The 128,208-nt window shown below is 38.5% G+C and overlaps 1 protein-coding gene across 2 annotated transcripts; it reads left to right on the top strand.

Moving 5' to 3' along the window:
• Positions 1-41,813: 41,813 nt before the first annotated feature.
• LOC136877150 (uncharacterized) lies at positions 41,814-124,732 on the top strand. 2 transcript variants are annotated; one of them, XM_067150959.2, is made up of 5 exons: positions 41,814-41,899; positions 54,059-54,217; positions 60,468-60,638; positions 112,419-112,590; positions 124,506-124,732. In XM_067150959.2, exons 1-4 carry the CDS (start codon positions 41,837-41,839, stop codon positions 112,581-112,583), a joined length of 558 nt encoding a protein of 185 aa, XP_067007060.2. In that variant the 5' UTR covers positions 41,814-41,836; the 3' UTR covers positions 112,584-112,590; positions 124,506-124,732. The 2 variants fall into 2 exon arrangements, with proteins under 2 accessions (XP_067007060.2, XP_067007061.2); XM_067150960.2 differs by lacking the exon at positions 124,506-124,732 and adding an exon at positions 124,244-124,324.
• The last annotated feature ends 3,476 nt before the right edge of the window (positions 124,733-128,208 follow it).

Raw genomic sequence — 128,208 nt, 5'->3', positions numbered from 1 at the left:
CGTGCGATAATAAGAACGGTGACGATGCAATTATTTAAAGGTTAGGTTTGGGTTACACTTAGAGATGTCACGATAATTAGTTAAAATTCCAAGAGATATACTCAGTTACAGTTAGGTTGATTACAAGTACACGGTGAGGTCCTATTAGAACTCAGACAGTATCCGTAGCACTGCTACACTAAGCCTGACTATAGACACGCAGTGATGGACGGGTTAGGTCAGTACATAAACTAGAGAGAGTTTGGTACATCGATATGAAAACACTTTTAGCACACTAAGGAGCTAGGACACCAAACATAACACTAGTAGCTCAGAACGACTCACTAGTTAATAATCCTTTGGTACCAAGGTATCTGGTAAGTCTCGAGACACAGTGATGTAGTAGGCGTTTGTCAAGTGACAGTTCAAAGGCAGTAAGTATTCCGGTGTACAGCAATTACCGAAGATAATGCACCCAGAAAATCCAAGTAACTTATCACACAGAGTCACCACATAGAAACAGCGAAAGCAATAAGTAAATGCCAGTTTTTATAAAAAAACAAACAACTTACCTCGAGGATAGTATGTAGAAGGTGCTTTTGGATCTTTGCAACCGTGACCAATAGTGTTACAGTATCATGGTAATCTAACAATTAGTGCACTTTCATAAACACGAAAGGATAAGCCGAGGTTTTAGGAATATAGAAATTTAATTTAAACACAAAATGAAATACTACACCAGGTTGAACTAAACGAAGATTAATCAAGAGGTTTGCGAAATTAAAGATTCAAAGGGTGCAGCTAAAAATAATTTACATGAATTCACAATCACAAGGAGAGAAATGAATTCTATCCTTACCACGATGTTAATCTGGAAATACCTGCATAAATTAACAGGACACAGAAAACAGGAAAAGCCCCAAAACGCGAAACATGAAAAACCTCACAAACCAGAGGTACAGCACGGGCACAATAAAAATGGTTAACTCGAGAAATAGCAGAATACAGTTTTAAGAAATAAATTCGACGTGTGACACCACAGGGCCAGTGGAGACCAGAAATGGGAAACACGGTAATATATTTACCAATACTTCAGGAGCGTATCGGCGGGAGCAGGAATAACTGCTCGATATAATATTTCATAGGTTAGATCATATGCTAAGGTCTATTCCTCCTTCGATTTAAATCAAGCCTATTTCCAAGTTCCTTTAGAGGAAGAATCTAAGAAGATTACTGCCTTCGCCACTGACTGGAACCTCTATGAATTCAATCGCCTGCCATTTGGCGTCTCCAGTGGCGCAGCTGTTTTGACAAGGCTGTTAGACAACATTTTTAGTGACATTAAATTTAAATACATCTACCATTTTCTTGACGATCTTGTTATATATAGCGAATCATTTGAGGATCATTTGATACACCTCAAGGAAGTATTGACCAGACTCCGCAAGGCTGGATTAACTGTTAAACCCTCTAAGGTCAAATTTGCATCTTCTGAAACTCCCTTCTTAGGTCATATTATTTCTGGTAATGGAGTCGCTATTGATCAGAGTAGGACTCTTGCTATTCAGCAATTTCCACCACCCAAAGATGTCAAAGGCGTTGCCCGATTCATTGGCATGGTAAACTTTTTCAGGAAATTTGTTCCTAAGTTTGCAGAGAGAGCTGCTGCATTAAATTCACTAAGAAAGAAAAATGTAAAATTTCAATGGGGTGTACCCCAGCAGGAAGCCTTTGATGATCTGAAACTAGCATTATGTAATGCTCCTGTTTTAGCTATGCCAGACTTCAATAAAGAATTCATTTTACAAACTGATGCTTCTCACTATGCTATTGCTGCTGTACTACTGCAAGATAGTGAACTTGGTAGACGTGCCATTAGTTATGCATCAAGAACTCTTTCTGATACCGAATGTAAATTTTCTGTTTATGAACTTGAGGCACTTGCTGTTCTATTTGGACTTGAAAAGTTTAGGCTTTACCTTGAACATGTTCCTTTCATTCTGGAAACTGACAATCAAGCTCTTAGTTGGGTACTAAGTAAACCTAGGAAAACTGGTCGCATTGCTAGATGGGCTGTAAGAATTTTAGCATTTAAATTTCAAGCCAGACATATTAAAGGCACTGACAATGTAATTGCAGATGGTCTTAGCAGAATGTTCTCCTCTAAAAATGTAAATCATAATCTAGGATCCTCCTCTGAGAATATCACTAAACTAACTAATCCTGTCAATCTGCCTCCTACAGTTAGCCTAAAGTTAGGATCATCCTTAAATAATTCAACCAATGCCATATTAACTGATTGCCCATTCCTTTTTAAGGACATTGCTAAGACTCAACTAGAAGACTAGGAATTAAAAATCCTCATTGATAGGATTAATAATGGTGAAGTCATCAAACCTTATGTGCTTAAAGATCAGGTCTTGTGTTGTAAGGCTAGAGCTGATAACAAGTTCAAAATTGTAGTCCCTGCTATTTTAGTACCTGCATTATTTAAGTACTACCATGAATCTGTTTTTGGCGCTCATTCTGGAGTTTTTAAAACTAGAGAAAGGATCAGAAAACATTTCATTTGGAAAGGAATGGATAGTGAAATTAGAGAAAGGATTAAGAATTGTAAAATTTGTTCCATTAGCAAACCTTCCCTGAATAAACACATTGGCCTCTTGTCATCATCTCAAGCTCAACGACCTATGGAAAAGTTGTTTATCGATTATGTGGGACCATTCCCCCGTAGTTCACGCGGTTCCAGATTTGCACTTGTATGTGTTGACGGATTTACCCGTTTTACCTGGATTTTCGCTACTCGGGTTGCTAACTCCCAAACTACAATTACCTGTCTCCAACAAATTTTTTCTTCCTTTGGAACCTGTAAGTTTTTAGTTTCTGACAATGCCCAATGTTTCAAAAGTCAGTTATTTCGCAAATTCTGTTTTGACTTATCTATTGCTCACATTACTACCATTCCATATTATCCTAATGCTTCATTTTCTGAACGTGTCAATCGAAACCTTAAAGCGGCCTTGATTGCATATCATCATTCTGACCAAGCTAAATGGGATACTTCCTTACATTGGCTGGCCTTTGCTTTCAATTCTGCTATACATGAATCCCACAAGAAGACCCCCTTTTCATTAATGTTTACCTTTCCTCCTAATACCCCTCTTACCAATTTGTGGTCCATCAATGATCTTCTTCCTGAAAAGATTGATGCTGGTGAGATCCGCAAGGTGTGGAAGCAAGCTAAGAAAGCATTAAAGGTTTCATATGACAAAGTTGAAAAACAGTATAATAAAGGACGAAGAGCCACCAAGCTCTCTGTCGGCGATAAAGTCTATGTTAAAACATACTACCAAAGTTCTGCTACTAATAATTTTTCTGCTAAGCTATCACCTCGTTACAGAGGACCCTGTACCATTTTGGAGTTTCTCTCTCCTGTATCTGTTTTGGTCAAGGACGATGAGAACAATCGAATTAGCAGATTTCACCTTTCTCAAATTAAAAATGCATGATTGTAAATGTTAACTGTGGTGTATCTATCTAATTGTTGTAACTGTATTTATTTCTATCATCATTTATGGGTATATTGTAAATTCTAAACTCCTTACTTGCTTAAGTATTTTACTTATTTGTTATCCTGGCTGGTGCATTCTATTAATGCTATTTGTTTGGTTTTCATGTTCTGCCTTGGGTTTCCCATCCACTAACACATTGCATGGAGGTTGAATGATGTTTTGTTGGAGCAACATTGATTTAATTCTTATGGAGATGGTCTGGTGGACATCACATTGCTTTAAGGGTTTGATATTAAATTTGTTCCCTCCTGGACTGGGAATTCAACAACCATGTAAGTCTGTAGTCTTAAATTTTAATTTATTATTGGTATTAATGTTATATTTGTTTTTTTTTTTGGTTCTCCTTGTTCTCTTAACCTTGTTTAGGTATTTTTCTAATTGAAACACTATGTGGATCTAACCAATGTTATCCCTCTATTTTACCAGCTTGATTTGTATATCACCTATGCAGTCCTGTGAACTTCTTGGAAATATCCCTTTGTTGAAGTATATCATAGTGTTTTATCTTGTCCTAATCTTACATTATGTTTCCCTAGCAGCTGCCTGAATTATGTCGAGATGCTGTTACCTATTTAATTATTTATCATGCCATTTATTTCAGTATTTAGATCCCTGCTTATTTTGGGTTTTGTTAAATTATATTCCTTTTCTCTCCTTGTAAATGCTGTCCTTGAATCATAATACCTTATGTAAAATACTCCATTTACAGTGTCCTACAAGTTACGCCTTGTGTTATGAAGTTGTGATTTGAACCTACCCTTACCTTCAGCATCCATACGTTGGTTAATCTTGGTTTTAAACCTGTTAAGAGAATGTATTGTGGATTATTACTCCTTTTAACTGTGAATGGTTCAGTGTCATGTAGGTAAAGTACCTGCTACATTAGTTGCATGTATTGGTGTGTAATCTTGCAGTAACCTGAAATTAACCTTGTAAACTATTTCCTGAATTATTATCATCATTTTGGGTCTGGTTCTAGTGGTAAATTTGTTCCTGCCTGTCTGCAATTTTTTGTTGTGGTTTTTTCCCTTGGCCTGTTATCCTAAATTCTATTGCTTATGGTGTCCTAAATTTTCTCCTCCTTATGTTCTGGTGCTCCTTAAGAGTACTACCTACCTAGTTTTCTGTTCTGGCCTCATATCCTGAGATCTAACCAATTCGTGTTGGGTTATTTTCATTTAATTTAACACCATGGTACGAGGTATGTTTCTTGAACAAGTTTAATTTTATCTGGTGTGTACCTTGGCGGTGGGGAGGATTCGGTTCATGTTAGTATTGTCGGTTAGGGGATCTTCATTACCGACTCTAATATTTTTGCTTGTCATCGTTTACCCATCCCATGGCTGGTATATTTTATTTAACCTTGATGCCTAGTGTTAGGTAAGGTTGTTGCGGACGGTATGGGACGTCTCATATGTGAGTTTATTCACCTTATTTTTAGTTCAAGGTTTCCCCTGTGTCCCTCTTAGGGAATCTGTCGTTCTTGGGTATGCATCGACCCCTGACTTACTTCGAATTCGGTATGTTTCGGTATGGAACATTATGTTCTTTCTTAATTTGTATCGGGTCACCTGGTTTCTTATGTAGTCACTTGGTTCTTTCATTCAGTTAGAACATCAACCCACCCATTGCCTTCATTCTCTATCTGTACCCTTGTATTATACCCTTCGCTGGTTCTGCTTGTCCTGTCTCTCCGTGGGTTAATAGTTACTGTATTCCTTAACCCTGACCTGCCTGTGGTATCTTATTCAGGTAATAGGTTGTTGTTCATCATTATTCCTTGGATTGGTGATAGTTGTCGTAGATTTCGTGTGGATTAACCTTTGAGCTCTCTTGTACACCTATGGAATTCCAAATATCCCCACATAATCTCCTTCTGTTTTCCTTCCTGGACATAATCGGATGCACATTGCTTACCTGTGGATTTTAGATTGCTTTCTTCCTCATTTCTTCAAACCATTTACCGTTTTGAATTTTTTTTTCTTCTCGCACACCTTCTAAACTCCATTTGTACATACCAGTTACAATTATCTGTAAAAATATGCCATGGTAATGTGGTTTCTTGATAACCATGCCAATAGGTAAGAATTATCTCATGATCTAATCATCTCATTTACCCTGCGATACTAATTTCTCTCTGTGAAACTCGTGTTTGCTTGTTATTGTCTCTTGGATATTATACCAGTAAAATTTAATCAATTTTGGCATCCTGGTATTATTGCTTGTGGTATATCGTTGGGGTTTTTGTCCTACCTTGCGATCTGGCATGTTCCAATGAAGGTTATAACTGATATTTTTGGAAAACTACTACTGCTGGTCATCATTTCTGGGTTACATGAGGTTACCTAACATATGTTATCTGGTGATATTCTTCAAATTTTCCATTTTGTTAATTCTTGATGTACTACTTACTTCTTGATTACCCTAACCCTTATTAGGATTGTCCCAAACCTAGGGTTTTTCTTGTGTGTTCTTATGTGTGATTGGAGTTTTGGTGGTTTCCTTACCCTAGTTGATATTGAATGTATTAAGGGAATTGTGCTGAGGGTTCGATGCCCTTTTAAACAATGGTGCAACGTCTCTTCTGATTGTTTTGGTTTCGGGGGTAAGGCATGGTATACATGTAGGCTAGATATGCTTTAGGTATGTTATATGTGGGATGGTGCGGTTGCCATTTCTGATCTGTTTGGGGTTCTTGGGGTAAGCGTCGTGTTCATGATGTGAATTTGAATCTTGTTATTTTTAAAAAAAAAAAATTGGTTTTTATGGTGGGAATTTTGTAGTTCTCTTAAAATTACATGCCTTGTTGAGGGTCTAACTGTCATGTCAGGTTGTTTGGTACGTGTGCATGCCTCTTTCTGTCATCGCCCATGTTTTCGTGTCCTATTTCCTCCTCGCATATTCCATTATTTTTATGGAGTGTGCCTTGGTTTGGTTCCCTTATTCGGGTGTGGGCTGTCTGTCCTGCCTCATCCGTTTATGACTCGGTGAGATCCATACAGTGTGCACTTGCATGTAAAGTATTCCTAGATTGGTTGCGTTGTGCATTTCATGTTGCGAAGACACAGACATTTGGGTTGTTGAGTAATAATTAAAGACTTTGGGGCAATTGTTGGCCTTGTTATATGCCAGCCAAACCTACTCCATGTTGTTATGTAATTCATTTAAAATGTTACATATTAGGGTCACCCTTGGTGAATAATACTATTGAATGCAACCTTCTAAGGGGAATGTACTAATCATTCACTAACCCTTATGTATGTTAACCTCGGGGAATATAGTTGTACCTTTAATTTTGAGACTGTTTGCTCCAAGGAGATGAAGTTAATGTGGATTAGTATTTCCTTGTGTCACTTAATAGGGCTTATTATTATGATGTGGTGTCACATGAGTTATTTTTGTTTTCATCCCTTGGAGAATTTCATTTAAATAACACAGTCTCGGGTGGAGGTTTTTATTCAATGTAAGCATTTAAGTCTACTAAATGTAACCTTGCTTGTAGCCTGAAAGATAAAGTTTTCTTTCCTCGGTGGTCATATTACAATTAAGAAAATCTATTACTTGCCACTTCTAAATTACTCTTGCAAAAATTTTGTAACATGATACCTTCAGTTATGGCATATGACATTTCAATATTACTGCGTTTTAGTCGCATTATGGTTGTTCTGGTGGTGCTGTGGCCTTCCCCTCTTGTTTCAGAGCTGGTCTGGAGCTCTACGTTCATGATATTCAAAAACCAGGACCATGGTACATCATACCCCTGATTTGGTGGAAGTCTACATCTCCCTCGATTCTCCAAATGTATTGCTATCCACGTTTAAAAAAAAAAAAGAAGGCCACATTGTGAAATCTCGAAAGCCTTTGGACTCTAGTATTCGTAAACGTATACTGGTGCCTGTGTATCCATGATCGCTACTCATGTTATATTAATTTTATTATTATTGGTTCATTTTCTACCCCCTGGGGGGGGGGTTGGGGGGGGGGAGAAGTGTAAGGTTAATACTTTAAGTTTAATCTCCTTCAAACATGTCCTCCTTAAATTGTTAGCAGAGGTATACATATCTTTGTCTGTGTACCTCTGTATCACGCTGCTCTCATTGTGGCTATTTTCCTCCTTTCCCCTCCACTCGCTCCCTATTACTAGCGATAACGGCGGGGCCTTGATTAGTGTTGTGGAAGCCATTTTGCATTTTTGTTTCCTGTCCTTGTACGGGACGGACGTGCCATGTGAGGGTTTATATTAATCCAGGGTTTTCCCTGGATTTTTCCCCCTTTTGGGGTGTAATTTTGGTAGGTTCTGACCTTTTTGACTATTCTTATTTTATTTACGTAAATTCAACTTGCGTTATATTTTTCTGTTCTGATTCTCCTTCGGAGCCGTCATTCTCGCTAGTCCATAACTGACCCCTTTTCAAAAACTCATTTTCTTCTGGTTCTCGGTTTTATTTTTCAGTGGTCAGCTATGCTAATTTAACCTTCCCATTATGCAAGGTATCAAAGTTGTTCTATTGAATGAATGTAATTCTGTATAGGGTTATACCCATTTCAAACTTGGCAAGCTAAATATGCCTAACAGATCTATAAGCTTAAACCTTTATCACCAACCACCCTGGGTGGTAAATTGTTATTTCTTAACGGAGCTGAGAAAAATGAATTCCAATCCCTTCAACGGTGTTTGGTTTCTCGTTGACCGTCTAATTTTAATTTTAGTTCACGGTTGCCTTGGTGACTTTTATTGTGATTGAGATGGATTGACATTGTTCGATTGAATGAGCTGACTAATGTTTTTGCTGGAAACTGACACGGGTACGTTTACTGTTGGTTCTTGTGAACTTGACTTGGAGTTTTGGGGAATTATTATTATTGATTTCTTTATTTCTCCCCGGTAACTGATTTCGTAGTGAGATCCGTGCGATCTCTATTGTGATTTGGGTACGTGAAGTGTTGAATTTGGGAGTAACTTCTCCGTTTCCTGTAAGGCTATGGTTGAGTCGGTGTGGAATTTTATTGCAATTACTCCTCTGCGCTTGTGATGCCGTTCTGATTATGGGCATATGATCTAACCTATGAAATATTATATCGAGCAGTTATTTCTGCTCCCGCCGATACGTTCCTGAAGTATTGGTAAATATATTACCGTGTTTCCCATTTCTGGTCTCCACTGGCCCTGTGGTGTCACACGTTGTATTTATTTCTTAAAACTGTATTCTGCTATTTCTCGAGTTAACCATTTTTATTGTGCCCGTGCTGTACCTCTGGTTTGTGAGGTTTTTCATGTTTCGCGTTTTGGGGCTTTTCCTGTTTTCTGTGTCCTGTTAATTTATGCAGGTATTTCCAGATTAACATCGTGGTAAGGATAGAATTCATTTCTCTCCTTGTGATTGTGAATTCATGTAAATTATTTTTAGCTGCACCCTTTGAATCTTTAATTTCGCAAACCTCTTGATTAATCTTCGTTTAGTTCAACCTGGTGTAGTATTTCATTTTGTGTTTAAATTAAATTTCTATATTCCTAAAACCTCGGCTTATTCTTTCGTGTTTATGAAAGTGCACTAATTGTTAGATTACCATGATACTGTAACACTATTGGTCACGGTTGCAAAGATCCAAAAGCACCTTCTACATACTATCCTCGAGGTAAGTTGTTTGTTTTTTTATAAAAACTGGCATTTACTTATTGCTTTCGCTGTTTCTATGTGGTGACTCTGTGTGATAAGTTACTTGGATTTTCTGGGTGCATTATCTTCGGTAATTGCTGTACACCGGAATACTTACTGCCTTTGAACTGTCACTTGACAAACGCCTACTACATCACTGTGTCTCGAGACTTACCAGATACCTTGGTACCAAAGGATTATTAACTAGTGAGTCGTTCTGAGCTACTAGTGTTATGTTTGGTGTCCTAGCTCCTTAGTGTGCTAAAAGTGTTTTCATATCGATGTACCAAACTCTCTCTAGTTTATGTACTGACCTAACCCGTCCATCACTGCGTGTCTATAGTCAGGCTTAGTGTAGCAGTGCTACGGATACTGTCTGAGTTCTAATAGGACCTCACCATGTACTTGTAATCAACCTAACTGTAACTGAGTATATCTCTTGGAATTTTAACTAATTATCGTGACATCTCTAAGTGTAACCCAAACCTAACCTTTAAATAATTGCATCGTCACCGTTCTTATTATCGCACGTCACAGTGTCATTGTATGTTAAGTGTCTTCCCGCACGTTACAGAACCATGGGCAACGGCTGAGTGGCCTAGTAAGTGGTCCTGAAAGTCGGGATACCAGTTGCTATGGAATGGGAGTGGACATCTCGGACATATTCTGAGTCATGGCCCTCCTTGTACTCACGCGGCTAGGACTACACAATTCACCGGTGGTCCATAACCTGTAAGAAGATAGATCCTCACCTGTGTTATGTGTAAGTAGGGTAGCATCCTGCTTCATGAATTTCCGAGCTCAAAACATTTTAAGCAAGCCTCGGACCTAAGGGAGTAATGGAGCCCCACTCCCATTTGACAGGCGAGGGACTCCTTACAAACAACTTGGCGAACGAAATGGAATTCGATGGGGAGCTATCAATATTAATGGGGATTATGGACGAAAGAAGGTAGAACTTGCTGAGTCAGCAAAGAGGATGCATCTGTATGTACTAGGAGTAACCGATATTCGGGTAAGGGGAGATAACGAGGAAGAGATAGGAGATCATAAAGTGTATTTGACGGGTGTTAGAAAGGGAAGGGCAGAGTCTGGAGTAGGGCTGTTTATCAGGAATACTATTGCACGCAACATACCTTCTGTTAGGCATGTAAATGAGCGAATGATGTGGGTAGATTTGTCATTTGGAGGAATTAGGACGAGAATTGTCTCAGTGTATTTACCATGTGAGGGTGCAGATGAGGACGAAGTTGGCGAGTTTTATGAAGCATTGAGTGACATCGTGGTCAGGGTCAACAGCAAGGATAGAATAGTGCTAATGGGCAATTTCAATGCGAGTGTTGGAAATAGAACTGAAGGATACGAAAGGGTAATTGGTAAATGTGGGGAAGATATGGAAGCTAATGGGAATGGGAAGCATTTGCTGGACTTTTGTGCTAGTATAGGCTTAGCAGTTACGAATACATTCTTCAAGCATAAGGCTATTCACCGCTACACATGGGAAGCTAGGGGTACCAGATGCATAATAGACTATATCTTAACCGACTTTGAATTCAGGAAATCTGTTAGGAATTTACGAGTTTTCCGGGAATTTTTTGATGATACAGACCACTATCTGATCTGTAGTGAACTAACTATCTCTAGACCTAGGGTAGAGAAAGTGAAATCTGTCTGCAAATGAATAAGGGTAGAAAATCTCCAGGACAAGGAAATTAGACAAAAGTACATGGATATGATCAGTGAGAAGCTTCGAACAGTGGACAGCAAGCAGGTTCAGGATATAGAAAGTGAATGTGTGGCATACAGGGTTGCTGTAGTAGAAACAGCAAGGAATGCCTAGGAACAACTGTGTGTAAAGATGGAAAAAGGCGAACATCTTTGTGGAATGATGCAGTGAGAGCAGCTTGTAAACGTAGAAAGAAGGCTTATCAGAAATTGCTCCAAACAAGGGCCTAGGCAGACAGGGATTTGTACGTAAATGAACAAAACAGAGCGAAACAAATAGTTGTTGAATCCAAAAAGAAGTCGTGGGAAGATTTTGGTAACAACCTGGAAAGGCTAGGTCAAGCAGCAGGGAAACCTTCCTGGACAGTAATAAAGAATCTCTGGAAGGGAGGGAAAAAGGAAATGAACAGTGTTTTGAGTAATTCAGGTGAACTCATAATAGATCCCAGGGAATCTCTGGAGAGGTGGAGGGAATATTTTGAACATCTTCTCAACGTAAAAGGAGATCTTCCTGGTGGTGTTTCGAATAGCCAAGCTCATGGATAGGAGGAAAATGATGATGGTGAAATTATTCTTGAATAAGTGGAAAGGATGGTAAATAATCTCCATTGCCATAAAGCAGCAGGAATATATGAAATTAGACCTGAAATTGTGAAGTATAGTGGGAAGGCAGGAATGAAATGGCTTCAGAGAGTAGTAAGATTAGTTTGGAGTGTTGGTAAGGTACCTTCAGATTGGACAAAAGCACTAATTGCACCTATCTATAAGCAAGGGAACAGGAAGGATTGCAACAACTATCGAGGTATCTCATTGATTAGTATACCAGGCAAAGTATTCACTGGCGTCTTGGAACGGAGGGTGCGATCAGTGGTTGAGAGGAAGTTGGATGAAAACCAGTGTGGTTTCAGACCTCAGAGGGACTGTCAGGATCAGATTTTCAGTATGCGCCAGGTAATTGAAAAATGCTACAAGAGGAATAGGCAGTTGTATTTATGTTTCGTAGATCTAGAGAAAGCATATGACAGGGTACCGAGGGAAACGATTTTCGCTGTATTGGAGGACTATGAAATTAAAGATAGATTATTAAAATCAATCAAAGGCATTTATGTTGACAATTGGGCTTCAGTGAGAATTGATGGTAGAATGAGTTCTTGGTTCAGGGTACTTACAGGAGTTAGACAAGGCTATAGTCTTTCACCTCTGCTGTTCGTAGTTTACATGGATCATCTGCTGAAAGGTATAAAATGACAGGGAGGGATTCAGTTAGGTGGAAATGTAGTAAGCAGTCTAGCCTGTGCTGACGACTTGGTCTTAATTAAAGTGACCAGACGTCCCGTTTTGAACGGGACAGTACCGTTTTTCAACCTGTTGTCCCAGGGCCCCAATAGATTTTGTCGGGACGCCTCTTTGTCCCGTTTTGTTAGAAAATGAATTTTAATTTTAGTATATATTTTCGTCAACGTAATGTTTTAAATTATTATAGACACTTAAATTCGTGTATGGCAAGGTAACTGTTTTATGTCCATAACAACGAAGCTAGCTAAGGGTAAAGATGGAATATAGGAGGCTGTGACAATATCCGTTACGAGCAACAACAAATATGACAACCCTGCTACTCTGCCTGCATTTGTTTTCCTTGCTTGAAGCGAGTCCCTGGTTAATTCTCTCAACAACAGCAGATGGAGTGTCGTATGATGCAGGATTAAAGATGCCGAAACGAAAATGTATGTTCACTACTGCGTTGCAAGAAAGGGAAGTGCCTTATTAACTTAGAATTTATAGCGAATTTAATGCAATTCAACTCCCAGTAATTATGTATAGATCAGAAAATACTTATTTTCTATCGTAGGTACACGTTCATAAAGAAAACACTGGCCGATTGTGATTGTGATGTTCGTTGCACCATTTGTAACACCGAATTCTCTGTGTCCCATGGAGGGAAAAGCGACATTAAACAACATCTAAAATCAAGGAGGCATAAAAACGCAGAAATTGCGGCATCGTCATCCAAATGTGTAACTTCATTTTTTCGGCCAACTTCAACAACAGACCGTGAACTGCACTTGACTGCAATTGAGGGAGCCTGGACTTACCACATGGTTGAAGAAAATCATAGCTTTCCCTCAAATGACTGTCCTTTCTAAACTAATAAGACATTGGTTTGAACAGAAATTCGCTTGCGGTCTTACGAAGTGTGAAGCCATTGTTGTGAACGTACTTGCACTTCATTCTTATGAAATATTGCAGAAGGAATTGAATGTGTCAGGTTTGTTACAGTGTTTACAGATGCTTCTAATCATGGGGAGAAAAATATTTTTCCTGTTATGGTTAGGTACTTTTTACCACTACAGGGTGTCCGTGTTCGAATTTTGGAAATTGATGAACGTCCGGGCGAAGCAGCAGATATTGTTACCGATTATATGATTGACGTGTTTGCAAAAAACAATATTAACAACAAGATAATGCATTCTGTGCAGTGGCGAAGGTATTAGTTAATTAATGGGTAGGCAGGAATTCTTACCTTAAAGTTCCTCGTTGAGGAGTTCCATAAGTCGACTTTTCTTGGTTGTGAAATGGTCAATCACACGGCCCTTCAATACTTGATCACTCATCAATTTCTTCACAAGTATTTTCTCGATAGAAATGCTACTAAGACTTCTGAGTTTTTCAGTGTTCATTGAATTAAGCAAAAATGTTTTTATCATCTTCAGAGTGATCATACTCCTTACAGAGGAAGCTGTGGCCACTGGAACATTTTTTTGCTAGCGGCTTTACGTCGCACCGACACATATAGATCTTATGGCGACGATGGGATAGGAAAGGCCTAGGAGTTCGAAGGAAGCGGCCGTGGCCTTAATTAAGGTACAGCCCCAACATTTGCCTGGTGTGAAAATGGGAAACCACGGAAAACCGTTTTCAGGGCTGCTGACATTGGGATTCGAACCCACTATTTCCCGGATGCAAGCTCACAGCCGTGCGCGCCTAACCGCACGGCCAACTCGCCCGGTACAGGAAATGTTAATATTAAATGAATCAATTTTGACACTTCCTCAACACTGGTTCGAGGTCATTGATGACAATGTAATGTCATTTTTTGGAGCGGACAAATGTTTTCTATATCGGAATAAATGTTAATCAATACATTTTCCAATCTTTTCGTATTAAAAAGGGATAAATATTCATAAGACTGCTCAGCTTAATAGCAGGGAAGCTCTCTTTGTAAACTATAAACTGATTTGGATCTAACAACTCAACAAACCGGATGCTTTCGAAATCGCCAAACCATATTTCCATTTGCATGATTAAGGTGTCACCACCAAACAAAACACACGTATAACAAAAAAGGTTCTTGCTTTCGGAACAGGCTGTTAACCACAAATATCGTGTATACCAAGAAAATTGAAATTTTCTCGCTACTTTACCGTCAAAATACTTAATAACCAAATTAGGCATACATCTTTTGTATTTTGGCTTCACACTTCTCTTCGTTAAGTCCAAGATGAGAACGGTTTACGTTTTAAATAGTTCAAAAGACTCGTTAAGTTCCCGAAGGGGACTACATCACATATCATTTCAACGTGATTTTCAACCGGATGATGTCAGTCTCGTTTTACGCAACGAACAGTCCATGTCTAAATTGTTACAAATAAAGCCAATAACCTAATGCACGGATTTCCCACTAATTCCAAAGAAAAACGCACACTTAACAATAGGGTACCGCTACTTCATTGTCACCTTCGCGCTGGCAGTTACTACGCTCTCAAATAACACAGGAGGCTTGCCTCTCTGGGGTCTAGACTTTGAAGTGAGGGGAGTGCGGGCGGTAAACCTATCTTCCCTCCACCACCCCGCGCCAGTCGACAAGCTGACCGAAGGGAAACAAAGCAAAACGTCCTGGGTGAGACAACTTACAGACTGCCTCCCTGTCAGAACAAGTAGTCTGCTGTCGCCATCTAGCAGGGCGATCAGCGAAGCACATCATCTGCTGTCATCATGTAGCACATATCAAAGAGATTATTGTTTATTTAACACAATAACAACAGCAGATAAATTTTATACGATATTTATGTTTAATCGTATGTCTTAGGGTAGGCATTGCCTCAAATGACTCCAAGTAGTTTCGCCACTGATTCCGTGGTGACAATACTAATAGTAATTTTGGTGGGGCAGCACGTAAGGGATCCAGAAATATTTTCCACAAACTTAGGATGTTATTACATCGTGAAATCCTTGGCGTTGGATGTGCAGCGCATATAATGCACAACACAATTAAGACTGCTGTTGATTATTTACCTATCGATGCAGAACTTGTTATTCACAAAATATATTACCATTTTCAGTCATACACTATTAGAGTAAAATCACTAAAGGATTTCTGCAATTTTGCTGAGATTGAGTAGGAAGTTGTTAGGTTATAGTAACACCAGGTGGTTAGCGTTGATGCTAGCTAGCACTTAGAAGAGTTCTTGCAATTTTAGAAGGACTGAGGTCATATTTTCTGGGTCAGGAAAAATGTCATTATCATGAAAGATTTTTTGGAAACCCATTGGCGAAAATTGTTCCTCTTTTGCTGCACAACCAAGCTGCAACTTTCCACCAGGCAGTTCTCCAGGTAGAAAGTAAGTTAACAACAGGAGTTGAAGTAGCCATGGCACTTTCTATGTTGAAAGTAAAAATTGACTCAGAAAAAGGAGAACAATTTTATCCCAGATGTTGTAAAATGTGCATTGCATGAACTACAAGATGAGGGTAAGGTGAAAGTAGAGGATTTCCAAAATATTGCTAATAGTTTCTATGATTCAAGTATTCAGTACTTAATAGTCTGGACTGACAGATTTGAAGTATATAAGAAATTTGAATGGATCTTGCTTAACAATGTCCTGAAATGGAATGATGTTGAAATATGTATACCTACGACTAAAATTGTATCTGGAGAATCAAATGTTGATGATAATGCTATTTTCAGTGAATTTTTTTATGTTAAGCAATTTGCTACTGCAGACAAAATCACTAAACGGAATAATGGAGGAAATGAAGCCCATCAGATATGGGTAGAAATATTTCAGTATTTCTCTTCTCAAAAACTATAATTCAGCACAATTTCTAAGGTTGTAGAATTTGGGATATCCTTACCAGGTACTAATGCACCTGTAGAGAGAGTTTTTGCAAGTATGATCTAAATATGGACATCAGAAAAAAATTAAAAGTTGGAACGCTGAGATTATTGTTGCTTACCGAAGTCAATCTGAAATACAGTTACTTTGAGTTTTTCAATTACTTGAAGCAAAATGTGAAACTTCTGAAGAAAATCCATTCTTCAGAAAAATATGTCCTCTAGGCTAACTGTATAACATGATGTAAAATGTATGCGATATTTTTAGTAATTGTTATGCTTTAAATGTTCTGTATTAATGAGGCCTATTGTAAAAATTTTGTCTTATGTTTGTAATAAATAGATAAACAGGCTTATAGTTTTTTATTTCCTTTAACTTATAGACCAAATAATACTTTTTTAAAGTCAGTTGATAAGTGTCCCGTTTTCAGCTTGAGAAAATATGGTCACATTATCTTAATGGCAGATTGTGCTGAAAGCCTGCAGTCTAATATCTTAGCTTGAAAATAGGTGCAATGAGTATGGTATGAAAATTAGCCTTTCGAAGACTAAATTGATGTCAGTAGGTAATAAATTCAACAGAATTGAAAGTCAAATTGGTGACACAAAAATAGAACAGGTCGATAATTTCAAGTATTTGTGTTGTGTGTTCTCCCAGGATGGTAATACATTAAGTGAGATTGAATCAAGGTGTCGTAAAGCGAATGCAGTGAGCTCGCAGTTGCGATCAACAGTATTCTGTAAGAAGGAAGTCAGCTCCCAGACAAAACTATCTCTACATCGGTCTGTTTTCAGACCAACTTTCTTTACGGGAGCGAAAGCTGGGTGGACTCAGAATATCTTACTCATAAGTTAGAAGTAACAGACATGAAAGTAGCGAGAATGATTGCTGGTACAAACAGGTGGGGACAATTGCAGGAGGGTACTCGGAATGAGGAAATAAAGGCTAATTTAGGAATGAACTCGTTGGATGAAGCTGTACGTATAAATCGACATAGGTGGTGGGGGCACGTGAGGTGAATAGAGGAGGATAGGTTACCTAGGAGAATAATGGACTCTGTTATGGAGGGTAAGAGAAGTAGAGGGAGACCAAGACGACGATGGTTAGACTCAGTTTCTAACGATTTAAGAGGTATAGAAATAAATGAGGCCACAACACTAGTTGCAAATAGAGGATTGTGGCGACGGTTAGTAAATTCACAGAGGCTTGCAGACTGAACGCTGAAAGGCATAACAGTCCTTAATGTAATGTTATTATTATTCATATATACGGGACCGAGAGATCTTAACTGTTTGTCTTGTTGCGGGCTCATCCTTTCGGAGTGTGCTTTCTTCGATGCATCAGAATGGACATGCTTCAGTCGAGTTGGGACTTCTTCTAGATGAACCTGTCTAAGTTTGTGTTCAAGTGATGCTCCGAGTTGAATGTCTGTTCTGTTTCTGATATCCCATACTTTAAAAGATCAATCTCCACCAACAAGGGAGGAATCGTTTTGACACATCTCAAGTAGGATAACAAACATTACAGATTCTTTCAGCTCGTAATCTGAAGAGGTGAGCGTAAAATGTTATCCTCCTTTTCCGGATTACGCTTGATATCTTTTCGGTGTGGGTGTATATTTCTAAGTTTCTCCGAAGTCTGTAAAACACCATCTTTGAGGCTGGGACCAAGAAAGTTTCGGATAATCCTCCTTTCCATAACTGCCAGTTTTTCAACCAGTCTATGCGTTCGAAGTGTTCAACATTCTCCTGCATATAATGAATGTTTCAGGTCAAATTACAGTTTGATAATGTTGATTTTTTGCATTTCGTGAGATTAACATTTTTTACATATATGTTTTGAGTGTTTCAAACTTGTTGACACATTAATATTGTTATTATTGTTCCTGGGTTACCCGTGGAGCAGAAAGAGGTGAAAGAAGTGCTGGGGTGAATGGGTATAACTACAATATCAAAGTTAATTTTAAACTTTAACAAAGGTTATATTTCTTTAGAATTTCAAAAATCAACAAATAACAATATAACAAGTACAATTAGCAATTTTGGAACAAGTCAAGGAAAATACAATATTAGTGAATTCCACCAGTCCTGAGCCTCAAGCCCCTCGCTGTACAATGCTTGAGCTCCCAACTCAAATTTACAATTTAAAGAAGGGCAGAAATCCTCTAATTCAAAGGCACACTTTACAATACAAACTTTGAGAAATAGCTAACCCGTTCTCCGTTTCCTTTCAGCCTCCTCGGGGCAATATCAAAAATTGTACACTCTCTGGCCTTCCATGGCCCAACTTACAATGTGAAACAGGGCTATCTTGTGCCCAACATACAGGACCTTTGCGGAAAAGAACAGGTTAAGTAAAATGGCCCAAAACACAAACTGAATGGAGTCGTATACTTGCACTCCTAGATATGAACAATTAAAACCTAAAGGGAACTAGGCCGATGAAACAGGAGCTATTCCCAAACTACTGGGGTGACTCGTATAAGAATAAATTAATGCATTACGGAAAGGAAGAAAAACAGTTACAAAACGAAGTCACCTCTAACCAAGATGAAGGGGAGCTCGAGAGGGTACATCACACTCTATCCCCGATTTAAAGTCAAAGATTTTATGAAGTTTTACATTAGCCGGCAGAAAGTTACATTAGAAAAGAAGGTTACATAGTTAACGATTCGGACCTTTCCCTCGGGTTAAACTGCGGAGATAGCTACAATAAGAAAGATGGTATTATGTGGCCATACCTCGTAGCAGTTCTAGCTGCCGACGAAAAGGCCACTCGCCTCCTGCTTAACACACAAACTCAGATAGGTGTCGATCAATTGGCCAAGAAACGTGAAAAGCCGCAGTTTATAAACCCTCAGGGAAGGTTCGAGATCATTCAGGAGGAATCAGGACACGCCCTCTTAATTTTATTGTCAGATCCAAAAGTAACACAGAAAATCGAACAAGAAGCTAGTGATAGGTTGAAAATTAATTACAGAAATTCGTGATTGGCTAAATTCAAAACTGGCGGAAAGAAAAGGGAACCATTGCCAACCCAAAATAAATGAACATCAATCAAAAAAAACTTAGGAATACAAAACTTCTTTAAATCATAAGTTCTTTCCCTTCGCACCAGGGTGCATGATCATAGTTTTTAGTAGTGTCCTCTGTGAAAACATTTCCAAACTTCTTGATGAACGTCAAACAAAACAAGGAGAAATTCACTCAGGTTAGGCAACTGCACAGTAACAAAATTACATAATATTTCGGTGGTGACATCTTCTGATTTAAAGTTCTGACTTGTTGTATTATTGGTTTCACATTTGATTGATAGAGGAGTTCTTTTAGGCGCTCATTTTGAATGCGCGGCGTAGAGGTGTACCTTCTGGTACCATTATTATTATTATTATTATTATTATTATTATTATTATTATTATTATTATTATTATTATTATTTTATTATCCTAATATGTTTTCATGTAATAAGATGCGAATTATGAATTTCCGTTGCATTGCCGTAATTGTTATTCAGTTAATGAGAGGAAATGCAATATAACAAACAACCTCTGCAAATAATTTAATGTGAGTAAATGCATTGCAAAAAATTATGTTGAAGATAATCGCATTAACATTTTCCCCATGTAAAGTATGGTTTATTGCGCGTTTCTCTCCTTTTTTAATAATATATCCCACTGCTAGTCCAAGAACCACAACTGCTGTTTGCTTTTCCTCCATTTTAGAACAAAATGCTATCAAACCTTGCCAAATCTTTTCACATATTGTCAAACGTTCAACAATGTTGAACAAACTTTTACAAAATTTGACAATTTTTCTTGTGAAATATTGAATTGGTAGAAACATTTGATGGTGTAAAACAGGCATAACTCAATTAACCACAATAATAATAATAATAATAATAATAATAATAATAATAATAATAATAATAATAATAATAATAATAATAATAATAATAATAATAATAATTCATGCTATAATAAAAGGTAATTTTTATTTCATGTCCATAGGCTACATATGCGTGTATCATCCGAGGTAATGATTCCCCGTGCATTGATAGCATAATATTGTGATAATATTGTGAATATACTCGCAAAATGACCTCGGATAAGTATAACGTCAAGCATCACTGATAATCATTGTGGGATATTCCATGATAAGCATCACGTGGTTAGTCCTCAAGGCTAGTATTTCTATTAAAAAGCATATCATTATACTGATAAACACGCCGAGTTCCTGAATGAATTGCCTTCGTATTTCGTAGTGGTAACCATTGCAATGTATATATTTCCCTAATTGTATTTTACTCTTCTCGAGGTTAATATTCGACATTCAGAGTCGTTAATGGAACAACCCCACTACACCACTAACCCAAAGCGCATGGAGAAGGAGCCCCGAAGGGCCTTGGCCTACCAAGGGGCCGCTGCTCAGCCCGAATGCCTACAGATTACGAGGTGTCGTGAGGTTGGCAGAACGAAGCCTCTCGTCTGTTATTCTTGGTTCTCTAGACCGGGGCCGCTATCTCACCGTCGCATAGTTCCTCAATTGGAATCACGTAGGCTGAGTGGACCCCGAGCCAGCCCCACAAATCCAGATAAAAAAATACCTAACACCGCAGGGAATTGAACCCGGGACGTCAGGGTAAATACTAATGATCGAGATTTTTCAGAACGGAAGCGTGCTCTTTTAATCGAAATTTCAGCCTATACATTCCAATAATCTATATAAATGGAATCGTTACGACCATGTGTCCGTATACTGATTATTATGGCGAAATTTTCTTGTAGGTATCCATTTCAGGTGAAATAATAACCGTCTGCAGATTCTTTAGCTATTGTGTGTGTGTTTGTAAGTCTGTGTGAGGTCTTATAATTGAAAAACTACTGAATATATTTCAGTCTAAGGATATTTAGAATCCACCATCCATTGAAGGCTTTTAGGGTTCATACCATCTCAAAATTCTTGAATGAAATTGAGTCTCATAGGAAGACTGAAACAGTGATTTTACTCTCATACAAAATAACCATGATCAACATTAATGGAAACCTACCTACTTAAATGGAAATCTATTTCTATTTTTTTTCTGATGCACACTCTTTCGATAGGAGGATTAATAAGGAAGATGTTTTGCAGTCTAAGTCCAAGCGGACAGAGCCCAAAGGCGGGTGCGAACTCGTAAAGCTGAATTCTTATAATTCGAAAACTGCTGGACATATTTTAACGCGGGCCGATGACGTATGTGTTAGACCTCTTTAAACAACAAGCATCATCATCATCATTTTATTTTTATTATTATTATTATTATTATTATTATTATTATTATTATTATTATTATTATTATTTTATTATTTTAACGAAACTTCATATTTATAATCCACGTATCCAGAGGTAGGTTTTATAGCCCTTACCATTTCAAAAACCCACAAAATATCCACGATCAACCTTAATGGAAATCTGTTCCTAAAACTGTTTTTACAACTGTACATTTTCAATAGAAGGACTGATAATGTTTATGTTATTAACGAAATATTTTTCAGTCTAAGTCCAAGTTGAAATAGCGCAAAAGCGGTTGTGGGTCGTGCCTCACTGTAGTTATATACCCTTTTGCCTGTTCTTCTCTAACGTCGTGCTCATGTAGGACATATCTGTTCACCTGTATCTATTGTTGTTATTTGGATATTGTTTGTGCTTGGCCAACCTGCAGCTTTAAGGGAAGATGGCACAATAAGATAAATCACCGGAAAACTCCTGGGCATATTTCAACCAAACTGCATATTCAGTATGCAACTATCCAAAAGTGTATTTTAGGCTTCCTCATTCACATTATTTTTATATTTTTTGCTAGTTGCTTTACGTCGCACTGACACAGATAGATCTTGTGGCGACGCACATTATCTTCAACGGACAGGTCATTGAAATAGATAATAGGTGAGTTGTGTTATATATGCTCGTTTTATCCATAGTCTTTGGAAATCACGTCAAATTTGAGTATTTCAGTAGTGTAAAATCCATCAGCTATACGTAAATAAGGCATATACAAAGGTTACTTTGCTATGCAAATGATCATTATGAAGTTCCGAAATATCAGGGTATTTCGATACGCCACAAGCCTTTTGGGTGATTCTTTTATTTATTTTATTTTTTTTATTTGGCTTTTAGCCACATCGGCCTTACAGCCAACATTTACAAGTCACACAACAACGCATATATACAAACATATGACAGACAGAAAATATCACTTGGGACAGTCCCTTCCTCACAACACACACCTTGGACGTTCTGACATTCATAATTTCAGGATTTGCACTTTTTTAACATGACTAAAATCAGTACAAATTCCTTATTACATAAGAGAAGTAAAAAAAAAGACAGAAATTATATATTTAAAACACCATTTTTGATAAATTGGGCTAAAATCGCATATCCTACTCTCTGGTTGACAGGAGAAAGAAGAACTGGCACACTGGTTGGAAATGGAGTTCCAATTTTAATCAATTTTTAGAGCATGACTGTTCGTGCAGCAATGTACTTTGTAAGAAACAAATACAATGTGGTTCAAACATGCAATACACGGAGGGGCATACTCACACATGGAAGAGTTTAACACTTTTATACGGTGGATATGCTTGGCGTAACATCCGTATCCGAGTCTCATGCGTGTGAGGGAGGTGATGTGATTTTCGCATTCCCAATTCATGAATGGTATCAGTCGGTTATTCATTTAGATGTTCAGCTGGAGAACATTCATTGCATAGTTTTCTCTTTCAAAAATACAACAGATGTTGTCGTGAATGCACGGATCATCAGTTTAATGGCATTTCGCGTACTTCAGCAAACTGATCATTTTGCCAGGGGACTATTATATGGAGAGGTTCCGTCCTTCTACTCCTCCAACAGACAGGCGGGGCACGTTTCAGAGAAGGAAACGGGGAAAGAATAAAGAAGACTTCCCAACGGCTAATAAGGATTATGTTATTGGAAGACTATCCAGTCCATGTAAAGAACTCTTTTATTTGCATTTATTCTTTCACACTGTGAAATACCGTACTTATTTCTCTGATCTCAGGACTGTTAATAGGATTTTTTATCCCACCTACCAAAGTGCCAGCAAAGGTCTGGGTCTCCTGTAAGATGACTCTCATAGGAACTCCAATATGAAGGGAGCACGGTTTCTTGCAGTCCATTAAAGCTACGGGAGGTTTTCGCAGTTATTTTAATGTACTGTTCTCGAGCCGTTCCATTACATCAGTGGGGGAAGTATAAGGAAAGTATTGCCGAGGACTTTCGAAGTCAGCCACCACATGCTGTAGACACTATTTATTTATTTATTTATTTATTTATTTATTTATTTATTTATTTATTTATTTATTTATCGTATGGCTTTTAGTGCCGGGAGTGACCGAGAACATGTTCGGCTCGTCTGGTGCAGGTCTTTATAGTGACGCCCATAGACGACCTGCACGCCTGGATGAAGGATGCTGATGAGGTAAGGAGAGGGTGAAAACCGGTGTCGGCACGTAGCCAAATCCTGTTAAATAACACCAAGGAGTCTGCTCAAAGGTTTCGTCCCCATCCGACGAAAGAATCACCATCGACAGCGTCATACAGACTCATTCTGCATGAGCACTGTGGAGAGGTTTGAAATTTAATCTAGGCTTTTGGGACGCAATCCAGTAATTAGAAACTTTATACCGCCACCTCTCCTACCCTTCCGGCTAAGATCGATCGATCGATCAATCAATCAATCAATCAATCAATCAATCAATCAATCAATCAATCAATCACTACTGATCCGCATTTAGGGCAGTCGCCCAGGTGGCAGATTCCCTATATGTTGTTTTCCTAGCCTTTTCTTAAATGATTGCAAAGTTATTGGAAATTTATTGAACATCTCCCTTGGTAAGTTATTCCATTTCCTAACTCACCTTATTATAAACGAATATTTACCCCGATTTGTCCACTTGAATTCCAACTTAATCATCTTATTGTGATCCTTCCTACTTTTAAAGACACCATCCAAACTTATTCGTCTCCTGATGTCCTCCCACGCCATCTCTCCGCTGACAGCTCGGAACATACCACTTAGTCGAGCAGCTCTTCTTCTTTCTCTCAATTCCTCCCAATCCAAACTTTGCAACATTTTTGTAACTCTTTTGTCGGAAATCACCCAGAACAAATCGAGCTGCTTTCTTTTGGATCTTTTCCAGTTCCTGAATCAAGTAATCCTCATAAGGATCCCATACACTGGAACCATACTCTAGTTGGGGTCACACCAGAGACAAATATGCTCTCTCCTTTAAATCCTTACTACAACCCCTAAATACTCTCATAACCATGTACAGAGATCTGTACCCTTAATTTACAATCATATTTATGTGATTACCCCAATGAAGATCTTTCCTTATATTAATACCTAGGTATTTACAATGATCCCCAAAGGGAACCTTCACCCCATCAACGCAGTAATTAAAACTGAGAGGACTTTCCCTATTTGTGAAACTCACAACCTGACTTTTATCCCCGTTTATCATCATACCATTGCCTACTGTCCATCTCACAACATCATCGAGGTCATTTTGCAGTTGCTCACAATCTTGTAACTTATTTATTACTCTGTACAGAATAACTTCATCTGCGAAAATCCTAATGTCTGATTCCACTTCTTTACACATATCATCTAACTTGTCCTGACTGACTGACTGACTGACTGACTGATTCATCATCGCCGAGCCAAAACTACTGGGCATAAAGTAATGAAATTTTGGGGATATATTCATATTAAGATGTAGGTGCTCGCTAAGAGAGGATTTTTGGATATTCCGTCGCTAAGGGGGTGAAAAGGGGGGTGAAATTTTAAAATAAGTGTATCTATATCTCAAAACTTTAAACGTTTATAGATGTAAAAATTGTGTATTTAGAATCTTCTTTAAAAATAAGGAAACACGTATTTTTTTGTTTTCAGAAAATCCCAATAGGAGGGGTGAAAAAGGGTGAAAATGGGGGAAAATGGGTTGAATGCCTTTAATCACGATACCGGTACTTATATCTCAGAAACTGAAGATATTACAGACCTGAAAATTGGTACTTTTGATCTTTTTTAAAAATAAAGAAACACGTATTTTTTTGTTTTTGGAAAATCCAATTAATGGGAGGGTGAAAAGGGGGTGAATTTTTAAAATGAGTGAATCTATATCTCCAAACTTTTAAAGTTTGCAGATGTAAAAATTGGTATTTAGAACCTTCATTAAAAATAAAGAAACACGTATTTTTTTGTTTTCGGAAAATCGCAATAGGAGGAGTGAAATGGGGTGAAAAAGTGGTTGAATGCCTTTAATGAGGCTACTTATATCTCAGAAACTGAAGATATTACAGACCTGAAAATTGGTGTTTGGAATCTCCTTTAAAAATAAAGAAACATGTATTTTTTCGTTTTTGGAAAATCCAAATATTGGGGGGTGAAAGGGGGGGGTGAATTTTTTAAAATGAGTGTGTCTTCATCTTAAAACTCAGAAACGAAAGATATTACAGAACTGAAAATTTGTATATGGGATCTTCTTTAAAAATAAAGAAACACGTATTTTTTAATTTTGGAAAATCCAATTAATGGCGGTTAAACAGGAGTGACAAATTGGGGTGAATTTTTTGAAAGACTATATCTACAGAATATCTGAAAAACGTAAAATGTTACAGACGTAAAAAGTGGGTGTTTGGAATCTCCTGTAAATGTAAAGAAACATAGGTGATTTGTTTTTGGAAACTCCACTTAAGGGGAACTCAAAAGTGGTGAAATTTTAAAATGAGAATTTTTACAGTATATCTAAAAAAACTTAACATGTTACAGAAGTGCAAAATGGTATTTTTTATCTCTATTAAACATAAAGAAACGTGTATATTTAGTTTTCAGAAATACCACTTGGGTGGTAGGCGGGGGGGGGGGTAAAAGTGACTGAAAATGGTGTTGAATTCTTTTAATTAGGCTACTGATATCTCAAAAATGAAGATGTTACAGACGTGAAATTTGATATTTGCAATCTGCTTTAAAAGTAAAGAAACAGGTATTCTCGGAAAATCCTATGAAGTGAGAGGGGGGGGGGTGAAAGAATTGAAAAATTATTTGACTTAATTGTATGGGAATACATACATCTAATAAAAACTGAAGTTGTTACTGACGTGAAAATTCGTTTTTGGATCTCCTTTAAAAACAAAGAAAAACGCGTTTTGGTGGGGAAACCATCTTGGAGGACGGGAGTGTAAAGGAGTTGAATTCCTTTCATGAGGACACATAAATCTTGAACTGAAGAATTTAGAGTCGTGATAATTGGTATTTAGAAGATCCTTTACTATTAAAGAAACAAGTATGTTTTGCGGGAAAATTCACTTGGGGGGGGGGGGAGGAGTATTTTGAAATGAAGTGAAAAAAGTAAATTATTTTTATGGGGATACTTATATCTCAAAACTGAAGGTAATAGACGTGAACATTGGTGTTTGGAATCTCCCTTAAACATAAAGAAACAAGCATTCTTTTAATTTGGGGGGGGGGGGGGTGGCGGTAAATAAACTTAACGGCGGTGGGGTGTAGAAAGAGGTGAGACCAATTGATTTTACTGTTATTAATGTACTTATAAGGATCCTCCGTTGCTCAGGCGGCAGCGCGCCGGCCTCTCACAGCTGGGTTCCGTGGTTCAAATCCCGGTCACTCCATGCTACATTTGTGCTGGACAAAACGGAGGCGGGACAGGTTTTTCTCCGGATACTCCGGTTTTTCCTGTCATCAGCCATTCCAGCAACACATAATAATAATAATAATAATAATAATAATAATAATAATGTTTCGGACCGTCGTCAAATGTGCGGACCGCGCTGGAAACGGCTCCTGGACGGGTAATGACTAAGAATGCAGTCCGGCCGCGGGTTCAGTGCCGCCATGGCACCCAATATGACACCACGCCGGATCTCCTGAAGGATTTTTTCCATATTAAAAATGATTATAGGAAAAGATGGCAAAGATTTACGGACCCAACTGACCGGGAGGAATACCTGAGCCTAGCCCGGGAAGTACGAAATCGATTGCTGGAAAGAAAGATTGAAAAATGTGAGGAAACGTGCCGTAAATTAATAGAAAACCAGTCAGATCGGGAATTTTGGTGGATTCTCGCAGAAAACGAGTCAGATCGCGAATTTCGGCGGATTATATATCTAAAACAATAAGCATTCAATTATAAATTTCAGTATAATACCGTAGCGAAGCACGGGTATCTTGCTAGTTGATATATATAAGAAAACATAAAGGTCCAATAATCCTGCCTTGAGGAATTCCCCTCTTAATTTTTACAGAGACAGATAAAGCTTCGCCTACTCTGATTCTCTGAGTTCTATTTTCTAGAAACAGAGCTACCCATTCAGTCACTCTTTTGTCAATTCCAATTGCACTCATTTTTGCCAGTAGTTTTCCATGATCTACCCTATCAAACGCCTTAGACAGGACATTCGCGATACAGTCCAATTGACCTCCTGAATCCATGATATCTGCTATATCTTGCTGGAATCCTACAAGTTGGGCTTCAGTGGAATAACCTTTCCTAAACCCAAACTGCCTTCTATCAAACCAGTTTTTAATTTTGCAAACATGTCTAATATAATCAGAAAGAAATGCTTTCCCAAAGCTTACATACAATGCATGTCAAACAGACTGGCCTGAAATTTTCAGCTTTATGTCTATCACCTTTTCCTTTATATACAGGGGCTACTATAGCAACTCTCCATTCATTTGGTAAAGTTCCTTCATGCAAACAATAATCAAACAAGTACTTCAGATATGGATCCTAACCCATTGTCTTTAGTATATCCCCAGAAATCTTATCAAATCTAGCTGTTTTTCTAGTTTTCAACTTTTGTATCTTACTGTAAATGACATTGTCATCACAGGTAAATTTTAATACTTCTTCAGTATTAGTCACCTCCTCTATCTGGACATTATCCTTGTAACCAACAATCTTTACATACTGCTGACTGAATACTTCTGCCTTTTGAAGATCCTCGCATACACACTCCCCTTGTTCATTATTTATTCCTGGAATGTCCTTCTTGGAACCTGTTTCTTCCTTAAAGTACCTTTACATACTCTTCCATTTTTCACTAAAATTAGTGTGGCCACCAATTATGCTTGCCATCATGTTATCCTTAGCTGACTTCTTTGATAGATTCAATTTCCTAGTAAGTTCCTTCAATTTCTCCTTACTTCCACAGCCATTTCTAACTCTACTTCTTTCCGACCTGCACCTCCTTCTTAGTCTCTTTATTTTTCTGTTATAATATAGTTTATCTTTACCATTCCTCACCACCTTTAAAGGTACAAACCTATTTTCACATTCCTCAACAACTGCTTTAAACCCATCCCAGAGTCATTTACATTTTTATTTACCGTTTTCCACCGATCATAATTACTTATTAAAAACTCCCTTATGTCTGTTTTATCAGCTATATGGTACTGCCTAACAGTCCTAATTTTAATCTCTTCCTTTCTTTCACATTTATTTTTAATTACCACAGAAACATCTCCGTGATCACTAATACCATCTATTACCCTCTAGTTGGTTCCATCACTTTCTGAATCAGGTGTCCTTTCCATATTAACTTATTTGCCATTTTTTGGTCATGCTTCCAACGTGTGGTCCAACGCTGGTCGGATGGTAGGGATAAAACGAGGGATCTTGCGATCTTGCACAAGTAAGTAACAAGAACAACATATTCTCTCAAGTTGACAAGTTGACCTCATAACGGCAGAGAGTGTTCAGCTTAGATTATTATTATTATTACTATTATTATTATTATTATTATTATTATTATTATTATTATTATTATTATTATTATTAGTATTATTACCCCGCTAGTTAAACAGCCCGCCTTCTCTAAGGCCATCAATCTAAACAAACTTGAACTTGTGAACTACAAGAAACTTTGGTCTTCATATATTAGATGTCTCCACCATCGCTTGATTTTCTCCCTCTGTCGGGCTAAACTATAATTATTCATAAAGACATGTTTTTTAAAGTTTACTAACCTGGTTCTTAGAATTTTTTATGTATCGAAGTTGCCAACACTTCAGCTGGTTCTTCTTCGTTTGTAATCAACCTATCAGATCTTTGGAAACACCCTCTCTAGCCAATTATAACCGGGGGTGTGTATAGGAATCCAGCCTATCAGTAAAGAGTTCTGGAAGCTTCCCTTTAAGTACTATAAAAGCGGTGAGCTTTTGGGCCGTATTGTCTGAATTATTCTAGTAATTGTGAGTGTAGCGTCTCCGAAGGGAGGCAGGGGCGCGGCCTGAGTGAGGAATACCCAGCGACTCTATGTAATGGCAGAAATTTCTTAGGCATGTGATAGCTCCTGCGGTTAGTTTGAGGGGAAGGTCTCAAACCTCTTTTATTTAATGTAAATTTCTAAATCTGGGGGTTTAAATGTAGAATTTTTGGCAAGACTGAGGACTCTGTCATATTCCCTACTGGGAAACAGGTAATGTAAGGGAACAAAGATGGTTGACCCTCTGTTGTATCCCATTCAACCTTGCATGGGGTGACTAATTTTTTTAAACCTCTAAATTTCGTAAATACTTTTGGCACTAATGTTTCTAATTTAGTCACTGCCAGTTTTTACCAGAGACAATTTATCCAGAGAATATCCGGGATCTACCATTGGGCCATAAGCCTACTTAATGTTTTAACAATTTCTTGAAGGAGTGCAAGGTTTTCGCTTCCTTGCGTTTTGTTTATGGCCGGTCGTGTGCAACCTTTTTCTTTTAACATTAAGGCCATGTATCATGGACATTTTTGCCGCTGTATATTCTCTTTAGACTGTAAAATTTTTATGTGTTCGTTCTTTTTGATAACAGTGAACTCTGTAACTGTTGAGCAATAGATAAGACCACGTCGGGGCAACTGTGTATAAATACTTTAATTTGATGACAACCGTTCAAGCAAATTGGAGTGCGCCATAAGGAACTAAAGCCTCTGCGAGGTGGTACCATGCTATATTTGGAGCGCAGACTCCTATGTTGTATAAATGATCTGAGTAAAACATGCTCTTGTAAAATATTGTTCTTGTCAAGATCAATAATTCTCTTTTCTATGTAAATCGAAAAATTGATAATTATCTCAAGTTTTGTACTTGAAGTTCAGACTTCTAAGTCCCCTAGATTGATAGGGCTGACGAGATCATTAATATTGTTGTTATTCATTCACATTTTATATCTATCAGTTTTAAACTAGGAAAAAATAGGAAAGAAATCAAATTTTGAAATATGTTATCTTCAATGTTGTTCTAAGTAATTCCTTGTCCAGCCATTCACCCCACATGCTTCTTATCACTCTGTAAACCACGGAATCTTCGTAACGATTATTATTATTATTATTATTATTATTATTATTATTATTATTATTATTATTATTATATAATTCGCTGGGACCATCAAGGACCACGTTAAGTTTCGTTGCATTTGACATTGAACTTAGCCTTCTTTAGAGCCCTAATTTCCCTCATTCTTTGTGAGTGGGCCTGCTTACTCTCCTCTGTCCAAGGGGCACTGTGTCTTCTCTTCGGTTGCTCGTCTCGGTTTAGCCCGTTCGTCAATATTTTCTTGCGGAAGCGATCTCTGTTAAGGGCATCTTCTGCTGAGATATGTAGCATTTGCTGGTCTTCTTTGGTACTGTATTTCTAAACCGGGGAATTGTGGTTTTGGGATTTGAATAAAAAAGTGAAAGATCTCTTTAGTTAACTTTCTTCTGTACATTCTTTGCTGATGACCACAAAATCGTGCCCACCTTTTTCGGATTGTGTCAGTAATTTTCTCTATTTTGCTGTAGACTTCTTCGTTGGATCTCTTTTGTTGGATTCCATTTCCGTACTTTGATCCCAAGATTCCTCTCACAATTTTGCGCTCATTTTTCTCCAGTTCTTCAAGGAGTCCTTTGTTGGCATTTAGAGACAGAGTTCGGCTGCATATAGAACTACTGGCTTCAGAACTGTTTCATAGTGACGTATCTTGGTGTTTTGGGAAAGGCATTTTTGTTGTAGATTGCGCGGGATGTTTCGTAGGCTATTTCTAGTTTGCGTACTCGCTCCTGAAGTGCTTTTTTGTCCAGTCCATTTTTCATGATGATCTCACCCAGGTATTTGAATTTGTCTACTCGGGTGATGTCCCCGTATTTTGTGTGGAGTTTTGGTGGGGCCTCTTTGATGTTAGTCATTACTTCTGTTTCCTCAAACGGTATCTGCAGACCAGTTTGTTCGGCAATTTCCTTTAACATTTCAACTTGAGCTCTAGCGGTTTCTACGTCGTTTGAGAGAACGGCAATATCATCGGCAAATGCTAAGCAGTCTGTTGTGATCCCCTTGATTTGGTTCCTATTCTTAGTGGACTGAGTTGGTTTCCTGTAATCTCACCCGCCAGGTTCTGTATTATTATTATTATTATTATTATTATTATTATTATTATTATTATTATTATTATTATTATTATTATTGAAAATTGTAATGGTGACATGCATTAAACTTAGGAAGTATTAAACGATGTACACAAGTTTAAGAAGAAATTGACAATTGATAAAACGGTAAGAAATTATTTAGGAAGGTAAGACTCACTAGAAAATATACTTCATGTTTGTTTGTCCAACCCTTGTCCCGTTTCCCTACGGGATCGGGTATGAGGTGAGATGAATTTGTCGTGGCGGTTTTTTATGACCGGATGTCCTTCCTGACGTCAACCTCATCAGAGGAGTTAATGGGAGATGAAATGAATGACGTGATATATGATAGTAGGGAGAGGGTGAAACCCGGTGCCGGCACATAGCCTACTCCTGTCGAATAGCACCAAGGGGTCTGCTCAAGGTTTAACGTCCCCATCCGACGGACGAATCACCATCAACAGCGTCATATGCCCTCACTCCATATGAGCACTGCGGAGAGGTTTGGAATTTAATCCAGGCTTTTGGCACGCAATCTAGTGATTAGAAATTGTATACCACCACCTCCCCTACCCTGCCGGCCAACATTCTGATGGTGAAAATTTTTTCGACCAACGGGACTCAAACCGGCTAACCTCGGTGTTAGAACGTTTTAGACTTCAGCGCCTTAAAGATCATGGCCACCAGGCGGGCTAACATTGTCAGAACAGCTAGAAAAGGTAGCATATGAATGTAAAGTACAAAGAGCGACTTTCATCATTTTACCTACCACTAGCAAGTACATTCAGCAGATGTAGAAAACATAATTGAAGGAATGGATAAAACTAAATCACCAGGCGTGGATAAATTTATAGTTAAACATCTGAAAGAGAATATAGACATAATAACACAATAATACAGAAGCTAATCAATAAATTGGTAGAGTAAGGTACTTTACCAAACGATCTGAAGACTGCCATAGTGAGACCTGTTTACAAGCAAGGTTCACATTTACAATATGAAAACTGTAGACAGATATCTATTCTTAAAACTATAGGTAAAGTCACTGAAGGCCGGTCCCGTGGTGTAGGGGTAGCGTGCCTGCCTCTTACCCGGAGGCCCCGGGTTCTATTCCTGGCCAGGTCAGGGATTTTACCTGGATCTGAGGGCTGGTTCGAGGTTCACTCAGCCTACGTGATTAGAATTGAGAAGCTATCTGACGGTGAAATAGTGGCCCCGGTCTAGAAAGCCAAGAATAACGGCCGAGAGGATACGTCGTGCTGACTACACGTTACCTCGTACTCTGCAGGCCTTTGGGCTGAGCAGCGGTCGCTTGGTAGGCCAAGACTCTTCAGTGCTGTAGTGCCATGGGGTTAGTTAGTTAAAGTCATTGAAGTATATATTGCTGATCATCTAATCTCGTATCTACACTGACTGAGCAAATGTCACGGGATAGCGGAGCACTGATGCGCAGGTGTGTTGTCTGCGCAGCACACGCCCTCTGTGCCAGCGGCAGTTGTATAGGAAACCTTGTGAGCAGTGACTGTGCATGTGACAGGTGTAACATGGAACGTCGTCGTGAGTTGACACCGCTCGAACGGGGTATGGTGGTCGGTGCCCGACGGATGGGAAGTGCGATTTCGGAAGTGGTACGGGAATTCGGCTTCACACGATCAACTGTGTCCAGGGTGTATCGTGAATGGTTGAATGCGGGTGTCACCTTCCACAACAGACGAACGACCGGCTGTCCAGACACCCTCGATGACCGTGACCGGCGACATCTGAGACGGATTGTAAATAGTGACAGACGGGCGACCGTGAAACAAATCACGGCTCAGTTCAACACAGGCCGTGCTAGGCACGTCTCCCAGTGGACAATCCGTAGGAACATGGGTTCTATGGGGTATGGGAGCCGACGCCGCACACGGGTGCCACTGTTAATCCAACGTCATCGGGCACAACGACGCACATTTGTTGCCAGTCACCAGGGATGGTCACTAAAACAATGGCGTAACGTGATATGGTCAGACGAATCACGATTTCAACTGCGCCATGCTGATGGGAGGCACCGTGTATGGCGCAGACCACATGAAGTGATGCATCCCGCCTGCCTGGAAGGTGTGGTCCAGGGCGCTGATGTCTCTGTTATGGTCTGGGGTGCATTTTCCTGGTATGGAACGGGCCCCCTAGTTGTTCTGGAAGAGACTTTGAATAGTACGCGGTATGTTGAGCTGCTCGGAACCATCTCCACCCATTTTTGGCCTTCCAGCGCCCAGACGGTTCTGCGGTGTTTCAAGATGCTAACGCGCCGCCACATCGCTCCCACGTCGCCCGGGAATGGTTCCAGGAACATGCAGCGGAGGTCCAACGACTGCCATGGCCATGGGCGCCCACAGGATCTTTTCCAGGGGGGGGGAGGGCACATTAACAATTTTCATGAATATAAAAACCAATATAACGTCAGCAACATTAAATTGTTTACAGAAATTTCCGGTTATAACAGATGCTAGGTGACTGTCAGTAATTGCAGTTTATGAAATAATCTGGTATGATATTAAACAATTGAACATCAACATTTTAGAATTCCAGGGGGGTGGCAAGTGCCACCCCTTGCCCCCCCCCCTTGCGGGCGCCCATGGCCATGGCCACAAAAGAGGCCCGATATGAACCCTATCGAGCATACCTGGGATGTCCTGGAACGCAGGCTCCGTGCCATGGATCCTGCACCCACGAACAGATCAGCATTGGCGGCCACTCTGCAAACGATTTGGTGTCAGCTGCGTCCAGAGGACTACCAGGGACTTGTCGACTCACTTCCACGGCGTCTCAACCGCAGTTCGCAGGGCCAGAGGAGGCTCCACATGCTATTAGGTGACTATCCCATGGCATTTGCTAAGTCAGAGTATAAAAAATTTTAATTATTGATTAACAGCAATTTGCTTATCAAAAACACAAGGGTACAAGTAATCTTCCCGAGGAATTCTCAAATCTGATCAATGGGAAGCTAAATAAAAGCATGCTAATTTTAGCTATATTTATTGATTTCTCAAAGGCATTTGATTCAATTTCTCATAATAAAATTATAGCAAATTTAATCAGAACTGGGCTAAGAGGAACACCACTAAAAATTTGTTCAAAGTTATTTGACTGACCGCACGCAGTGTGAAGGGTAAAAAATGATAATATACAGTATATGGAGAAATAACTTCTTTTGAAAGAGTTGTTCTAAAAGGAAGTATCCTTGGACCCATTTTGAATATTATTTTTGTCAATGATATAGGCTCATGTTTTAAAGACTGTACCGGTAAATATTTCATGTGCGCAAATGACTTAAACTAATTGTATCAGTACATAAAAGCCCAAGAGTGGCAGAGAAGTCATGTACATTAGTACCCGAAAAGTGCAGAGAGAAAACATACTGTAACAGGCCATTCATTTCCGTGTATTCATGATGGTGAACTTGAATTTGTGTTTATGTAACAGAGGAAGTCGATAACATGAAATATCTAGGTATAATAATATTTTTTTGAGGGAAGCAACATATTAGGAAGTTGTGTGAAAGACTGAGGCTAAGTTTGTTCAAAATGCAAATGTTTAAATGTGTAATACCTCATGATAGATTAGAAATGGTTTATCATTCGGTATTTGAGTCACTTATATCGCATGGTGTAAGGGTATGAAGATCAGCTTCTGTTACATGCATAAACATGGCACAAATATTACAAAATCGTATTGCCAAGACACTCTTTAGATACGAAAACAGAGGAATACTTAGCTTAAGTGAGGATATGTTAACAAGGATGTACCAAAAGGAAAGGTTCTTGAGAGTTGAACGGGCTGCAGGTGGTGGAAATGGGAGAGATTTGTGTTATATGTACAACATCTATATATATAAAAATAAGAGTTTTGTCTGTACATTGCTCAGAATTTGAAAAGAATGGTATTTCTCTATCGGTCATGTCCACTGTAACAAGGAAATGAACTTTTTACTTTTCCGTAATGTCTGTCTGTCTGTCTGTCTGTCTGTCTGTCTGTCTGTCTGTCTGTCTGTCTGTCTGTCTGTCTGTCTGTCTGTCTGTCTGTCTGTCTGTCTGTCTGTCTGTCTGTCTGTCTGTCTGTCTGTCTGTCTGTCTCTCTGTACACGCAACACGAGAAAACGGCTGAAGAGAATGTTATGAAAATCGGTATGTAAAGTCGGGGTATGAACCACTACAATCTAGGCTATAAATCATTTTATTAACGCTGAGTGAAATGGTAGTTTAGGGAAAGGCCTAAAATTTAATTCTCAAATATTTATACTATTAGTGGTCCTATCGATAAATAATACGTAACTAAAGTTATATAGAATTAAATTTCCGATCATTTATGTCTTATACATTTTCATCGCACCGGCTATGATAACACAGAAATTCAGGAATTTGTATTTTTGTTGCTAAGTCCATATCAACGCCGAGCCACGAGAAAATGGGTTAACAGAATTTTAAATCGGTATAGGCCAATGGAGTCGGGGAATAAGAAACTGCAGTCTAGGCTATAAACAATTTTATTCACCCTGGATGAAATTGTAGTTTAGGGGAAGGCGCCTAAATTTAATTTTTAAATACCTATGCTGCTGGTCCTATCGAAAATTACTACATAACAAAAATCACGGTTACTAGACTAGACGGTAGGGGTCACGCGCAGGCTCGCTTTGGCTGGTGACGTCATATGCCCTCCACTGCCGAACTTGCAGTGAACAAGACCCATTGTAATTGTGCGTTTCTGTTAATGATTTGCTTGTTTTTATTTAACCACTTGATTAATATTTTTAAATTTTGTCAAATATAATTGCCAGTTGTTATGTGTAATAATTATGTTGTAATTTATTTCAGTATTTTTCAGAGCATTACAAGTAATATAATAACACTGATTAACACGAAAAATTATAGTAGCTTTCTCAGTACTAAATTACCTTTCGCCACGCAAATAAAGTATTTACGTTTCGGTTTTCGTATTTTCTATCCATCCAGTGATTTTAAAACGATTTTAAACGCAGTTTTATGCGTTTTTATTTCTAAAACTGCTTACTAAAAATAAAGAAACATGACCAATCGCATGGGGTGCTTTTTACCGCTGTTTTGGCGAATTGTTAGTATTAAGTAATATTGTAAAAACCTAACATTATATTTTTGTATAAGTAATTATTTATAAATGTGTACTGGCCGGTGGAATGTTGGTGAAAAGCCCCTGAAGAAACGTCAACATCTATTTTTTTTTTTTTTTTTGCTATTGGCTTTACATCGCACCGACACAGATAGGTCTTATGGCGACGATGGGACAGGAAAGGGCTAGGACTGGGAAGGAAGCGGCCGTGGCCTTAATTAAGGTACAGCCCCAACATTTGCCTGGTGTGAAAATGGGAAACCACGGAAAACCATCTTCAGGACTGCCGACAGTGGGGTTCGAACCACCTATCTCCCGAATACTGGATACTGGCCGCACTTAAGCGACTGCAGCTATCGGGCTCGGTAAACGTCAACCTCTTCCACCATGTCAGGGTCACTCGTTTTTAGGGGAAAGAGGCTTCCCATGCTGAAAATTAATTCGAATAATTTGTCAAGGACATGATTTTGTTGTTCTACACAATTTCCATAGGCACTTTCTAAGCTGCTTGTACCACACACGTGGACACGGGAGTTTAGGACGTCAAATCCAACATTAATAGTGATTACAGTCTCTCCTACATAGCTGAGCTCTGGAAAGTTGTGGCATATTGATTTACCCACAGTCAGTGATAACAGTTCAGCGGCTTTCCATACATTTTGCCCTTCCGTTCCAGTCACAAGAATATGCTTCATTGAAAGAGTATGCTCATATTGCAGGTCTACGCCCTCACTTTGCATTTCAATTAATTTTCTAAATGCTTCTTCTGTAACAGATTGCTCACTTTTCAATTGATATCCTTCCGCAGTAATTCAAGTGCATGAGGTACATGGCAAGAAAACCACATGTTACATTCTTTACTTGATGGGTTTTCCAGCGAGGGTTTGTCCAACGAAATACTCAGATCAGCCATACATTTTTTATTTGAAGGTCCCATGTCACATACAACTGCTCTAACTTTAAATGCAGTGGTTTCCACGACTTGAATTACTTCTAACAGTTCTCTTGACATCGCTGTATCAAAGTTGTAGTAGATATGTTGTATCCACTTTTGAGCTAAACTTATCATTACAATGACTTAGATATTATCATGGGATCCTCTAATCATTTCTTCGTTTTACCGGGCGAGTTGGTTGTGCGGTTAGGGGCGCGTGGCTGTGAGCTTGCATCCGGGAGATAGTGGGTTCGAATCCCACTGTCGGCAGTCCTGAAGGCGGTTTCCCGTGGTGTCCCATTTTTACACCAGTAAAATGCTGGGGCTGTACCTTAATTAAGGCCACGGCCGCTTCCTTCCCATTTCTAGGCCTTTCCTGTCCCATCGTCGCCATAAAACCTATCTGTGTCTGTGCGACGTAAAGCAAATAGCAAATAGAAAAAAAATGGATGTAGACCGTAAGGTGACTGCCTGAGCAATGTCCTCAGATGACCACCTTGAGCTTCTGCCGTTTACTAAAGCTTGCTGTTGACTTTTAGAAAAAGTACCCTCAAAAACTTGAACATTACTTTTTAATTTTATTATCTCGGTATTAGCTACACTAAGCCGGTCCTGAAGATCCTTATTTTGCTGTTTTAAGTCACAGTTTCCTAGTCTAACTCCAATTCTGCAGTCACTTCAACAATTTTCTCATCACAGAAACATTGATGTTTACTTTTGTTATCTAATTCCTTCCTGAAGATAGCGTTATTAACATTTTCTGCTTCAATTGGTGCCTGCAATCGTAAAATTTGCCGTATCTCCTTTCGATGATTTCGCTTTTGTGCCCTTTTGTGCCTTATTTCACGATCTTTACTGGACTGACACGCTAAATCATTACCTACTACTCAGTGGCAAATATAAATGTGGTACCGGTACTGCGTCACGCCTTAAGTTACGTCTATTTGGAAGGTTTAATAACTGACTCTTCAAGTCCCTTATGTAGTCCGAGTCGTCGAAGTGTACAGAGCATACACGAGCATTTTCAACAGTAAACGAATTAGCCCGTTTATAGGCATTAATCCACTTCAATTTAATACCACTGTTCTTTGGAGAACGATGGCATTTCATCTATAAGTCCTTCTGGTGTCTGTCGTGGTTAAAGCAACCAGCGATAGCACAACACACCAAGTCACAGCACAGAAAAATTAAACTCTTACACTGTTACGAAGGTAAACACCATCAGTAGACTAATGGAACTCTGCTTGGTTTAGCGAACTTGGGTGCCGCGTGACGTCAGAAGGCGTGGCCTGCTACAGCGCACCCAACTGATGACCCCTACCGTCTAGTCTAGTAACCGTGACAAAAATTATAGAGAATACAATTTCCGATCATTTGTGCTTTATTCAGTTTTATCGTACTGACTACGATAAGTGTTCAGAGTCGGATAAAAACTAAATATGAAGGCCTACAATATCGGAAGGGCATAACATTTATTAACAATAACATTACATTGACCACTGTTTGTTGTGATGTTCTTTGTCTCTTATACTTCCACTGAACTCCGATAGATGGGATTACTGCTGTGTACCAAGTACACAGTTAGAAAACTTTCTTCTTTAGCATACCATTCCTCTGGTTCATACATTTTCTGATACTGCTGGTACGTATCATACTGGTTCATCATAGTATTCCAACTTTTCGATCCCTACTGTGGCACGTTGTTTTGAATGAGCAGTGTGCCCACTTAAGGCAGAGGCTCACTTAGTAGCAGTAGTAGTAGTATGACCTGGTCTAGAATTACAATTTAGGTCTATTACAAATTATAGCACCACAATTCACTAAATAACTCAAAATTCAACCCAGAAAAGAACCGTTTCTTAAGAAAAGCTTCTTCCTCTTCACTTTTATTAAATTCTACATTAATTTTATTCCAAATTAGCAGTGATTTTTCCAAGGCCAGTATATTGAATTGAAATTTTCCAATTCATCGGTTACTCCTAGGAAACTCCCACTAATCGTGCCATTCGCACTGACGTCATTGTAATGACCTATGTTCATTTCAGTTGGGAAAACCACTAAGACAGTCTATCTGAGGATGTAAAAAGGCAGGTGGAGTGTGAGTGTCTGAATTATAATGAAAACTCCCCAACCTGATTGTGACTGATGGTATGCAAGCAGGCCTACCTTCACAAAGAAAATACCCTAACCCAGTTTTCGTACGAGAAAAGACGTTTGGTGAATTCCCCGTCGCGTTTCCAGGGTAACATTAAGAGCTACGCAATTTAATACAATCTTGCTCACAACGTGTACACTACCTAACCTAGAATTCTGTACAGAAGGTAGAATTCCGTAGCGAAGCACGGGTACATCAGCTAGTAATTAAATAAAATTACTGTAAGCCACGATATAGAATTGTAAATGAAAATGGAACAATGCCTCAGTCCTCTTCTTGAAAAATGTACCACAGATGTATCTATTTTGAACGATACTTTCAGGGATTGATAAAAACCCACACCGCAGGACAAATGACCGCGTTAATTATGCCAAAGTAAATGTACAAACCCTATTAATGTTGTAAACAGCAAGGATTGCAACAATGTATAAAAATATGAAACAACTTCACCGGCAGATAACCACATTAATTGCTTTGAAGGTGTAAATAATTGCAAATATACCGGTAATGTATTATATCCTACTACACATTTGCAAATGTATTTTAGATAATAATTTATTTATTTATTTATTTATTTATTTATTTATTTATTTATTTATTTATTTATTTATTTATTTATTTATTTATTTATTTATTTATTTATTTATTTATTTATTTATTTATTTATTTATTTATTTTCCTTAAATTGTACGTATACTATCTAGGGGTGGTATATGGAGAAAGGGAAAGCCCCACATACACGGAAGTGCCTTCATCCCCTCATGTATGTTTACATAAACTCTAATGAATATTTAAATAGGTGTAGACAATATTAAATTTACATATTTGCACTCCAAACACTGTACCCTTAGAATAATAACCTTGATTTCTGCTATACATATTAGGTTAATAAGACCAACCCTCACTCGCATCCCGGTATAGACACTCATACTCACAATCAATTGTACTTGCACCCACCATTCTTGAAATTCTAACTTATACAAGTTATGAACATCACATACGGGTTTCTGTTTACATATGTGTTTCTTTACTGTGTGGAGGAAGTGAGGAAGAGGAAGCAGTTTTACCTCATATGGTAGAAGATTCCAGAGGCGAGCAGACCGTGCGTAAAATCCATTTAAATATGAGATTGATCTGGCGAGGGGAGGTACAAGAGTAACTCCTTGGCCTCTCTTAACAGAGCGGTAATTAAGCTGCAGGCGGTGGAAATGGGAGAGATTTGCGTTCTTTGTCGGGGATTTCTTAAGGAAGGCTACGTCTATCTGTTTATATAAAGAGTTCACTGGTGGCAATGTCTTGGCTGTGTTTAGAGGGATGTGCTTATTAATTACACGTTCTGCTCGGTGCTGGAACCCTCTAATTTTCACATATTTTACGTTGTAGTTGGGTGCCAGGAAGGCGGACCACCAAGGAAATGTAAGCCGTTCGTAGGGCTTTACTTCTTCATCCCCAGAGACATCTACGGACAAAACCTAACGATCTGTATGCCTTACACTTCACTTCCCATCTACAGAAGATAAATAATAGTGTTCATGAAGTTACTATGATTAACAAAGTATGAGATCAATGTACTCGTAGAAGATTCGAAGTGTAAAAAGAAAACAATTATTAATGCCCCAGGATTACACTTAATATGCTTTATGGCGACAATGGGATATAAAAGAAAGTGCTAAGAGTTGCAAACAAGTAACCATGGCCTTAATTAATGTACAGTTTCAGCATTTGACTGGTGTGAAAATGGGAAACCACAGGAAACCATATTAAGGACTGCCGACGTTAGTGGTGTTCGAGCCCACTCTCCCCGGAGTTATAGCTACGTGATCCAAACAGAGCATCCACTTCCTCGGTAAAAAACAATATATTATGTAAAGGACGCAATGCACGTTTGTCTCCGAAACTCATAATTTATTTCATTTTACAAACTTATCGTAATATCAACTCGCTTCCGTTTTAGTTCACGGACACACTAATGCCCTTCCTCATCATAGAGCACGATATCCAATCATTTATGAGCACTGAACCGGCAATCGTCAGCTCTGAAACGGCTTATAAATCGTTCCTGTCGTGAAAAGGATGTTCATTTTCTGTGTTTTCAACTACTAGTTGGCACTTGTGTCCTGTAATCATGTTATTTCTCGTATCATTTATTTCGTTTCTCAGCTTACTGTGTGTTATTCCTGCGGAGGAGGTAAGTGAAAAAATGAATTTTGTTTCGAATGTGTGCCGTTTTGCTATTAAAAATAAGCTGATTCCAATGTTCTTATTCATTATATCGTTAACGGGAGAGTTGTACCAAACAAAATGTTTCTGAGTCATGTCTCATACCAATGTTTTATTTTTGAAAGTGCAGTTTGAATAAATTACGTGAATAAATAGTATAATGAATCAAACTTATGAGTGCCGGTGTCGAGCAATGAAGTGAGGCTCGCCCATGTTCTAGATTCGGATTACTTTCTTCAAGTAATTTAGGATTATCAGATGGCCGTGTTGAATGGCAACTTACATTTAATGCTGAAATAACTCTCTGCATCTGTACTGGTACACAGACCACTGCATTGGAAAATATGCTAATCGGGAAAAACTGTGGTGATCTCGTGATATTGACATATCATCTTTACATTTAGAGTTGAAATGACTCTCGAAGAATTAAAACAGCTGTGTTAGTGACTACTTTCAGAGAAATGAACCTTGAATAAAAATGTTTAGTTTGAGATGTCCGTACCCTCCTTCGAATTGTGTTGATTGTATCGATATGAAGGTGTGAAGCAGATGCTTCAGGGCTCTTCACCATTTAACGCGTTTTTGCGTTCTACAGTGACTAAAAAGTGATTATAACGTGAGGCAGTTTTCTGTACACAGCAAGACCATTTACACAGTATTGTCAACAAAAAACTGGTTAAGGTTTCAGTTCTGAATAATGATACAAAACTGACACAGTCTAAAACATGTCATTGGTAACTTTAGTGCCGGTTGGTGTAAAATGAGGATCCAATTTTGGCGAGTCAATTTATTGTTTTTAAATCAAATGACGATTCTGTTGATATAAATGAATGTATAACAAATTCCAACTTGTATGTTTGGGAAGGTTCACGTTTCCACCACTTTCAATTATTAAGTTCAATCAATCAATCAATCAATCAATCAATCAATCAATCAATCAATCAATCAATCAATCAATCAATCAATCAATCAATCAATCAATCAATCAATCAATCAATCAATCAATCAATCAATCAATCAATCAATCAATCAATCAATCAATCAATCAATCCTGATCTGCATTTAGGGCAGTCGCCCAGGTGGCAGATACCCTATTTGTTGTTTTCCTAGTCTTTTCTTAAATGATTGAAAAGAAACTGGAAATGTATACTACATTTCCCTTGGTAAGTTATTCCAATCCCTAACTCCCCTTCCTATAAACGAATATTTGCCCAAATTTGTCCTCTTGAATTCCAACTCTATCTTCATATTGTGATCTTTCCTAATTTAAAAGACGCCACTCAAACTTATTCGTTTACTGATGTCCTTCCACGCCATCTCTCCAATGACAGCTCGGAATATACCACTTAGTCGAGCAGCTCGTCACCTTTCTCCCAAGCCTTCCCAGCCCAAAATTTGTAACATTTTTGTAACGCTACTCTTTTGTCGGAAATCGCCCAGAACAAATCGAGCTGCTTTTCTTTGGATTTTTTCCAGTTCCTCTTAGATTACAATAACAATATATATATATGTGTGTGTGTGTGTGTGTGTGTACATGTTTCGTTTTCCATGGAAAACACCTTTATCCGGGACCCTGAATGATAGTTAAAACATACACAAAAACACAAATAACATAGGTAAAACACAATGTTAGAAACAACTTGTCCTTGACCAAATAAAACGTTTAATTGTCTAAAGAGTCAGTGTTCTCTTCGTCGTCACTGTATGGCACCTCTTGATATAAAAGATTTGTTCATGAAAGGCCACTTAGAAATTATCCTAAAATAAAGGGATCTTAAAATTTCTTAATAAATAATTGAAACAGCAGTGCAAGTTCTTGTAAGCGTCATTCAACCTTGATGTGATGGAAAGGGAATTGTCTTGCCAGATGAATTGGACTGGGGATAATTGTGTTCAGGATTAAAAGCAACTCTTTGTGTTGTGGTTGCGCCCGAATTATCTGACACCCTTCACGGCTAACTCATACCGGGCCTCCTACATACAGTATAATAACTCCACCACGGATCAAGATGAAATGTATTACTTGTAATAAATGAATGTATTGTTTGTTTATTTCTTTCAGCTAGAATGGTTGAGTTTGTATAACCTGTTAGGCCTGTCAGAGAATGAATGGCAAGGTCACAGATATGACCGAACATTCCTTCCAGCGGTCAGGCCACTACTAATGTCTTAGGATACCACCAGGCGTATGAAAACGTTTCCCCTACGAGGAAGTTCACCTTTCGACTTTGAAAGTAAATTACGTGAATATTGTACAGAAGGAGTTTTGAAATACACTGCTATTTTTTGATACGTGAACTTACAAGAGTAAGTTCTAACGATACGAATATGCTTTGACGGGTCAAGTATGCGATCTGCATGAAAGAAACGTTGTGAATCTATTAAAGAAACTATTTAAAATAGTTTATGTTGGGTCCACCTTGTCAATACACCTTTAATGATTGAAAATTATTTAGTCTACCATACATGTTTCAGGAACAATATGCATTCCCTTCATCAGTGAAGTCATACCAAATAACAAAAACAGTACAAAACTAACGTTTGTTTAGCTCACGATTTACATAAGTATTATAACCTAATTCACCGTATCAGTGAATAAAGAAACATTAGTGAATTGTTATGAAAATCATCATAACATAACATTTTAATATTTTGATTATGTTGAATGAGAATACCTAAACAAAATTAAGATCTTTAATTTTTTTTTTCTTTTTTCCTTAAATGATTAAACGCTAGAAAGAAAGGTTCGTCGGTGCAGGTGTTTAAGCCAGGAATTTCTCCGTCTTTGCACACATCGTTTTACTTCAATATCCCCTTCGATGATGAGCTGGAGAAGTTCATATCCTTCATCTCTCATGATGTACCTGAACTGTTTCTACTTTCTTATTTAAGGAGTTGAAGACTTCCTCATTTGTCTTCTATTCTACCCAGGATATTCGACCCATTCTTCTGTACATTTCGAAAGCGCCAATCCGCCTTTCGGGCAAAGGCCTGAGCTTCCAGCCTTCAACACCCTACAGAAGGGCATAGGAAACACAGCATCGCAACGTGCGAACTCGGAGCTGAAGGTTGAGATCTCTACTAGAGAATGGGGCCCTCATACTGTTGAACAAATATTTGTCTTTCCCAGTCCTGGATACGATTTCATTCTTGCGATCGCAATGCTCATTCGCTATAGTCCTAAGATGATTTTTTGTTTGGTGTTCGTTTTCCTAAAATCTCAAAGTAGGCAACGGTTAAAATACAAGGCCTTGAAATAAAGGCAGTAATACGCTATCGAAGTCCTCACATTGAAGTTCAATGCCAGGCCGCTAGGGTCGCTCTCTTGCGCCCTGTCTACCAGGTCCGCGCCTTTAAGCGTGTTTATTAATTGAGTTAATTGCGAATGTGTGTATTCCTCTGACGTTAAGCACTCGCAGTTCCAAACATGGCTTAGTGCTGTGTTCCTTATTATCAGTCACGAGAAATTAAAGGTAGTAGTATTTCTTTTCACAAGTTTCCAGTGAATAGTGTTTTAAAACAACGGTTGCTTGTTGCCATTTCTCACGGAGGAGACAAACCGGAATCTCTTTGGGTCCCAACAGAAAAATCTAGGATATGAAGTAAACACTTCAAGAAGAAGCACATCTAAAAAGACACTTCTGCCTAATCAAGTCCCTTAAGTTTTTGCAGAATTTCCCGAACACAAACAAGACATTGCAAAATGTAGGAAAATTCCAAAGAGAAAATAGTTTGAATTATCGGAGTGTCAAAATGAGTCTAAACAAATACTTTAATATGATAATATCGGACAGCTTGCTGTTTTCAGTGAGAAAGTTGATAGTGCTGCTACCTACATGGCTTGGTGTGACCAACTCTTCAATAACATATTGTCATCTGTATGATTCTTGGCGCACTGCCGTGTTGTTTATAATGTATCAGTGTTTGTCACTAAATAATCTTACATTGCAGTTATATGCCAAGAAAAGTGTTATGCGCTGAACAAATTACCCACAAGCTAATGGGCATGGGAACTGATAAGGACAGCAAGTATTAAAAAAGTAATGACCTCGCATCTGTGTTGAGGTTACATTATATGACCCTTATATTAAGAAAATCAATCAAATACTCTACTGAAATGTTAGTGGGACCTAAAACCAATAATATTAACAAATATGGAACTCTAAAATACTCAAACTTGAGCTTCCATATTGTTAAACAGTACCATAAATTTCACAAACGAAAACTTGTGGGCCTGTAGCGTAATGGTTATCGCGGTAGTCTTGAAATTGAAAATTGAAGGCCATGAGTTTCGAATCCAGTCATTTTTTTACTGTAAGAAAATAATAATAATAATAATAATAATAATAATAATAATAATAATAATAATAATAATAATAACTTTCTTTACGTCCCACTAAGTACTTTTACGGTTTTCGGAGACGCCGAGGTGCCGGAATATAGTCCCCCAGGAATTATTTTACATACCAGTAAATCTACCTACACGAGGCTGACGTATTTGAGCACCTTCAAATACCACCGGACTGAGCCAGGATCGAACCTGCCAAATTTGGATCAGAAGGCCATCGCATCAACCGTCTGAGCCACTCAGCCCGGCGTAAGAAAATTCTTCTTCTTCTTTATCTGTTTACCCTCCAGGGTCGGTTTTTCCCTCGGACTCAGCCATGGATCCCTCCTCTACCGCCTCAAGGGCAGTGTCCTGGAGCTTCAGAATCTGGATCGGGGGATATAACTGGGGAGGATGACCAGTACCTCGCCCAGGCGGCCTCACCTGCTATGCTGAACAGGGGCCTTGCAGGGGCATAGGGAAATTGGAAGGGATAGACAAGGAAGAGGGAAGGAAGCGGCCGTGGTCTTAAGTTAGGTACCATCCCGGCATTTGCCTGGAGAAGGATGGCCACTTCCAGGATGGCTGAGGTGGGAAACGAACCCACCTCTATTCAGTTGACCTCCCGAGGCTAAGAGGACTCCGTTCCAGCCCTCGTACCACTTTTCATTTTCGTGGCAGAGCCTGGAATCGAACTCGGGCCTCCGGGGGTATTAGCTAATGACATGAACCACTACACCACAGAAGCGGGCAAGACAATTATTTCAGTGTATTACAGGCATAGGCTTGAGCACCAGTCCAACTAATTTAATACGTGTGTATGGTAATGCTTCATGCATAAATTTGTGAAAGAGACTTTAGGAAATTCTGAACACTTCTTCCTTGTCAAGAACATCCTAGTTCACTCACCGTAACCCCAATGTATTATACATATTATGTATTTCTGTCTTCAGAGGTAAAACAGAAAATTCAAAGTACAGCAAAAACGAGAGAGCAGCGTGAGCTGAGTTCTCCTGTCGCATTCGGGAAGATCGGCCGTATCGAAGAAGAAGAAGGAGAAGAAGAAGAAGAAGAAGAAAGAAGAATTCAAAATAATGGATCAGAACTCCTGTTCCTTAATTACAGCTTCTCTTTCCCAAAATTGTTATAAATCATGGATGTTGTTAAGTTATCTGCCCGCTCTGGCGCTTTGGCTGGATGGTTAGCGCTTCGTGCCCCCCGTTTTTATGATACCTTCATTCTTCGGAGTGTTGGATCTCTTCCATTTCCCTTCTGATTAGTGTTAATAGAGGATAGCTGGTCAGTTGTACTTCCTCTTAAAAAATAATCACCACCACGGAAAGGTCAGCGTACTGGCCTTCGGTTCAGAGGACCCTGGTACGATTCCCGACTGAGTCGGAGATTTTATTCGCGTTTGTTAATTCCTGTAGATCGGGGGCTACGGGTTTGTGTTCGTATACATACGCATCTTCAAATATATACAACACATCACACGAGAAACAACCACAGAAACACGAGGTAGTGAATATATATCCCTCCACATACGATTGGTGGTAGGAAAGGTATCCGGCAGCAAAACTAGGCTAAGTCCATACAACGTCCTTCGCCAGGCTAGAAAAAACTGGAGAGAGTAGGTAGTTGTTAAATATTTCCCCCAGAGGGTGGTTGGATCCTCAAACAAATGCTGCTTTTAATTTTCAAGACATAGCGAAAGGCACGGCTAACATAATGCTCGTTTGGAGGTTTATGAAAGAGGCATTTCATATTTTAAAATGTCATCTTAATTATTATGATTATTCAATTTATTATTTTAACAAAAATGTTTCCAATGAATGTAGTGCATTCGTCTCAACTGTAGCATAGACGAGTATGCAGTTCACACCAACACGCTAGATGTCACCACCATCGCTGTTCGCACTCGACTCAATGCTGTTGAGATAGAGCTGTCCGGTATTGGTGTATTAAAGTACACTGACTGACAGAGCAAATGCAACACCAAGAAGGAGTGGTTCGAAAGGGATGAAAGTTGTGGAAAAAACAGAGACGGCACGGACGAATAATTGATGTTTATTTCAAACCGATATGCAGGTTACACAATGCGCACGGCATCGACTCAGTAGGATGTAGGACCACCGCGAGCGGCGATGCACGCAGAAACACGTCGAGGTACAGAGTCAATAAGAGTGCGGATGGTGTCCTGAGGGATGGTTCTCCATTCTCTGTCAACCATTTGCCACAGTTGGTCGTCCGTACGAGGCTGGGGCAGAGTTTGCAAACGGCGTCCAATGAGATCCCACACGTGTTCGATTGGTGAGAGATCCGGAGAGTACGCTGGCCACGGAAGCATCTGTACACCTCGTAGAGCCTGTTGGGAGATGCGAGCAGTGTGTGGGCGGGCATTATCCTGCTGAAACAGAGCATTGGGCAGCCCCTGAAGGTACGGGAGTGCCACCGGCCGCAGCACATGCTGCACGTAGCGGTGGGCATTTAACGTGCCTTGAATACGCACTAGAGGTGACGTGGAATCATACGCAATAGCGCCCCAAAGCATGATGCCGCGTTGTCTAGCGGTAGGGCGCTCCACAGTTACTGCCGGATTTGACCTTTCTCCACGCCGACGCCACACTCGTCTGCGGCGACTATCACTGACAGAACAGAAGCGTGACTCATCGGAGAACACGACGTTCCGCCATGCCCTCATCCAAGTCGCTCTAGCCCGACACCATGCCAGGCGTGCACGTCTATGCTGTGGAGTCAATGGTAGTCTTCTGAGCGGACGCCGGGAGTGCAGGCCTCCTTCAACCAATCGACGGGAAATTGTTCTGGTCGATATTGGAACAGCCAGGGTGTCTTGCACATGCTGAAGAATGGCGGTTGACGTGGCGTGCGGGGCTGCCACCGCCGATCCTCGCGTGCTGACGTCACTCGGGCTGCGCTGGACCCCTCGCACGTGCCACATGTCCCTGCGCCAACCATCTTCGCCACAGGCGCTGCACCGTGGACACATCCCTATGGGTATCGGCTGCGATTTGACGAAGCGACCAACCTGCCCTTCTCAGCCCGATCACCATACCCCTCGTAAAGTCGTCTGTCTGCTGGAAATGCCTCCGTTGACGGCGGCCTGGCATTCTTAGCTATACACGTGTCCTGTGGCACACGACAACACGTTCTACAATGACTGTCGGCTGAGAAATCACGGTACGAAGTGGGCCATTCGCCAACGCCGTGTCCCATTTATCGTTCGCTACGTGCGCAGCACAGCGGCGCATTTCACATCATGAGCATACCTCAGTGACGTCAGTCTACCCTGCAATTGGCATGAAGTTCTGACCACTCCTTCTTGGTGTTGCATTTGCTCTGTCAGTCAGTGTATTTGGTCTAAATGAGCTAAAACTGCATATTCCACTGAAACAATTGCTGGTTTGATAAAAGAAAATGATGGAGGTGGTTTGTCCCGAGAGCATTAAAGATACAGAGAGTTTAAAAGAAACAATTTGTTTTTTATGGAGAATTTTATGAAATGTTCCGATGCGCATGACTTCTGCAACACCTCGTATGGGACATATTCCAGGAATGAGAACAAACTTTCATTCTTCAGCATTAAAGGTGAACGTCTCAGTAGCTTAATTAATTATCTTTTACGTATATTAAGAAAATTAAATGGCGTCCGGAGACAGCGGACATATTCACGAAGGAGACGTATCAGGCGTTAGTCCTGACTACCCAATAAACTGTCGCCTGCGTGAAGTACCTCGTAAACATACATTTACATTATATCTTGACGAGGAACCTAACAAGCGATTATATCGAGCTTTTCTTGAGCCACTTACGACACAAAGCGGGATGCAATCACACGATGGACGCAAGGGCATGCCTTAACGCAATCGAAATGACTGGATTTATTGTGGCATCAAAACATGGCAATGTGGAGCTGAGAGAACTGGACGAACGAGTTTACTACAGTCAAGAGTGTTCCAATTAGATGAAAAGGACAGAAGGCATGAATGCGCGAGGATGTGCAAATTCCGCAGCTTCCTCAACACATAGTGTCTATCATTACAAAACCCTTGCAAGGTAAATTACATCACATATGTTTGAACTATACTTTATTATTAAGCGCTCACTAGTATATAAATACGATCAATTTGTTTCAGGTTCTACAGTTACAATTTGTGTTATTTCTGTAGCTATGGTAACATGATACTTAGTGCGTGTGGCAGAAGAACAATCAGACTGTGAAGGCTGTTTAAAACATATCTCTTCTCCAACTACTCCAGCATTACCGTACGTCTTAATCGTTTTCAAGATCAAGGAAACCTCACATATCCGAAATCATCGTTTGTGACACTTCTGCAGTACAAGATGGAAACTGTCACCTTTGCTGTGCAGTACTTGCCCCGAAGACAGTTACTACAAATCTGTACAATTTTTCTAAAAATATTAAGGCGACAAACAGCTTCTGTTCCTACTCCAAAAATTTCTTCGACCTCTGTTAGACAACATTGCTTCGAGTTACTCAACTAGAAGGGAGAAAGATTTGAAACTTGGTAAGAAGCCCGTTAGTAAGAAAGTTTTAAAATTTCAGTGACCTATCCAAGCCAATCAAGCACAGCTCTATAAATCAGGCACTGAAAATACTCACAGCAATATTCAGCTCACTTTATTTAGGATATAATTTGCTATTGGTATATACGGCCATGCGCACACAAGGTGGGCAAGAACGCGATTCTAGTGGCTGAATGGTGAACTAATATGCCGCCCGTTTTCATGAGTGCATTTCAAGGCCTTGTATAGCGTAGGCAAAGATTATAACGTAGGCAAAGTTACGAGAGACGAGTATTGCGCAGTCGTAAAGCACAGATATCCATTTCTGCGCTATCCTGGTCTTGTCTTCGTGCTGGCCGCACCTCACTACTCCCTTCGCCTAGTACCACGGATAGATGACCTAACATGGGGGTGCATTTCATACGAGTATCCAGCCACGGACTTTGCGCAGCTCACATGAACTGAAGCCGGTATGAATATATCACGGAGAGATGGGCTTGGCAAGAGCTTCGAGATTGACAAGGGAGTTGTGAAAATTAAGTACTTGAGTACTATTTGATATAAGCTGAAGGTTCATTGCTCCGTTGTGCTGTACCAGAAATCATCACTGGTCAAAATGAAGTTAGTTGTTTAAATAATCAATATCTGAAAATTTGGATTCTTTATTATTTCCTATCCGTAGCCTGTTTATCATACAATTAGATTAAGAGGAAGCACACAATGACTTGATAAATTAACATAAGTTGCTTCGGCTATCCCTGTGCGTCTATTTAATCTGACACGAATAAAAATGTAGGCTATACTATGCTAGGCAGCCCTTTAAAGATGGCGGATAAACTGAAGAGGAGGCTTTTATTTTTTGACCGTTGTCGTGGAAGATGAAGAAAGAGAAGAAGATTCTGTATACATGGAATTGGAAAGAGAATAACATACGTATATACATCATCATTATAGACCGTTATGCCTTTCAGCGTTCAGTCTGCAAGCATCTGTGAATTTACTAAATGTCGCCACAATCCTCTATTTGCAACTAGTGCTGTGGCCTCATTTAGTTCGATACCTCTTATCTTTTAATCATTCGAAACTGAATCTAACCATCTTCGTCTTGGTTTCCCTCTACTGCTCTTACCCTCGATAACAGAGTCCATTATTCTCCTAGGTAACCTATCCTCTTCCATTCGCCTCACATGACCCCACCACTGAAGCAGGTTATGCGTACAGCTTCATCCATCGAGTTCATTCCTAACTTAGCCTTTATCTTCTCAATCCGAGTACCCTCCTGCCATTGTTCCCTCCTGTTTGTACCAGCAATCATTCTCGCTACTTTCATGTCTGTTACTTCTAATTTATGAATAAGATATCCTGAGTCCACCCAGCTTTCGCTCCCGTAAAGCAAAGTTGCTCTGAAGACAGACCGATGTAAAGATAGTTTCGTCTGGGAGCTGACTTCCTTCTTACAGAATAACGTTGATCGCAACTGCGAGCTCACTGCATTAGCTTTACTACACCTTGATTCAATCTCACTTACTATATTACCATCCTGGGAGAACATACAGTACATCCTAAATACTTGAAATTATCTACCTGTTCCAGCTTTGTATCACCAATCTGACATTAAATCCGGTTGAATTTCTTACCTACTGGCATCAATTTAGTCTTCGAAAGGCTAATTTTCATACCATACTCATTGCACCTATTTTCAAGTTGCAAGATATTAGACTGCAACCTTTCGGCACAATCTGCCTTTAGAACCAAGTCGTCAGCATAGGGCAGACTGCTTACTATATTTCCACCTAACTCATTCCCTCCCTGCAGATGATTCATGTAAACTACGAACAACAATGGTGAAAGATTACAGCCTTGTTTAACCCCTGTAAGTTAGACATGGAATTCATGGAATTCGTTGTGAATTCATTTATTTGATTCAAGCATTGCGTGGAAATGATGAAGAATTAAAATTTAATTTCATCATAATCAGGAACGGTTTCATGAACCCTATTACTGAGGATGATATTAAGAAAATGTGAATACGAAGTACCCAAAAATAGGAAGTAGGGTAAAAATGTATGTAAAAATAATAAATGATACGTGCAATCAATTTCCAGAGTTTCATTTATTTCCTGCGAACAGATGTATTTCGTGGTTATCTTTGTTAATTTGACAGACAAGTATATGTTTTTCATGTCTTCTTTCCTTTCGTCTGCCTTCCATGATAATTAACAAACACAGGAACAGTTCAGCAATAAAATATCTTCTGTATGGAGGTAATTCAAGAAAGCCACACACATGCTACATGCCGGTAAAAAATAATGTGATTGTGCGCATACGCGAAGCCAGCTACAGCTAAGAAAATCGCCTCCTTGGCGATCAGTACAATTTAGCTTGGAATTCCTTAGGTTTGTGGTGGCCCTTACACTAACGAGATGGAACAGCGATTTGGCGTTATTGAAACACAGATGCTCCTATGGACATCTGGCTTGACACTTCATGATCCTGTCAGCAACAATGAAGTTCAGAAGCGATATGGAGTGGCATCAGTCACTTGAAAGATGAGGGAAATCCGTCTCCAATGGTATGGGCATGTACTTCGAGCTGCTGAAGTAACATTGGCATAGCTGAATGACGAGGAAAAGCCAGTAGGAGGACCAGACAGCGCCGGCTCGACACCAGACATGAAGACGTCTTCATCCTGACATGGTACACAATCGTGTGAAGTGGCGAGAGAAAGCCAAAGTATCAGACTACGCTAGTGTTTGGGATAAATGATACGGAAGAAGAAGGAGACGGTTGGTACCCTACTTACACATTGTCCAAGTGACAAGTGACACACCAGTGAATTGTATAGTCCTAGCCACCTGAACACAAGCAGGGCCGCCTCTCAGAATACGTCCGAAATGCCCACCCCCATTTTATAGCAACTCATATTCCGACGCTCCGGATTACTTTCTAGGCAACTCAGCCGTTTCCCGTGGTTCAGAAACTAGGATTTCATTACAGTAACTCACACCGGATAATTCGCTGCAAGTCATGGCGTTTTCATTGTAGATTTCTTGACAGAATTAAATCTGTTAGGAACATGTTTTATTTAACTGCATTTTAGTACATTTTAATGCATATTTTCAAGCATATTTTGATTACTTATAGATCATTATAGCTCTGATATTTCATTTTTGTTGATCGGTTAATGCTCCCATGTCTTCGTTTCCCTTGTATGTTAAATAATAGCAATATAAATTAATTTTTTTTTGCTTCTAGGCCCCAATCAAGATAGTGCTAGAGAAGTTTTACGCTTGTGAAGGGAAAAAATATAATGAAACGGAGTATACTGATGTTGAATTCGAACAGTACAACAGGACAACAGCAGTCATGAATGCAAAACTACATGTGAATAAAGAAATGTCCGAAATGTTGAACGTAAGTGTAGCTTCAGAATATGTAAGTACAGCCTACATCATTATATGCATAGTTCAATTGTTCTTCTCATAATGATTTAGTTTTCTTGGCCACCAGTTCATAAAGCTGAAAATTCCTGCCCATACAATCTTTCAGTCATGATTCATTTACATGTCGGTCGATATTCCGGGCTATTGATTTGATGTCCGTACGTCTACAGTATTTACCATATTAGCTCTTGTACGGGTAAAATATGCACGAAAATTGCCCTCAATATTATTGCGCATATCTCCATAATCCAGGCGTGAACATATTAGTTCTGAATTCGAGATCAACCGTAATACGGACAGGATGTCCTTCGATATCCTTTAAGTAAATATTGATAGTTATACAAACTTCTGCCTCTAAGCCAATGGTATTGTTTAGTTATGGTGAATTTAGAAATTATAATTTCATTATTATGTTGATATCACATTTTAAGAGTGGAGTCTAGCCTATTAGTAAGTTAAAATCAATGCCAATTTGTAAAAACCCACCTGAAATTTTATATTATTTTCAATTTTGATTTTACTATGTTGACTGAATATGAGGCTTGCTTTAAATGTTGTAAGCTAGGTTAATTCATGAAGCAGGATGCTACCCTACTTGCACATGGTCCAAGTGAGGATCTCTTCTCTAACGAGTTAGGACCAGCGGGGGATTGTATAGTCCTAGCCGCCTGAGCACAAGGAGGACCACGACTCAGAATATGTCCGAGTTACCCACTCCCATTCCGTAGTACCTGGTATCCCGACTCTCAGAACCACTTACTAGGCCACTCAGCCGTTGCCCAAGAGAAGTAGAGGGAGACTAAGAAGACGATGGCTAGACTCAGTTTCAAACGAGTTAAAGATAAGAGATCCGAATGGGGGACTATTTTACCTCCAGAATATTTTATCCGAAAGGAAGGCATCATTAGTACATCGTTCATAGAGAGAGCTGCATGTCTTAGGGAGTTACTTACGGCTGTAGTTTCCCGTTCCTTTCAGCCGTGTAGCAGTATCAACAGAGCTAAGCCATGTTGAGTATTATTACAAAGCCATATCAGTTAATCATCCAGACTGTCGCCCTTGTAACTTCCGAAAGGCTGCTTCCCCCCTTTCGATGAACCGTTCGTTAGTCTGGTCTCTCGACATGTACCCATCCGATATGGTTGCACCCGCGGCTCGGCTATCTGCTTCATTAGGATGCGCAAGCCTCTCCACTGCGGCTCGCAGGCGAGGAGATTTTACACATACACATGAAAAGTCATCTATGACGCACATGGGCACTGTATAACGATATATATCTCAGGTGCCGGTAGACGCACGTATGCGTTATCGATGTATGGGTGTTCGGTGTTGCTTCTGCATTGGGACAAATAATGTTAGATTGTTACGTACTATACGCGCACTTTTTCTTGAGCCCGGAGCTCCCTAGTGCTGAATCGGTAGACCTCGGTTATCTTCGCCATCCGTATTGGCAACCTTTGAAACGCGAACTATGAATCGATTATGCATCACCGAGAGACATCTGGCGTACACTTTTCATAGTAGTACTGTTGTTGTTTACATTGCAAATTCAAAATATAGGTTGGGAATGAACATGAGTGAGGAAAATCTCATTCAATCACAGGAACCACCTAGAACACCTCCACAGAAACGCCCCTCAAAGGTTATATACAGCGAGGGAAGAGAAATAATAGCTGAAGTTGCCGAATGCTGTGCTATAGAGAAAAAAAAAATAAACAGCTGCTCTTCCCCCTCAGCAAGTCTCTTAAACGAGTTGTCACGTACACGGGCATATCTCTGGCAACTATTAAGAGGATTAAGTCATTTAAGTCATTTTGAGAAATGGTTTAAAACATCTGTGCTCCCTAATTTGCCTCCTGCATCTGTGATAATATTGGATAATGCTCCATATCATTCTCGACAGGTGGATAAAATACTATCGAGGTATGATACACGAGTGACGATGGTCGAGTGGCTACACAAGATAAGCATTGTCTGCGACGCAAATCAACGGAAAGGGGCGCTGTATAGATTAGTTGATGAAAACAGGCCTCCTAATAAAATTTATGCTGTTGACGTCATGGCTGGTGAGACAGGTCACGTTGTCCTTCGTCTTCCCCCATACAACTGTGATCTGAACGCCATTGAATTGGCATGGGCAAAAATAAAATGGGAATTCAAACGACATAATATTACGGGAGACATGTCAGCAGTTAACTTACGACGACTCACCATCGAGGCATTCAATTTAGTATCTGCCGCAGACTGGAAGGGGTATTGCAGAAAGGTCAAAGAACAGGAAGAGGAATACTGGAGGCACGACGGTGTAATGGAAATAGCAATGGACGCGATTGTCATTAATAATACTGCAGATAGCAGTGACAATAGTGAAAATGATTCTGAAAGTGATGAAAAAATGAAAACCTACAACCTGTTTACCAGTCATTGACCAGGTCAGGGATGTAATGAATGAATCATATATAGGCTATTATTACGATGGGGTCACCACTCCCAAAGTGATACATTAATGAATGATAGATGCTATGAAATGAGAATGGAGAGTGTTACTGGAATGAAAGATGACAGGGAAAACCGGAGTACCCGGAGCAAAACCTGTCCCGCCTCCGCTTTGTCCAGCACAAATCTCACATGGAATGACCGGGATTTGAACCACGGTATCCAGCGGTGAGAGGCCGACGCGCTGCCGTCTGAGCCACGGAGGCTCCTTCTGAAAGTGATATGTCTGATAATTCATAGTGCTGCAGATAACAGTGACGATTGTGCATGTAGTTGTGGAAGTGTAATGTCAGAGAAATCATACTAAGATAATAAAGGTTTAGAAAATGTATATCGATCGATCATACTATCGATTCAATTCAGATTTCATTTCCATTCAGTTGGCAGTAAAACCGGAACTGTCAGCGCTCCCTCCTTGCCCTTCACCCCGTAAAAATCGGGCTCAAGAAAAAGTGCGCGTATAGTAATAACCCTTCGGTAAAAGATTGTAATGAATATTACTGTAGTCATTCACATCATGTATGGCAGTAGTGGTAAATCCTAAAATAAGACTCTATGGAAACTGCAGGATTCTGAAGAAACTGAGGACAATAATAAATGGAGACAGTTCTTTTCACATTTCATATGCCACAATTTTCACCGCTTTCCCATTGATTTGCCGTTTGCATTTACTTGACAATTGAAAGACCAGTCGAATTGCAACTGCTACATTCATACGTTATTATTCCACGTTTGAAGGCAACAGATTACGAACCAATAATCCTAACACTTAACTTGAACCTCAGTCTGAGTGAGGTTACAGAATAACAAAGCGTAATCGAAGTGCCGACCTGTAAAGACAAGGAAAATCGGATCATATACAATGACGCAAACGGCGCGTCAAGGGAGTGCTGCTCTGGAATGACATGATGAATATGCGCGTAAGGCGGCAGCCAGTGTGTTGCTTCGACTTCCCCAACTCGAAATTGCCCTTGAGAAATACTGTAAGAATACAAAAAACAAGATGAATATTAAAAGTAATTGAAGTTGATTACATTATGGTTTTAAGCACATTTGACATATGTTGTTGGAGATGTTGTTCTTCAGGATTAGGATAGAGTATTTCAAGGCAGTCACTGTAACTTCTCTTCTTAATGCCTGACTGAGGTCAAATGATTTGCAGAACTTGACGAAAATGGGAGGAATGTTTCCTTTAGCACTAACCATTAATCCTACGATTTCGTTATCACCCACCTGTTACTCTTGTTGAGAGGATGGGATGGTTGGTTCATATGGTGTTTTCTCTTCCTCATGTACCTCATTGGATTGTGTTTCGGATTTCTCGAATTTTACCGTTGGATCTATTTTAAAGCCAATTCGGTGTTCTTTGAAGTCTATCATCTCAGTTCGACGTATATTGAGCATTAGTGGAGCGGAAATTAAGGCGTATTTTGGCGAAGATATCCTAGACAAAGACAAAGATACAGATTTCAGCTTTGGTTTTACGCTAAGAGAGAGCCATTTCACTTCCAAGGTTCCATCCATAGACAAGAAAGAAACACAATACAAAAGCGGATGACTGTCGTTAAACTTATTAACCTCTCAAGGACGTATTAAATGGTGTGATGCCATTCGCACCCTAGACGTGTGTCCAGCCATGCATAGCATTCAAGTTATAGCCATGGATCGAAGACGTTTACGTGCCCTTGCTTTGCCTTTACAGCCGTTTGAGAGGAATTGAAACTTGGGCCTTCAAGAGACGGGCCCGGATTCGATTTCCAGCAGGGTCGGAAGTGTTAAACTTAATTGGTTAATTCCGCTGGCACGGGGGCTGGATCATTCTTTCCATGACGCGCAGGTCACCTGCGGGAGTCAAATCAAAATTTATGCACACTCTGTTTATGATGCAACCGTAAAGTGGCGATATCAGCATTGGTATTCAGATAAACTGGTGCGCACCCGTTGACAGGCGTATTATACGTCAAGATGGGTGTTCCGCTACGGCATCACTGGCAGGTTTTGACGAGTTCGCTGCGGAAATCCGAGGGACGTACACACGTACCACTAGGAACCCTCGATTTGCAGCAGGTCTGAGCAGGTTCTGCCTTCTTGCCAGCGATAGACATTTACGTGTGTAACATGGTGCTGGTGAGTGTCATCTTCCAGAATACATTATATTGGCTCCAAACATACGTGTGAGACGCAGTATCTTACAATTACCGTCCACCTCTGCTGTTTGTGGCTTGTCACCTGCGGAGAAGGTTATGCTGTATACTGATGTGTTGCTAATCCCCTTCAGTAGGGCCTATTTGGGGTTTTCATTGTAATTAGTTCGGTCTGCATTGTTGACCATGCACTGTCATTAAGCTATATTATCCCTGGGTTGTCTGGTTCCATTGCTAAATGGTTAACGTGCTGGCCTTTGGTCACAGCGGTCCCGGGTTCGATTCCCAGCAGGGTCGGAAGTGTTAGCCTTAATTGGTTAATTCCGCTGGCACGGGGGTAGTATGTATGTGTCGTTTTCATCACCTTATCATTCTTTTCATGACGCGCAAGTCAGCTGCGGGAGTCAAATCAAAAGAACTGCCACTGGCGATTCGAACTTGTCCTCGGACAATCCCGGCACTAAAAGCCATACGCCATTTATTCTTTCTTTCTTCGTTCTGCCCAACTGAGGTGTTTAGCTGACATCGTTGCCTTCTTCTTCTCCCAAAATCTCTTCATCTTCTTTCTATAGCTTTTCTTGTGATATTCTGACCATATTTTGTTGGTGGTAGTGCTTGGATTGTGTTTAAAGTGGTGATTGTTGAGTAAAAACCTAAACATAGATCTCTAACACAATGTCATTGTTAAGCCTATTTCCTGAAGATCTCTTCCAACTTCGAGCAGCCAATTTTTTTAAAAAGTTTCATTGATACGGTAAGGTTCAGAATTCTTTTCTTCTGATTACTCATTCTAAGAACACGTCCATAAAATTTCAAAAGTTTTTTCCTAAATGTGTCTGAGATATTCTCTGGGTGTTGGTACAGCTCACGAGCTTTCCTTACCATCCAAATTCTCCTCTGTACAGACTGGTACAAAAATTTTCCTTTTTTACTTTCTTGCTTTTCTACATCTTTTATCAATGATCTTCCACCAATTATGAGTGTTTCAGATGCATATATTGCTTCAGGCTTGATTATAGTGTTATAATGTATTTTTTTAATTTCTTTTTTATTTTCATTTTTACCTCCAGGTTGAATAAAGTGATATGCATACACAGCGAGTTTGCAATTTCTTTTCCACCAATGTATAACTTTCGCATATTTAGACAAGGTGTAGGCGATGTAGCAGTGAGTAAACGTATGAATGAAAGGCGTTGAACTGGGTTAAACGAATGAAGAATTACTGAGGCTTTATTTGACTCATAAATGAGAAAAACAAAGCACGTCATTAAAATATATATACAAAAATCTATCTACATCACTTCCAGGGTTATAAATAATGGATTCATTTGAACCAGAAAGATTTTCAATTTTATTTAGGCCGAATGGGTTAGAGCAAATCATTATATTTTAATATAGATCGCGTGTAATATTATATTAGTTTTATTGTCGTTTCTTTGTACAAATTTGTAAAATATTTAACAAAATACCACGCGCAAAGCTCTTGAGCACAGATCTGAAAGGTTTCTAAGAATAGCTAACAGTTTATATTGATTCTTGTAAGTTCCTTCTTACACATTTGCTGTTTTTTCGTGATTCCAGTTGTTTGTTGACGTATCAAAATGTGACAGTAAGCAACAGACTGACAGCTGCCAACATTTAGCTACAGAACATCTACAAGACATCTGTGTAAACATGAATAACTCATCAAGACCATATAAAGGGTTTGTGGACAGCATGGCCGAATTTGATCGCAAATGCCCATGGAAAACTGTAAGTATTCCGTAAAATACAATTTAGTCTATAGAACAATTCTGAGGGTTTGTTGTTTTCCAAATCCATTTCCCTACTTCCTTCCATTAATTGTTGAATTTTTCATTGACCTATGGCTCAATCAAGTATGTAAACAAGAAACTAATCAATCAATGCTCGAAATGTTGAACTCTTTTTTTCAACACGCTTCGAGGAAGTCTGACTGGAACACTGATTCTGTTATTATTGGACCTCTCTAAGAACACAGAACCTTTTGCGTTCCAGTACGCTTTTAATGGTGACTATTTTCCACTTTGTCAATATGATTTCTGTAAAACTACATATCGCATAACAAATAGGAATAAATTTTATTTCGCACAATGTACAAAATTTGCATATTACATCAAGTAAATTGCAGTTCACTTAAAGAGGACTTTGTTCAGAGCAAAATTGATTCACAGGGACTGTTCTCTCCTTGCACTTCATTACGAGATGTGTATCACACTGTTCATTGCACAATACCCATACACACTCCTGGCTGGCCTGGTGGTGGGATTTCTTGGCACAGATACGTTGGTGAACGCCGTGCATTGCAAAGCGTGTCACCAAATGTCTCTACTCATATTCCTCTTTCATCCAATCCTTATTTATCAGTGCGTCTGTACCGTAAAAGCTTTCCTCGATCGAGTCCCTTTTCTCTCGTAGTTCTGGTAACAGTTCCTCGCATGCCGGAGTTTGCTGTAGAGGCATTTCTAGTCATAAATTCTCTATCTAGAAGGTCTCCCAGCCTAAAACATATACGTACCGGGATCGGGTGAATTTAGATACCCCTAGGACCCTCTTACGGTATCTCGGTTTCATGCTTTCCAGTTCTCGTAACTGTTTACGTGATAAGTACTCCGATATTACTTGTAATCCGTACGTGAGCGTTGGTAGCATTTTGACTTGGAAAAGTTTCATGGCCGTCTCTGGTGACATTCTTTGCAGATGTTTGATTTCTAAGTGCAGCAGCTAGTCTCTTCATTATGTGTACTGAGATGGACGTCCCGGAGACATGTAGTGTGATCCCTAGGTATGTGAACTGGTTTTTCGGTGTTAATGTACTGTATGTCTCCCACATACAACGTAGTCCCCTTTCAATAAGCGTCCTCCTCTCTTGAATACCATTAAACCTGTCTTTTTCTAGATTCATCCTTAGCTCGTTGTCATCCGCCCATTGAGTGATCCGTTTTGCAATTTTTTTATGTTATCAGCGGCTAGTGCCATATCATCCGCATATATGTATATGCTTACAATTTGTCCTCCCTATTTATTTTTTGTAGAGAGATCCTTGATCAGCGCATTGAACAATAAAGGGCTCAATGGGTCCGATAGTTTGATATATCCAGTCTGCTTGGGATACTCCGTCACTGATTTGCACCGGGTTTGGTTTCGCATAACAAATATTAATACGTCAGTACTGCACCCTCGCCTACCGATTTTCTACATCTGCCTCTGGCCCTCCCAAAAGTAGACTCTTCTTTTCTCGGGGGATCAGCGTTCTTCAGTTACTTGTTAACATGAATGGGCGGGAGGCATAAGGAAATCTAATATTATTATTTGAAATAATATTCAAGAAGTGGGATAATATGGGTTTATTATCAAATAAAATTAATGCTAAGTTAAATATATGTGAGGCATCAAATAAAAAATTTCATTAATGAAACAGCTGACAGAAATGTGGATAAAATGAAACCTCAGTTTTATTGTTATTGAATTATATTAACGTAATATGCTAGATTAGACTTCAATATTAACAATATGAAAAAAGAAAAGTCCGTCTCTGTGGTGTAGTGGTTAGTGTGATTAGCTGCCAGCCCCAGAGGTCCGGGTTCGATTCCCGGCTCTGCCACGAAATTTGACAAGTGGTACGAGGGCTGGAACGCGGTCCACTCAGCCTCGGGAGGTCAGCTGAGTAGAGGTGGGTTCGATTCCTACCTCAGCCTTCCTGGAAGTGGTTTTCCGTGGTTTCCACTTCTCCTCCAGGCAAATGCTGGGATGGTACCTAACTTAACCCCACGGTCGCTTCCTTCCCTCTTCCTTGTCCCTCCCTTCCAGTCTTCCCCTCCCTCACCAAGACCCCTGTTCAGCGTAGCAGGTGAGGCCGCCTGGGCAGGCACTGGTCATCCTCCCCAGTTGTAGCCCCCGACCCAATGTCTCACGCTCCAGGACACTGCCCTTGAGGCGGAGGAGGTGGGATCCCTCTCTGAGTCCGAGGGAAAAGCCAACCCTGGAGGGTAAGCAGATTAAGAAATAAAGAAAAGAAAAGAGAAAAACCAGAAAATGACCATCGGATTACAAGTGATGCCCTTGGTCGATTCACCTGGTCTGTGAAGATTCAGTTTCCGCAACCGGACTCCGAATTTTTTCCTTAACTAAGATTATCCACCGATTATAAAATACCACGAAGAATATCATCAGCCACTGAAAGAACCCTTAATGGAACCGAAACAACCTCCGGTTATATTTGAACCGATTTTTTATGCACAGAAAGGGAATTTGCTTCACAGGTTAGCTTGATCCTTGGCAAGGCATGGTGCTCCAAAATACAACATTGCCATTCCCCAATCTCTCTGTGCAAATACATGATCGCACCATGTTGTGTTACGAACAGACACCCAAAACTGAGGTTACTTTCATAATTCATAATTTTGAACAATGTAAAATACTGTTCCACTGAACTGCAATATTTATGAAATAAAATAAAACAACCTGAGTTTATATATACAATAACACACAAATAACGTTCACGTTAAGTGGTTTTATAATACACTAGTTCAAAATAAATAAACCAAATTAATCTTCTCACCTCGCTGAATAATAATTAAAATAATTTAATCCGACGACCGTTTATGAACGCTGCCAACAAAGAAAAATAATGAAAAGAATGAGTAACGTCAATGAACTGTGTCATAATAAACACCACGAGGTTATCAATAGCAACTAACGTGATCGTATATTAAACATATGGCCTTCATCAAAATGTGGAAAAAACATAGTTCATCACAATAAGTTAATATGAGGCATCAAATAAAAAATGACATTAATGAAACAGCTGTCAGAAAACCTATTGAAATAGCTTCATTTTTTGTATTTGTGATTCAGTTAGTGCTATTTATATAGTGGTGTTTAGTGCTTGTTGGTAGAAATTGGGAGTAGTGATATTTATTTAAATTTTATGACAAGTAATTCAGTTGGTCTTCAGTAAATTACGTTTTCTAGGTTAAGTAGGCTAGCTAGGTGTACCTTGTTTCTAATTTAGGTTTAGGAAATACTTTAGGTAATAATATTATCTTTAAAAATATTTGTGAATATCTGTAGGTTCGTTGGTATAATACTTACAAAGGCAGATTATCATAAGGAATAGTATCGTAACTTCCGCCGAATTTTCTCCGGTATTTCGTATAGATATCCGTCCAAACTATCGCGAAGGAAATAATTTACTACATTAAAAACACAATACGCCTGTAAACTTCCATTTAAAAAGTAGTTAAAGAGATTACACGGTAATAGTCAACAGTCGTTGTATTGTTATTGATTATTGTCGCTCCTCACATTCAAGTATTGCATTGTTGGCTACAGTCGTCAACAAAGGGAGTAGTGTAGTCAAGTAAATATAAATAAAAATCAGCTGATCCTGTATTCCAATCATTTGTACTTCTGAGTAGGTAGTTAAAGTATCCGTAATTTATATTTCGCTCCCTCAATCTCTCAGTATTTATGAGCGGTTAGCTAATAATAATAAAGTTCATATATCCCAGTAATTGCAGTTCAAGTCCCTGGAGTAGTAGGAATAGTTTTGATAGAAATATTTAAGAAATTATTGTAGACAACCTTGTATTTTTCAGTAGGCCTAATTAAGGACAATTTTATTCTCCGTCCCGTGGAGTAGGGAAAATAATAGTAATCCACCAGCTGTAACAATCGCATAACCACATTTCAGTAGAATTGTAGTGAAGATAAGGTATAATAGATAGTATCTTGCCAGTTATATTCGTGTTTTTCTTCGTGTACGGCAATCCTTTCGATACTTATGCATTTAACCAAACGCAGTCTAGTGCACTGTAGTGTAGATACATTGTAGTATAGATACAGTACATTTAGAGAGTGCCGTATCTTACCTGCTATATTCGTGTGTTATCGTTCGTGTGTATCTATTAGACCGTAATACTAATAATAATTTGTCTAAGCATTTAGCTTCGTTGGTAATCTTTGAGTACAGTAGTTCTTGCAAATTTCATTTCTGTTTGTGCTTAGTAGTGACATACGGTACCAGTATCGTAAATTAGGATACGTCTGAAAGTAGTTTAAAAATTACTGTAGTGTACTGTACAGTAGTATACGAGTAATAACCTATTAGAATTTAGTGTGCTTATTTTATTATTGTAAAATATTTGTGTAGTACTGATGTAGTAAAGGTATCCATAGACACTCTTACTAAATACTGTTGTTGTAATTAGGATAGGCTTAATTGCAGTTTGGAATTGTGTAGTTCTTGTGTATTACTTTCGATATTCAGTAATTAACAGCAGTTTTTATGCTGTTAGGGGTTGTAGGATAAAAAATAGAGCACAACTAAGTAGTATTGTAGTGTTGTAGTCTTATACTAATTACCTTATTGTTGTGTGATCTTTGAGTACTATCCCAGACAATATATCCCTCCGTTCATTTATTTTTTGCAAATAAGTTATTTTATTTTTAATTTCATTTTTTTCAGTAAAGAATGGCTAAGGAGCGCGAGTGTACGAACTGTGGGTGTGGCGAGGCATTGAGGGGGTATGAGGGAGGAGTTGGAAAGTTTGGGGGAGATAATTAGGATTCTCACAGAAGACAGGAAGGAAGATAGGACTCCCTCAAACAATGTAAAGGTTACAGTAGGTGTACAAAAGGGAGAGGAAGGAAAGGGGAGAGTTGTAGAAGACAGGTGGTCTAATGTTCTAAGGGGAAGGAGATTTCAGGCTAAGGGGTCTATTCAGGATCAGAATTCAGGACAGGTGTCTGTGCGGAATCGGTACGAGTCACTCCAGATAGAACAACAGCGGGAACATGAGGGACAGGGAACTGTTGGTGAGATGTGTGGAAGTACGAGGAAGGGAAAAGGTAGGAAAGGGAAATGTGTAGGACTTGATAGAAAAAGACAGGTGGAACAGGGTCATGGGAAGGAGAAAAGGGAGGAGGAAGTAGCTTCTGCAGCTATCAGGAAAGATAGGGCTGACCAGGAGCGGAGGGGCTCTGGCCATAGGGGATTCCATCGTTAGACACGTGGGGAAAGTGTGGGGAGGACAGGGAAACAGGATAGAATGTTATCCAGGAATTAGGTTGAGGCAGATGTTGAGGAAAGTAGAAGAGAGGGAGGAGGGGAAGGAGAAGGTGGTAGTGTTTCACGTTGGTACCAACAACGTAAGGCAAGCTGATATAAGTACCAACATAGTTGAGATGTGTGGGATCTGGTAAATGCAGCACGGGTGAAGTTTAAGAAAGCGGAGATTGTTATTAGTGGAATACTGTGTAGGAGGGATACTGACTGGAGGGTGATTGGGGATTTAAATGAGACTATGGAGTGGGTATGTGGGAAACTGGGAGTGAAATTTCTAGATCCTAATGGGTGGGTAGGAGACAGGGATCCGCGCTCGGATGGCCTTCATTTAAACCGCAGTGGTACGTATAAGTTAGGAAATTTGTTTGGAAGGGTAATAGGGATTTACATTCAGGGAAACGGGATGGCCTAGGGAGCGGTGCTAAGGGAACAGGGAACTGGAAATCAAGTAGGGATGACTTAAAATTGTTAGTGTTGAACTGTAGAAGTATTGTAAAGAAAGGAATAGAATTAAGCAATTTAGTAGATATATATTTACCACATATTGTAACAGGAGTTGAATCATGGCTGAGAAATGATATAATGGATGCAGAAATTTTCTCACGGCACTGGAGTGTGTATCGTAGAGATAGGATAGGAATGGTGGGAGGGGGAGTGTTCATTCTGGTGAAAGAAGAATTTGTAAGCTACGAAAAAGTTAAAGATGAGCCACATAAAATTCTAGGTGTAAGGCTCATTTCTAAAGATAATAGGCAACTTGATATATTTGGAGTGTACAGATCGGGAAAGGGTAGCACTGACGCGGATTCGGAATTATTTGATAGGATAGTCGGCTATGTGGGAAACGACATGGAAAGAAATGTGATTGTAGCGGGAGATCTGAATTTGCCAGATGTCATTTGGGAAGGAAATGCGAACGACAGGAAGCATGACCAACAAATGGCAAATAAGTTAATATGGGAAGATTAGCTGATTCAAAAAGCGATGGAACCAACCAGAGGGAAAAATATCCTGGATGTGGTGCTGATAAAACCAGATGAGCTCTATAGGGAAACTGAAGTAATAGATGGTATTAGTGATCATGAAGCTGTTTTTGTCGTAGTTAAAAAAATGTGATAGAAAGGAAGGTCTTAAAAGTAGGATTATTAGGCAGTACCATATGGCTGATTGCGCAGGCATGAGGCAGTTTCTAAAAAGTAACTATGAATGGTGGAAAACGGTAAATAAAAATGTAAACAGACTCTGGGATGGGTTTAAAGAAATTGTTGAGGAATGCGAAAACAGGTTTGTACCTTTAAGGGTGGTAAGGAATGGTAAAGACCCACCTTATTATAACAGAGAAATAAAGAGACTAAGTAGGAGGTGCAGACTGGAAAGAAATAGAGTTAGAAATGACTGTGGAAGTAAGGAGAAATTGAAGGAACTTACTAGAAAATTGAATCTAGCAAAGAAGGCAGCTAAGGATAACATGATGGCAAGCATAATTGGCAGTCATACAAATTTTAGTGAAAAATGGAAGGGTATGTATAGGTATTTTAAGGCAGAAACAGGTTCCAAGAAGGACATTCCAGGAATAATTAATGAACAAAGGGAGTGTGCATGTGAGGATCTTCAAAAGGCAGAAGTATTCAGTCAGCAGTATGTAAAGATTGTTGGTTACAAGGATAATGTCGAGATAGAGGAGGAGACTACGGCCAAAGAAGTAATAAAATTTACATATAATAACAATGACATTTACAATAAGATACAAAAGTTGAAAACTAGAAAAGCGGCTGGAATTGATCAGATTTCTGGGGATATACTAAAGACAATGGGTTGGAATGTAGTACCATATCTGAAGTACTTATTTGATTATTGTTTGGTCGAAGGAGCTATACCAGATGAATGGAGAGTTGCTATAGTAGCCCCTGTGTATAAAGGAAAGGGTGATAGACATAAAGCTGAAAATTACAGGCCAGTAAATTTGACATGCATTGTATGTAAGCTTTGGGAAGGCATTCTTTCTGATTATATTAGACATGTTTGTGAAATTAATAATTGGTTCGATAGAAGGCAATTCGGTTTTAGGAAAGGTTATTCCACTGAAGCTCAACTTGTAGGATTCCAGCAAGGTATAGCAGATATCTTGGATTCAGGAGGTCAAATGGACTGTATCGCGATTGACCTGTCTAAAGCATTTGATAGGGTGGATCATGGAAGACTACTGGCAAAAATGAGTGCAATTGGACTAGACAAAAGAGTGACTGAATGGGTTGCTATATTTCTAGAAAATCGATCTCAGAGAATTAGAGTAGGTGAAGCTTTATCTGACCCTGTAATAATTATGAGGGGAATTCCTCAAGGCAGTATTATCGGACCTTTATGTTTTCTTATATATATAAATGATATGAGTAAAGGAGTGGAATCGGAGGTAAGGCATTTTGTGGATGATGTTATTCTCTATAGAGTGATAAATAAGTTACAAGATTGTGAGCAACTGCAACGTGACCTCGAAAATGTTGTGAGATGGACAGCAGGCAATGGTATGTTGATAAACGGGGTTAAAAGTCAGGTTGTGAGTTTCACAAATAGGAAAAGTCCTCTCAGTTTTGATTACTGCGTTGATGGGGTGAAAGTTCCTTTTGGGGATCATTGTAAGTATCTAGGTGATAGTATAAGGAAAGATCTTCATTGGGGTAATCACAGAAATATGATTGTAAATAAAGAGAACAGATCTCTGCACATGGTTATGAGGGTCTTTAGTGGTTGTAGTAAGGATGTAAAGGAGAGTGCATATAAGTCTCTGGTAAGACCCCAACTAGAGTATGGTTCCAGTGTATGGGACCCTCACCAGGATTACTTGATTCAAGGACTGGAAAAATCCAAAGAAAAGCAGCTCGATTTGTTCTGGGTGATTTCCGACAAAAGTGTAGCGCTACAAAAATGGTGCAAACTTTGGGTTGGGAAGAACTGAGAGGAAGAAGAAGAGCTGCTCGACTAAGTGGTATGTTCCGAACTGTCAGTGGAGAGTTGGCGTGGAATGACATTAGTAGACGAATAAGTTTGAATGGCGTTTATAAAAGTAGGAAAGATCACAATATGAAGATAAAGTTGGAATTCAAGAGGACAAACTGGGGCAAATATTCATTTATAGGAAGGGGAGTTACGGATAGGATTAACTTACCAAGGGAGACGTTTAATAAATTTCCAATTTTTTTGAAATCATTTAGGAAAAAGCTAGGAAAGCAACAGATAGGGAATCTGCCACCTGGGCGACTGCCCTAAATGCAGATCAGTATTGATTGATTGATTGATTGATTGATTGATTGATTGATTGATTGATTGATTGATTGATTGATTGATTGATTGATTGATTGATTGATTGATTGATTGATTGATTGATTGATTGATTATAAGGCATCAAATGATAAATTACTCTATTGAATCACATACATTACATATATTACCACCACTGTGTTAGGAAACAAGGGTGAAACATCTCACTCATATAAAGAGAACTTTTGCTGCTTGGTTCAGTAATCACCACCACCATCATGACCATCGGAGAGGTGTACTACTCGAAAACTATGATCAGTACTATCATATATAAAATTAAGTTGTATCTTGAACATTTAACTTCAGCGATCAACACCATTAAAACCAGCAAACGCACTATCATTGCAGACTAAACTGAACGTATTAGGGTCGTCCACAAAATGTTAACTATCACTGGTGTAAACTAGCCACTGGTCCTTGCAGACTGAGCCAAACATCTGACTAAACTCATCACTGTCACTAAAATAACTAAACACTGATCATTGCAGGCTGAACTGAATGTCTTACTGCACTAATAATCATGTATAAAAACAAACTAACTGCTGATCATTGCAGACTGAGCTGACCATCTAATTTAACTAATGATTAACACTGAAAATAAACTGAGTACTGATCATTGCAATACTGCAATACTGATCATTGTAATATCTGAGCTGAATTAATAATTAACTAGTGACCTGTCCACTAAACGGATGTTGATATTCTGCTAATACAACGTATGGTAATACTAACATGACAAAATCTTTTCTGCATCGTTAGGTCCTATTAACCCTAAAATATTAACATTATTTACAACAACTATTCATGTGGTCCCTTAACGTACTAATTAAAATACGCGTGAGTCTAGCCGCACTCACTACGATTTGATAGACCACTGCCATACAACTCTTAACAACAAAATGGTATATGAGACAGCCAGAAATTGTCCCATCTAATAACTAAACCATAAACCCCAAGTGTTAGTGCGTGACAGACGAGTGCCGTCAATGTTACCTTTACCATTCGATAAATTTGCCACAACACCTACTATTAATTTACTACCACAACAAAATAACTGTGTCAAGATTTCCCCGTAAAAAACCTTCTCCCACATCTTAAAGAACATTAATCCAGTACACAAAACTTCGTGTCTAACATCCACGAGGTTTACATAATATTATTGTGACATGAATATGGGCAACTATAATTATTTGAACATACCTGTTTGTGTATTGGTGTTTTATCTCCCCTTATCATCCATTGTTTGTAACTGCTGTTAATTGGAGTGACCGACAATAACTATACATTTAAAACCGTTATCTGCAATTATTACACTAGCTGAGATCTTCCCGTTCGTTCGATAACCGATTCGATAATTGCGCGCATGCGCATAACTCCCTTCTGCACTGTGCGCTGAGGCTGCTTCCGGGTAGCCGAGGACTTGTTCTCGAGCCATTGTACAAGACAGAGGTAGATTGTGCTGTGTTGCGGAAAACACGCTTGAATGTGGGTGCGGTGGAGTCTGATACTCCAGGCTGATTGCCAATGTAAACTAAGGCTTGTTGTGATTTAGTTTTCTATTTAATAATTTTTGTGTAACATTTTGAAACGTGTGACCTTTGAATTTCTGGGAGCGTGTGCTCGATTTTAAACATGACCTAAGGACGTAAGCTGTTGGAGTACATTAATTTGGATACTTAAGGATGTAAGTACTGATACCTTTTAATTGTTTCGAAACTGTTCTATTGCCGCGGATAATTTGCAGAAGAAGATATTAGCGTAAATTGAATCTGAGTAACAAGCTTCATCATGTGACATTATTGATATTGTGGGAAAATTCGGCAACAGTGTCAAAATTGTATCAAGCCTACCTTGAAACTGTAATTTGAAATTTCACCTCCCTATTCATGGAGTTTTCGGTAACGGTTTACTTATTAAATTAAACTGGGATCTCTTCTGCATCCGACATTTTCATAACATAATCTGCATCGTCAAAACATTTTAAATGTAATACGATTTTTCAAATTCAACCTGGGAATTTTAATTGAATTATTGGGGTAATTCGGAAACTCGGTATATGTGCCTATGAGAAACAAATTATTCTACTCGTTTTATTTAATTGAGATTATCGTTGTGTTAAATTTTCTGCTTCTTAATTTTGTTGGGATTTATTATTATTATTATTATTATTATTATTATTATTATTATTAATTTTTATCTGCGTTTTCTTCCTATATTTCCTGGTTCTTGTTTTGTGGTCTCTATTGCAGCGTTATTTAAAGTATGATGCCACGTGCTTAACATTAAAGTTATGTTCATTTTCCGTAATAGGATTGTTCTCTGCCGACTTTCAGGGGTGGGTTTATATTCTGACTCATACGAACATTACCATACTTCCAATTTCTTCTAAAATTAAATTTAATAACAAGCATTTTGGCCCTCTATTAAGTTATTGTTAAAAAATGTTAAATTCAAACAACTATACATTATTATTATTATTATTATTATTATTATTATTATTATTATTATTATTATTATTATTATTATTATTATTATTATTATTATTATTATACTGCAAAGCTTACGAGTGGGGACTGCCTAATGACGGATGCTATGTGGACTGCAAGGGTTGCGGAAGTGCATGGCACTATGATTGCTCCGCCCTGAAAGAACGTACCTTTGCGATGAGCAAGGACAGAAAGACAAAATGGCGATGTGCTGAATGCAGAAAGAAAGTGGACACTAGCAGTATTGCTAAAAGAAAGCGATGACTTGACGGACATGAACAAAAAGTTAACAATAGTTGTGGACTTGAACGATGCAGTGAATGAAATTAAGGAAGAACTGAGGGAAAGTGTTAAAAGTCAGAGCTTCATTTGTGAACAGTACGAGGACATTAGGACAGGAATGCAGCGCATGATTAAACAGATAAAGGAGTTGGAAAAGAAAGTTAAGTGTTTAACAGATGCATGCAAAGAAAAGGATGATATAATTCATGAACAGGAAATTAGAATACAAGAACTTGAACAATATTTCAGAAATAGAAACCTTTTGCTACATGGTATTCCAGAGAAAGATGAGGAAGATATTGAAGAAATAGCATGCAGAATTGCAGCAGAGCTGGATGTCCCTTTGTGCAAAACTGAAATAGATGCAGCACACAGAGTTCCAACCAGGAAGGAACGAGTACCCAAACCCATCATAATTCAACTACCAAGGAAGAAGAGAGACTTAATGCTCGCAAGAAGGAAATGCAAGACCATCCTTAACTCCAAAGTTATTGGACCAAATGAAGGAGGGAAGGTACTTGTCACGGAGCAACTGTCCCCTTATGTGGCTAATCTTCGCTGGGGGGCATGGAGATAGGCGGACATCAAGAGATGGAATTACGTATGGGTGAAGCAGTGAAAGCTGTTAGCAAGAAAGGAAGAGAAAACTACTCTGGTAAGAATTCCTTCAAAAAAAGATATTGAAAAATCCAGTAACTGGCTGAAAGTATCAATATTTAATTCTACTCTATCGTATCCTAAATTTAGTTATGGGTGTTAGTTACATTGATAGTTGTAGTTTACTACTAGACTCAAAGGTATACAATAATTGTGATGAATGGCTATAGATGACAAAGAAACAAGAAAGTGAAATGTGTGTACTTCATATGAATATAAGATCAATTAGAAAATATTGGAATCAAATGGTCATAATATTAAGACACAGTAGGCCACTGGTAGATGTGCTAATATCCAGTGAAATAAATGTAAATAATGAAATAGAAATTGAGCAGTATGAGTTAGAAGGATATAGCATACATTATTCAATAAGAAATGTTTCTAGGGGTGGAGGAATAATCATATTTGTTAAGGAAGGGTTCATATTTAAAGAAAAGAAGTTTATAACAAAGTTTGAAAATTTATCAGGGGAAGTTTTGATGAATGGAACACTATATGGGATCATTATGGCAGTATACAGACCACCTGACTACAATCCAAAGGATTTTGTGGAGGAGTTAGATCTTCATTTACAAAGTATGAATGCCAGAAACTTAATAATTATTGGGGACATGAACATAGATATTCTGAAAGATAGCAGAGTTACATCCTTGTACAATAATGTGTTAACAGATCATCAGTTAGTTCATTGTATTACCTCGTAACAAGTTCACAAAGGAAGAGTATGTAAATGGTAAACTAACACAATTCTGCATCGATCATGTATTGATTAGGAATGGGAAAAATGTAAGAGATTCTGCTGCAATTCAGACTAAAGTTTCTGATCATTATATAATAACTGTACAGGTATCACGTGATACCAGGTGTAATAATATGTTCCAAGTGAAAACGTTATAGATAACATACAGGAAAGGGTGAGTAAATCCATTACCTCGTAACAAGTTTACAAAGGAAGAGTACGTAAATGGTAAACTAACACAATTCTGCATCGACCATGTATTGATTAGGAATGGGAAAAATGTAAGAGATTCTGCTGCAATTCAGACTAAAGTTTCTGATCATTATATAATAACTGTACAGGTATCACGTGATACCAGGTGTAATAAATATGTTCCAAGTGAAAAAGTTATAGATAACATACAGGAAGGGTGAGTAAATCCATGTTAAGAACAGAAATAGGAATTATTGGAAAAGAAAAAAATGAGAATATGAGTTCAGATGATATATACATGAAGATTTGCAATGCAGTTAACAAGACAACTAATGAGACAAAGGATACGGAAAAACAGAAGGAAAGGAAAGACACTCAACCGTGGCTGACGGATGCTATAATAGATAAATCAAAGAAAGGAACAGATTTTTCAAACGATGGAAAAATGCATCAAATTTAAATACAGAAAGTAAGGACAATTTAAGAATTTTATATAAAAGAATGAGGAATGATATAATAGGTGATATTAATAAAGCAAAAAGAAATTATTACAAATTACAGTTTGAAAGTTGTAGAGGGTACAGGAAGAAAACTTGGGAAGCATTAAATGAGGTGCTAAAGAAATGGACATTAGAAGAAACGGTAATACATTATTTAGGAAGGCAAGACTCACTAGAAAATATAGTTGATAACTTTTCAAAAATATTTTCAGAACAGCTAGAAAAGGTAGAACATGAATGTAGGGTACAACGAAGACCATTACCTCAGAGAGACTTTCATCATTTTACCTACCACTAGCAAGTACAGCAGATAAAGCAAACATACTTGAAGGAATGGACATAAATAAATCACCAGACATGAATAAATTAACAGTTAAACATCTGAAAGATAACATAGACATATTAACACCAGTAATACAGAAGCTAATCAATAAAATAATAGAGACAGGTATTTTCCCAAAGGATCTGAAGATTGCCATAGTGAGACCTATTTACAAGCAAGGTTCACATTTACAGTATGAAAACTATAGACAGATATCTATTCTTCGAACTATAAGTAAAGCAGTTGAAAGATACGTTGCTGATCACCTAATCTCATAATTAGAAAACATGAAAATTATTGATGAACATCAATTTGCTTATAAAAAGCACAAGGGTACAAGTAATCTTCTTGAGGAATTCTCAAATTTGATCAATGGGAAGTTAAATCAACGTATGCACATTTTAGCTATGTTCATTGATTACTCAAAGGCATTTCATTAAATTTCCCATGAAAAAATTATTGTAGCCTTAAGCAAAATTGGGGTAAGAGGAACACCACTTAAAGTTTTTGAAAGTTATCTGACTGACCGAACGTATAGGGTAAAAACTGATAATATATAATGGAGAAATAACTTCTATTAAAGAGGTGTTCCACAAGGAAGTATCCTAGGACCCATTTTGTATATTACTTTTGTCAATGATACAAGCTCATGTTTTAAAAACTGTAAATATTCCTTGTATGCAGATGATAAACTAATTGTATCAGTACATAAAAACCCAAATGTGGCAGAGAAGCATTTACAAATGGAGTACAACTACTTTCAAGAATTGTGCCATGATAAGGGTTTAATAATTAACACTTCAAAAACAAAAGTCTTGTGCATTACTACCTCAAAAATGCAGAGAGAAAACATTAAAATAACAGGCCATTCAGTTCTGTGCAATCATGATGGTGAACCAAAATCATTCAATTGTGACTATGTAATAGGGGAAGTTGATAACATGAAATATCTAGGTATAATAATAGATAGACATTTTTCATGGAAGCAATATATTAATAAGTTGTGTGAAAGACTGAGGCTAAGCTTGTTCAAAATTTAAATGGTTAAGTATATAATACCTCATGATAGCTAATGGTTTATCATTCACTTGTTGAGTCACTTATATCATATGGTGTGGGAAGTGTATGGGGATCAGCTTCCGTTACAGACATAAACTTGGTACAAATGTTACAAAATTGTATTGTCAAAGCATTCTTTTGGTATGAAAACAGAGGAATACTTAGCTTAAGTAGGGATATGTCAACAGGGATGTACCAGAAGGAAAGGTTCTTGAGAGTTAAACAACGTTATATGTACAACGTAATTAAAGAGAATTACTGGAAGCCACAATATAGAATTGTAAATGAACATACACATGGAACAAGACTGAGTTATTTTCAGGTCATCAGATACTACAACAAATATGGATCCAGAACACTGCAAGTTGTAGCTTCTAAATTTTTGAACAAGTTACCCTCAGAATTGACACACTTGAAAACAAAATATCAACTAGAAACATGTGAAACTATGGGTCATAGATAATAAAATTACAGTTTAAATACTTGTTCGTGAATGAAAAATGTACCAAAGACTTATCTATTTTGAATCATACTTTCAGGGATTGAGAAGAACTCACACCAAGGACAAAATTACAATGCTAATGTAAATATACAAACCTTATTAATGTTGTAAACAGTAAGGATTGCAACAATGTATACAATTGTGAAACAACTACACCGGCAGATAAGCACATGAAGTGCTTTGCAGGTGTAAATAATTGCAAAGATAATGCATAATATCCTACTGCATATTCGCAAATGTATTTTGGATAATAAATAAATACATAAATAAATAAATTAAATAAATAGATAAATAAATATTAATATTATTATTGTTGTTGTTGTTGTTGTTATTGTAATACCGCGGTGTAGCAAATTGAAATTTGTATCTCCCGTTCCTTTAGTATTCTTTGGTTTACGCTCCTCTGTCTAATTCATGTCTGTGTTTTGTTTCTTTTACTTTTAGTGATTTGTTGCGTCACATTCATTTCTCTTATCTCACGTGTACGCTATATTTTGGCTGGCCTTGCCAGTTGTTAATGAATTATGATAGCTTGGCTTGGGTAGCTGTAGGCTTCTGTGTGTATCGTCGTTCTGTTAATTGTGGAACATTAATATTTTTTCATTTTTTAATCTGTAAGTTGTTTGGTAATTTTTTCTGCGATTAACTTGTCTGCTTATTTAATTATTTAAGCGTATACATTTTAACTGCTGTTGCTTCTTCATTTAGAATTTTGTGTATGACCGTGTTTCCGCGATGGCTCAAATATGTATGTAAAGGGACTGGAAACAAATTTCAACGTAACCAGACTATTTGTAGCCTACCTAGTTGAACTTACTGGCCAGTAGTATTATAATCTTTTAACAAATGGATCCATTTAAACATTAATTATTGTTAAAAAATATCAGTTCTCAACTTGCTTACTTTTCGATACATTTTAAGAATTACAGTAGCTTGCTATCTGAGAGTGAGTTCATAACTTTTAATTATTGTAACTCTAGTGTTAACTCCTATTTTCTTCTTCTATCGATTTTGGCCAGCTGTGGACCACGTAAATAACTCCTCATGATTTAAACTTTCTTTGGCGCCAGTACTCCTTCATCCTCCTGCTTGCTGCTTCTTTTCTTTCAGCCGTCCATTGTTGTTTCTTCTTGGTCGCTGTTTCTGGCTCTAGGAAACCCTTAAATGTGTGTAACTTGTTTTTGAAGGTGGTTCTATTGTGGATGTCTTGATGTGTGATGTTCATTTCTTGCAAATCCTTCTTCGTGTTAACAAACCATTTTCCATAAGAGCTGCCTTTCCTATTGGGCTTATTGAAGTGGTTAAAGATTTTCTTGGCAAGTCTGTCATCAGGCATTCTTAAAATATGTCCAAAAAATTTAACTATTCGCTTTCGAATGACATCTGAAATCCTACTGCATGTTTTATATATTTCTTTGTTACTGCGTAATCGATATGTGTCCGTACATTTCTTTGGACCGAGGATTTTTCTTAGAATCTTTCTTTCCTTCTTCTCGATTTCTTCAATGTCTTTCCTGGTTGTTAATCCCAGGCATTCTGATGCATACTAGCACTCTGGTTGAATTATTGCCTGATAGTGGCGTAGTTTTTTCCTAATAGAGATCGCTTTCTTGTTATATGTGTTTTTTGTAAGGTGGAATGCAAGCTCCATTTTTCTGGCTCTCTCGCGGTTTGCTTCTTTATCAAGCCCAGTAGGTTGTATAATCTCACCAAGGTATTTGAATTTAACAACTTTATCTATCTTATCATTGTTTGTTGTTACTATGTATCTTGGGGCTTCTTTAATGTTGGTCATGAAATGTGTCTTTTCAAATGATATCTGCAGGCCAGTTTTCATTGCTACCTCTTTTAAAGTGTTAACTTGTATTATCGCCGACTCAATATTTTCTGATAACAGTACAAGATCGTCAGCAAATGCTAAGCAGTTGATAGTGATGTTCTCTTTCTTGTATCCTATCCTTATTTGGTCTTTAATGCCTTTTTCTGCGAGTTCTTTTTCCCATTCTTTGATGACTTTATCCAGGACACAATTGAACAGCAGTGGGGATAGGCAATCTCCTTGCCTTACACCTGTCTTGATTTCAAAGGGTTCAGATATCTCTCCCATAAACTTAACCTTTGAGTATGTGTTTGTTAAGGTCTCCTTTATTAGTTGTAATGTCTTGTTATCTGTACCCATTTCTCTAAGGATGTTAAACAATGTGCTCCTATCAACTGAATCATATGCTTTTCGAAAGTCAACAAAAACTGCTACATACTTCTTGCCCCTGGCAACTCTGTCCTTCAGTATTGTCTTAAGGTTCCAAATTTGTTCCACACATGATCGTCCCTTCCGAAAGCCTCCCTGGTATTCGCCGATTTTGTGTTCAACTTGTTGTTCTAATCTTGATAGCAATGCCATAGATAGTATCTTCTATGTCTCTTGAAGGAGTGAGATGCCTCTGTAATTGCTGACATCTGTTCTGTCCCCTTTCTTGTGTAGTGGGTGTATTAAGGCTAATTTCCAATCATCAGGAATCTTACAAGTGTTCCAGATTTCTTGCATTAACTGGCATAGTTTCTTGATCATTTGGGGGCTCACATGCTTCCATAGTTCAATCGTTATTGAGTCTTCACCAGTTGCTTTGTTGTTCTTAAGCTTCTTGATTAGATTTGTGATTTCTGTTTCATCTGACGGTGTGAAGTCTGGGTTCTGTTGAGTATGTTCTGTGGCGAGCTTCTCCTCTGGAACTGGGCAGTTAAGTAGCTGTTTAAAGTATTCTGCTAACAGTTGCCAATTTTCTTCATTGTTTGTTGCGATGGTGCCATCCTCTTTCTTGAAACACAAGCTCGGTGGTTGGTATTTAGAATGACTCCTCTTAAATGTCTTGTAAAAGTACCTCGTGCTATTCTTTTGAAAGTTTTGTTCTATTGCAGCCAGTTGTTCTTTCTCATATTTTCTTTTTTCTCCTCTTATGATTTTTGCTGTTGATTTTCTTTGTTCTTTGAAGCTGTTGTAATCTTCCTCTTTCTTTGATGAGTACCACTTCTTCCATCTTTGTAGTCTGAGTGATATTGCCTGTTCACATCTTTCATTCCACCATGGATGTTTTCGTGTTTTCTTGAGTAATGCTGTTTCTTTGGCTGCTCCTATCATGGTCTGCTGCATTTGCTTCCATTCAGTTGTTTCAATGTTCGTCAGTTCTTGGTACTTGTTGCTGTTCTGTTTCAGCTTTTGAGTGTCGAATCTTAGTACTCTGTTGTTTGTGCGTTTCTTCTTGCTGCTGGGAATAAACTTTATCTTGATGATTGTTAAATAGTGATCTGTTTCTATGTTGGCTCCTTTCTTAACTTTAACATTCATGATTTCTTTTTGACTTCTATGGGAGATTGCAACGTGATCAATTTGATATTCTCCTAATAGTTTGCTTGGTGATGCCCACGTCGTTTGTTTCTTAGGAAGCTTCTTGAAATGAGTGGACATCAGTTTTAAATTAAAGTTCCTACAGAACTCTATAAGTCTTTGCCCATTTCTGCTGGTTCTTCTATGAGCTGGGAAATCCCCCACTATTCTCTTGTAGACTTTTTCTCGTGCTACCTGTGCGTTGAAATCCCCAAGTAGTATTTTCACATGATTATCAGGAATTTCTGATGTCACCAATTCTAATTCTTCCCAAAAATCATCTACCTTTTGTGGGTTAGTTCGATTGTCGTGATTAATTGGCGCATGAGCATTAATGAGGGTGTATATTTTTCTTTGCACACTTAATGGTTAGTAGTGAGAGCCTTCCATTTGGAGACAGGAAGTCTATAACCGAATTTAGAATCTTTTTATTGATTACGAATGCTGTTCCTAAGTGTGGGATATTCTTCATGATCCTTATGCCAACCTTGCCTTTCAGGATTCTATAGTTGCTTGATTCCATCGCGATGTCATCCATGAATCTTGTTTCTTGAAGTGCCATGATCAGAATATTTTGCTGGTCCATTACGTCTGTAAGTTGTTTAAGTTTTCCTGTTTTTAGGAGTGAATTTATGTTCAGCGTGCCAAAAAAGTGTTTCCGTTTAGGTTTTCATTTTGTTGTATTCAGTCTGGATGTGTCTGATGGCAATGGGTTTCCTAGATGCTCCGACTCATCTATGCATGGTGGTTTGGGCTCTCCAGAATCCGATGGCCCAAATGCACTGCTTGTAGCAGTGGTGGATTTCCTCTTGAGGCTGCCAACTGGAGTAGTTTCCGTAAGAAATGTTTCCATCATGCGAGTTAATGGGAGTTGTTGGGGGAGCCGACCGGGGTCAGCTCATGATACCACTAAAGTTGTAAGCCTTAGGGTTGCTCCTTTCCAGCAGATGTATCTGGATTGTAGCTCAACTGTCGGGGATAGATTATTCTTCACCTTCAACACCATTGAGGTTATTGAGGGTATTCTATTTCTGTGAAAGCTGTTGATCGCCTTCTTCGTCTGTAACCCAGACAGGGGCCCTTACAGGGTGCTATCATCCGGAGCCAGATGAACCCTGGTTTTTTACGAGGTGTTACTCCTCCCCCTCCTCCTTCCTCATCACTTGCGAGATGAAGCCCCGGGCTTGGGACCGGCACTGGCGGAGTTTAACTCCTATTTTAATGAATTGATTTGTAATTAAATAATTAGTTCTCGACTTTCATTATTTGTCAACACATTGTAAGAAATTCTGAATCTTGTTATTTAAGTGTCATTCATGAAATTTATTATTCTTTAGTAAATATTTTGATTTAACCTTTCTTTAGTATTTTATTTTTTAGTCTTAGATGCATTGACCTGGCAACCCCTCAAGTGTTAAATTTAGATCCTGGCCTTTAATCCACTTTTACTTTGGAACCTCTTTCACATTTTATGTTGTATGCTACTGCCTCAAGGTAAGTAATTTTGTACTTTAATGTTGTTCTTTGTTGTTTCATTACGTTCATTTCTTCTGTCCTTGGGCGTGGCAGTAGTGTCTGGTAGCAGAGCGTGGTTACTGAATAAGATGTCTTTGCTGTTGTTTATACTAATGAACTTGACAATTTGCCTGGGTCAACGTTGCTAGTTGCCAAATAAGACAAGTATTGTAAACTTCAAGTTGATAGACAAAGTGTAGAGTCTGGGAGACATTTTGTTTGTTTCATATCTATGATGGATTCTCGCCCCTTACCAGTGCCTCGTATGCTCAGGAAGCTGGAGTTAAGTTATGAAGTGCAGATTCGCGGTAGGAAGTCATCCGGCACTACCTAGGATGACGTAGAATTACTTTCCGAAATTGCAGATCAACCTATTACCCTACCTGATATGTCCGAGGCAGAGATTGGTGAGTCTGTTTTGCTTATAAATGATGATCTTGAGGAAATTGATGAATTAACTGAAGCCTTTAAAACATCTCAACCTTCCGAATACCAAGTGCAGAGTAGCTCGTGTTACGCATTACACGAATCGCCTCCAGGATCTGTTCACATTAAAAATGGATCGGTCCACTTTAAAAAAGAGGTACTGTGTTACTCACTTAGGCTGTCCCTATATCAGCAGACTGGAACGTCCTCATGTAAACTATTAAACTGAGAAATAATAAAATGAATTCTGGTCCTCACGGTAATGACCCCAATGCTTCAGCTAATCCTGAATTTAACCAACCTATTTCTAGTTCCCTTTTGGGTTATCAGTCATTAGCTTCCTTTCATGGCTAACCTGTATTCATGGTTAATAATCCTGGCATGCTACGGTGCGATAACGTAAACCCTCTTAATGAATTGATTAAAACAGTTAACAAGTTATCCATAGATTCAACTGATGACACTGTGTCCTTTTTGAGATTACTGTTCGAAGTGAAGGAGACTGCAATTTGCTTTAACTTAACCTCTTCTAGTGTTTTCCGGACCTTGTTTTCGCATTGTGTCGGTATTCTTAAAACTGGGGTTTTGGAGGCTTGTTCAAGTGAAACTACATTGGATCAATTTCTTGATGGAATGTTAAGAAAATTTATCCCTTTCAGAGCACCCAAGGATTTGACGGAAAACATTGTTTTCCAGTCCATTTGTATTCAGAAAGTCTATTCAACTACGTTAGTGACCTTAAATTTTATTGCAACGTGTTTAGGCTATCGATTGACGAGGCAAATATGGTCGATAGTATAATGAGTGGAATATCGCCTCAGTACCGTTCATCACTGTCCTTTAGAAAATGTCCTGAATCTTTTAGCGAATTAAAGATTGCATGTTTTAAGGCTGAAGAGGCTAAACATAGTGATAATTACAGATCAGTTAATGTAACCCCTCCAAATGGTCCTTCTTCTGGGCAGCCCTCTGGGCTGAATGCATATAATCTTGGTGCTATTTCAAACAAATAGTTTGCTTGTGCGTCTAAAGACCATTTGAGAAACAAATGCCCATTGGTGAAGAAAAGAAGTTCTTCTACTAGTAATTATCCTAGCCCCCAAATTCAAAGTGGTTTTACCCTGTTCCTAATTATCCTCCTCCCTCTACTAATTTCAGTCCGAGTAATATTAACCATCGCATCTGACTAGAAACAGCTACTGATGATGCAGACCACTGTGTCGATAATTTGGATAAGTGCGACAATACCAATTTCAGTGATAACGATGTTGTTTGTCATGGTGACTGTAAAAGTATTTCAGGGAGTGTGTATACTAAATTTGCCATTATTCCTGTGGAAATCAGTAATGAACGTGCATTTACGCTGGTGAATTACGGCAGTGTTACCTCTGCCATTAATTGGTCTTGGTTTTCCAAAAACAAATCTGTTTGTAAACTTCCTGACATTGTACCATTTCCAACTGTATTTCATGCCGCTAACGGCTATGTTTTGAATGTTAAGGGTTATGTGAAGGTCAAAATTCGTATCAATCGTTTCACGTGGAAGTTTAATTTTATTGTAGCTGAAGTGTTATCACATGATATCATTCTTGGTTATGACTTTGGAGTTCATGTAGGGTTGATCCTGGATGCTCATAACCGTTGCCTGTCCTTCAAATTTTGTACTGCCTATACTCTTCCGTTGGTTGATTATCTCTCTTGTTCTAGTAAACATCTTTGTTGTATTGATGCCCATGGCGAAGTTGCTGAGGAAAAGTGTCACCTGAATCATTTGACTATTAAACAAGCTCAACAGATATGAATCATGTAATGAATTCCCTGAAGTATTCACTGACAAGCTAGGGGTAACTAATGTGCTTGAATATAAAATCGAGGTGACAGCATTCCCGTTCGTTCACCTCCCAATCGTCTGTCTCCCCCGCGTATGAAGGTCCTAAAGGAAATTATAGGTAAGATGCTTGAAGAAGGAGTTATCAGGCCTTCAATTTCCGCTTATTCTTCCGCAATGTTCCTAGTTCCTAAGCCTCTAGGTGGATCCAGGCATGTCGTTGAGTACAGGGCACTCAATAAGAAGATAATCTTACAATCAATCCCATTGCCAGAGTTGCATACTAGCTTTTCACTTTTCTATGGTGTTAAATTCTATTCAGTGTTTGACCTCAAGCAAGCTTATCACCAAATTCCTCTGGCTGATGAGAGTAAACATTTGACTGCCTTTATCACTGACTGGAACTTAAATGAGTACGAAAGGATTCCGTTTAACTTAGCACAGGCGCAGCTGTCCTCACCGGCCTATTAGATTCCGTATTATCTGATATAAATTTCAGGTTTGTGTATAATTATCTTGACGATTTTTAGTGTATTCTGAAACCTTCAAAGAACATCTGTCTCATATTAGGGAGGTGGTTCTTCGCTTTAAGCAAGCTGGTCTCACTGTTAAACGTTCTAAAGTTTCCTTTGCGCAACACCGAATGTCTTTCCTTGGCCACATTATATCACCTAATGGTGTAGCTTTCGACCAGAGTAGAACCCAACTCATTTATGATTTACCCACCCAACGACCAGAAGGGAATGGCCCGCTTTGTTTGAATGGCATTTTTTTCGTAAATTTATCCCGAATTTCGCCAGAATTGCTGCCCCTCTTAATGCCCTTCTGCGCAAGGATGTTAAATTTGCCTGGAAGGAACCTCAAAAAAGTGCCTTTGATAAAATTAAATTTGCTCTGGCAAATTCACCTGTTTTGGCAATTCTGAAGTTCTCAAAACCTTTTATTATTCAATCGGATGCTTCTGATTCTTCCGTTGCTGGTGCCCTTCTCCAAGAAGATGATTTATTTAGGAGACCAATTGCTTATGCCTCACGAACCCTGAATTCTGATGAGATAAAGTATTCCATATACGAGCTTGAATGCTTAGCTGTTATTTTTGCCCTTGAATAGTTTCGCATATATGTCAAGCGTTATAAATGTCTTCTTGAAACTGATAATATGGCCCTCAGTTGGGTATTGAATAGACCTAAGCGGACGGGTAAGTTAACCCGTTGAGCAATCCTTATCTCCGTTTTAATTTTGATGTTCGCCACATTCGTGGTACTGAAAATGTCGTAGCTGACGGTTTCAGCAGGATGTTCGGTGAAAAGCTACCCGGCCGTTCTGATTTTGATGTTAATACCCTCCCTAACCATTCTGCATGCCAATCCAATTGTATTAACGCTTTCTTGACTGACTCCCCGTTGCTCTTCCATGATATTTCAAAATTGCAAGCTAGTAGTCCTGAAATTAGTTCTGTTGTTAAACAACTTGAAGATGGTAATCTTGTTAAACCTTATAAGCTCGTTAACAATGTTCTGTGTTGCAAGGCTGGACATGACAATAGGTACAAAATTGTGTGTCCTCAAATCCTAATTCCTGAAATTTTTAAGTATTACCATGACTCTTCCCTTGGAGGACATTTAGGCGTTTTTAAAACTCGTCAAAAGATTCGCACTCACTTCATTTGGATGAATATGAATTTTCAAATTAGGGAAATGGTCAAAGCTTGTAGGCTATGCAGTATAAGTAAACATAGTTTGAATACCCGTGTTAGTTTGTTGTCCACTTCTCACCCTACTAAACCTATGGAGATACTTTTCATTGATTCAGTCGAAATCTTCCCCTTAAACTCTAAAGGAAAGTGATGAATGCTCGAACCGCTATATCCTGTCTCAATTCGATCTTTTCTATAATTGGTCCTCCTAAGTTTATTCCATCTGACAATGCTAGATAATTTGCTGGTAACCTGTTTATGAAATTCTGCTTCTATCTATCTATATCTCACGTTACCACCACACCTTACTATCCAAACCCCAGTTTTGCTGAAAGAGTTAACTGCATCTTACGTGCTGCTCTTATTGCATACCATCATAACCAAAAATCTAAATGGGATTCTTGCATTCATTGGCTTACTTACGCCTTTAATACTGCTGTTCACGAATCACATGGGCAAACACCTATGTTCTTACTGCTCGGATTTACCCCCTCTTCCACCATCACTAACGTGTTTAACATTGATTCACGCTTTCCTGACAGTCCAGATACGGAGGAGATTCGCAAAATGTGGGACAAAGCGAGAGCTAAACTTGTTGTTTCCTATGCTAACGTGCAAAATAAGTATGACAAAGGACGCAGACCCACCAATCTGACTGTCGGTGACACTGTTTTTGTCAAATCTTATCCTAGTATTAAGGCTCCAAAGAGATTTTCTGCAAAATTAGTAGCACGCTATCATAGTCCTCGTACCGTGTTAGAATTTTTTAACTCCAGTATAATTATTTAATGACCCTGTTGCCAGTCGCATTAGACGAATACACTTCAATCAAATTAAGCCCACTTAATCATCAAAATTTTGTAAACATATTTAATTATGATGTAAATTATACTTCTTTTTGAATTTTCATTTACTACTTCTGTTCAACAGTTTGTAACTTATCCATACACAAGGTATATTGTCATTTATTGCTATTGGTGGTAGGCTTATATAAATTATTGTGTTAGTAAACCCAAGAGACATCGAAACTTGTGCGTCAAAATTATTAGTGGTATTCTCCTTCGAACATTTTTCGGTGCTGCTCCGTTTTGACTGTTCGAGTAACTAGTCATGTGTCATGCCACTACGAGATTAATGCGTGTGTGTGTATTCAGGTCTGCTAAATTATTTTGGTCTTGTTGAGCAATATTCTGTGCTCCCACATATTTCTGTTGCAGATATTTTTGCTTGGTTTTCCATCTACAGTATGCAACTGCATTTGGAGAGCAAGGATATGTGATTCCTATGGTTGGTTACTGCGCTCTATACTGGTATGATTGAACTACTACGTTATGTACTGTCAACTTGTATGGTGTGTGGTGGAACGCTCACCACGTTGCTTGTCCTTAACGTGTTAATCAGCTAGTATATGGTGACGATCTGACTTTTAGCAACCAAGTAAGACCATTCAGTGTTAACTGTACTTGAACATTTTGGACTGTCAACTTCCGTAATCAAGATATGAAGATTTGCTTTGGACATTGTAATTGTACCATATAATTTGATATCCACCGTTTCAAACTTTTCGCCTTAAACTACAAAATTTCTTACCTTGCGGCAGTAGCATACAACATTAAATGTGGAAAAGGACCCAAAATAAAAATGGATTAAAGGCCAGGATCTTAATTAACACTTGAGGGGTTGCTAGGTCATAGCAACTAAAACTACCAAATAAAGTACTAAATAAAGGTTAAATCAAAATATTTACTAAAGAATAATGTATTTCATGAATGACACTTAAATAACAAGATTCATAATTGCTTGCAATGTGCCATTAAGAAAAGTCGAGAACGAATTACTTAATTGTAAATCAATTCATTAAAATAGGAGTTAAATGTCTAGTTTTAAAATTATTAAAGTTTATGAACTCACTCTCAGACAGCAAGCTATTGCAATTCTTACAAAGCATCGAAAAATAAAAAGTTGAGAACTGACATTTAAAAAAATTAATATTTAAATGGACCCATTCCTTAAAAGATTATGATACTACTGGCCGGTAAGTTCAACTAGCTAGGCTACAATTAATCTGGTTAATTTGAAGTTTGTTTCCAATCCCTCTACAATATTTGAACCATCCCGGAAACACGGTCATACACAGAATTCTAAATGAAACAACGACAGCAATTCAAAATTTACACACGTAAATAATGAAATGAGCAGATAAGTAAATCGCACACAAAATCCCCAAACAAGTTACAGATTACAACAGGGGAAACAATATTAATGTTCCACAATTAATAGGATGACGATGCACACAGGAGCCTACAGCTACCCAGGCCAAGCTATTATAATTCATTAACAACTGGCAAGGCCAGCCAAAATGTAGCGTACACGGAAGGTAAGAGAAATGAATGTGACGCAACAAATTACTAAAGGCAAAAGAAACAAAACACGGACATGAATTAAACAGAGGAGCATAAACCAAAGAATGTTCAAGGAACGGGAGATACAAATTTCAATTCGCTACACCGCGGTATTACAATATTAACAAGAATAATAATGTATAGATGATTGAATTTAACATTTCATTTAACAATAATTAAATAGAGGAAAACAATTTTTGTTATTAAATTTAAAGTTAGGAGGCTTTGGAAGTACGGTAATGTGCGTATGAGTCAGAATTTAAACCCACCCCTGAAAGTCGGCAGGGAACAATCCCATTACGAAAACTAAACCAGCACGCGGCATCATACAATAAATAGCGTTGCAATATAGACCACACAACATGAACCAGAACATATAGAAAGAAAACACAGATCAAAATTAATAATAATAATAATAATAATAATAATAATAATAATAATAATAATATTAATAATAATAATATATCCCAACACAATTAAGAGGCAGAAAATTTTACAAAACGATAGTCTCAATTAAATAAAACGAATAGAATAATTTATTTCTCATAGGCACATATACCGAGTTTCCGAATTACCCCAATAATTCAATTACAATTCCCAGGTTGAATTTGAAAATATCTTATTACATTAAAAAAATATTGACGATGCAGATTGTGTTATGAAAATTTCGGATGCAGAAGAGATCCCAGTTTAATTTAATAAGTAAACCGTTGCCGAAAAGTCCACGAATAGGGAGGTGAAATTTCAAATTACAGTTGCAAGGTAGGCTTGATACAATCTTGACACTGTTGCCGAAATTTCCCACAATATCAATAATGTCACATGATGAAGCTTGTTACTCAGATTCAGTTTACGGTAATATCTTCTTCTGCAAATAATCCGTATTTTGATTGAGAAATGCATTTATTTCTGCTTCCCCCATTTGGAGGCTGCCAAAAAGACAAAGCTTACATAAAAATTATTAGTAATTGCAAGGGCCATTTAAAATGTGTCTATAAATAGGTATACTACAGTAAAGCCTAAATAAGAAAAAAATGTATCAGTCAATAGTTATGAAATCCATGAGAACTTCCTCATAGTACAAAGATATAGCTAGGAGTATAAATTACTTTTTACTATAGCTAATGATACTTTTAGGGCTGCTAACCCAATGTCCTTAATGAATTGGTTATGAAAATTAATTTTCTTACAAAATTTGTGGAATGTGTGAGTAATCCTCTTGCTCCTATCATCAATCCTAACACATCTATGGAGTCCAGATGATATTTCTCGGCATAGTATGGAGTTGTGGGTTCATATATATCATATTTCTCCTCGTGTACATCATGTAGTTGAGTGAATGATGCTTCGGTTCTAATTGTGGGGTCTATCATGAACCCTTTACTTGAGCCCGGTGATATAGCTATCATGTCAATCCGCCGGTTTGACCCTATCTGAGACAATCCATGTACCCCCTCGTAGACTGTATAACACTTTTCTCTCAGGGCTTCATCAGTCATAGATCTTATTCGATGATGTCGTGAATTGCGCAGGCGTCACTAAATGGACAGGAACCCAAGAGGTGACCAAGTGTTTCAATCTCACTGTGGCAATGCCGACAGTGGTTATTGTCTTGGGACCTCCAGGTAATGCACGAACTGGAACTACATTTGCTGTCAGTTCTATGGAATTTCTCCAGTCGCTACTGGTTAAACCTTCGGGTTTCCTTACCCACTGATTGGCTGGAGTGTACAGTAAAACACCCTTACCTTTGTGTGGTAAGGCATCGAATTCTTTCTCACGGAGTTGTTGTCGCAGGAGCGAGACTTTGACTGATTCGCATTCGATATTCAGGAGTAGGCAAAGTTTTTCAATGCACTTATTTGTTTCTGTATGGAGGTCGCTGGTATGATTGATGTGTATATTGTTGGATCGATGGAGAAATTGGCATGCGTTTATGTTCTGTAGATAAGCCTCCCAACCACATTTGAAAAGACCGAGTCCTTTATACTTTTTGTCGGAGTATAACATGCTGTCTGGTGTATCTATTGGAAGTTGAAGAACTTCTTTCAAAGTGCTTTTGATAAGTTTGTCAATATCAATTAGGAAACTCGCAGGTAAACGATGTAGGCTAATGTTGTAGTGCGTAATTTTTAGATCAAAGACGGGCATATGTCAGTTGATAGCAGATTAAATTTCTGGTGTGCTTGCAATAGTAGAGTTGATGCTAATGGGTTTAGTTTACTCTTAAGTTTTTCCATCGTTAATTTAGCATCAAATATGGTAGCATTGTGATAGTTTACTCGGAGGTAGCGGATTGTCTCTGTAGGAGTTATAGATGTAATTTCATTGTAACAATCCAATATTAGAAATTTGTAAGTAGGACTTCCTTTTACTATGGAAATGGATTTAGATTTGTTGACATTGATCGTTAGGCCAATTTCTTCGAATTTCTGATAGCCATTTCGAAACAATTAAAAGGTATCACTATTTACATCCTTAAGTATCCAAATTAATGTACTCCAATAGCTTACGTCCTTAGGTTATGTTTAAAATCGAGCACACGCTCCCAGCAATTCAGAAGTTGCACGTTTCCCAATATTACACAATAAATAGTAAACAGAAAACTAAATCACAAAAAGCCTTAATTTACATGGCAATCAGCCTAGAGTATCAGAATCCATCGCATCAACATTCAAGCGTGTTTTCCACAACAGAGGACAATCTTCCTCTATCTTGTACAACGGCTCTAGAACAAGTCCCTGCTAGCCGGAAGCAGCCTCATCGCACAGTGCAGAAGGGAGTTATGCGCATGCGCGCAATTATCGAACGAACGGGAAGATCTCAGCTAGTGTAATAATTGCAGATAACGGTTTTAAATGTATAGTTATTGTCGGTCACACCAATTAACAGCAGTTCCAAACAATGGATGATAAGGGGGTGATAAAACCCCAATACACAAATTAATATGCCCAAATAATTAAGGTATCCCAAATTCGTGTCACAATTGTCATTACTTCTGACATTCTTAAATATTCCCACACAGTCGTCTGATAGCGGGCTCGCAGCGTCCTAATTATATCATCCCTTTGGTCAAACGGCTTGCCCGTCCTCGCTTCTAGCCGACTAACACCTGTCATTTTATGCCTGTGGTATTTATTTATCGTATGATGTGCACAGATAGATTATATAAATAAGTATACAATATATACACAATATATACAAGCAGAAGCCTATAGTTCCAAATCAAGTCCATTGATCCATTTCAAGGCCTCCTCAGTTGCGTTATGAATGTCCTCCAAAGGACCTTGAAATGCTCTCCGTGGGCACTCGGCAATTACGTGGTGGATGGTCTGTGAGGTAGCTCCACAATCACACCCAGAAGACTTCTGCCAGCCCCATTTATAAAGCGTATAGCCGCATCTTCCTTGATTGACTCTTATCCTGTTTAGAGTCCTCCATTGACGTCTGGGTAGATGGAATCCAGGAGGTTGAACATGAGGTAGAGTCACAAGATGTTGATTGGGAACAGAAGACTGCTGCCATTGGTGTAACCAGGCGTTCGTGATGGAGAACCCAGATTCTTCCAGTGTAAGTGCAGTGCGCCAGGGTGGAGATCTAGACTTAAGTCGAGGAGGGGCAGGTTGAGTAATATCCTGGTGAACGGGGAGGTTGGAGTCCTGGCTGGTCTTCTTCCACAGTTTTAGAAGAGCTTCAGACCTTCTTAAGTAAGGCGGAGGAATATTACTGAGTGTAGGCAGCCAGGCCACGTTTGTAGAGCGAATACAACCGGTTATGATGCGCATTGTTTGATTTAGTTGAGCATCAATCTTTGCAGTATGAGCACTGTTCAGCCAAATTGAAGCGCAGTATTCAGCAACTGAATAGCAAAGAGCTAGAGCAGTAGATCTCAACACTTGGTTGTTTGCGCCCCAAGATGTGCCGGCTAATTTTTGAAGAATATTATTCCGACTTTTAATCTTGGCGGCTGTGTTGTTAATATGATGTTTATATGTTAGGGATCTGTCTAATGTGACACCTAAATATTTTGGGAAGGGACAGTGTGGTAACTTTATATGTGACAAATCACTTTGAAACAAGCCAGATTATACAATTACACATACGCATTCCAAATGAATTTATTTCTCATAACATCTAACCTTCTGAGATCACATAATTCCTCGAACCAAACGGTTTTCGAACCCTGGATATTCTAACACATTTCCTCGGGGCATCATTCCGAAACTCACTACCCTTTTCAGGAGCATCACACATCCTGACTTCTATTATTTCCTTCGGGGCATCACATCATCTCGTAATTCAACTCCACTGATTTATTTAACACGGTGCGTACTGGCACGTTCCTACCTCATTATTGATATTGGACGTCTATTTGATCTCACACAATTTTATAGGACCTATTTTAATCTCACTTTATATAATTTTAATATCGTGGCTTATTTCACGGATTCCTCATCGTACTGAAATTAAAATTACTGGAACCCACTTCTAAGAAATATCAAACTTCAAATGATAGGAAAATCACGTTGATCTTTACTTAATTTAGAAATGTCAATATCTCCATTCGATATCCACAAAACAAAATTTACCATCACTCAACTACATTTATACATTATAATTTGACACAAAACCTTGACACACTAATTCCTTAACGACGAACTGGCATAGAACTTATTTTATCCGGTACCGCCTTTAATCCGATTTAAAATAGTTATCTGAAACTCCGGGATTTTAACACATAACTGCAAACACCTTCTCACTATTGACCACACGAAGAACATCTGTGTGCCACACAACACTTAATATTTACACAAAAGCAAAGAAAAACAACATGCTATCAGCCTGAAATTTCTGCCCTTATTTACACAGAACATAACGATGCAGAATATACTTTAGAGAATACAACTCATGTCACCTGCCCTTCGTTTTTGCTAAGCAATGGCATGTCGTCAGACATTGCCGTTCGCCGAATGCTCATCTAGGGCTTACCGCAACATGTTGACAGACATTATGCACATTTCAAACAATTCTTCTTGAAGATTCTTAATTAACAACATTATTACGAAAAGTGAAGATGGCAGAGGGTGTTCCTCATGTAATGATGCAACATGGAGGGTCCTTTCTCAACAACGTATCTCGCGGTAATGGTGACCAGTAAGTTTAGGGGTTCCTTTTGGTGAATGTGAATGATGGTGGGTTGGTGGGTTCAGTATGACCCCCTTTAACATGATTTAGAGCAAATATTTTTTTTTTCCAATTTTACATTCTGTTTATGAACCAACAGATGTGTAGAGATGTGAGTCACTATACGTTTCAGAGAATAGTCAAAAAGGAGCGCTGATATAGCTAGAACAGGGAATTTGTAACTCATCAAAATATAGGAAATCAATGACATTATCATAGACACATTTTAGTCAACGCCTATACTTAAATTATATATTTTAAATTTATATCTACAAATTAAACATACTTTGAAACTTACATTCTGCTGCAAAATTTAGTTAGGGATTTGTATCGTTGGCTGCATACACTTTACTAAGACCCTAGCGTTCTCTGTATTCCTTGAATTTATTAGAATACTGGCACCTCGAAGAAAGAGATTCGGGCACTTTTTATACCTTTTAAATGTAGTTTTGAAGGCGGATGCTAAGACTTTCGTAAACAACTCAGCCAATAATAAATGGGCTTAAACTGACAGTATGTGTAAGTACAAAAGTACTACAATTCTTATGATATATAATAAGGCAATATGGTCTGTAAAAAGTAGGATTCAGAGGATAGTTGATGGGCATAGAAACCGGCGTAAATTTCCAACAAAATACGCGGATCATATTGAAAGCATCAAAAAATGCTCCACTTCAGCTCTGCATGAGGATGGCAGGAAAGAGGACTTTTTGTCGAGATAGCATTACAAAGTAGTTCGTGTGATCATGATACTCGAATCAGGTGCCGGTCTTAGAAGAAGTATTCTCATACGAATCCTGTTCAAAACGTACCCGAATTTTTAAGATTACCTTTTAATGGGGTTAACTGCAGCCAAGTTCGCTTTGTCTTTGGAGAAAACAAGGAACGGCCGGAGAGGATTTCCAAGTTTCTGGGGAAATGAGAAATAGAGGGATCAGCAGTTACAACATTTATTAGAATTTCAAAAAAATAACAATAAATAATTCGAATGATTTTGAACATTAGCAATGACTAAGCTTTAAGATCAGAACAGTGTCCACATATCCATGAGCGGAAAAAGGGCCACCGGCTGTGCACAATATAATGAATATAAATAAGACTGCTATCTTATGAAATCGGATGAAAATTCAGAGTATCTGAAATAATTACTTATATTAAGTTGAAGGCTAGTCCAAGCTAGACCGATATTAACTTAAATAGTCATGACTAGATATTAAAGCTATCAAAAATTGTGAAAAAGTGGTCACCAAGACCAATAAATTAACAAAGATTCTAAATTTAAGCAAGATTTTACAGCACCAAACTGTCCACCAGGAAGTGATAATTAAAATAAATGGTTTCCAAATACGAGACCAGCAATTAAAGAGTCCCGCACTGCAGTGCTATTGGGAATCTTGAAAGGTAAACCAGCTGCATAAAATAGTCGTCTTCGAGAAATAGGCATGGCTGGCCGAAAGTAGTACAACATTCATGAGTTTGGATCACAGCTACGTGAAAAATACAAAGTCCAGGCTATGATAACTATAGTTCCATAGAAAATTAAAAGCGCCGGTCATGCCAGCTTCAGTAGTGCAGAAATAGCGCTCGTCTTGACATGCCGCAGATCGAATAAGCAAGCCAGGCCCGGGGTCAACGGCCTTTAGCAAGGTGAAGCGAGGCACATGTCAACAAGTTGCCGGCTTCAGTGCATGCGGTGAAGTTCAGCCTGGACGAAAGGAGACCAATCAGACTGCCGTAGAGCAGCGATTACGGTGAAATCTTGTTGAGAGTAAGGGCTGCATTCCAGTAGAACTGGATTGAGGTACCCCTTAAAAAGGACGCAATATAGTGCTGTAAGACTAACGGAAGTACTTACAAACCAGTACATTAAAATCTTAACAAAAAATACAAAATAGTGAGGGAAATGGAGTCCAGAAAGAATATATTAAAAATTTCCATTTAATTAATATAACAAAGGCTAAAAACAAATAACAGAAATGACCAATGGGAAAACAGAAAAGCGCGGAAGAATACACTTTCGGTACCAATTAGAAATTAAGTTGCCGATGATGTCAAGGTGATGCAGCCAATCAACAAGCAAGAAAGAATGACGTAAGGCAGCGAAGAAGGGAAAGAAAAATAGGCAAGCAGTGTGTGTACAACCTTTGACATGATTGCACGTCGAAGGCAACTTATAATAAATTAACGAAAAGTAACCAGACCGAAACAATTAAGGTAAGAACAACATGTAGCATAAATTCAGACAAATAAGAGAGGTACCGAAAATAGTAAAAATTACCAACAAATCGTACGTTCATGGGCGCATGAACCAGTCTTCGTCGACGTGCTTCTCTCCTCTAGGACGGTCAGGTAGGAAAATATTACGTGAACTGCCAGGATGGGTCTGTCCGACCAATAGGCAGGCAAAGTGTAAAATCATACGATTCGTTTAATTAATAAAACGATTTTAAAACATTATTCTCTGCAGAAAATAGTGAACACACAATTATGTATTTAATTTTTCACCTGTTTCTTGTACTTGGTCTAAACGTTTATGTCTTGACATAATTTGGATTCAAACTCTGATCCGTTTTACCTACTTCCCGCGATACCTTGGTAATCATTTTATCTTGTTTCCTTCCAACCTCTTCGACATCCAGGCCACTGACTTCCATTCTGTATATGGATTAAGTATGAGTATGGAACATCTGCAAACAATGTAAAATAAGAGAGAATATGTGGAACTGGAACCCGAGTACAATCTAAACACATGTTCTGAGTTATGAAGATGGCATCGTCATCAAAGCAGATTCTGGGGATAAGTGAATGGACTATGGAAATGGAACAGAAGGGCACTGAACCAAATATAAAGAAGAGAAAATGACAACGCTGGTCGGGATACAGTATCCGGACTATGAGATGAATATGGTATGCAAAATGGAGATATTACATCAGATTAGCTCATATTAACAACATCCAACGATCTCGAGAATGGATGACAAGATTGACGAAGAAATTTTGAACAAAATCACGAAAGCAGACGGAGTCTATTACATACTAAGTAACGCTATTGTAGGGAAAGAATTACGAAGAAAATAAACGAGAAATATACGAAATCAGTACGAAAAGTGGATTTGCCCCAAATCTACATGTGGATGTGAAAGCTGGTCAATGCTTAAATGACACGAAAAAACACCCTTCAATTTTTTTGCGATGAACTATCATTTTCACACATGTCAAATGTCATGCGATTCCGAAAAGTCCTTGCTATAGGTTTGTACCATTCCATTAGTCTGTTTCATTCACAGTACGAAACAAAGAGCTAGTCTGCTTTTTTGTCCTACTACTCGAAGCTCCTGTCCTGCTTGCACCCTACGTTTTTCGGTTTGTGTCCTGTGTTTTTCTTTTGTTTTGGCAACACTTATTACATCCATACTCTGTACCAAGACTGAGGTAATAACGAGCACCTGTTATTTTGACCAGGAACATTTTCTGAATGATTTTCACCACTGCCGTAAGTACCCACTGTTTTAACCAGTAACTCTTTTAAAATTATTATCACACATGTCAGCAATTTGTCCACCTTTAAAGCATGTATGAGTTTGGATGTAAGCTCACAGGACACAAAATTACTCATTACGAGGATACCGTGTAACTTGATAACCTCCTGGATTCCGTTATGAAGTGAGTCCACATTGTTATGCAGGTACGCCGCATCCTGTTTAAGCCACTCGCTCAGGAATTGATCGCGCAATTTAAGAAATGGTGGAGTTGATGACGTCGGCGTTTACCCGGTGTTCCAACATGATCCACAGATTTTCAATGGTGTTCAAGGCAGGTGACTTTTCAGGTCAATCGAGATGAAATAAGGTAGGGGAGTGTTCATAAAACCAGTTACATATGTGTCCAGCCCGTCGAACTTTTCTGTTGTCATCTTGAAAAGTTGGGGTGTCAATAGCATACCCATCATGCAGTTGTTGATTGTAAAGCAACACTTGATCATTCAGAATGTTTAAATGGACATGCTGGTTCATGTTAGTCGTCATCTTAGTAAACGGGCTCAATCCATGATGCAAAAGAAAAACCAAAACATCACAGACCCACATCCGGCTTTAACCTGACCTTGCACACATACAGGATGAAATGCTTCATTTGGTCTTTGGTGCACCCGATGACGTACGTCATTGGAATAGAGGCAAATATTTGATTCGTCAGTCCATATTACGTTCCGCCAGTCAGCTGCTGTCCACGTTCCATCATTTCTAGCCCATTGAAGACGCGCAGCTTTAGAGCAATGGCCTCTTGCGAGGTAACAGACTTCAAATGTTTCTTGCGTGCAGTTCCCGTCGCAAAGTTCTCTAGCTACCAGATTCAGATGGACCTCCATTCACTGACTACAGCAATTCCTGTCGAACTTGGAAGCGATTTTGATTCACAAGCCGCGAAAGGCGTGTCCGGTTTCTCTCAGTCAGAATCTTTCTCCGACCAAATTCTGACGTTATGTTTCGTGGCCACGTGTAGTACACCACTGCTTTCCAACAAATTAAACAGTCCGTTGCGAAACAGCAACAAATCCAGCAACGTCATGCATTGTATAGCCATGGGCACGATCAGAAACGATTGCCCCTTTTTGCTACTGTGCCATCCTTACGTACACTGTTGACGTACACTGTCCGCTTAAAAATTCAGTGTTTCACTGATCGGCCACTGTCTTATGTTAACGTAGAAGCAGTACGCTTGCGGTTGACCACAGGACGCCCTCGCTGCTCCACCTGCAGAATCCTGACGATCCAGATGTAGCGTTACAAAAATGTTGCAATGTTTGGGCTGGGAAGACTTGGGAGAAAGGAGACGCTGCCCGACTAAGTGGCATGTTCAGAGCTATCAGTGGAGAGATGGCGTGGGAGGACATCAGTAGACGAATAAGTTTGAGTGGTGTCTTTAAAGAAGGAAAGATCACAATATGAAGATAAAGTTTGAATTCAAGAGGACAAATTGGGGCAAATATTCATTTATAGGAAAGGGAGTTAGGGATTGGAATAATTTATCAAGGGAGATGTTCAATAAATTTCCAGTTTCTTTGCAATCGTTTAAGAAAAGGCCAGGAAAACAACAGATAGGGAATCTGCCACCTGGGCGACTGCCCTAAATGTAGATCAGTAGTGACTGATTGGTTGACTGATCTGTGCGTGTGCACTAGAGCATCGCCCTCTCTATGACTGCTTGTAATAATAAAATGTGGTTTAGAACTCTTCCCCATTCTCACATCTTACGAAACCTCGTTGGCTAATATTATTCGTCATTTGATGCTACTACTTGCACACATTACATCGAGAATATTGTGAATTGCTTGCTATTGGTTAAAATAAAAGGTCTCCGGACAAAATGTTAGTCAACCCGGTCATCGTCCTCCACTATGACTGCACTCTATTACAACTCGATTGGCCTGCAAAATAACCTAAATTGAGCTTCATTGAAATTCTGTAGGACATGTTGGAACGGCAGGTAAAACGCCGACGTCATCATCCCCGCAATTTGGTGGAATTGCGCGACCAAAGGCACTGCTAATGCCAACCGTCGGTGATACATCGTAGCCGAAGAGATAGAGCACATCTCAATTAACTACAGTCAGTGCAATGCTATTGTTCATCAGTTTCATTGGCTTACGATATTACGGCATCCCCGGTCGAAGGAATCCATAATTTCCATCTCGTTTGATGACGTCTTCCTTTATTTTTATTACGTTTCTTCGCATTTTTCTTTTCCTTGCGATGTTTTATTACCTTCCTGGTCAATATGAGCTGATAATAATGCAATTTTTATACCTTTCAAAACAACTAGCTAATGTACCCGTTTTTCTCTAAGTAATTCTACATTGTAATTGAAGTAATGTACACGTTGTGAGTAAGATTTTAGTGTTAACCTAGAAACACGACAGGGAGATCACTGTTCGTCTTTCATCATGCGAAGAATGGGTTAGGAAATTTACATTGTAATGGCAAGCTTCCTTTCCTACTGACAGTTACAGTCGTGTTAAGGAGTTTTCATTATAATGGCAGACATTCATTCTCCACCTCCCTCTGTCTGTGTGGTTTTTCCAAAGGATTAATAAAGCATCAACCAACGGGCAGAAAACCAACATCACAATAATATTAACGGAATAAAATTGTTCTGTAATAAATATCAGCGTAAGTACAAATTGAAAGGAAAAATTATTAATTATTATTATTAATGTTTTATTAATGGAATGGGATAATTGGCCTGCTTATAGATATCCTGTAAAACGGTTCCCTAAAGGACAGTATGTTTTAAGACTTATCGCAAAAATATTGTGATAACCATTTAGAGAATGCTAAGATTCAAGAAGGCTGTGACTGAGCGCGAGGTAAAATGGTCTCGGTTAATTTTTTAATTATTAGGGACAGCCTATGGAGGGCAATTTTACACTAATAATATAACAAATTTGAATGTATAATAGGATAACAATCGGTATAAATAAATTTATTAGTATCAGAAATAACAATGTAACAAAAATGGCAACGATAATTGGTAAGGGTCGATTACAGAGTTAGCAAGAAAAACGGTCGTGAGTTGGAAAGGCGGAAGAAAATGGAAACCTGGAGAGGACTTGAAAGGAGTCTTTTAATTTTGTGTTTGAAAGATACAAAGGGTGTGAATATGTCATTATCGGTAGTGAGTTACCAAGAGTTGGGAGACAGTGGAAGATACAGTAGAGCCTTGTTGCAAAGTTAGGTGCCTGTCGTGCGTTGGCCGGGGCGGGGGGCGTGTTTAGGGGAGTACGCCGGAAGAGTATTGCGTCTGGTATAGCAATTGATTATTTTACGAAGGTAACATGGATCAGAGAACTGTAAACGGCTTCTCAGGGCAAGTATACCCAGGGACTTCAAGATGTTAGAATTGGTTTTGTTCTTAAAAACACGATTGTGAGCCTAAGGCAACATTCCGGAGATAAAAATCGATATTTTGGTCACTTTGGTGATTTTTTATGACTGAAATTGAAAGGATTGAGTTTCTTTTTCTTTGTCTCGAAGTTATTTCGCTGAATTCAAACAATTCATCACTGTAATAATGCTTTCTTTGCCAATTGTAATTTTACATTTAAATCCCATTTTTCTCCCATAACATTCTGCCATATTTAACTAAAATTTGTATGATATATTGAACCATTCTGTTCATTGGAGCAATTGTATTAATTTGAGGATTGGATATTGGAATCATACTAGGCCACCCACGAAGCCGATGTCTTACAGTATATGTCATAAAGGGGTCCAGAAGAAGCGTTCTTATGTGAAGTGAGCGCGAGCGTCATTATGAGAAATCTCCAGAACTCATTAAAAGAAGTTATGTCCCAAGCCAAGCCTCTTGATGAAGTTTGGGGACGCTTTCCAGTTCCCGGCTAAACTTATTCTAGGAGGGAAGAATGAAATAAATTAATATCTTTGGTTACAGAAGAGTTGCATTGGATTTGAGACAAGAATTGCAACCTGTATTATTTCTGCTTTATTTTGATAGGCATTAGGGCTGCATTAATTAATGCATTCGCTAATTTGAGCCCATGATATAATTAATGCGGAAACGTTTCCCGGGCACGCTAAGATTGCACGCAGCCAAGCGGCTTGATGACGCTACCCGGAATTATATATTAAGGCCGCCAGGGCATATCAGAGTCATTCTTGGACCGAGAGGCTGCGGGAACGAATCGTCATACTGCGTGTTGGTGCTGAGAACAACGCTGTGTCTTCAAGCTACACCGACTACCTGTACTGCTATTTCTGCAAAGATTTACCCCAGCATCAAGTCAGAACGAGTGTTTGACAGCATCATTGCAAAGAAGCCACAACCAGGAGCTGAAGCCAACACAACAACGGGCATCGATCCAGGAACGTTGGGAGCACCTGACCAGCACAACATCGAAGAGGACACCTTCCGACTACAGAGGGAGCTGTACGAAGACGCCACACAAGCAAGAATGTCTCCAAGTGGTCAACAGTCTCTGATGACAGCTCTGCAGTCTATCAGAATGTGGTAGATCCAGTGGTCCACAGGGATGGCCGCTCCGCTATGTTCTCTAAATTAAGGTCAGAGCTTTCCAATTCTGTTTCAAGCATGTCATTTAAATTTAGATAGGAATATGGGGGCCGTCAGTCAACTGATTTGTGGTAATAGGAGAAGTTCCCTTGTAATATAGAGCTAGGCCTCAAACTCGAACCCCGTACTTTAAGGTAGATGTTATTGGTAGAGTCCTTGTTAGAGAATTTATAGTTCATTTTGATTGCGTTATTTTAAAGTACGTGTTTTTGTAAGGGTCTGATTGAACTCATGTGGGCATAGGAGGTTAGTCTACAGATAGGTACTTTTATTAGATCACATTCAGGCATTTGTTTCTGCAGACGTAGAAGTGTATAGTTATGACCAAATCGTGACCAAGTCGTGACCAGGAATTCACCCAGATTCACTGATAGAGTGAGCGAGTCCAAATATTTAAGAGAGTTGAGCCCATAAGAGGCAGAAGTAAAATTTGCAGTTGGTATGAGAGAGCCCAACCATTGAGAGTTTATTGAATATATTTTGGAAATGCCTAGTATGGCAATGTGACGATCGCTTAATGATTAGTGTTTTGTAGCACCAGGATTTAGCCCATGAAAGGCATTAGTAAGATGAGCGAGATTGCTGAAGGTATGGAGACGAGGGCAGAGTAAATGATGGCTTTAGCAGCTGACTACGTGAAGTGTTCTTTTGAAAGGCAAGACTTTAGCCTGTCTCCCCGTTGGAGCTCATAAATTAGGGGACTGCCGCAAGTGGAGGGGTGAGAATGGAGGTCATTGAGCTTGACGTCACAGGCTGGTGTGTTGGTCGTCTGCAGTATTTCAAGTATGCTAGGAGGGGAAGAAACGACCTTCTTGTTTTGAAAGCAGAGTGAGAGAGATTTGTTTTATGTCCTGTTTGTTTTACGTAATATTTTAACACTGGCCCGTTTTATACTGACACCCTTGTATGTGTTGATTGGATTCTTTCATATTGTTTGCATAGGTATCTTGGACACCTTACCTGTCATAGGACTAGGGTTCGTGACCAAGTCAGGTCATTGTAAATTTTGTGGTGATTTTGTTGGCACCGGGGTTCGACGGCGCGAGGCATTGTAAATTTTTATGGGAATCATTGTTTTTGTGTAATTAAGCAGTTATCCATCTTTCAAAACTTCGTTACTTACACCATTGTAACATGCTTGTTGCAGCTCACGTGTTTTCGTGAAGGCAGTGAACTGATAGTCATCGGCTCAGCGTCATTTTCCCATCTCATATTGAAATGATCTTTTATTTGTAAATAATTCAATTTTATGTAATAAATCCCTATTTGTTAAACTTTGAATGCAGCGGTGTTTTCTGTTAGATATTTTATTTTAATTTTTTTTAATTTAGTCGAATTCTTACCTGAGTAGGCACATGTCCTAGTGTTTTATCTCTATGTTGCCCCGTTATACCCATGTTATCCCTGAGAAGAGCGCTCTCCCGGCTGATTGAAGAGGACAGTGTTCAGGTAAGACTATGTGCACCAGCTCACGTCTGTGAGAGTTCGTTCACTACTGTACTCTGGGTTCGAGACCGGCCTTCGCCTGGACGGAACTTTATAGTGCAGTAGGGCACATAGTTTAATTGGCGCCCAACGTGGGGCGCCAATTAAACTATGTTCACTACTGTACTCTGTGTTCGAGACCGGCCTTCGCCTGGACGGAACTTTATAGTGCAGTAGGGCACAATATATATTACAGCTATCTTAATAAAGCTGCTTATGGAATTTTAGACTTCAGAACCTTTTCAAGTAGTAGGGATTTTTAAGTCCAAAATTTTAGAACGTAAAAATTACACAAATTTTAGTATGATATATCTCCTTATATAAATTATGTACAGCAAAATCGATGCGTATTACTTTTCAAAGAAGTATTTTCTACCTAATTACGAATTTACATGAATATGTTAATAAAATTTAATGAAAAAGGCGGAATTTAAAATTTCAAAAGAAAAAAATTGTTTTGGAAACACTATTAGTTGTATATAAAAGAAATGTTCGTGATATCTCTACTTTTGTGTGGGTGGCGTTCCCACAATGTTTCTTGAAAATACATGCATTAGGTAAAAATATATTTTTATCTCCGTAGTGTCGCCCCTAATGAAGATGAAAAAGTTAAAAATACTATTTAGTTGACATATATTTGTAATAGCAGGACCAAATAGGAGAGCAGAAGTCAATAACAAGGAGAACATAGGAGACAAAGTAAAATTTTAAGGCGTTAATATAATTAATTTCAGTGAACCTGTTAAGAATGCCTAGGGTACGCATAGCTCGGGATTTTAATGACTCAATATGAGCAGAGAAGGTCGGTTTAAACTTAGGTCTCTTACCTGAGAAGCCGATTGCAGTGTATTTCCCTGGATGGTATAGGCCGTGTTCATTCCTTGCTTTAGCAATTAAAAATATATTGTGTTACACTTCTTAACATTGGGAGAAAGATTCAGTTTCTTAAACCAGTCACCACACGAGTTGAGAACAGTCTGTAATTCATCACAATCATCAAGCGTAGGCACTTGCCTTAGGATTTTCAGGTCGTCGGCTTACAAGAGGAGGTAACACTGACTATTTTGGGTGCAAAGAATGATGCCGTCTATATAGAGGATAAAGATTAGGGGTCCAAGGATACTGCCCTGAGATACACCTGATAACCATGATGAGGCAGATTCAGGAAATACTACTCTTTGTTTTCTGCCGGAGACGAGACTTGTCATCTGTGACAAGACGGGCCATGGATATTACATCTGGTAGCGAGCTTATGAAGAATTGCGTTATCCACTGAGTCGAATGCTTTGGCCAGATCTATATAGATTACATCTAACTGGGATTTACTTTCTATTGCTGAAATGATGTGGTGATTCAGAACTGTGAGTTTAGTGGGGCATGATTTTTCCGGGAGTGAATCCGTGTTGTTCTTCAGAGAAGTACGGCTGTGTGAAAAAGAAGAGTCGATGGTGGTTTATGTACATTAGTGCGTAAATATTGCAGTGAAGCTCTATGGCGTGGGAGCTGACTGAGCGTGTTTTTTGTCATTTATTTAATCTATTTGTGTTTCTTACCAATTCAAGAGAAATTCAGTCTCAGTCAGTTAGGTATGGTTCGTACTTGGTGACTGTGTAAAAGTAAAGTCGAGAGCATGAGTGGGCACATAAAAATGTGTAACTGTTCTTGAATTAAATGGCGCGGCTTTCGGCAAATTTAGGCTTATTTTATTCCTTCAAAGTAAGAACATCAAGGATAAGTGCCACGAAGGGCGTGAAAGTGAAAGAGAATCTAGGCTTCGTGACCTAATACCGTCGGGGTCTGAAATGAACAAGGGAAGTCCGATGTAGCAGATAGAAGTGAGGAGCCTGGCACAAGAAGCATGGCCAGGACTCATCTAAGAGCCCCGTGGTCGTCAACTCACGTTCCCAAGTTAATAGCCTCTGGTGCCCCTTTTTTACCCTTTTACGACAAAACTTCAATTTGAAGGCTGTACACTACTGCCGCTTGTGAGTATATCTTATTTTAAATGCATAAGGAACATTAATAGATTAAAGAAATGACGAAAAAGAGCTGAAAAACACTCGTTCAGCTTTCACGACATGGAGGTTCACTGCAAGGTTCTGTATTAATATAACAGAGATAGTCAGAGTCTTCCCTTTTCTTATAATTCTCCAAGATGTTATTAGCAATCTTAGTGGCATGTCTTGGAAACATACCGTTATTTAAAGAACCGATTTAGGTGATAAGTATAGGCAGGCCAATCATACATATAGTGCCCTTTCCACACGAGCACGTGTGTTGGAGATCCACTGGATGACTTGGCCTCCGGCAGCTGTAAAAGAAAATGACTTACCACCACGTAGACTCTCTTCCCAGGGTTGGACCGTCCGACAATTTCTCGTACAAAGGCAGATAGGGGTGCAAGCAACTAACTAAGGATCAAGCTAGCCACTAAATGTCATAACCCAAGGCCGAATGAAGTTTGAAAAAAAAAGTTTATTAAATAAAATGAATTTTAGTTTTGGGCATTTAAAAAATGCAAAAATTACATTGAAATAAATCAGTACAGGACTATAATACTATAAATCGATACAGAAAAATATGAAACTCAAAATAACTTAACACTCATAAAATCACACTTAGCAAAACTGAACATTTAAGTTACATTTAAATATCTGCACAACATGTAGTCGCCCAAGCGAACTCAAGACATCAAGATAAATAATGAAAACAAAATAAAGTGGAATAAATGCTGATACAACAACTAACCAAATAGAACACAAGTCATATAGAACTCAGGACTCATATTTAGTCCTCCCGGATATTTGTCACAGTTACATGAAAGTCTGGCGGAGAAAAATCATCTGTCTGCCACAAAAATAGTGGTGAAATAGCTTTTGAACTCACCGTGCTTTAATCTTTTGTTTAGAAGGGGGAACTGTTTCTAACTCACGTCTCTCTCCTCTATTTGCTTTACGATGGGATAGGCAAGGCTTAGGAATTGGAAGGAAGCGGCCGTGGCCTTAATTAACCTTTTAAGTGCTGAGTTGCCAATTGACTGTTTGGTACCTCAGTGCTGAGTTTTTCTTCTCACGTAAAAAAATGTGTAGAAGCCTCAATTTTTAACTTATCAGTAGGGTAATTGGCTTAAAATATTTACAAATGTTGGTTCTTTATAAATTGAAATGCAAATGGAAAATCCTACCCTTTTGTTCAATATTATTTTGGGAGAAACAACATTACACTTTTTGTGCCCATGAGTATATCACATTTATACACAGTAAAGAGCCCAAAATAAAATTATTTCCTAAAATCTGTAGGCAACTAATGTATGGAACGCCATACAAGTTCATAAGTTGATATTTTAAAATACTTTCTAAACCTGGAATGTGGTAAGAGTTCATGTTTTCCACCAGTCGTTTGTGATACCGATTTGTTTAATGAGCTGCACCAACTCCACTAGCACAAACGTTTTAGAAAAAATCATTGATTTTGGGGTTGTCATCAAACGCTACTTGGCTCCCGGAGTCTGTCACAGTTACATGAAAGTCTGGCGGAGAAATATCATCTGTCCGCCACAAAAATAGTGGTGAAATAGCTTTTGAACTCACCGTGCTTTAATCTTTTGTTTAGAAGGGGGAACTGTTTCTTAATCACTTAAAATATTTTCAGCACTCTCTGTATCTCTCACTTTCAAAATTGCTTAACAGTTCATTAAAATCATCACCTTCATCAATTTCCACTGTGGTTAATAACTGAAAGATTCTTTGATCCGAAATAACATCGCTGCAAGAGCAACTGTAGCGTGTTGTTCCGCCATGTTTGTTTACATCGTACATGAATTCCGCAGACGTCTACGAAAAGCTCTATAAGTTACTTCCCACAGCTATGCCGTGATCAGTTAGTTCTACGTAATGCCCAACAAATGTCAGAATATGCCAGAGATCACATCGGTACTCGAGACTGAACTGGGATGCAGCCGTAAATAAACGTGTTGTCTAAATTTATAAATTACCATGAACGCACATTGCGAAATAAATACCGTTCCTCTACTCTGCTTTTGACTACACCTAACATTTAAATGGCTGCAAGTCGCCTATCATGGCAGTATTTATTTTAACAACACAATATTGTTATAGACCAAAAGTATCTGCCATGATAAAAGTCTAATTAATACACTGTGATCTCACTGGACTTAAATTTTTACCGAAAAGAAAATTATGAGAGGTCAACTGAAACCTTTCTACACGTGAGAATTACATTAATAATCCCTGATTATCTGTACCACATTTAGTGTCAATCACACTAGTGTTACTTCTCACACTCAGTAGTTATATTTATGGTATTTACTTACATTATTAACCGAATACAGAATCATTTAGTTAACATGATTTAACTTTATATTACAAACGTTTGACTGTGACGTCTAAATTCAAATCAATTTAATGTCATATGTCTATGTGACCACGGCTTTAGCCTTTTATAAAGAACAATGCTGACATTTATTAGACTGCTAACGCTTTATCTTACCCTAACATCTACAAAAATAAAGCGCACGTCAAACAATAGTATTTACATAGCACTCAGAATAGTGTTAGCCAAATAAAGCAACAGACAAATCAAACGAATTAATTCTTGCAATGAAACTTTATTTACAAAACTTGAAATTCACGACCTTCCTACCTGATTTTATTAATCAAACCCGTTAATTCAAAACAAATCTAAGTGGCACAATTACTCGCGCGAAATTTACTTAACGTTTTTTTGTAATAAATGGAATTAGTTCATTATATGTTTAGGTCCACAAGATCCATTATCCACCTTATATTTATTTTCAACAACACGAGTTACCCTAGTTAATTTAAATGCCCGCGCTGGCGAAATTATTATTACTATTCAGAATTGCGGAGTAACTACTGTCGGCAGTCACTTCCCCTACTTGTTACACTTAAACCAAATTGCTACATTTAATTAATGTATGTCTCAACAGCAAGTCCTACTCCTTCTCATCGTTACTTCGCACTTCACATTTCATACTGTTCCGCTGCTATTCATTATTCTTCCATGAGCGCGTTATATCAATTATTTCCTTACTATCCCGAGTCACAATTTGCCTCTGTAACATCTCTCTTTTACCGTAGATTCTCATCATTTCTTTGGTCCAATTCTCTGGACTATTATTATATTCCTCGTGATTCTTATACAAGTGTATGGCCTCAACCAGGCTCTACTCTTAACTCTCTTACATATCTCATCAGTCGTCTCTTGTCATATGAGACGAAATTCACTATTCGATATTCCCTGGGATAACTTTTTATTCGTGGTTTTCGATTCGGAACTTAGTATCACCTGTATCTTATTTAATATTGTCTTTTGCGAATTAACGACGAGGTCGCTTATGAACAAATGCATCATCTCTATTTGCCATTAACATAGGCCTAATTGCCTTCACACTAGTTACTCCTCACTTTGATTCAAACTTTATACAAGTAAATTTATACAATTAAATCAGACATGATTTATGATTGTTATTATTATCATTATTGTCTGATTATTATTATTATCATCATATTATTATATTATTATTATTATAATATCAAGTCGGCTACTGATCGTTATTTCTTAATTATCACCGCGTCCACACTCAGATTAAGAGGGATTGATAAGGTTACCACACTGTTTTACTGACACTTACTCCTCTTATTATTATTATAGAACAATCATTATTATTAGTAGTATTAGGGTAACATTCAGCGAAAATCAAGTCAATTATTATTATGCATCTATGTTGAATCTTGCGATTTACACCCATGCAATGTCACTTGACCTAGGAAAATTTATAAGAATTAGTATCATATTATTATTATTATTATTATTATTATTATTATTATTATTATTATTATTATTATTATTATTATTATTATTATTGTTATTAAACTCCGAGCTTACAACATCCAGGTCCCGATCGCAAACCTGACTGTACTAATCTCATCAATAGGTTCTGATTTTTACCATCAACGCCTCTCATAACTATTATTATGAGCGGTATATTAGGTGAGTGAAATCAATCTAACAACTGCACTTCCAAGATCTAAACTAAACGGACAACGTCTTATTCTACAGTCTTACATTTACATAAACAATAAGTTCAGCATGTCTTTACCTTGGATCTGGTGACTGCATACTGCGTCCTCTGATCCCCGTTATATGATATCTACTCCATGGCGAATTCCATTATTGCATCGTAATCAACGAGGCACACGTCACTTATATTACGCAGCACTCACATTATTTCCTGCTTAACATTTCTTGACATGTTAACTTATAACATACCTTATTCACTAACATACACTTACACATGAAAACAAAATCACCGTTTGTATCCTGAAATGGCCTACTTCTGCTATTAGCTACACTTGGGTTCGCTGGTCGGCGTTTCTTGTTACGTCTTCGTTTCTCGCATGGAATGTTTGTCAACAAACCCCTCTTCCATGTCGCCTGCGACAACTCGACCTTGGCCGACTGCCCCAGTAGGGCCTACTCTGCTACCTTTATTTATAGTCTTCCTAAAATGTTAGCCATTCCCTCATTTCACTGCGGCATTCCACGTGATCAACTCCCAGCCTGACGTTTACCGTTAATAACACAATTGCCTCGGCTTCCTAATTCACAACGAGCATCACTGTTAGTGTCTCCAATATTTGCGAATTCTATTTAGCACGCTCAACTTAAAATACCATAAATTATCCCAAGACTGACTGTACAATGGCAACAAAGCAACATTGTCGTACTAGTTTGTATAAGTGTCCGTGACGATTGACATAGCCTGTTCCAATCACATTGTGCGATCTAACATCATTAACTTCTTCCAAAATAATACTGCACACTGAAATATATTTAGTACTAAAATTCGCTTAGTTCATTTTGAATCTAGAAGATTGTTTGTGTCAGAAGTTACCACTCACCTCGACCGGCACTAACCCTCACTGTCGTTCGCCGGCAGTTTCCCCGACTCAACTCAAAAGAGTGATTACTGACTCTACCATGGCTTCTACGGCTCCTTTTAGGCATTTTGTACGCCGCGCCCCCAACTACCCAAGAGAAGGGGAGGTGGACGAATATTTATATCACTTCTTGGAGCATTATTTAAATGCCCGTCACCTAGTGCCCAATTAAATCATATGGTGACTCCATAAATTTGTACGGTTCCATTCCTTCACTTTATTATGGAAATCGATCATACACTTTTCTCGAATTTCGTAAGCGTCACTTGCGTTATGTTGCTGGGCGGATGCACCCAAGTATAGCGCCACGTGGGTGTACTCTTCGGACTAGCCCATTCCGCTATAGTTACGACATAGTTGCTGATTATTAATTAATTACAAGATAATTCATTACCAAAATAACAACAAAAATTTTAAATAATTTAGCCAAGGTGCAGGCACACAACTTCAAATTTAACTTAGCTCACACTCTTAAAAAGACTGGAAAATAGTTTCATCTCCTAAATTCTGCGTTTGGCTGAATTTTTCCTGAGGCTGTAGTAACAAGGACTGAACCACCTTACTGAAGGGGTGTCTGGCATACTCCTTCTCATGTTCGGTGGTCCTCATGGGCGCCCGCAGGATCTTTTTCAGGAGGGGGGCACATTAACAATTTTCTTGAATATAAAAACCAATATAACGTCAGCAACATTAAATTGTTTACGGAAACTTCCAGTTACAACATATGCTAGATGACTGTCAGTAATTTCAGTTTATGAAATAATCTGGTATGATATTAAACAATTGAACATCAGCATCTTTAGAATTCCAGGGGGGGCAAGTGCCCCCCCTTGCTCCCCTTGCGGGCGCCCATAGACTGGTCCATGTCTCTAAAAATAAGGATGCTGTCGCCTTTGTCGTACTGCGTTCCCGCTCTCTGTGAGAAAGTCTCCGCAGGTTTCACTCGGCGGCGAAATAAATTTTATTAGACCATGTTTATGACCATGGGCTCATCCTGTTTGTGACTAAAAGCTAGTAGAGAGGATTTGCTCTGGCTCCACAAGTCTCTTTGTAGCCAAGCATAGATGTCTCTACTGCGAATGTTCACTACGCAGTTTCATGTATGGAATTTGGTGAATTAATATGCATTATCCATAGGCTATTTGCATAATGGGTACAATATATGTAATAGAACATTACCGTTAATTTTCGTACGAATATTACTTACGCAGAAACCTATTGAAACAGTGCTTTATTGCGTTAGTATCGCCGTCATGCTGGCTTTTTGTCCATTGGCGGATCCTTTAAGACTTTGAGGAAACTACACAAACAGCCTTTCTGAGGATATAAAAAAGTCAGGTGAGGACTGTGTGTCTGCTATTATAATTAAAACTACCCTACAAGATTGTGACTGGCAGTAACAAAGGGAGCCTACCATTACAATGAAAATTCCCTAACCTGGTATTAATAAGGGAAACAACATATGGAGAATTCTCCGTCGTGTTTCTGGGGTAACGCTAAGAGCTACGCAATTAAAAAAAATCATCCTCAGAACGTGTTCACTACTTTAACTAGAGATCTGTACACAAGGTAGACTTCCATAGCGAAGGACCTGTATACCACCTAGTATACTGAAAAGCCAAATGGCAAACTCACTCACTCCCTCACTGGCATTAATGCCTACCCATTTGCAGATGAGCTAGAAACCTTGAAATTTCGCAACCTTAAAGCATATAGCCGGTAACCGATGGGAAATTTTCAAAAAACTTCAAATGATGAATTTTTCAAACTCTAAAAAATGTAAATTTTGGACGCAGCATTTAAGACGGTGCAGGCTTCTTTTTCAGTTTAATTGAGGCTAAACGGTAAGTTATACCGAAAACGGTTTGCGTCATCAGTACCGGATAGCGAGAGATATACAAGTTTTGTCCTATCTTCATCGTTTATAGCTTAGAGAGAGCTAAAGTTTGTACGTTTTCCACATATTATTCAGTTTTTCGATTCATTTATAAGACAGTTAGAACATCAAATTTAGCTGGCATATTGGCAAATCCAACTGACATAAGCGTGCCAAATATTATAATTTTAGCAGCCCTATAAGAATAAAAACTAAAATCACGTGAAAATGCACAAAAATTACAATGAATATAAGTTCCCAGTCCAGTCTAAGGTATAATCGATGGAGATACGACAAACAGACCGAACTTGTAGATTTCTCGAACCCTAATCCCGTTCGTGCATTCCGTTTCTTGATACGACTCGCCATTTAGGCACAATAAATAACAAAATAAATGTGTGCAATTTATTTTTATGTTAGGTCCGTTATTAGACTTCTTTCCTTTTTGTGAGTTGAAATGGCGTATGGTTTTTAGTGCCGGGAGTGTCCGAGGACACATTTGGCTCGCTAGGTGCAGGTCTTTCTATTTGACTCCCTTAGGCGACCTGCGCGTCATGAGGAGGATGAAATGATGATCAAGACGACACATACCCCCAGGCCCCGTGGCAGAGAAATTAACCAATGATGGTTGAAATTCCCAAACCCTACCGGGAATCGAACCCGGGACCCCTGTAACCAAAGACCAGCACGCTAACCATTTAGCCATGGAGCCGGACTTTTGTGAGTTAAAAATGACTAATTGCCACTCTTCGGGAAAATTTGAACTAAGAATATGAAACAGTCTGATTACCGTATCAACAACATAGAAAGAAAACACAAAAAATATTATCTCAGAACTAGCTAAAAAATAAAAGTATGTCAAAGATTTTATCACTAAGGCAATTAAAAAGAAAAATAATTATCACAAAGCTAAAAAACTGTAAGAAAACTCATCATGCCACTGAGGCAACAAAAACTATAAAAATTCACTGGTCAAAACCAGTATCAGCTTAGAAATATATGAGATAAAGTGAATAAATTATTATTATTATTATTATTATTATTATTATTATTATTATTTTTATTATTACTATTAGCAATGCATTACTATACCATGTGTATTCTTTCAGGACTTCTAACTTAACGTGGTTTAAATAACCATATAATGTTACATCTCCTACAAATGAGGTGAAAGCCTGTCAACAAGCATTGTTATGTTTAAGAGTGTTGTAATTCAAAAACACAGACACGACTTTTTAATACATTTTCTTTCGTATCTAAACACAGCCATATTATTATCTAACTACTGTATATTTACTAAGAAAATTTTTAAAGGAAATAAATTCATCTTGCTTCAGTATCACTTTTCAATACTACACTAAAAGTTTCTGTATAACTTATAAGAATTTAAAATAATATTTTACTTAATGCAATTTGTGTCTGAAGTGCTCAAATATTGCAATCGCACAGATCCTTTTTTGTTAATGTGATATATTCCATCACAGTCACCAAACAGCAAAACTGAACTGTAACACTAATTGTTTCAGGGTGTATATACAATTGCTGAGTATATCATGTCCTTAAAGGACTTAGAAGAAATGCCGGCTATAACAGGATATTATATACTAACCTTCAGACCTTTCGATGCAGACAAACAAATTGGATGTAATGTTGGGGAGATAAGCATAGTTAAGAAGAGGAGATCGTCCTAATAACAGGGTAAGTAAACAGTAATTGTAAAGTATAACGAAAAGTACCTAAATTTGTACAAGTGATAAGTTACTGTAAGGTAGGTGGCCCATATTTCGTCCCCTTGACTTGTAGAAATTCAGGATTATTATGGACAGCGCTAGAAATTGGTATATATATTCAAATTACTGAATGCATTCTTCACTTACGGGCAAGTAACCATGAAACTGCAAAAGCTAAACTACCAAAACGTGTTCGTAATTTTATTTATTTATTTATTTATTTATTTATTTATTTATTTATTTACTGTGAACGTAACAGGTCGTGAGTCCCAATTACAATGTTCATAATAATTGTTACTTAGATGTTAAAAATACAAATTCAAACAAAACAATATATAACTAGAATAATCTTAAAACTTAATTCTTGTGACAGACAAGTCACATTACTAAAAAAGACAAAAATAATGAAGGTTAATTTAACTAACATTGCATTACAGCACTAATACATTCTAATTAAAATTAGTATAATATTTTAAACAATTATTTTAACAGGATGAGCCTCCGTGGCTCAGACGGCAGCGCGTCGGCCTCTCACCGCTGGATATCGTGGTTCAAATCCCGGTCACTCCATGTGAGATTTGTGCTGGACAAAGCGGAGGCGGGACAGGTTTTTCTCCGGGTACTCCGGTTTTCCCTGTCATCTTTCATTCCAGCAACACTCTCCATTCTCATTTCATAGCATCTATCAGTCATAAATAAATCACTTTGGGAGTGGCGACCCCATCGTACTAATAGCCTATATCTGCTTCATTCATTCCATCCCTGACCCGGTCAATGACTGGAAAACAGGTTGTAGGTTTTCATTTTCATTTTAACAGGATTTCCACTTGGAATGTAATACATTTAAAAACATGGTTTACAACATTTATACTAGTTTTCCTGTTTTAAAAAATCTTCGTGTTCTATTAAATTATATTCAGAAGTACAGTGTTACATGTCAAAATCAATGTAGCTTCGGTCATGTAAAAATATCAACACAGGGATGAATATTATTGTAGACTCTCATTGCTCTGTTAATTGGATAGTTCTTATGCATTTCAGTCTTAGCCTTTGATAGACAGAATATATTTCTAGGATGACTTAGTTTATGTGGCACATAAAATGTTATTGACTTCAAAATGTTTGAGTCACCAATTACAGAATTATTTTATACAGGAAAGTCAAATATTTGCAACTCCTTCTGTGGCGCAAGCTATTTACATCATTTTCATTCAGAATACCTGAATGATTTATGAAGGTTGGGTAATTTCCTGTGATTTTATAAGTCATGAATTTTAAAAAGTTTGTTTTGAGCACTCTCAATAAGATTGATATATTTTTCGATCATTGAGTTCCAAATAATTGAGCCATACTCAAGTCTGGACCTTACAAATGAGTTAAACAAGGTTGATAGTGTCTTTGGACGAAAAGATAATGAATTCCGTCTAATGAAGCCTAATATTTTAAGAGCATTATTCGTAATTTTTTAATATGGTCGTTGAATCTTAAATCTTCATTGGATGTTATTCCTAAATCCATTTTCGTCTTGAAACGAGTTAATATGTCAGTGTCCATTGTATAGTTATATTTTGTTGCTATTGGCTTTACGTCGCACCGACACAGATATGTCTTATGGCGACGATGGGACAGGAAAGGGCTAGGAGTGGGAAGGAAGCGGCCATGGCCTTAATTAAGGTACAGCCCCAGCATTTGCCTGGTGTGAAAATGGGAAACCACGGAAAACCATCTTCAGGGCTGCCGACAGTGGGATGCGAACCTACTATCTCCCGAATACTGGATACTGGCCGCACTTAAGCGACTGCAGCTATCGAGCTCGGTTATAGTTATATTTAATCTTCCGTTTCTTCCGAACAAATTTCATGGCTGCACATTTACCTACATTAAAATTTAACTTATTCTGTTTACTCCAGTCTACAAGAGAATCTAAATCGTTTTGAATTTGTTGACAATCAGATAATGTTTTAATAGATTTGTATATTTTAATATCATCAGCAAAAGTAAGAATTTCAGATGATGTTATAGTTTGTGGTATGTCATTAACAAAGATTAGAAATAGCAAAGGCCCCAAGTTAGAACCTTGAGAGACTCTAGAATTAACATCCAATTTGGAAGATATATGACCTTTGTAACTTACAACATGAGTTCTATCCTCTAAATACCTTGCCAGTAAGTTTTGCAATATAGTAGAAAATCCAAAGGAAGAAAATTTATTTTATCATGATTAACCTTGTCGAAAGCTTTCCAAAACTCCGTGTAAATTACATCAACATGAGTATAATTATCTAAACTAGCGGATACATATTCAGTAAACTTGCAAAGATTTGTTTCTGTGGATCTTCTCGCCATGAATATGTGTGTTGTCTTGGTGAGATACTATTTCTAACATGATCATAAATTTGTTTGTAGAATATAATTTCAAAAATTTTTGCTGCGGCACAAACAATAGTAACAGGTCTATAATTACTGAACAATTTTATATCTCCAGTTTTATAATACAAGAGTAACCTTGGTATGTTTCCACAAGTCAGGGAATGTCTCTGTTTTTACAATTAGGTTGAAGAGAAAGATTAAAGGATATACTAACACTTCTCAGCAACCTTTCAAAATATATGGGGGAATATCATCAGGTCATACTGATTTCTTCAGGTTTAGGTTTTTCAATTGCTTTAAGGCCTTCTTCTATAGTTATATGCTGTACATTAAGTACACCTATTTCGTTTAATTGATCATTATTCCTAAATTCCAAATTATATTTAGCCTTTTCCTGAGAGTATATAGTTTTGAAATAGTCTGTAAATCAATTACCCATGGCATCTGGTGATTGTACCAGACAACCTTGAATTTCAAACTGTGGGTTATTTTTAACCATCTCCTCTTATTATTAATAAAGTCCAGAATACATTACAACCATTAATCAAGCTATTTTCAATCTTCTGGACATATTGGTTGTATGCAATAGTTACACCTCTTTTTATTGTTGTTCTGAGAGTTTTCAATATATGCATGCCATACTCAGAATTTTTCTTCTTTATATTTTCCCCTTCAATTTAATATTAAACTTACCCCTCAACTGGTATCATCTATGTTTGTAACGTAACTGGTATCAAACGTCTGTCAGACTCCAGATATTTACTTTTAAATTAAACAATGTGTTCTTAATTTTTTTCATTTATTCAACTTAATTCCTTTAAGTATATGTGTTCAAACACGTCAGTGCAAAAGGTAGAAGAAAAAATTACAAATCCAGAAAAAAATACTAAAATATTAGAATGATGCTCAAAAAATGTAGACGCTTCTGTTTTTCTTAAAAATGTAGACAATATGATTATTACGATCATTTCGCTGATATGTCAGCGTTATACAAAGACCATAGAAACAAATAAAACATAAAATTACTGGAAAACTCAAGATAAAAATTTCAGTTTTAAGGTTCAAAGTCACTGTTTGTTAGAAAGCACAATTTTCCTTATCACAGGATATGTTACCTTATTTTTATATGTATATAACTAAACGCAATACATTTTGTGTCCAAATATAGCTATGATTTTCAAAATATATAGAAAAAAAATATTAGGCTTCAAAAATGTTTCACACACCCACATACGTTCATTCATTTATCCGCAAAGCACTATCGGCAGATTTTTTTGGCGCTCTGCAAGTAGATCGGTTTTCCGCACTTCTGGCACGGGTACTTCGTTCTTCTTTTCAGTTTAGGATCACAAAAGTAACACGTTTTACGAAACTCGAGGAATTCAGGCAGTTCATGCAGAATGTCAGTTCAAAGTTTGGTTCATTAGGTCGTAAAACTCGCCGAGATGGTCCTGATTGTGGCTCCATTATTATTTATAGAAATTAAACGCACTGTAAGTAACAACAGTTATACTAACTCACAATAAACACTCAATACTGAACAACGACATTCGCGAACAATAGTCACGGAACTGGTATCATACGTCTGTCAGACGGCACGATAAGTTTACTACGCACTTACACAAGGTCAAACAAAACAAGCGGTACATCACCTTCCCTGCAGGGAAACAACACTCCAACTGAGAGGTACCCAAGGGAAGAATGCAGTAGGCTGAGGAATGGAGAGGGGATGGCCTTGGAAAATGTTTCTGCCGTCTCACAGACGTATGATACCAGTTGAGGGTTACCTATAATAACCCTTGTAAACCGGGATGGGATACTATTCCTTGTAGCTTTTCGTTTTCGAAAAACATTGATCCAATACAGCATACATTTTATCATAGAAAAGTTGTGTGGCTAAGTTATTATCTCTGCAATCTTTAATATTAATCCAATCAGTTTCCTTCAACAGACTGTAAAGTTTCTCAAAACTGCCTTTGTGAAATTATACCTTCTATGATGATTATTTTTTTCTCCTCTTTCGGTTAAGTATTATCTGAAGAGGAGGATGATACCCGTCTTTTGGAATGATTGGTTCAATTTCTTCAACAATACATATGCCTAATAAATTTGTTAACACAAGATCAAGTGTCTTATTATTACTATTCTGTACATTGTTAACAGAGTGGAGATTCTAAAAATGTAATACCCTGCTTAATTATTGACTTATATTACTTCCTTTGTTCAAATCATACGTACTGTCAACTATTTCAGAGATATTAACCCGTCAAAGCCCAATGTCACCTACAGGTGACACCTAATATTAATAATATTTCCTGCTCATCAGGCTGTTTGAACTTTTCTGCCTGTTGAAAGTATTTAAAGAAAGGTCTTATAATTTGAAATGGACTAGTTTTGAACTCGTAGCCTGTACTGATCAGTCAGCTCTCACTCAGATAAAAGAGGAAACGGACTGGATTGAAGTGGTGAAGCAACCGCAAGTTACTGTGGCATGAAAAGCGTGTGATAAAAGGTAATTTTATTTTGCATTTTATGCATGTATATTGCTTAAAGGTTCAATAATGGAAGTGATGCATTCATAAGCATGATATTATAATTTAAGCATATGTTATTGCCATGAAAAAGCTTGGTTTCACCTGTAGTGAAATTGGTCACATCAAGTAGGCCTTTTTGTTCAGTTTCAATTATGAATAGTATCTGATATTCACTTCATGTTTTTTCTCTCTCTTCAGTCTGACACTGGATGTTGGAAGATGACAGTAATAATGCACCCCAGATGATATTATTATGTTTCCTCAAAATGATGGGCAGTTTACGGATGAGGGAGGTGGCGATGAAGCAACTGATTCTGTCGATGTCAATCCCCTTCTTGGTAGAATGTCGAGGTTGACGGTGTAAATATGTGTGATATCAGCTTATGATGGTACACCGATACCTTCTAACGAAATGCAGCAGGCATCTGGTCTTTCTAGGACAAATAAACCAGCATCTTCTACGAAAAGATACAATACATTGTGGGCAGCTACAGAGAAGAATAATTCTTCTTATTCTTATTTTATTTTCCGATTGGGTAAGGTGACGTGATGAGGAACCTTCTGAATATGACAGACCGCAACTGTCTGCAGTTCAGTGTTTTGAGTTACTGCTCATTGAAGAAGAATCTCATTGTGAAAATGACCAAATTATACGCTCCGCAAAAGAACCATATGCTAGACATAACTGTGGTCAATTGCTACGCGATTTGGTTACCTCATAGACTTTGAGCCTTACCAAAGGTCTAAATCGGCTCCGAATCCGGGACAGTCCGAATATGCGTTAGGGGCAGCAGTTGTCCTCACACTTGGTACCAGCAAGCTGCGAACTGTAACTATACTGACCAATGTCACCTACAGGTGACGCCCCTAAATTTTCTTTGTGGACCACGTTTCCTGCAGATTTTTGGGTTTGCATTGTTTTTTGTAGTGTAGCTAACATAATCTGAAAGGAAATACAGAGATTTATTTCCTGCACTGTGTTTGGGCTTTGACGGGTTAAAGTCATCAACAATAATACAGTTATTTCCAAGTAAAAATTAATATATTGTTCTAACTTTCTAAAAAATTCTAAGTAGTTATCTAAGTGTGAATTTGGGGGAAAGTAAACTTGTTATTGTTGAAGGTAAATTTAACCCATACTGACTCAGTATTTGATTCTAATGAATGAACCCTTTCTAGATTAAATGTTGCCTTAACACCAATCAGGACTCCTCCGCCATCTTACTTGCAACTAGTTATGGCATTCCTGTCCTTGCTAAATATAGTATACCTATTATTAAATAGTTCAGAATCATGTAAAGTAGCATTCAGCCAAGTCTCAGTCAGATATATTATATAAAAATTATTAGATAATATATCTGTATATAAGGGGAGCCTCCGTGGCTCAGACGGCAGCGCGTCGGCCTCTCACCACTGGATACCGTGGTTCAAATCCCGGTCACTCCATGTGGGATTTGTGCTGGACAAAGCGGAGGCTGGACAGGTTTTTCTCCGGGTACAGTCGCCCAGGTGGCAGATTCCCTATGTGTTGTTTTCCTATCGTTTCCTTGAATGTTTTCAAAGAAATTGGAAATTTATTGAACATATCCCTGTGGAAGTTATTCCAATCACTAACTCCCTTTCCTATAAACGAATTTTTGCCCAAATTTGTCCTCTTGAATTCCAAGTTTATTTTCATATTGTGATCCTTCATACTTTTAAAGACTCCACTAAGACTTATTCGTCTACTTATGTCACTCCACGCCGCCCCTCTACTGACAGCTCGGAACGTACCACTTAGTTGAGCGTCTCGCCTTCCCAGCCCAAACTTTGCAACTTTTTTGTAACGCTACTTTTTTGTAGGAAATCACCTAGAACAAATTGAGCTGCTTGCCTTTGAATTTTTTTCCCAGTTCTTGAATTAAATAATCCTAATGAGGGTCCCATAAGCTGGAACCATACTCTATTTGTATGCCCTCTCCTATACATCCTTACCACAACCCCTAAACACCCTCACCGAGTCTATTATTCTTCCAGATAAAGTATCTTTCTCCATTCGCCTCACATGCCCCAAGGCCGAAGCCGGTTTATGTATACAGCAGCATCAGTAGAGCTCATTTCTAACTTCCTGCCATTGTTCCCACCTGTTTGTACCAGCCATCACTATCGCTACTTTCATGGCTGTTATTTTAACTTATGAATAAGAATGACAATAATATAATTAATAATTACACTTCTCAATGTGGTCGCCACATATATGATTATTTACTGTAGTTGTCCATATATATTTTTCAAATGACATCAGTTCACAAACCGTGAATGACAACAGTGATACTGAGTTTTTTTAGAATTTAGGTGATGGTAAACGAAAATATTAAAATTATTGTACAGAAAGGAAACACTAAATGGTTTATAATTTAGGAATAGTATAAGTGATGACTTCAAACTGTCACCGAATCTTTTAAAATATCCAATATATTTTTTTTCCAAAGTTATCTGCTGGATTCGAAGCTTTTTTAAGATTTCCCACATATGCTTGGGTACACCCCCTCAGCTTCCAGATAGCAGACCATCACGGACCACTTTTCGGCTGAATGTTATGTCTCTCACTCAGATACGAGATGCATGTTTCAAACTGCTCTTCTTTTCCTTGGCCTGCTATAAGTCTCTTTCGAACCGGATGGTTGGATCAAGAATAACAGCTGTTCGAGTCTGCTGGCAGATGGCAACAATATCTGCTCTTCTATTGGACCCCGTGGAACAAATGCAGTGTACTTCTTATTAAACTCTTCACTTCAAATTTCTCAGTGCGGAGGCTGACACTCTCTGACGGTGGGTGCTCCTGAGCAATTCTCCTTTGCAGCAGTATCCTAACACATGACCAAATTAACGCCCAAATTGTTGGTCCTATCACGAAATAAATCCCACCAAAAATGCTTAGACCGTGAGCGTAGAGGCGTGCGGCTGTGAGCTTGCATCCGGGAGATAGGGGGTGCGAATTCCACTGTCGGCAGCCCTGAAGATGGTTTACCGTGGTTTCCCATTTTCACACCAGAAAAATGCTGGAGCTGTACCTTAATTAAAACCACGGCCGCTTCCTTCCAATCCCTAGGCCTATCCTATCCCATCGTCGCCATAAGATCTATCTGTGTCGGTGGGACGTAAAGCCCCTAGCATAAAAATAATGCTTAGAATTGAACAAACAATACCACATCCATTTGCTAACTGTAAAGTTTCTCCTAAAATTTTCAATCTTAAGTGTAAAAGCACGCGTTTCTGGGCCTGTAAAGCGATCAATAATAACATATCACTGACTGACTTGTTAGTTGAAGTACAGTACGCTATGACCAGAATTCTCGAGTTGGTGCCTAAGTCGAATATCCAGAGTTGATTCCCCTTAATTTTGTATCTAGATTTTCTCAATTTGTTTCCCAGGCCCAGCGCGACAGACAACTGTGAGGGAGGATCGCCGCATCATTCGGATGGCCCGGATGGAACCCCATGCAACAGCAGCGCAAATTCGAGCAGCTGTGGCACCCCACGTTACACGACAAACAGTTGGTAATCGCCTACGTGCAGCTGGCTTGCGAGCCCGTGTCCCTGCAGAAGGTGTTCCATTGACCCCACAATAGCGACGTGTAAGGCTGGCCTGGTGTCGTGAAATATCGACGTGGGTCGACGAATGGCATAGGATCGTCTTTAGTGATGAATCGCGCTCCTGTATTGCCCGCAGTGATCGGTGGAATCGTGTACGCCGACGTGCCGGGGAGAGGGACCGCCCAGATCTCATTGTCGAGAGGCACACAGGGCCAACACCAAGCATTATGGTCTGGGGAGCTATTGGCTTTAATGTGAAATCACAATTAGTGCCTGTTTAGGGCACTATGACTGCTCGTCAGTACGTTGATAGGGTACTCAATCCAGTGGTTATCCCTATGATGACGAACATTGCTAATGGGATGTTTCAGCAGGACAATGCCCGGGTTCACACTGCACGCATCTCCAGAGAAGCTCTCCACGACATCACAGCCTTAGAATGGTCCGCCAGATCCCCGGACCTCAGTCCTACTGAGCATGTGTGGGACATGATGGGTCTACAACTGGCCAACCGTCCTCAGCCACCCACAACTCTGGAACAAATGACCCGTGCAGTGCAGCAAGCATGGACCACAATTCCTCAGGAAGCGATCCGGGGCCTTATTGACTCCAAGCCTCGACGAATTCATCAATGTATTGCAGCTCGTGGTGGGCACATCCTGTATTGATTGTTGTCCAAACTTGCGGTCAGAGGTACCTGAAAGTGTAATCATCGAAGCACAACCGAACACTCGTCCTGCATGTTCAATTGCAGCAATGTAGCACCACTCCTTCTGGGTGTTGCAATTTCCATTTTCTTAAGTGTATAACGCAAAAGCTGCGTGCACCACTGTGCAGTTCTCCTACCCAAGACCAACTACAATTACATGAGACCGTACTCCAGCGAAAACATGGCAGACATCGGTGGGCGACATGAGAGGTTAAAGGGAAGATTAAGCGTGTTTATACTGAGTCACCTAAAGCATTGGCTGAATTGTGAGCGTTGAGGTCTTTGCTTCAGAGGGTCACGGGTTCGATTCCCGACCCGGTCGGGGATTTTAATTGCCTCTGATTAATTAATCTGACCCTGGGACTGGGTTTTTGTGTTTGTCCCAACACTTTTCTCTTCATATTCAGAGAACACACTAAACCACCAACCACCACAGAAACACGCAACAGTGATTACGTCCCTCCATACTAGGTTGGCGTCAGGAAGGGCACCCGGACGTAAAGCAGGGCCAAATCTACATAGGCGACACAGTTTGTACACACGACTCCACAGGTATGGGAAAAGCGGTAGAAAAAGAAGAAAAGAAAAAGATTCTGAGTCACCTAAAGAAAACATCACAAATCGAACGTCATGAAATACAATAATTTTTTAGCTCAAAATATGAATGATTATGCACCTAAAGCAACGTTATCACGCAGTTCTATTGTAAGTATAATTGTAATTTCAGCGAGAAAATATCAACGTTAGGTTGAAACACACATACTGTAAAAATATTTCACGTACGAAACTCCGGACAGCAAATAAGACAAATAGATGTCAACGGATAACATGATTAACCTTACATGAAATACCAGGCATCATCATCATTAACCATAGCCCATTACGTAAAACATGCCAACAAATACATTTCTAGTAATATTGACAGCTTAAGGGATCTATAAGCTATCGGTTTCCGAGCCTCATCAGACATGTCTGGTCGTGACATCCCAGGGAAGGGTGGTAGGAGTTCCTCACCAGGGGTGATGTCGCGGCCAGACTGATTTAGAATAGAGTTAATGTAGTGAAGTAGTTAGTTTAGTTATATGTAGAGGTGGCGTGTTTCATGTGGAGCTGGCTATCCGCCCACGTACAAGATGCTACGTAGTAGATTTAGGGGTAGTTATGTAGTAAGTAGTTAGCGCTTAGCTAGTAAATAGTCTGGAAGTGTTTATTTTGAATTGCATTGGAACATTGTAACTGGGCGAAAGCCTGTTATGTTCAATAAATCTTTACAAAAATACATTTCTCGAACAACATTTCAATTCTCCAAAGTCCACCTGATTTGTTGAGTAGGTAGTGATATTTGTAATATTCTCTTGAACACCTAGAGCACTAGTCATTTGAGAACTCACCAGAATTGATGGCACAGTATCCTCTTGTAATTTACAAGAAAGGAGGTTATCTCATTTCTTCTCACATGGAATGGGGTTGGGTTTCGTTTACGTACCTCCGTTGTAAAACGCTAAAAATATTCAATTACATTATTCTTGTTCCCGTTTAAAATTATCTTCATATCTCAGTCGTATCTCTGAGTCACGCCTGTTCGTATATTTCCGGGACTGATTTAATTTTGTACTTAGGTACGTTGGTTGATTGTGAAAAATGCTAGGATAGGCATCATTAGGTAACTACGGAAGTTTGCGTGGCACCCGAACTGGATCAATGTCTTTTACAGGTATAACATTTCCCCAGCAATAAATTTGATATAAAAATGATCAATGCACACAACACTAGTATCGCTCGGATCGAAGTTTTCCCTATGAATGCACCTAACCAGTTTACGTTAATATTAGGACTTTTGGAAATCTGAACATTGAAGCTTTTGCTCTGCCTCAATAACTGGACTTATATCCAGGCACACAGCTCATACGACCCATCTGATTAAACTATAAACATATTGCACAGGTAACTGAAAATATAAAGAAAACAGGTTCTGAGAAGAAGATGCGGACAGTAACCTTATCAGCACCCGAGTTGTTATAATTCAAACGCCTTTTAAGAACGGACAGCTTCTTACGGCACTGAAAGATGCTATATAACCATTTTTAAGGTTATAAATAAGTATAATTTTCGATCATAAAATTCAAATTTCCATACATACTTGGTAACAACATGAATTCCGCTAATCAAAACAAACAAACACTAGCACTCCAACTGCCGCCATTATGGACAGTCTCGATAGGTCGATTAAGGTCTGAGGTATTGTAGTTTGTCTTGTCCTACCACAGCGATGGCAGTATCGATACCGTAACAACAGTGTTGCTACCATTCGCGCAGAATGTGTGTTATTGCGGGCGTTCGGTTTTCATTTGACTGTCCCTTATATATCCAGAAATAATCAACATCATAGAGAGTAGTGACGTTTCCATGTATTGTTCCTTATACTGCTGCAGACAGCCAACATCCACCAGCAATTTCGAAGGAATTTTTAAGTACAGCAGACTTGTGCCGGTCGACGTTTTGACGAAAATAGGGTAGGACAATCTATCACTTATCTTCACACGCATTTTTGAACAATTTGTTGATATTATATTAGTCTGTGCGTCATTGTTCACAAAATGGAAAGCAGTTTTGACTTATTTAAAGTTATGAATAGGTATTATATTTATATTAGACTCTGTTAATTAAAATTTATTATCTCATAATCTCTTTCAGAGTATCTGACAGAGACGATGGCCAAGAAGTTTCCAGAAAGAGCATGGGATCCTTTTCAACAGTGAAAATTATAAACAGTCGAGCTTTAGACATTCTACAAACCAAAAGAGCCCATTACAATCACAGTCCACTTGTGCTGCATTTATAGAACTTGTAGTGTAAGACAATCACTTAATTGTACTGTCGTTTCTGAAATACCTGAAAATAAAATGAGCTTCTGCAAGATTTCAACACACAGTTGTCATAAATCTACTTCTTTAACTCTAGAACGTACACGTAAAACTAACGTGTATGCGTCATATAAGTGCGCACTGCTCCTTTCCGCGTTACGCCCAACAGATCACCTCCACACAGTGCCTCCACTGATCAATGTGGATGATGTCACCATAACACTTAGATGCCTTAGTAAGGAGTGAATGCCGGGGGAGTTTATTTTCGGTACGTCACTGCGCTTTTTGTACGTATTGTTAGTATTGGTACGTAAAACGTAGGTATTATTATACTCCGCACGGCTCTACTTCTAAATTGACGTTTTGGCAGATTTTGGCTCTGTCCGGTGGTTATGCGCTGAAGCATAGGCATCTAACCAATCCCAAGCTGCTATTCATATAGATTTATATCGGCAGAGCACGATCTCGAAACTCAGTTGCCAACTCTGATATTTACATTCGCCACGTGGTTAACCTATCTCGCTCAGCGTGTATGGTATTCGGTGCGCTTCGCGTTCTTTCGCATTTTCCTTCAGTAAATAGTGTGTTTTTTCATATTGTTGGAGGGTTCTAGTGACTGCGATCAGTGAAGTGTTCCCTTTGTAGGCCATAACCTCCTTCCTGTGCCAGCCGTTAGCGGTGAGTGATGTTTTACTTCCTCATTCTCTTTTATTATTAATAATATATTATCTTATTAGTGTCAGATATTGTTAGTAAGTGTTGTTTTGTTAATTTGTTTTCAATCCATATTCATTAGTTTATCTGAGTACGGTATAACATTTTATAAGGGCTGTTTACCGCGGACGTATTGCATCAGCTGTTCTCGCGGGCGTAGCGCGCTGGCAACAGAGGAAAGGTGGTGCTCATTTGTTTTGCGAAACTTCAATTTAGAAGTAAGGCCGGGCGGAGTATAGTATGTAACAGGTACTTTGATGTTGTCGCATGCCGGTAGATTGCTCATTCTGGGTGGTTGCTTCATAGTTATTAGGCCTGAGGCTTTCCAGGACACAATGGATAAACGAAAAATGAAATAGAAGGAGTTCATCTGCCGTATTCTTGACAAGCTAGATGAAGATGAGAGCGGGAAAGACAAACGTTTAGAAACTGAATTTGAGCACGAAGACTCTCCGATGATGATCCGAACTATTCACCCTGTGACGATGGTTCCGAAGATAATCACGACTGTGACCAATATTTCGAGCTCCTATTGAAATTCAACAAATTAAGCGGCCATCGAAATGTAAATCTCGAAAAGGAACTAGAAAGAGAATAACAGAAGCGATTACTTCAAACAGCTCAGCTTCAGCCTCTGAAACTTTCTGTTGACTGCGAAGTGGATAAACACTTTGGTAAGGATGGGAATGAACAACTGGTTCAAACACAGGAAAATGCCCAAGAAGTAACATAGTCGATATCCTACCAGTACTTAGGTCGAACGTAGAAGCTGATCCACTTAGATGTTTGAATTACTATTTACTAAAAACATAGTGCAAACTGCACATCGTAACTCTTAAATAATATTTGAATTCCGGCAACAGTGTGGAGTTTGCTTAATGTTTTAGCATAGATATGGCCTTGCACGTAGATTGTATGCATGTTACTATTGGAAAACTAGCGAATAATGATATTATTCTAGGGTTAATGATAATTCTTCACACCAATATGAGTAGAATCGTAATTCTAATCAAAGGTGAAGGAATAAATTTTATACATGAGTCTGTCATATATTTGTGATGTATCTCAAACCACACTACTGAAAATGAAATGAAATTTCCCTAAATGAAACATCGAAAGTGGCCCTAAACTGCACAATTTTTGCACGTGAGAGTGACTCTACAGAGGCACTGTTCTATCAATAGACGTTCAAGAAGGTAAGTAGACCATCACAAAACTGAAGGAAACGCTTATCTTAGATGTCAAAAGTAGCCGCCAACTTTGACTACTTCAACGTCACACAGCGGCGCTGAACTTCACTCCACATTTTTCATTGTGCTATGTGTATTCTCTGGGTATGCTTTGGAACTCAATAAAATTAAATACCTGTTTGTTTTTATGCTGGAAGTAAGTGTGTGTCTCTGCTATTTCATTTTCATCAAAAACAACCAATGTATCAACTCTGAACTTATTCTGCCCTAAACACTGAAAATTAGCGTGAATTAATACCTTAACTGCCGATAGGTACTGGTCTTCCTGCCCGGTTGTATTCCAGACCTAAAGTCTTACATTCCAGGACACTTCCCTTGTGGTGGTAGAAGTGGGTTCCCTCGCCGAGTCCGGGCGAAAAAACCGTCCCTGTAAAATAAACTGATAATGAAATGAAATGAAACATACTCATACATACATACTCAACCCTCTACCCTTCCTGCCTTTGAAATGTGGCGCCGGCTCGAGACATCCCAGGGTCGCTGACTGGGTACTACCCTCAGAGATATCTTCAGATATTATAAACTAACCTTAAATTAATCAAGCGGGAAGGATAAAAGAGAAGAAATAAAATAATTAAATAAAAATCCGAATGAGAACATTTACGAATGCAAAATTTATTGAAAAGGCTAAACTTTGGCAAAGCAAATATACTTCTATACAAACAATAAACTCTTCGGACCAAATATTGTTCACAACCTCTATCACCCTCGACTATAACATATCAACCTCATGACTCATAGATTTCAAATCCTTCTAAACACATTACTTCATCTTTATTACAATTCCCTTTCATCTTATTCATCAACTCTACTTCAGTACTTCAAAAATTTTAATCCAATTCCATTCCACTCATATTTTGGTACCACCATATTTCAAAATTTTCAATAATAAAATATTATAATAATCTATCATCATGACCTTTGTTAATTTGTCAAAGTACCTTTTTAAAATGTTAATACAACCAAAACTTCTTCCGTTCATTCTTTGAATAACAAATTCATATTTGCTCTCCATGCCTTTAAGTTATTTCCTCACCATTATAAACCTTGTAGTTACCATTCACTAGATACCAAATTATTTATTTAAATACACTCTTAAAAATGAAATGTATGAGGCTGTGTAAATTCATTAAGCAACATCCGCCGTGTAATTCACAACTCATCTTTTAATTAATTAAATCCATTAAATTCATTATAATTTACAAATTCGCAGTTATCAATGTCGGTATAATTGTTACCTTCAAAATCATAAATTTATCCAATCACGTTTGTTAGATTTGGTAATTCAATCCAAAATTTTATATATCATAAAATTATTCATCACAAATTTTATCTAAAAATAATCCCTATTATTATTTGAGTCCGAAACTATTTAACTTATTCTTTCTCGGTACCATCCTCCCCTCATATAATACTGATAATATGGAACGCACGCACGAAATCGAAAAGTAACCCTGACATAAATAAATTAAATTAATTTACCGATTCATTAAAATGATAAATATCTCACATATGCTTAATTAGCTGTTTTATCATACACAAAACATATGCCTACCCTGTAGCAAGAAA

The sequence above is a fragment of the Anabrus simplex genome, chromosome 7 (genome assembly GCF_040414725.1).
Source record: "Anabrus simplex isolate iqAnaSimp1 chromosome 7, ASM4041472v1, whole genome shotgun sequence".
In the NCBI taxonomy this organism is placed as follows: domain Eukaryota; kingdom Metazoa; phylum Arthropoda; class Insecta; order Orthoptera; family Tettigoniidae; genus Anabrus; species Anabrus simplex.
The sequence above is the reverse complement of the archived record's forward strand: the minus strand, read 5'-3'. Positions and strand labels throughout refer to the sequence as shown.

Coding starts and splice junctions, on each gene's coding strand:
- LOC136877150 (XM_067150959.2), top strand. CDS start 41,837: ATGTTATTTCTCGTATCATTTATTTCGTTTCTCAGCTTACTGTGTGTT. Junction 54,218..60,467: donor AAATGTCCGAAATGTTGAAC/GTAAGTGTAGCT, acceptor TCGTGATTCCAG/TTGTTTGTTGACGTATCAAA. Junction 60,639..112,418: donor GCAAATGCCCATGGAAAACT/GTAAGTATTCCG, acceptor TAATTGTTTCAG/GGTGTATATACAATTGCTGA.